This window comes from Miscanthus floridulus, chromosome 2 (genome assembly GCF_019320115.1).
Source record: "Miscanthus floridulus cultivar M001 chromosome 2, ASM1932011v1, whole genome shotgun sequence".
In the NCBI taxonomy this organism is placed as follows: Eukaryota; Viridiplantae; Streptophyta; class Magnoliopsida; order Poales; family Poaceae; genus Miscanthus; species Miscanthus floridulus.
The window spans coordinates 165,515,324-165,657,669 of record NC_089581.1 but is presented as its reverse complement, the minus strand read 5'-3'; the positions used below and the strand labels follow the sequence as shown (position 1 = coordinate 165,657,669).

General features: G+C 46.7%; 10 protein-coding genes, 1 non-coding gene and 1 pseudogene across 12 annotated transcripts; 6 read left to right on the top strand and 6 right to left on the bottom strand.

The window, feature by feature from the left end:
- Positions 1-2,871: 2,871 nt before the first annotated feature.
- LOC136540483 (uncharacterized) lies at positions 2,872-4,458 on the bottom strand. Its single transcript, XM_066532489.1, has 2 exons — positions 3,972-4,458; positions 2,872-3,831 (listed from the first exon to the last, which is right to left on the bottom strand). Exons 1-2 carry the CDS (start codon positions 4,212-4,214, stop codon positions 3,340-3,342), a joined length of 735 nt encoding a protein of 244 aa, XP_066388586.1. The 5' UTR covers positions 4,215-4,458; the 3' UTR covers positions 2,872-3,339.
- An 18,630-nt stretch (positions 4,459-23,088) lies between these two features.
- LOC136540481 (ras-related protein RABH1e-like) lies at positions 23,089-25,829 on the top strand. Its single transcript, XM_066532488.1, has 7 exons — positions 23,089-23,217; positions 23,318-23,724; positions 23,876-23,946; positions 24,199-24,287; positions 24,755-24,866; positions 25,244-25,334; positions 25,444-25,829. Exons 2-7 carry the CDS (start codon positions 23,608-23,610, stop codon positions 25,603-25,605), a joined length of 642 nt encoding a protein of 213 aa, XP_066388585.1. The 5' UTR covers positions 23,089-23,217; positions 23,318-23,607; the 3' UTR covers positions 25,606-25,829.
- A 327-nt stretch (positions 25,830-26,156) lies between these two features.
- On the top strand, positions 26,157-26,229 carry TRNAR-ACG (transfer RNA arginine (anticodon ACG)). The gene has a single exon. It is a non-coding gene; the product is annotated as a tRNA-Arg (tRNA).
- A 258-nt stretch (positions 26,230-26,487) lies between these two features.
- LOC136540480 (putative pumilio homolog 10) lies at positions 26,488-31,887 on the bottom strand. Its single transcript, XM_066532487.1, has 5 exons — positions 30,110-31,887; positions 29,697-29,859; positions 28,392-28,555; positions 27,370-27,634; positions 26,488-27,284 (listed from the first exon to the last, which is right to left on the bottom strand). Exons 1-5 carry the CDS (start codon positions 31,555-31,557, stop codon positions 27,180-27,182), a joined length of 2,145 nt encoding a protein of 714 aa, XP_066388584.1. The 5' UTR covers positions 31,558-31,887; the 3' UTR covers positions 26,488-27,179.
- Positions 31,888-35,021: 3,134 nt separating this feature from the next.
- Positions 35,022-38,212, top strand: LOC136540479 (NDR1/HIN1-like protein 13; annotated as a pseudogene).
- Positions 38,213-38,530: 318 nt separating this feature from the next.
- On the bottom strand, positions 38,531-40,220 carry LOC136540477 (uncharacterized). Its single transcript, XM_066532486.1, has one exon. It carries the CDS (start codon positions 39,980-39,982, stop codon positions 38,531-38,533), a length of 1,452 nt encoding a protein of 483 aa, XP_066388583.1. The 5' UTR covers positions 39,983-40,220.
- Positions 40,221-43,478: 3,258 nt separating this feature from the next.
- Positions 43,479-44,397, top strand: LOC136540476 (NDR1/HIN1-like protein 13). Its single transcript, XM_066532485.1, has one exon. It carries the CDS (start codon positions 43,552-43,554, stop codon positions 43,840-43,842), a length of 291 nt encoding a protein of 96 aa, XP_066388582.1. The 5' UTR covers positions 43,479-43,551; the 3' UTR covers positions 43,843-44,397.
- A 9,134-nt stretch (positions 44,398-53,531) lies between these two features.
- Positions 53,532-54,830, bottom strand: LOC136540475 (ethylene-responsive transcription factor ERF060-like). The gene has a single exon (XM_066532484.1). The coding sequence runs from the start codon at positions 54,721-54,723 to the stop codon at positions 53,788-53,790; it is 936 nt and encodes a 311-aa protein (XP_066388581.1). The 5' UTR covers positions 54,724-54,830; the 3' UTR covers positions 53,532-53,787.
- Positions 54,831-59,119: 4,289 nt separating this feature from the next.
- LOC136540474 (uncharacterized) lies at positions 59,120-61,996 on the bottom strand. Of its 2 annotated transcripts, none has more exons than XM_066532483.1 (5): positions 61,616-61,996; positions 60,805-60,929; positions 60,237-60,551; positions 60,020-60,153; positions 59,120-59,809 (listed from the first exon to the last, which is right to left on the bottom strand). In XM_066532483.1, the coding sequence occupies exons 1-5, from the start codon at positions 61,880-61,882 to the stop codon at positions 59,424-59,426; spliced, it is 1,227 nt and encodes a 408-aa protein (XP_066388580.1). In that variant the 5' UTR covers positions 61,883-61,996; the 3' UTR covers positions 59,120-59,423. The 2 variants fall into 2 exon arrangements, with proteins under 2 accessions (XP_066388580.1, XP_066388579.1); XM_066532482.1 differs by having other exon boundaries at positions 59,121-59,809; positions 59,984-60,153.
- A 1,450-nt stretch (positions 61,997-63,446) lies between these two features.
- On the top strand, positions 63,447-66,094 carry LOC136540473 (serine carboxypeptidase II-3-like). The gene is made up of 7 exons (XM_066532481.1): positions 63,447-63,808; positions 64,059-64,166; positions 64,255-64,772; positions 64,941-65,053; positions 65,159-65,263; positions 65,390-65,504; positions 65,658-66,094. The coding sequence occupies exons 1-7, from the start codon at positions 63,541-63,543 to the stop codon at positions 65,817-65,819; spliced, it is 1,389 nt and encodes a 462-aa protein (XP_066388578.1). The 5' UTR covers positions 63,447-63,540; the 3' UTR covers positions 65,820-66,094.
- A 22,083-nt stretch (positions 66,095-88,177) lies between these two features.
- LOC136535585 (uncharacterized) lies at positions 88,178-93,605 on the top strand. Its single transcript, XM_066527886.1, has 7 exons — positions 88,178-88,490; positions 88,968-89,276; positions 90,571-90,779; positions 90,859-90,907; positions 91,111-91,200; positions 91,299-91,361; positions 91,502-93,605. Exons 1-7 carry the CDS (start codon positions 88,323-88,325, stop codon positions 93,116-93,118), a joined length of 2,505 nt encoding a protein of 834 aa, XP_066383983.1. The 5' UTR covers positions 88,178-88,322; the 3' UTR covers positions 93,119-93,605.
- A 2,712-nt stretch (positions 93,606-96,317) lies between these two features.
- LOC136540472 (protein SOSEKI 4-like) lies at positions 96,318-100,078 on the bottom strand. The gene is made up of 5 exons (XM_066532480.1): positions 99,627-100,078; positions 99,435-99,504; positions 99,204-99,319; positions 97,807-98,500; positions 96,318-96,747 (listed from the first exon to the last, which is right to left on the bottom strand). Exons 1-5 carry the CDS (start codon positions 99,847-99,849, stop codon positions 96,615-96,617), a joined length of 1,236 nt encoding a protein of 411 aa, XP_066388577.1. The 5' UTR covers positions 99,850-100,078; the 3' UTR covers positions 96,318-96,614.
- Positions 100,079-142,346: the final 42,268 nt, after the last annotated feature.

Here is a 142,346-nt window from a genome sequence, read left to right as displayed (position 1 = left end):
AAAATGAGGAACGTCTCATTCAGCCCGATCGGCTGGGGCTGGCTGGCTGGCCAGCCCCCTCACATAGATACTATTCATATAAACCAGCCAGCAGTACTTCTCTCTCACATAAACGAACCAGCAACGATACAAATCAGCCAACCGAACAGGCTGAATTGTCTCACAGTTTCACGTAAAAAGGATAGATGAGTCCTGTAGAGAAAGAAGAGGAAGAAATATTCAAAATCTGAGTACTTATAAAACGAATTTAGGGACTCTAAATAGTTTTAAATAAAAAAATTGTCTACTAAGTTTGTGTTGAGCTCAATAATTTTAATATAAATTTTGTATTTATCTGAGTTCATATAAAAAGATATAAATTTTTCGGGATAACTATTTCTAGACACGGATCTCTTTATAAAGAGGTTAAAAAGCCGTCTCTAAAGTTCATCATTTATAGACATGGGCATCATAAGATGATCATCTCTATAAATAATCAATTAACAAAGTCCGTCACTCTAGTATACTCGCCATTCTAAATGATTCATGCATAGAGATGGTTGTTTGCCTACTGTCCGTCATAGCCTTTTACCGCTGACGACTATAAAAGACCTACCTTTGCTAATGTTTTCTCGAATCGTGCCACGAAAGATGATATAGTTTTGGGACATACAAGATTTCGGAATACAGGGTCTGAGAGGAGAAGATGGTGGTGAAAACAGGTTATGTTCCTACTACCTCTGTTAATTATAAGTATGTCTACTAAAATCATATTTGCGCATAGTGTAGGTAGGACCACCGTAGAGCTTAATGAATGATGACATAGAGATAGAGCTAGCATTGGCGCCACAATCACACTAGCAGGCGGCAATTGCAGAGTATAGCCACATAGATGGTCCTCGCGATGCCGAGGTTTGGCGCCGTATCAAGCACGACAAACAAATGCTTGTAGCGAGTTACAAGTCCTTTGTTTGTCATTAACACTCTATATGAAAAATCGTCGATTCCAGTCGCAAAACGGGGCACGTACGGATTACATGTCAGGGACACGGACTAGAAATGTTTGCGTTAGCAGGTGAGGAGCCTCTCAATCAAATCAAAAAGAAAAAAAGAGAGAGAGAGAGAAATAAACGATCGGGAAACAGATGAACGTTATTAGCACTGGAATCAGAAAGAAAGATACTCCTATGTTCCATGACAAGGATAAGAAATGTTTGCGTTGGCAGGTGAGTATCTTTCTTTTTCATATAGAACAGGTAATGAACAGAAATTAATCTCAAGACTCACGAGTTTTAATGTTGTCCACTGCATGTGATGTCCTGTTCGTTTGACTGATAAGTCATGAATAAAAATAATTAATTTATTTTAAAAGAAAAATATTATTCATTACCTTGAAAAAATACGGCTTATAAAACCCACGAACAGGGCTTTAAGCTCGCGACACCGGCTGGATACACACATACCGCTCCTCCTACATGCAATGAATTGTCTCATTGTCATGACAAGAGGAACGATGGCACAACATTAGGGTCTATTTGGTTTATACAGGAGCTTTTAAAATTCTTGTCACATTGAATATTTGGACACATGTATAGAGTATTAAATACAGACTAATTATAAAATTAATTGCACAACTTATGATTAATTTACGAGACGAATCTTTTAAGCCTAATTAGTTCATGATTTGACAACGTGGTGCTACAGTAAACATGTGCTAATGACGGATTAATTAGGCTTAAAAAATTTGCCTCGCAAATTAGCCTCCATCCATGTAATTGATTTTATAATTAATCTATATTTAATGCTTCTTATAAGTATCTGAATATTTGATGTGACATTAATTTTATGAGCGACTAGAGAATTAGGGCATGTTTGTTTCCTACAGTGTCTCCTAAAATTCCTGTCACATTGAATATTTGAGCACATGCATGGAGTATTAAATATATACTAATTATAAAACTAATTGCACAACTTGTGACTAATTTGCGAGACGAATCTTTTAAGCCTAATTAGTTCATAATTTGACAACGTGGTGCTACAGTAAACATATGCTAATGATAGATTAATTAGGCTTTAAAAAATCATCTCGCAAATTAGCTTCGATCTATATAATTAGTTTTGTAATTAATCTATATTTAATACTCCTTATTAGTATCTAAATATTCGATGTGATATGAATTTTAGGAGCGACTACCTTGCCAGGATGCGCGATTGAATACGTGAGGACTGATGCGCGATTGAATACGTGAGAGGACTGTTCGTTGCATCCGCCATCCAGCTAGTAAATGTGGCGCATTCAAGCTCCTTCGCACTAATTCGACCCCGTTGCCGAATCAGCTCGCGCCTTCCATCTACGCACCGTAGTAGCTTGGTATGCACGATAGCATCGAACGGTATCGCCGTATCGGTATGGCATGCCACAGCGGCAGCCGGCAGCAAGAGAGAGGAGAACGGACCGGTTCAAGTTTCCCGACGGCCGGCCCCTGGACGCAGCAGCAGCAGCTGGAGTTTGCATGGTCGTGTACGTGCTTGCTGATCGGTGGTGGCTAGCTACTAGCAGCAGTATTAACGCGAGGCAGAGCAGGGTGTTTTGCTCGCGAGAAGCCGAGAGCGCGATGCAAACGCTACTGTCATGTACAGGGGCGCGCCAATAAATTATTCGTGCTGACTAATGTCTGTTCCTTTAATCGTATTTAACTTATAAGTCATGATTTATCAGTTAACAAATATTATTTTTCTGTCACACCAAACCAGCCAACCATACTTTCAGTTATGGCTTATAAACCAAACCAGACCAGACGAACGTGGCAACTTTCCGCAACGAGCACCCTCGAGTCGACGGGTCTCGAGTTCGAAAACATGTTACGAGTACATGCACACGGACAAGTGACAGACACCGAAAATTCCAAGCTACATTTATGCTATGCACTTAGTGCTATATCTACATCACCATTCATCGCCATATATGAATAATACTAATATGATATATGATATGCCCCTTGACGGCTAACCGTACGTACAGCCGATCCATCGGCCGTCGGCGCCAACTAACACATGTTCGCTTGCTTGATCATGAGGCATATACAATATTTTTCTCTCAACAAAACAACAATCAATTCCTCCACCCTGTCTGATTGATTACGCTTACGCTAGCGAGCTGCCTCTAATTACGTACGTGATCCTGATCCTCCCCTCCTTGCACGTGCGACACACGTGCGCTCTACCGGTGCACGCGTGCCTAGGGAGGGAGCACGGTATAGAACCATCCATCCTCCATGTGTGGACATGGGTCGGTCGGACGCTCCCGTTTAATTTGATTTGATCGATCGTCGCTGGTAGGTACGTAGCTTAGCTAGCTATCTAGTCCCCGCAGCAGAGCAGATGGAGGCCGAGCTTGAGTGGCACCGGCGGCTCAGGCTCGGCCGGCTGCGGCGCGGCGCGGCTGGCGGGTGGGTGCAGGAACTTGCAGTTGGGGCACGCCGGGCTGGCGCGGCACATCATCACCAGCATGTGGCACCGCACGCACACGCCGGCCACCATCTCCCTTCTGCCGCTACTGCTGCTGTCCTCGGCCTCCTCCGCGGCCAGCTGAAGACGACGACGGTCGTCTGCCGCCGCCTTAGTAGCCGTCGTATGCTTGGGCTTCTTCTTGTCGTGGGCGAGCGCCCGGCGCGGCTCGAACGTCAGGTTCAGGTCCAGGTCCAACCCTGGCGGCGCGCAATTCGCGGAGTCCTCCTCGTCGTCGTCGTCTTCGGCGGAGGTGGGCGCCGCGGCGCGGTAGTCTGGCTCCCCCCTGGGGTCCTTCCACGTCCGCTTCTGCGTCCTCGTGTTGTAGTAGTGGATCTGCCCGGACTGCATGCGCACCAAGACACGAGTCAGAACTCAGAACAGAACACACGTACGTGCTGTGCGTACACGGCGCGGCTCGATGGAGTCGATCGACACGGATGGGATAGACGACTAGACCGAAGGGCCTGCGATAAGACAAGTACCTTGATGTCGAGGCAGCGTTGCCACTCTGGGGGCAGCGGCGCGGCGTCGAAATTGAGCTCGATCCCGTCCACGACCTCGCCGCGGTCGTCGCCGCCGCCGCCGCCGTCCCGCTTCCGCTTCTTGCTGGTGGCCGCCGCGGTACCGGTACCCGTGGAGGAGGCGACGACGCTGCCGACGAGGGAGAGCCACGGCGGGCGCTTGGTGGCCTCCGGCAGGAGCGCCGCGGACTGCAGCGACACCATCGATCGATCTGCTACTGCTATTGCGCCTATATATGATTCTACACGTACGTGTACGTTCGGCTTGGGGCTGCTGTGGCCTGTGGATTAGCAGATATAGGAGGAGTATGTCGTCGTTGCACCCTCGCGGTCGGTGCGCGGCGCAGGAGTGTGTGCGTGGTAGCGTACTTGGCTTGGTCGGGCTCGGGCCGGTCGCGACCTCCTCCTCCTGTCCTGGTGATGTATGCGATGCGTGTGGGGGCGCTGGGTTTGGATTCGGGTGCAGCGAGGGGTCGGGGTTTATATAGGGAGGAGGAGGAGGAGAAGCGAGGTGGGTTCAGCCGCTGAGGCTGAGGCCGCCTCGACGTCGACGGGGGACGGAAATTTATGAGCACAGAAGTGGTAGCCAGGATCTTAAAAGGGGGGACACTGCGACCGGGCCCACGAGATGTTCCCACAGCTACTTTCACTTACTGCTGGTCAGGGTCGAGTCAGGCCGGCCGCTGGCGCTGGCGCTGGCCCGCTCCGCTCCGCCTGCATCGCATCGCATTCCAGCCATCTCTCCGGGGCCGTCCGGTCCGGCCCGGCCAGCCCCTCGCTTTAACCGCTGGGCGCTGGGCGCTGGGCGCTGGGCGGGCGCCCGACGAGGCGGGGCGAGGTTGGGCTCGGTCACCGGCTCCACCTCCCCGCGCGGGCGCGGCATTGCCATTACTGCTGCGCCGTCCACCTCCTCCTCTATCTCTCCATCCGCCTCGCCTCGCATCGATCGCTCTCCGCCCTCACATGCTTCTTAATGCTGCATGGGCTTTTTGCGGTTAACCATCGTTTTAAGCTCGCCATCAAGGCTAGCTAGCCAACAGCAGCGCGCGCATTAACCTCGCTCGCTCTCTCCCGTCAGGCGTCAGATCGATCAGCTAGTGCTCCGCCTCCGCCGGCGTCGCCTGCCGCCTGTTGGTTAATAAAAGTTTCCCTTTCCCGTTGGATGCCGGCTTCCGCCCGGAGCCGCGTCGAGTGCCTGTGTGTTACATTGATCACTAATCCTAAATGAGGTCTAACGGTTCAGTTGGACTTTTGATCCCCGTCTTGATTGGGGACGTCCAACCCACTATAGCGGTAGGGTCCCTGTCACACTGCGCAATAAATAGAGGTGGGGCCGACGGCTCAAGTCACGAGGTTCGCCTGAACCGAGCTCCCCACCGACAAACCATAAACCCAATCTAATAAGGGGCGAAGCCAGTGACGAGAAGCACCTCCGCCACAACACTGCGTCGCCCCGGACTACGTCACCGGACTCCACTGCCTTTACCGCCGGTCGCCACCGCGCATCACCGACCATCGCTGCCTTAGCGCAGACACTGATTCCATGGCGGACGCAAGTGAATCCTCCTCTGCGGTGTCAGGTTCGACACGTTCTTCTACTCCACCCCTCTCTGTCTCTCCCATTACAATAGTAGATGTTCTAGGGCTCATGATTTTATTCAACAACAAGTACTAGGCTAGATCTATGCTCCTAGTGATCCTTTAGGTTCAACAATGGTGTCAGAGTCACGGTTTCTAGGGTTTTTAGATATAGAACGGGTGAACGATAAAACAGAGTGGATCCGTTCGGATCTGAGAAAAGAAGAGGGGTTTTCCTAACCTTAACCCTAACTGAGTAAAAGAAAGAAGAGAAGGAGGGCTCGGCTTCAAGTCCACTCGAAACCAAACCCTAAACCTGAAATCAATTCGGAAAGAAGAAGAACAAGACCCGAAACCCTAACCCTAACTTCGATCCCTATGCCCAAATCGGTTGAATCCGAGAACACAAACAGAGAAGCAAATCAGAGGGGGATGTTGGGGAAGGGGAGGCCTACCTCGCCGCTGTGCAGCGCTGCTGCATCGCCGGCGCGTGGAGAGAAAAAGGCCGAGCCAGGGGCGTTGCTCGTCGGGCTCTAGCCAAAGGGGCGCCGCGGCCAGGCGCGCTCACCCGTTGGGGGAGCGTGCACGCCGACGAGGGGGCGGCGACGACGTCGGGGCTCTCTGCTCGCTCTCGTCGTCGTTTGCTTGTCGCTCGGGCGATTCAGGGCTGAGAAGGGGAGAGATGAGAGGGCCGAATGGCCGCTAGGGTTCGGGAACCACGGCCGGGAGAGGGTTTTGTTCGTTCAAAACGACCGGACGGCCGTCGGATGAGATCTGACGACGATGGAAGAATGGGCCAACTCGCAGCCCAGGCGGGCGCGTGCGGCCGCGACACTTTGTCGGCCCAGGCCCACATTGCGGCTTGGGTGCGGCCGAGCGCCGCGCAGAGCAGTGGGCCGAGCCGATTTTGGCCGGTTTGGGCCGAGGAAGGAAGAGCAAGAGCCCGGTTTCGTATTTTTCTTTTTCCAGAAAAATTGAAAAATGGAAATTGGCTCAAAAGGAAATAGAAAAAGTATTTTTTTCCCTGTGGGTATAATTCAAGAGAATGAGTTCTTTTTTCCGCTGCGTATTTCAAATTTGTTATTTTTATTATTAAATTCGAACCAACGGGAGAATTTAATTTTGAAAAAATGGATATATTTTTAGCTTATTATAATATTGTTGTTATTCTGACCAATGTTGATTAATGACAATATTATGATGAGTTTTATCATGCATTAATTTTATTTCTGCTCAATGTTGATGTAGAATTAGTGTATAGGATAATTGTATGTTTTAATTTTGACCAACGTTGGAACTAAGGCATGCAATTGTTATTATTCTGTTTATGTTCTCACTCTATATGAATTGTATTTTCAGGCGGATACAATTTGATGGGTTGTATCAAAGAGATTCCCACTCTTAAAGGTGACAACTACACGGAGTGAAAGAAAAAGATTGGCCTAGCTTTCATCTTGGCTGATGTGGACTGGGTAGTCACCTCACCGTGTCCCACTGAACCTATGGCACCAGTGAGGAAGACAAACAAGGCTGGTGCCGCTTGGACAACCACAGAGAGGGATTTTGTATCTCAAAAGATGTCCGATGACCTTAAGCATAGGAAATAGGTCACTGCCAATAAAAAATGTATGGCTGTGATAAAAAACACGATTGAACCTGTAATTGTGGGCTCAATCCTAGAGTATGACACCGTCACCGAATACCTCGATAGAATAAATAGTCAGTTCATTGGCTCTTTAAAGACATATGCTACCCAGCTGATAAAGCAGCTGGTGACAGAGATGTTCTCTGGAAATGGTGGGATAACAGAGCACATTCTAAGGATGAGTAATTTGGCATCCAAGTTAAAACCAATGGATCTAGCTCTTAAGGAAGAGTTCCTTATCCATCTGATTTTTGCTTCTTTGTCAAAGGAATTTGACACTTTTGTTGTCAATTACAACATACAGCTCGAGAAATGGGACTTAGAGAGGCTCATGGCTATGTGTGTGCAAGAGGATGAGAGAAAGAAAGTTGCCAATAGTGGCACAATCAATTATGTGAAAGACAACAAGAAAAAGAATAATAATGCTAACTCCTCCTCAAAGCCAAAGGGAAAGGGTCTCATGCTGCATCAGCCTCAATAGAACAAGTTCACAGTAAAGAAAGACCAGTGTCTCTGTTGTAAGAAGACGGAACATTATAAGAAAGATTGTCCTGATTACTTAAAGATGATCATGGCAAAGAAAGGTGAGAACATTATTACGTTCATAAATGAATCTCTGTATGTACAGTATTCGAAATCTACTTGGTGGATTGACTCAGGTGCAACTGTTCATGTTGCTAATTCTTTACAGGGATTTCGTTCGACGAGGACTACGCAAAGAAAAGAAAGACACGTTAAAGTTGCAAATGGAGTCCGAGCAGATGTTGAAGCTATTGGCGATCTTTCTCTAGAGCTTTCTGATGGTTTCACACTTTTACTTAGAGATGTTCTTTATGTTTTATCTCTACAGAGAAACTTGATTAGTGTTTCATACTTGGACAATGATGGATATGATTGTCATTTTGGAAATGACAAATGTAAGATAACATTTTATAATGAATGTGTTGGTCTTGCTATCTTACAAAATGGGCTTTATTTGTTATCACTACGTGATGATATGAATGTTGTATGTGATGATGGAAACGTCGCATGCGACAATGAGAATGTATCCTCGTCTGCGGATGTAAACAGAAAATGAAAGAGAGCTTACGATGCGTTGTCGAAATTATGACACTGTCGTTTAGGCCATATTTCGAGGGGGAGAATAGAAAGACTAGTTAAGAATAATATTCTTCCTCCATTAGAGCTCTCAGATTTAGAACAAGGCAAAGAATGCATAAAAGGAAAGTATGTAAAGAAAATTAAGAAAGATATCAAACGAAGCGTAGGAATTTTACAGATTATTCGCACAGACATCTATGGTCCGTTTTCTGTAAAGAGTGTGGAAGGTTATGATTCATTCATAACATTCACAGATAATTACTTCCGTTGTGGCTATATTTATCTAATCAAAGAAAGAACAGAAGTATTGGATAAATTTAAGATATTTAAGGCAGAAGTTGAAAACCAATACAATTTAAAGATTAAGATAATCTGGTCCGACCATAGACGGGAGTACTACGGTCGGCATACCCTATATGGCCAAGTTCCTAGACCTTTTGCAAGGTTCTTATAGGAGAATGACATAGTAGCCCAGAATTATACACCGGACGAACCTCAGTAGAATAGAGTAGCTAAAAGACGCAATCTTACCCTGATGGATATGGTGCGCAGTATGATAAGTTACTCCACCTTACCGTTGAGCCTATTGATAGAGGCGTTAAAAACCATCATTCATATTCTCAATAGAGTACCAAGTAAGTCGGTGGTCAAAACGTCGTATGAGTTGTGGACAAGAAGAGCACCCTCACTAAACCACTTACGTGTGGGGGGGTCCTGTTGAGGCTAAAGTATTTAACCCAAACATTGAGAAGCTAGATCCCAAAATAGTAAATTGCCATTTCATTGGCTACCCAGAAAAGTCAAAAGGTTTTCGTTTCAACTGTTCAGATAGATATACAAAGATTTTAGAAACGAGACACGCTGTCTTTCTAGAGGATAAAATGATGAGGGGAACATGATAGCTCAAGAAATTAACCTTGAAGAGAAGCGGGTGTATGCGCCCACTCCGATGATTCATGAGCCATTTTTTTCACTATCTGTTGTAGCTGCACCAACAGTGAAGATAGTGTGGTGCCAGCGCCTGTTGTTATTCTGTCCGTGGCAACAATGAATAACGATGAGGAACCTGTTCTTTAGGATCCTGTAGAACCTATTACCACACATAAGGGGAGCAACAACAGCCTCAAACAGAAGATGTGCCAAATGTGGAGGCTCCTAAAGGTCTCAAAGAGTTAGAAAATTAGTTATTACTGCTGACTATGAAGTATATAATACTGAGGAATTTTAAATGGAGGATGATCCCACCTTATTTGAAGAAGCCATGAGAAATGATCATTCATCAAAGTGGCTTGAGGCCATAGAAGATGAAATAAAATCAATGAATACTAGTAAAGTTTGGGATTTATAGATAATTCCTAAAGGAGCCAAAACAGTAGGCTGTAAATGAGTCTACAAAACAAAACTTGACTCTCAAGGAAATATAGAGAGATATAAAGCGAGACTTGTGGCAAAAGGCTTTACGTAAAAAGAAGGTTTTGATTACAATGAAACCTTTTCTCTAGTCTCATGTAAGAATTTCTTTATAATCATAATGGTATTAGTGGCATATTACGATTTAGAATTACATCAGATGGATGTAAAGACAACATTTCTCAACAAGGACTTGGATGAAAATGTTTACATGGCACAACCAAAAAGTTTTGTCTTGGAAGAAAAAGAACGAATGGGATATTGCCTAAAAAATCCATTTATAGATTAAAACAAGCTTCAAGACAGTGATACTTGAAGTTTGATCAGACAATAAGAAATTTTGGGTTTAAAGAGAATGTTGAGGACAATTGTGCCTATGCAAAGTTTAAGAATGAGAAGTTTATCTTCCTTGTCCTGTATGTGAATGATATCTTACTTGCTAGTGGTGATGTCAGTCTACTACTAGAGACAAAGAAATTTTTGTCCTCAAAATTTGATATGAAAGATCTTGTTGAATTCTCGTTCGTTCTAGGGATCGAGATTCACCGAGATAGAAGTAAAATGGTATTAGGACTGTCACAAAAGGCATACATAGAAAGGATCTTAAAAAAATTCAGTGTGCACAAATATAGTCTCTCACCTGCTCCTATAGTCAAGGGCGACAGATATGGGGATTTTCAATGCCCGAAGAACCAATAAGAGATCGATCAAATAAAAGCGGTTCCATATGCTTCAGCTATCGAAAGCTTGCAATATGCTCAAGTATGTACGCGCCCTGACTTAGTATTTGTTACCGGGTTACTTGGCACATTCTAGAGCAATTTTAAAACAGAACACTAGAAATTAGTAAAGAAAGTCTTGCGTTATTTGCAAGGAACGAAAGACCTCATGATGACGTATAGAAGATCTGATTCACTCTATATAGTGGGATATTCAGATTCTGATTATGCGAAAGATGATAGAAAATCCACGTCTGGATATGTATTTACTCTCGCATGGGAGCTATTTTATGGAAAAACTCAAAGCAAATCATCACTACATCGTCCACAATGTATGCCAAGTTTATAGCGTGTTATGAGGCAACGGGACAGATGAACTGGCTAAAGAAGTTCAAACCTAGTTTGAAGGTGGTTGACAACATCTATAGACCACTTAAGTTATACTGTAATAATAATCCGGAAGTACAGTATACTCACAACAATAAGTCAAGTGGTGCTGTCAAACACAGTGACATAAAGTATTATGTTGTGCAAGATAAAGTCCAAGATCATGTCATAAGTCTTGAGCATATAAGTACCAAAGAGATGCTCGTGGATCCGCTTACAAAAGACTTACCACCCAACGTGTTCAGAGAATATGTAGCCGGCATGGGTTTAAAGGAAAACCTATAATTCCTGGACAAAAGAAGGCCCAACGATAAATATCAATTTCTGAACAGAGTGGAGTGTTGTAGCTGTTAAATCTATCGGTAATTAACTGTGCCGATAAAACATGCTCTATGCGCTAATCTATAATGGAATGAACAAAAGTAAATAATATGAAATTAAAAATGGTAGGAGATCAAGGGGGGAGATTGTTAGATTGATCTCTAATCTTAAACTAGGCCCAATGGCCTTGTTAAGTCTTTGATCCACGCCCTGATCGGTGGCGCCCAGCCCATTATGGCTGGAGGGCTCCTATTGCACTGCGCAATAAATAGATGTGGGGGGCGGCGGCTCAAGTCACGAGGTTCGCCTGAGACGAGTTCTCCACCGACAAACCCTAAACCCGATCTAGTAAGGGGCGCAGCTAGTGATGAAAAACACCTCTGCCACACCCATAGCACTGTGCAGCCCCAGACTGCGTCACCGGACTCCACTGCCTTCACCGTCGGTCGCCACCGCACATCATCGACCGTAGCTGCCTTAGCGCAGACACCGATTCTATGGCGAACGCGAGTGAATCCTCCTCTACGATGTTAGGTTCGACACGTTCTTCTACTCCACCCCTCTCTGTCTCTCCTGTTACAATAGTAAATGTTGTAAGACCCATAATTCTATTCAACAACAACAAGTATCTGATTAGATCTATGCCTCTAGTGAGGTTGAACAGCTCTATCCATCCAGCATTCCGGCTTCGGGCGAAAGCGGGTAGCTACAGACTTGGACTGGAAACCGCCATTAAATACGAAACGGCGATTCCACTTTCCGTTGGGGCTGTGGATGCGACCGCATTTAATTCGTGACCGGGAAGCGGATAGGATCATGTCACGGGGAGGTTTATAGCGGGAAACATCCAAGGATCAACCACGTCCCATTATTAAAATTAATCGTCTTCGCCTTCGATCGTTCATGGGAGTTTATATCTCCCTGCTTGTAGAGAAGAGGGTGGCGCTCTCTTGCGTTTCTTGGTCGCCTCCTTCTCCCCCCTCTTCCTTTTCCCTCTATTTGAAGCAAGGTGGTTGCGCCATTAATCACTGGTCGCCGAGCCGACGATGGACGACTGCATGCATGTATTTATGAAATGAGGTTCTATCAAGGCGATCGATCGATCGAGCTCAATTTCGATCAGCTGCACATACAGATATATACATGCATGCTAGTAGTACGTACTCCTGATTGTACGCTCACAACAAGTCACGGTCTAGATTCTAGAACCTCACTATAAGAATGAAAATTAATCCAAACAGACCCTACGTAGAAAATGGAGTAAGACCTTTAGGGGTAAAGTGTTAAGACGTCATATCAGGTGTTATATAGAGATGTCGTATGAGGTGTCCGGATATTAATAAAAAAACAAATTGTAAAATCCATTAGTAATCCGCGAGATGAATTTACTAAGCCTAATTAATCCGTCATTAGCATATGTGTCACTGTAGTACCATATTATCAAATCATGGACTAATTAGACTTAAAAGATTCGTCTCGCAAATTAGCCGCAAACTGTACAATTAATTATTTTTTAATCTATATTAATTCTGTATATATATGTCTAAATATTCGATGGGATAAAAAATAAACTTAGAGGAGGAACTATATAAGGCCTAAACACGAAATGTTACTGAATGGATTGACCAAGTGTAGTGTACTGGCTCGCCCTTGGGCCGCTTTAAAAGCTACTAGTAGCTGTATCGAATTCTGTCCCTGATGGGCGCAGTAAATGTGAATACCAGTAGTGTTGTCATACCAGTAACCAGTAGGAGTAAATGAGTATACTACTATAGCAGCAAGCAGGCAGGCCAGCGGCAGTAACAAATTCATCAATGGTACCCTTGTCACGAGTCAGCCGAAAGTGTGTGTGCATCAGGGGCACACAACCATTACGGGCGTTCCGTAATCTCTGACCGTTATTTGAACCTTCCATGTCAACTCGCCTACCTTTCGTTCTAGCTCACGCGCGCGAGTCACGACCAGGGCATGCAGCTCGAGCAGCAGATACGTGTCGCCCGTGCGGGGAAAGGGATCGGAGGCGACGAGGGGAAGGGGGCGGTCACAGTTGAGGCCGGATTCAATGCGGCTGCCTAAGTTGAGGCCGGATTCAATGCGGCTGCCTAGCTCCTCCCCATTACTCCAACTTCCAAATTTGGGTCGCCGAGGGGAGACTCCAATTTAAGCGGCCCAACACCCCCGCTTTAACCACAAATTTACAGCCGGGGGAATAAATTTTCGCCAACCTCCTTATCTTTAAATTCGGAGTGGGGCGCGAGCGGATTTACCGGGATGCCCCTTGCGTCTGCGTCTGCTGCCTCCCCAGGAGATTAGCTGCGTGGCCTTTAAGGGTCCTCGCCTCTGCCGCGGCAATGGTTATGATGGCTGCTGCTGGCTTGGCTGGTAAAACGCAATTGCTCCGCTGTACTACGTTTGTAGCCAGTAGGAGGAGTACCTACCTAGTCCTAGCTAGGCTAGCATCTAGTAGGGCGACTACTGACTGCTACGTACTCTACGTTATGAAGAAGTCCCACAAGTGTGTTCGGTTGGGACATCGTCGCCGTACGTGCATCTTGTTAGGAAAACAATTTGGCTGGATAATCGCAGCACTAGCACGTTCGATCGACGCATGTCCAGCAATTTGTAAACTAGGCTGAACATGAACAGTGCTGATCAAAAGCAAGTCAGCTTTGGTTTGGAACGAAGTGATAGCTATAGATACTGAACTCTTGGGACTTCATCACAGTGACTCTTAATGATTCAGTGACCAAAATGTACGTGCTGGGAGTGCATCCTCTCTCAGTCAAGATTTATCGTTGCTAAGATAAGGGCCATGCATGCATCATGCAGCTGTTTGTTTCTAGCTTTACCGGTCATTTTCATCCATCAAGGCACCAATAGATACCATCGTTTGCGTGAATTTAATTTGGGCACCTACGTACTGTTCTAGTGCAAGAGAGGTGAATGCTGCTGCATCAGCAATGATATCGGTAGTTCCCCATTTGAAGATCCCCAGAATGCTAGAACAAGTGCGCGCGCGCACCTCACTTCTGCTTCTGGACCTCTAGTTGATTGACGTAAATTTATTAAGAGCTGGACAGGCCACAGCCCATGTGTAGTCATGTCAGATGGGGAAAATACAGAATAGGAAATGAGAAATACAGGTGCCACGACGAGAACGTGTAGTTGTATCTTTGGAAAGAACATGTAACGATTGTCAGCCTGTTCGCAAGGCCGTAAACGATCGTGGATTATTTACTGCTGGTTGATTTGGTGTGAGAGAAAAATACTATTTTTAACTGAAAATTTACGATCATCTATGAACAAACGAACAGGCTGTGTATAATTGGGAAGAACGAAATGCGAGGCTTTTCCTCGGTGAGGCCTCGATGCTCGCCGCTGCAAATTAACAAGCTGAGTAACCTTTGATGCAAATCACCCCATCATTCCCATTGCTAAAGACTAATCGGCACGACGTGTTGTGTAACCGTGCTTTCCTATCTCAATACAAAGGTACGCAGCCCTCTCATGTATTAGGAAATGAAAGAAATACATGTGAACAGAAATGTGAAGAGACTTCCACCCTGTTCGCTTGTTGGTTTCAACCAGCCTAAACCAGTCAACCAACAGTGTTTTCCTCTCACATAAAACCAGCTCAAATTAGCCCAAACCAGCCCAGAAACCAACCAGCGAACAGGCCGTTCTTTCCAAGTGGCATATTGGCATCATACACACAGGGTGTATCTTTAGAAATACGATTTTTGTAATAGGATATTTTGTACTCCTTGAACTAGTGGACGAAAAGCCATCATCCCTGCAATGTTGATTGTTTTGGTTTTGCCTAAACTAAAATTTATTACTTCGCCTTAAATTTACAGAAAAAATATATTAATATCTACAATATGCACTATCAAATATTTTATGATACATTTGATAAGATTGATTTGATTTGTAGATGTTGGCATGTCTTTATAAAAAAATGAGTTATTTATTATGATAAAACTAGAACCATCTATGTACATTTAGGGGATATTTGGTTTCTCCTCCTAAACTTTAGTCGCTATCTCATCGGATGTCTGGACATATGCATAGAGTATTAAATATAGACTAATTACGAAACTAATTACACAACTACGACTAATTTGCGAGACGAATCTTTTAAGCCTAATTAGTCCATAATTTGACAATGTAGTGCTACAGTAAACATATGCTTAATTAGGTTTAATAAATTCGTCTCGTGGAGTACTGACAAATTTTGTAATTTATTTATTTTATTAGTATCCGAACACTCTATACAACACTCTTACGTGACACATCCTAAATTTTAGTCACCGGATCCAAACACCCCTTAGTAATAGTTAAAGACCCACTTTGAAGTGGATGTTTTCAAGCATTCTGCCATTCGAAATTCGCGCACGATTCCTATAAATTTCTGCTTCCCAAACAGAACCTCAGTCAAATTCTATCACTCACATTTTTTTCTCTGGGAATATCAGATATCTAAGTTAATTAAAAAAACACTGCAAAACAGTGGTTGATGACCGATAACATAGCCTGTTCACTGGTTGGTTTCTGGGCTGGTTTGGGCTGGCTGGTGCTGGTTTGTTGTGAGAGGAAAACACTGTTGGCTGGCTGATTTGGGCTGGCTGAAACCAACAAGCGAACAGGGTGACCATTTCTTGTTCTCATATGGAGTTTCAAATAACAGAACTTGGTTTTGAAAATTGGGAAAGGAAAACATTTATAAGCATACTATGATTTTCGTCTTAAACTAGTACTCCGTAGTAAAAGGACTTGCGCAACCATCGGTCCTTGCCATCGAGAAGAAAAACAAAACAAAAAAAAAACGTCCAATCCTAGTAGAAATGGGAGAGGGGAGCTTTAAAAAAAAACGAAATGGGAGAGGGGAGAAATGTGGACGGCGACCACTCTTGGGCTCTTGGCAACAAAAGAAGACGGGTGGTCGTGCTGCTGGAGTGAAGTCCACCGGTTCCCATTAAGTGCCCTCCATCTGCTTCAATGCGCCCGCCCGCACGCAACGTCGCCGCTTTAATTTTGCTGCGGATGGCGAGGTCTCTGGCCAGCAGTGACGCTCCCGGCCGTCCGATGCGGCACGACCGGTCGCAAGGTTGCGGCGTATGGGGGCGAACAGGTACGCACGTGTGCTTGGCTGCTCTGCTTGGTCTCGTCCCTGTTCGCTGCGCGCCTGTCGACCTGGGTGAACCAGGGTCCAGGGGTGCACTGTTAATTTTAAAATGAAAAAGGACGAGTATTATTTTATGCACAAAAGTAGAAGGGTAAAGTTAACAAGAGGTTACTAACCTTGTACAGTTATGTCATCCCGGGTTTCAACTCTTGAATATTGGTATTTGGATCTCTGAAGTTGCATAATGGGCCCGTTCGCTTGGAGGAATTTTGGAGAAATCTAGAGAAATTTATGAGAGAAAAACATTGTTTCAGATAAAAAAAGAAGCGGATCAAACCGAGTTTAAAGGCACGCGAACGAGGCCAATAGATGTCGTCTAGGTCATTGGAATTGTCTCTAGCACCGGCACTAATTCAAATGGATCGAAATGAGCTCTGACGCATGTGGCATGTTGACCATGTGTTGATGTGTTTCCATCAAGTTAGACCCGCACATGTCAACACTATTTTTTTTTCTCAAACCTCCTCCTTCCACACTCCACGCCGGCTATGGCTTCCCTAATGCCAAATTCGGTGAAGGCTTCTGCCACGCGCTAGCACACCCGAGGTCGAGAACAGAGACACCAATTTGGTGGTGGGGCCATGGAGGTGGAGGCATGTGACGTGGCATGGAAGGGGCGGAGGTGTGAGATGCAGAGATGAAGATGTATGAGAGATGTCGTACCGCAAGTTGTCATTCACGCTTGAGCCACCTCTGCTATTCATGGCCTCACCATTGCGTATAGGCTACACAAAGAGTGGGAGATAAAGGATATGGGAGGAATGGGACACTAACACGTGGGTCCCATGTGTTGGATCCACGTCAACCGTTGCCGCGGATTGGAGCTTGTTTGCACTCATTTGGAGCAACACTGACATTCAGAATAAAGCCAAGGGACCAAACCACTATACAAGTTTGGAGACCATCAAATTTTGATAATTGGGGACTTAGAATACACCACCTACAAGTTTAGGGACTGAAATATCAAACATCAAAAGTTAGGGTCTCGTATGACACCCCATGCAAGTTTAAGATCCACAACTAAGGTCTTCTTTGGTAGGGTTTTTGTTGGAGATTCTTCACCGGCCATATCAGAATGTACATCTTTTAGAATGGCTTCTAAAGCTAAAACTGAATAAAAATTTTGTGAAGTTGAAGCTATTTTGGTATGAAACCAAAGCAAAAAAAACATGAATTTCCATGACTTCACCATTTTTGGAGAAACCCAGGCACTGCCGAAGAGGGCCTAAATCTATCCCTAACAACATTAAAGTCAAAAGCGGATTCTTTTTACTTCTTGTAAATTTGTGTCTCCATACGTAACCTAAGACTCACGACATGTGTCTCCAGCTGGCTAGAATCAGCCATTCCCCACTCTGCTATGCGTCGTCTAGACGAAGAAGAGTGAAAAATATATGTTGCAAACGTATATTTCAAGTATTCCAGATATTTCGTAGGTATGCTGTAACTGTTTTATACGGATGTTGCAAAAGTAGATCGGGATGTTGCATACATTGTAATGGTCGTACACGTATGTTGCAAGCTTTTGTTTTCAATGTTTCATCTGTTTTTTCAGACACATGTTGCAAGTGTGGTTATCTGGATGTTGCATATGTTTTCGAACATATGTTGCAAGTGCTTATCTGGATGTTGTGTATGTTTGCAATGATTTTTAAGTGTTTTTACATTGTTTTTGCTAGTGTTTCAGACGTATGTTTAAGTGTTTCATCTGCCTTCATACGTATATTTCAATCGTTGATCTGGATGAATTTCAAAAGTAGATCGGATGTTGCACATGTTGCAATGGGACCCATCTTCCGTAGTCACCAGCTGCATTTGCTAGAGCGTCGCCGAGCAGGCATAGACGATGGAGGGCGCGTGAGTGGTCCTCGCGTGCGGTCTAGCAGTGCAGGCGATGCCCGGACAACGCGGGCCCCGCATGGGCGCTCGTAACGCAGGCGTGGCGGGATATAAGGTCGAGATAGCGACTAGAGGGGGGGTGAATAGTCGTTATTAAAATCTAATCGTGCCGGCTAACCGAAATAAATGCGGAATTATAACAATCGGTCTAGCCAAAACTATACCCCTCTACCTATGTTCTCTAGCACCTTACAAAGATCCTAATTAAGCAACAAAGGTGCTGGGCTAGCTAGAGTTCACCTAACCAATTCTAAAAGCAAGGTCACACGAACCTATGCCACTAATACTTTATGCAACGGAGAGCTGTTACACATGCTAATAAGCAAAAGCACAAAGTCAACTAAGCTTACTAGCAATGCTCAATAACAAGATAACCAATGCTAAATTAGAGAGCACAAATACTTAGCTACACAAACTAAGCAATGTGACTAACAAGGTTACACAAACCAAAATAGTAACGTAAGGGAGCTACTTCTATGCTACACAAGCAAGAAGGTAACTAGTGAGCTACACAAGCAAACTAATTACAAGAGCAACTACACAAGCACAATGTATATGAAAGAAATTACAAGCTTGTGTAACGAGTATGCAAACCAACGGGAAGAACACAGTTGACATGGTGATTTTTCTCTTGAGGTCACGTGCTTGCCAACACGCTAGTCCCCGTTGTGTCGACCGCTCACTTAGTGGTTCGGTGGCTAATTGGCATCACCCGCCAAGCCCGCATGTTGGACACCGCAAGAACCTACCCCAAAAGTGAGGGTAGCTCAATGACATGCTTTACTAGAGTTGCTCTTCGTGGCTCCCGCGGGGCGAGCACAATGCCCCTCACAAAGCTCTTCTCCGGAGCACCGCACAAGCTTTTTACGAGCTTCAACGGAGACCACCACCAAGCTATCTAGGAGGTGGCAACCTCCAAGAGTAACAAGAACCACTGGCTTACAACTCGATCACCTAGTGCCACTCGATGCAATCTCACAATGCAACGCATTAGAATCACACTCACTCGTAATCGATTCGCACTCTTGCAAGCATATGTGAGTTAGTGGGCATCCAAGCACTCCTACATAAGCCACATAGACATGAGGGTGCTCAACAACTAGCCCAAGGCCGGTCACACACTTCTTTTGTAGCCCCAAGGGCTAAAATAGTCGTTACCCCATCACTAGGCAAAACGTGCACTGACCGGACACGCAGGTCGCAGAGTCTGGTCGCTAGGATGACGCCATGTGTCCCCTCCTTTCGAAGCCGACCGTTGGGCTTCAACGGCAAGCTCATGCGTGCGCATACTCTTGATCGGACGCGCCTAGGTCCAACGACCGGATGCACTAAGGCCGAGTCCGGTTACCAACACATTTCTGTACAACTGATCGGACTCGTCTTTCTCCTACGACCGAACTCGACTCTTCCAGCATCCGGTCACTTACAGAGAGGTTCCAGAGACGTTTTTCAGCGACCGGACGTGTACGGTCATCACTGATCGGACTCTCCGTGCGTCCGATCGCTTCTAGAGACGCTAAAACACTGACCAGATGCTGTGACCACACTCGCAGGTGCTGACTGGACGCGCAGGTCGTAGAGTCCGGTCATAGACCTTACAACGCTAAAACGGCTATAACTCTTAGCTCTGAACTTCGATTTTGATGATCTTGGACATTTTGGAAAGCTTACTCAGAGGGATACACATCCCACATGCATACTTGATCTAAATCACAATAAATCAAAATAGTATTTCAATCCAAGGACCATCCTATAGTTCATAGTACACCGAAAAACCTTTTTTTCTCTAAGTTGATTTACAACAACTCTAATTTTTTTCTCCTTTGCAAATGTGCCAACACTACCAAGTATGCACTACTATGTGTATGTGTGTTAGTATTTTCATAATTATTTTTTAAAAGATTAGCCACTCAACTTGCCACGTCACTCAATCCTAGCGACGATGCAAAGTTAAATCACTCAAGTGGCACTAGATGACCGATATACAAATAAGTTTGCCCCTCTGGATAGTACGATCATCTATCCTAAACTCGATCATAAACTTTTTTACACACTTATGACCGGTGAAATAAAATGCCCTAGGTTATACCTTTGCCTTGTGCATTCCATTCTATCTCCCTCCAATATCGATGCAACACATGCATCAACACGATCAACAATGATATGATCCACGTCATATTATCACGTGATCATATTGGTTCATCGATCTTGACTTCACTTGCTTTTCACCGTTGCCTTCGTCCATCGGCGCCAAGTCTTGCTTAAGCTTCATCGCCACGCGGTCCATCGCTCTAAAGCCTCCAACTTGTCCTTCACGCTTGCAACTGGTCCATCAAGGTAAGTCATGTCTTGATCTTCTCTACCTTGATCACATGACTCAATGTCATGTCTCATTTGCAATGAGCTTCTTCATCATCATATGTGTGAGCTTTGCAATATCTTCAAGCTATTTTTATCTTTATGGCATATGTTGCTCACACACATGTACCTGTGGACCAATCACCTGTGTATCTCACATAAATAAAATTAGTCCACCTAGGTGTCACTCAATTACCAAAAGCACACAAGGACCTTTTCACTGGGGCATGCTGGCACTCGAGGGCGTGTTGGCGCAAGGGTAGACTGGAAGCACGCGGGGGAGCGCAAAGTGTATTCACGAGCGTCCGGACGTCCGGACGCTAGCATTGCGGTTGCAAAAGTAGAATACGTACTGTAGGTAGCACACCTAATCCGATTAGGCTGCCGTGCACGATCGATGATCGATCAGTCTGTTCGCTTGTTGGTTTCAGCCAGAGCTTATCAGTCAGCCAACAATGCTTTTTCTCTCACAACAAACCAGCACCAGTCGGGCTTATCAGTCCAGAAACCAACCAACGAACAGGTCGTGTGCATAGACTCGTGTCATACTACGTGCGGGTGGTTTCAAGCTAATCTAATTTAAGTTGTGATGTGCACCATTCCACGACCTCGCCACAAAAACGACGTCCTTCAATACGCGCAGGGCAGCTGAAATCATCAGGAGAGCGCCCTCCTGCGTGCCATGGCCGGGCCGGGAGATCGAGCCGAAGACGTGCAGCCTGTTCGGCTGGTGCTGATACGATCGTATACGGTCGTTGATTATTACTGTTGGCTGATTTGGTATGAAAGAAAAATACTATTCTGGGTGAAAATTTATGATCGTTTACGACCAAGCGAACAGGCCGGTGGCCATGCTCTCCCTCACCCCCCACCCCCACCCCGCTATAAAGTTGTTGGCAACAACTGTACAAGCATAAATGTTGTCAATCATGACCCGGAAACTTATCGCGAGCAAACTATAAAAGAGGATACAATGGTATATATGGCTTATGTCGAGTGCATATGCTGTGAAATTTTAATCAAAGTCACTGCATTTTTTGCAAATTTGATTGAAGGTGTGGCTTTGCCCCTGCCGGGCAGCGGTGTGCAGCCTGCAACTCGCGCCGCGATCGAGCGTCCGAGCACGAGGAGCGCACACGGCTACCGACCTGGGCACTGCAGTGATCTACGGAGTATGATGGATCGGAATCCGAAGGCAAGCGTGGCCGAGGCCGAAGACGGAGTCGGGCGGTCGCGGTCAAAGGTCGCTGATGGAATGACCTGCCGACGCCGATGCGATGAATGGGTATGGATAGATGTTACGCCTCCTGTATTATTATTAAACGCGATCGAGAGTACGCGCTACGTACGTTGCCAGAATTGCTGCGTCTCACACTCTCACTCACGCCGCCGTCGTTTTTCCAGCCGATGGATATACAGTACAAGAGTACGTATATAAATACACGTACATGACGTGTGCGTAGACTGCCGCGCCGGTGCTCTACTGCGGGCAATTAATACGGGGAGTTAGTAGTCGCCATTGGTGCACAGCGGCCAGCGGGCAGGCAGGCCGCGGCCGGCGGAGGCGAAGCTCGCTCGCCTGAGTTGGTTGTGACCTTTAAGGCGGCGATTACTGCACGGCCCCCGTACCGATCTGATCGACCCCGGCGAGCCTCATTACACGCCTGCCGCCTGCGCCTGCCAGTTCGTGCACAGGCGAGAAGCGCGCTGTTCATACGGAATCGGATACGGCTCTGCTGCTGGCCAGCTGCTTCTCTGCTCGGCGCTGTGAACCGCGTCACCCTCGCTCCGTGGTAGCGGCGCGTGTGTTGGCTACTTGGCTTGTTTCACTGCTGTTGTTGCCACTGCGTTCGGTTAACGAACGAGCGTTTCCACTTTGGTGGTTTATAGCGTACGCACACTGTTACGGCGCACAGTTTTTTCACTGACAGGCTAAAACGGTCGCCACATGACGTCTGCTTTAGCAGGCCAGTTGAAGTCCTCAATCGTCTGCGTTCAGTTCGATTCGAGGTTCGAGCGTGTGAATGGGTGAATTCGTAAAGCTGTTACCGCACTGTTTTATTTAACTGTTGCTGTGAACCGCGGGCGCTGCGGCCAGGTGCATCCGTTGCACAGTAACAACCTTTGGGTTTTGATGGCCCAGCAAAACAAGTCCATTTCTTCTGATGTGGGCCACTTGGACAGTGCACTCTGTTCCGCTACATCCTGGCCCAACGCACACTAAAAGGAAGTTGGACTGGCCCAACATTAAGAGCCTGCGGTCGAGGGCTGGTTGAAGCCAAGGCCCATCTGCTACTCTCCAAAAGTCAAACCAGCGTGTTTTTGTAGTATGGACTTTGGAGCTTGGACCCCCCCCGTCACGTGATTGCTTCGCGCGCTTGTGCTCCTCGTACTACCAGACCACGAGACCAGGTCACGCCCGTGGCACGAGCGCGGGCGCGGACGCGGACGCGGACGCCGCAACCGAACCAGGGGAAGCGGGGAACCGGTTCGCGGGTCTCGGGCTAAAAAGCTTCCGTTTTGTACCGGACGTTCTGCTCTCTACGGCGACCGTGTCCGCTTACTTATCCGCTGATCAGCGCTGACCAACCCTACACGACGCAAGTATTGCGCTTTCTACAATTATTATTATATTCTTATTCTGTTCTTAAAAAATAAGTTTCCATTTTCCAACGTGGTGTAAAAGGGAGTGCAAATTTGTCAGGATCGCGTTGCGTTACAGCCGGTGCAAAGAGACGCTCCTCCTGGTTCTTACTTCTTCTTCCTCGGCCCACCCCACGACGAGGGAAAGCCTAATTTGAAACGCCGAAAGCGACCCCATCTTCCCCCGTTCAAAGCTCGTCCTCCCTTTTTCCTCAGTTGAAAGCGTCCAAAGCCCCATACACCAACTCCTCGGTTCCTCGATCCCAAGTCTCCAGACGCCCAGCCTCGATCGCGGCGACATACGCCAAGCCACAGCAGAGCTCGGCTACCCTCCGGCGCGGTGTGCGATCGATGGCGGTGGTGTCGGCGCTGGCCAAGTACAAGCTCGTGTTCCTGGGCGACCAGGCGGTGGGCAAGACGGCCATCATCACCCGCTTCATGCACGACAAGTTCGACGACACCTACCAGGTCGGTCCGCCCGCCCGCCCGACGATCTTCGGCTCCCTTCTCCCTCGTCTCGTGCCTGCTTTCAGGCAGGATCATCGTTACTGAAACCTGTCGGCGAAATCTCATCTGATGATCCGTGCTGCTGCTATCTGCTCCCTCCCCCGTGACGCAGGCGACGATCGGGATCGACTTCCTGTCCAAGACGATGTACCTCGAAGACCGCACCGTTCGCCTCCAGCTCTGGTATACATACGCCCGACTTTTCTTCAGGGTCTGATTAATCCTCCTTAGTTCTGAACTGAACACGCAGATTTGTCGATGCTTTGACTTTCCCATGGAGTTCCTTGTTAGTGCGTACTAGTAACGAGTAATGAATGAAGACGAGATCAAGATGTCCAGCTTTTCCTTTCCTCATAAAGCAGTTGCGCGAATCGATTGTTGGAACTTAGGTTTTGACAGAGACAGTTAGTGAATGTGAATTGTTAAAATGTGCAGGGACACAGCTGGGCAGGAGAGGTTCCGCAGCCTGATCCCAAGCTACATCAGAGACTCCTCCGTGGCCGTCATCGTTTACGATGTCACCGGTAAGTTGACCGTCTCCAGAAACACTTCCCGCTAGCGTATACCGTACAGTATATTCCTTTGCTTTCTACGCTGGACAGGATATGCGAAGTTTTTGCCCTTGATTTCTCGTAGAGCTGTAACAGGCCAATTCTGAAATTGTTTGAAGCGAAATTCTGAAGGTCTTTCTTTCTTTTTTTAAAAAAAATGTCGCCTTTTTTGTTTATTAAATTAAATTTGATAGCCACTGCTTTTCTGTTTAGAAAAGAATCAGTGCTTTTAATAATCTCCCCATAGGCATGCCATGATTTCCAGCTTTTCAATTCTGAGAAGCCAATACGTCGAACTGTTTGTTTCAAATGAGGTTTGTTTTGGGGAAGCTTCACTACAAACATAATATTATCGTTGTCCTTTGATTTTTCTTTTTTCGTTTCAAATGTGTATAAGTTATCCTTGTCCAATGCTAGGCTCTTGTGTCCCTTCTTTGCAGACAGCCAATCCTTCTTGAACACATCAAAGTGGATCGAGGAAGTGAACACGCAAAGAGGTGGAGATGTGCTCATCTTCCTCGTCGGAAATAAAACTGACCTTGTTGACAAGAGGTTTGTATCTCTGAATTAGGACCTGTTTGGACCACTTGAACTGGTTGTTAGTCCAACTATATAAAGTCTAGGTGACTAAAATTACACGACTAAAGATTAATCCTATATTGTTTAGATATATGTATTACCGAGAGGGGCTATAACAACTAGTTGAGTTGGGCTAAAATTTAGTCCACCGTTTGGTTGGTCCAGGACTAAACTTTAGGTCAGGGCTTCAGGCCCTTTCTTTATATAATTATAACATCAGTTCCATGTTCCATCCCCGACGCCCCATCTTCTGCTCAGTATAAAATCTAAGGAATTACTCTTGCGATATAGTTTTTTCAATAAAGTGGTCAACTATCCTGATTTTTGTTCCCTGGATATGATGTCACCAGGAAAGTGTGCACTGGCGAAGGAGAAGCCAAAGCACAGGAGCATGGTGCCATGTTCATAGAGACCAGTGCAAAAGCTGGGTCCAACGTCAAGGTCCTGGCTCTTTATTAATGTTCCCCCACTTCACTTTCACAAGCAAAAGCTCTCTCTTGATATCCATGGCTGATCAAACATCTGAAAAGTGAAAACTTAAGTCTTGCAGCCTCTGTTCCGCAAGATCGCTGGATCCCTTCCAGGACTGGACGCGCTCTCGTCAGCAAAGCACGAAGACATGGTCGACATAAACCTCAGACCTGCCAGCGGCTCGTCGGCGTCAGGCGCAGCCGCGCAGCTGGAGCAGAAATCAGGTGGTTGCTCCTGTTGAGACTTCGACAGTTTTTTTTTGAGACTGCAACATTGAGTTAGTAGTTTCAGAGAGATGAAGAGTGGGTTTTCGTCCAGACGTCCATTAGTGAATACTGATATCCATAGGGACAGGCCAATTTCTGTGTACAGATATGTTTATCAAGTTATCATATACTAGTACTTAACTGTTTTGAAACCCAAGGGACAAAATCTTTGGAGGTAACGGCAGCTCACTTTTTTTTCTTTCTTTTTTGAAACATTAGTAGAAGCTCTGCCATATCATATAACAACAAGAGCGAGCCAGAGTATTAGAAAGTCTTATATTACATAAATGACCAATACACAAACACTGCAAAGAAAAGGTGAAAACTCCATTAGGAAACTTCCGGATGTTTACAAGCTGAATCAAATATTCCACTTCAATATTCAGTTATATTAGAACTCTTCGATTCCTCGGGCGTGCAGCAGTGATTACAATTTAGTTAGATATATATCATGATATTTCATCACTGCAGCAGTAACTCTTCTTAATACAATTATAAGTGGAGCTACAAAAATAATACCATCAGAGACTCCGTGGCCCAATGGATAAGGCGCTGGTCTACGGAACCAGAGATTCTGGGTTCGATCCCCAGCGGAGTCGCTTAAGCAGGTCCTTTTGGTTTTGTTTTCGGCAGTGCTCTTTTTTTTTTTTTTTTTGGTTCCGGCAATGCTCTGTTCCAGCATCGACATTCAATTTCACAGCAGAAAATTCTCCGTTTCGGTTCCATTCCAACATCGACATTCCATTCCTTGTCTTCCCCAAGTGGACTTGCATCAGCAATTTCGTTTTATTATTATTTTTTGTTTTTGTCAATGCTCGAAAAAATCCTATTTTCTTTGTTTTATTTTTGGCAATGATCTGTTCCAGCCATTCAATTTCACAGCAGTATTTTTTTCAGTTCTATTCCAACATCGTTCCCCATCGACATTCCATTCCCCATTCCGTAGCAGCAAAGCAAATCGCTTAAGGGAAATTAATATTCATCTAACTGGATGTCACTCAATCAACAGGAAACCTGACAATTTCAGCACACGATGTTTACAACTCAATGAAACATTGATTTTGTTCCTTAAAACACACAGTTGAGTTATGTACAAAAGGCTAAAAGCAACAAGTATAACACTTGCCCAACAATAATATTTTTTGAATGATCCTTGTCCAGCAGTAACAGTTCATAGAATCCAAAGTGGAAAGCAAGCAATACAGCAGATACAAAACAGACCCAAGGGGGGAAAGCACACGGGTTCCTTTTACAACTCTACAATCTACACTACAGCACACCATCAGGACAGGCGTGCGGCAAAAAAAAACTACACCACGGAAGACACGACGGGCGTTATCCTTTTTTACAACCTGATGAGTACCTGACAATAACTTAAACCGTTGTTCTTGCAACAAAAACCTGCCTTTCTGAACTCTGACAGGGCTCGTGTAGGGCGTTGTGGAGGAGTACATTATGGGTGACAAACTAGTGAACATAAATTGACAACAATCAAATACACGCCAGCGACCTTCCTCCTGGTACCAAAGGTATACAGATGGTACAACTTTCACCTCCTGGACAGGGCCCTGCAGATCCTCTTACAACAGGGGCTGGTCCGGATGGCATCCTCATGAGGGCGGATCGCTTCAACAAGGGCACTGTGCAGATGGCCCTGCCATTGGAGAGAAAAATACTAGAGCATGACAAATGCAATGTTGCGCATACCGAATGATGTACTAAGATGATATTGCACTAACCTTGGTGTGGAGAAGGGCAGTGTAAATGACATAGTTGGCATAAGGGTCTTGCAGCAGTTGCTCAAAGTGAGACCCGCTGAGCAAGAGCCATTCATGTACTATGACAGCTTTGGCATCGTCCGGGAAAAACTTTAGGCATCTCTCCACCACATTGCTGCTCACCTTCTGCTTTGAGAGATAAATATACTTTCCTTCAAACTGAGATGCCAAGTGTGCATTTGCAGAAGGAATTTTCAGTTCCAAAACATATTGGACCACATAGTTCCTGGGACAAGGGGAAATGGGAAATCAGTCTTAGTTCTGTGGGATGAGTTCATACAGTTCTGAGTTTTGCCATCTCTCTGGTTCAAGATAAATTCCTAATACCATAGATAAATGAAATCAATTAAGACTTGTTTCAATCGAGAGGGTTAGGATTAAGGATGCAGTGTACCCAATGGTGTTTTGTGGGTCAACTAGCCAAGTTCATTTCTCCTAAATTAATTAGGAAGCATGACATTTTAGTTCATTTTAGCAAGTTTTGGGTTGACCCAATGACCCAAAATATGTGGGACTTGCATCCCAGTTAGGATGAACCCCCTTGGAGTGACAGTTAATAAAAAGAACAGAATTCCTCCTTTTTTTGAAAAATCAGAAATCCTTGTCAATCCAAGAGAATTGGGCAAATCCCTGCTTATTCAAACAAGAGTTATGATCACTGAAAAGCTCTTGAAACATACATAGATTTGAACTGAGATACATATATACAGGTTTATATAAACAACGGAGAACAAACATTTGCTACACTCAAATTAAGTCACTGGTGAAAAGTTATTTCCAACAAAGTTCAGCCTTGTAGAAATATAAGATATATAGGAGATGATCATCAGTATTGAAAACGACGAAAGCAGTGCAATAAGAAGGTACAGAGACTTTGTCTACAATCTACCAGACAGACCACTAATGTATTGGAAAAACAAGCACAAAGCAATGGTGTTTTTTTTTTTGCAACAGAATATAATATAAGCAACCAAGGGTTTTACCCAAATGGATCTTGAGCAAGCTCAAAGCCACGAGCACATATTTCCACAATTAGATTGGCCTGGTATACACCACGTGCATTAGATATGCAACGTTGTAGAACACAGCATCCATGGCGATGTACCGCCATGTTAAAACAGTTGGCTGCAGCGCCCTCAAATATGAACTGTTTAAACAGAGTAAATATAAGTATGTCTGCAGATACTCACTCTAGTAAAGTAAGATCAATGCATACTTAGCATATGTATGTTTGCAGATTCTCTAGTAAAGTAAGATCAACGCATACTTAGCATATGTTTGCTAGCAGAATAATTTTATGACACCACATTGATCTCGAGCAAGATAATTATAATAATATGAGAATCTGAGTACACAGTAACGAACTTGTTATTACTTATTTTCACTTGATAATTTGAAGTGGTGAAAATTAGGAACGCAATTGTATCTGCCCCAATGAATTTCTCTATCATTAGTGCATATAAAAACCATGTGTAGGCAGAAAATATATCTTACATGCATAAGACATATGCCAAAGGCAATATTGAAGGGGAAAAACACAAGATTACATAGTCAAATCCAAGTTCAGGACAAGTGAGGAAAACCCTTAAGGTTGATCATAAGACATCACCACCACCAAAACATGATATGCATAGGGAAATGGTCATTGACCACTTAAATACTGGTAATTTAGTTGAGCATAGCCATAGTTTAGTTATTGGTTAATGAACTTAGTTGAATCTAGTGTATTTTGTCATTTCCAGGTCTCAAACTTTCTAAATGTCTAAATTTCTGTCTATAACTTTGGATTCTGGTGGATCCATACCTCATAAATTAATTAATGCACAACATTAAGAGTTATTTAAATCATACTGTTTGCAAATGCAAGCAAAGTCTCTGTACAATATGTACCAGAGTAAACTAGAGTAGTTCGTACACAAAGTCCTGGATATTGTCTGTCTCTGAAAAAAAACCGCTAAAGGTTCAAGAATAGCAAATTTACGTAGAGATGAATAGGATTAATGTTTTTCAGTTTGCAAATATCCTTTTAAATAAACTACTTCATGGAAGAAAAAACATGTCTGATTATGATTACAGATGCATATGAACATAAGTTGCTGGCATTGTTTCAAAAAAAAAAAGAGTTGCTAGCCGAAATTAGAAATGCTCAATTCTACTCCCACAACCAGTAAATTGGTCAAAGTCAATAACATGATTAAAAAAATGCAACAACCACTTATTACTCGAAGACAGAATTTATTTACAAATAGAAGAAATAAGTTTACATACTAGTAGGAATCATTATGTACCTTGTTATCCTCAGCTCCAAAGTTTGTCAGACATTTCTGTATTACATGATTACCATTGGGGTCATTGACAAGCAGCATGAAGCTTGGCTGTAGGGCTGAAATGATGAGCATAATCTGATCTCTGCTCCTAACAGTCTCTATCAATCTCTGCACTACCCTGGTCCTGGAACAAATCAATACAATAGAATCATCAGCGTCATTGCATACCCCCACTAAACAAAAGGGATCACATTGCAATGTTAGCATCAAAGCACACTTGTTCTGATGCCCGTGTACTTTATTATACTGACTCAAAGCACAGCATTCTAAAATCAAAAAATACCATAATTGGTTGCCAAGTACAAATGCTTGTAGTGTCAGACAGAAATCATAATGCAAATTTCTGATTAATTTTCAGAAGAGAAGATAATTACCCATGTGTGTTTAGAGAGATGGCAATCAGCTGCTTCACAGGGTCCTGCGTCAGCACTAAGATGATCCTCAGCCTTTGTCCTTCATCACACACTTCCAGCATCTTCTGTACAAGATAGTTGCCAAAACTGCTGATCATAAGGTCTGCAATGTGGTTAATGATTCCTTCAAAGATCGCATCGACATGATGCTTCCCTTCCAAAAACTTGTCCTGCAAATATCGACACCCATTTTGGTCCTTGGCCATGTGGTAGATGGATCCTTCCTTGACACGAACCACATTGTCAAACCTCAAAGTCCTAGAACTCCCAAGCTCCAGTGCCCTGCTGTTGACACGCTGGAATCTCCTCTCCCTCTCACGTTCCAGGAAGTTCATGTTCTTCCCATCAAACATCAGACTGTTGTCACAATGGAATGCCTCAAACTGATTTCTGCCTCTCGCAAACCCGTTGTCTGCCACAGGGACACCACCATATGCATAGTGTCGCTTTGGTCCGCCACGGAAGTCAAGGGCAGCCGGACTCGAGCTGAAAAACTCTGCACCAGCCTCACTGGGACTGTTGTCACAACGGAATGCATCAAACTGATTTCTGCCTCTCGCAAACCCGTTGGCTGCCACAGGGACACCACCATACGCATAGTGTCGCTTAAGGGCAACCGGACTCGAGCTGGAAAACTCTGCACCAGCCTGACTGGAAAGCAGGTAGGACTCGGCGAAATCAGGCTGCACCAAACCTTGGCACCAACCAATGCCAGTGCCATGCCCTACCCTATTGTACATGAAACCGCCAATGCTGGTGTCCAGGGCTCTGGGGTAACCACCATAGTCATCCAGGCCAACGTCCGACACGAAGCGATGCGGCCGTGCTGCGACGTACCCGACAGGTGTGGCCTGATCAAGGAACATGTGTTCCTGGCGGACGGAAGAACCTGACGCCGCGAAGTTGTACCCATGGTACGCGCCGTGCGCTGCTGGGACCTCGGTCGTGGCCGCGCTCATGACTGGCGGCGGGCCCTGGCGCTGGAGCGCGGCCTGCGCGTCCCCGATGCGCAGACCGCGGAGCTGGTTCGTGACCAGCTGATGCTCCTGGTCGTCCACCCCCAGCGCGGGGAAGCCAACGGCCCCCGCATCGCCGCCGTGGAGTGGAGCACCATTGTCGCGACGGTTCAGGACCATGTCGTAGTAGGCGTCCTTGCCGTGGCGCTGCGCATCGTACCCGTCGGCACCCGAGGGGCAGTGTACCCGTCGGCACCCGATGCGCGTTGGTGAAGTGTAGCCGTCGGAACCCGAGGCGCCATGCACGCCGTTGCCGTTGCCGTTGCCGTCGCCGATGACGCCCACCCCGCGCTGCCGCCCCTGCGGGGACGTGACGTGGGGGATCTCGCTGAGAAGCAAGTCTATCTCTTTGTCCTCCGTCCTCTCCGCCGCCGCCGCCTTCGCGGTCCTCATCTCGATACCAATCAACAGTACTCCGGAACACACACGCAACCCAGAAACGATGGGAAATCAAAACCCCCGGAGGGATTGAGAAACGTCGGGGAGATCGGCGGGAGCGGGGACGGAATCGCGGACCCGGAGCGGGGTGATGGGACGGCGAATCCGGGGATCGGGCGTGGGGGCGGATCGGGATTGGGGAGCAGGGAGGGGTTAGCAGTAGTGGAGGGAGGCGGAAGGGGAGGAGGTGGAGAGGCCGGTGAGGCATGCAAAAGGGGAGAGCCGGAGGACGGCAGACGGGGTGCGGGGTTTTATAGCCAACCACTGGGCTTCAGGGCTGGGATCGGCGGCTTTGGTCAGCTCTTCCTTGCTCCTCCTGCCACCTGCACTCGCATGGGTGGAGGAAGCAGTACACACGCCGCTGACACGCAGCAGTCCTGTGCAGAGCGCATTGGTTTTTATCACGCTATATAAAAGTAGAAGTCTAAAAATAGTCCCGTGATGTTTTGTGAATCAGTAAAAAAAAAGTGCTATTATGTCATGTTTACCGTATTCAAATCTGGACAGAGGTTGTTACAGTGCATTGCTTTGTTTGTTCTCATCATGCGTAAAAGTAGTATATACTAACGTCATGTGAAATTTTGTGAATCAGCAGAAAATACTACATTGGACTATATTCACGGTATGTCGTGTTCAACGTGTTGAAATATGAAGAGAGGTTGTTAACAACTTCAACATTGTTCTATTTTTTGTTTTCATCATGCGTAAAAGTGGAACTAAAACGTCCAGCGGTATATTTTGTGAATCAGCAAAAAAATACTAGTATATTGGACCATATTCATAGTATGCCGTGTTCAACATGTTGAATTCATCAAAAAAATAATAGGAAACTTAACAATTTTATAAAAGTTAAATTCATCATGAAAATTATACGACAATTTATAATACATCATGAATTGGCCATTGGCGTTTTATTCTGGATGGCCTCTGAGCCTGGTAGAGCAAGAAATTTGGAAATTAATCGTCCATGAGCCCGCATTTCTTGCTTCAGTTTTGGGTCTATCTTAATTTGCCTTGATATGTTCCTTGGTTTTTTTTTATATGCTCACACTTGCTATTATATTCAGAGCAACTTTAGCAATAAAAAATTCTACTTTTGGTTTTAGGACTTCCCTGGTTTTGATGACCTAGGTTTTTTTTTGGACACCTGCTCTAGCAGGAGTTCTCAAATACATTACAATAGACACAACATATGAGTCCCACTCGTCATTTGTGTTCTTACTTGCTAGGGTGGAGGAGCCTTGTCAAGGGAGGAGGACGATGAGGGGTCTAACAACAGGGGAGGAGGCCAGACAAAAGGCACATCATTAGCGAAGTCACGTGGGGGGGAAGGCAAGAGAGGTGGATTTGCCGTCGAGGGCTCGTAGGGGAGGGGTGGCCGCCAAGGGAGGCCGCCTGGTGGCGATGTGGCTAGAGTTGCGTGGAGCGTCAAGCAAGCGGGAGGGTTCTCCCAGGAGGAAGCGCGGGCACTGTGCCCCTCTCCATCTCTGATGCTCTGCCTACTTGGCATGTCCAGGAGACTGGACCGAGCGTACGTGGCGGCAACGACCGATCTAGCAAAAACGACGGTCAAGCAACGAGACGGAAGTGAGCGCTAGGGCAAGCATGGTTCCGAACAGGTGCAGAAAAAGCCAAAACTAAAAAGTAGGGTTCTCCTAAAGGGTGCATTATTCAAGACGTGAGAGGAGAATTTGAGGATTGGGGTTTGAGTAGGGACCTTGCTCCTGTGTTCTATGCAGTTTATTCTACCACAACTTAAATAATATAAAACAACATAAATAAACTGACTTTTTTAGACTCCCTCGCTAAATCAAAATTAAACAATGAGTGTTCTTTGAATATGATTTTCGTTGTTTGCCCAGAAAGATTATAAACATCGTTCATCTTTGAGACAAATCACTCATGTTCTTCCACGCGTCCAATCGGCGTTTACCTTTGCTGGAAGTATATGAAAAGTTGACTACATCATGTATTCCATCACTAGCCAAAGTAATTAATAAATAATAATATAAATCTTTAGGACGCCTGCAACAATTATTGAAATAGCTAGCAGATATTATATCTTATTCTATGTGGAAGAGAGAGAGAGAAACTAAATTTGAGTCCTATAAAAACTATTGTTTATGAAATATAGCTATGTAAGCCTTAAATAAAAGTAGCCTTTAATTTTACTTCAAACCCATCAGAAGTAGTCTATATATTCTACCGCAGGTTGTTGATTTTGTGCGGAACCATTGTTGTTTTTATAAAATTTGTACATTTCATCAGAATCGACCGGGAATGCATTCCAAATAAGAGGATGGCCTTTTTCTAAGGAAGCATGATCTCATTGGTTACTATGAAGACATTTAGATTTTAGACCCCAGGTGGCAGGGCACCGGCTCCGGCTCCGGCTCTTGCGGCTTCTAAGTCTTGTTCGCTTCGCTGAAAAGCCGAAATACTGTTCCGACTGATTTGTTGTGAGAAAAAAAAACACTGTTTCGGCTGAAAAAACAAGCTGAAAAAGACGAATTATAAGAGAAGCGAACATGGGCTTAGTTAGAGCTTTTTTTTAATAGAAGAGTTGGAGCTGACTTTTTCGGGCTCCTCACAAACCTAATAAAAATCTCTTCTCTTCTCTTCTATTCTACATTGAAAAAACTGTAAAGTCATCATCTACCCGGTGATACTAAATCTCAATCCGTGCTTACACGTCCACGTCCAGTACGAATTATCCTCTACTCGGAGCTCATATGTCCTCGTCCTACCTAGTTCTGATATGAAGTTCAAGGAGCTAACGCGTCCACGTTCGATAAGAAGTCCAAGAAACTCACGCATTTGAATCCGATTACCAAGGTTCAGTTAAAAATCGTGACCCCGGTGCAACCCACGGACAATCTAGCTATTATAAAATTGCCATCAATTTTTTTAATATTTTAAAATAACTTTAGCTCCGTAAGAGAAGCTGCTTCACATGAGTAGACAAGCCAGAGCTCTTTTTAAAGAGCCGAAGTCCTAGCAAACAGGACTTGGTTCCATTAGTGTGTCACTACATCATGTGCTATACGTGCAATTTTTGCGAGGCAAGTAAACTCGGCGACTGCAGTCCATGATGCTCGAATCGAGCGCAAAGGATCCGCAGCCAAGGCCGTCCCCGCGTTCGGCGGGAGCGCCGTCGCATGCAACTGCGCCGGCGGCAGGCGAAACCGATGAACCCGCCCTCGGGGTTGGTGGCGTAGGCCTTTGCCCGGGCCGTGGCCACCCAATAATAGGCCTGTCGTTAAAACCGTGTCCGCGCGCACGGCCGCTCCCGCTGCTTTCCCTCAAAATCGCCCGCGCGGGCCCCGGCACCCCTGATGCGACGCCCTCCACCCTCCGCCCTCCGCCAGTTCCCTCCTCGCCCATCCCCGCCTCCGCCACCACCCGTCCCTCCTCCACACATGGCGGAGAGGGCCCTCCCGCCAGCGGTGCCGGCGTCGCCCGAGCCGGCCTCCTCCTCCGCAGTCTCCACCGCGTTCGGCTCGCCGCTCGAGCCCGTCGCCGCGACGGCGGCGGTGACGCCCACGCACGACACGTACGTGGTGCAGGTGCAGAAGGACCAGATATACCGTGTCACGCCTCCCCCCCCCCCCGAGAACGCCTACCTTGCCAAGCGCTACCGGAATGAGCGCAGCGGCGGGGGCAACAAGAAGCGTGGGACTAGCAGCGGCCAGGGGTCGGCCGCATGCTCCCCGTGAGCCCTGCGCATGCTCGGGGCACTGCTGGCAGCCGTCGTCCTTAGCTCCCTCGTCGTGCTGCGGCCGGGCGTCCCAAGCTTCTCCGTCGACCGGATCACGGTGATCAACTCGACGCGGCAGCAGCGCGTGGACTACGACGTCTTCCTCACGGCGATGAACCCCAACAAGATGACGGCGCTGTGGTATAGGAGCGGCACGGCGAGGCTGACGCACCACGGGACTGTTAAGATTCTGTGGATCGACTAGGGTAGATCTAGGCGGATGAACACTTGGATCCATGAAGCACATGCACGTTTAGATCTAGAACACTACATCGAGAGGGAGATAGGGTAGAGAGGTGCTGGTGATGAACCTGAGCCTTCAGATGAAGTCGCGGTTGTGCTGGCCATCGCTGGTTCGGTGATGGAGGCAGCACACGGGCAGCGACGGGTGGAGTAGAGGTTGCACGGACGTCGATGCAGTGCAGACGGGACGTAGCAGTGACGAGGGCGAGGGTCAGTGGAGCTTCCCGTCGCTGGCTGCGCGCCCTCTTAGATCGGTCTAGGGTTTGTCGGTGGGGTTTGCGGCTCACGACGAACCTTGTGCTTTGAGCCGCCAGCCCCCACCTCTTTATATAGCGCAGGGCGACGGGGGCCCACCAACCATGTAGAGTTGGACGCCCCCCGATCAGGGCGCGTGACCAAGGCCTAATAGGCCGTTGGGCTTATTGATTAGGAGATCAATCTAACATTTTCTCCCTTGATCTCACTATTACTTTTATCTTTAAACTTTAAACTTCAATCCTTTTATCCTTACTCATTTCTTCACAGATGATGCATAGAGCATGTCTCATCATCACGGTCAATCGCCGATAGATTTAACAGCTACAATGCGCGTCTCTGATCTGAAATAGTTACTTTAACTTTTGGGCCCTTTATAGTCCAAGAATCATAGGCTTTCTCTTAAACCCATGCCGGCTACATGTTCTCTGAACACGTTGGGTGGTAAGCCTTTTGTAAGCGGATCCGCGAGCATCTTTTCGGTACTTATATGCTCAAGACTTATCATTTGATCCTGGACTTTATCCTTCACAACATAATACTTTATGTCAATGTGTTTGGCAGCACCACTTGACCTATTGTTGTGAGCATACTGTACTGCTGGATTATTATCGCAGTATAACTTCAGTGGTCTATTGATGTCGTCAACCACCTTCAAACCGGGTATGAACTTCTTTAGCCAGTTCACCTGCCCCGTTGCCTCATAACACGCTATAAACTCGGCATACATTGTGGATGATGTAGTGACGGTTTGCTTTGAGCTTTTTCATAAAATAGCTCCCCCTACGAGAGTAAATACATATCCAAACGTGGATTTTCTATTATCTCCTGCATAATCAGAATCTGAATATCCCACTATATGGAGTGAATCAGATCTTCTATACGTCATCATGAGGCCTTTCGTTCCTTGCAAATAACGCAAGACTTTCTTTACCAATTTCCAGTGTTCTATTCCAGGATTGCTCTGGAATCTGCCAAGTAACCCGGTAACAAATGCCAAGTCAGGGCGCGTACACACTTGAGCATATTGCAAGCTTCCGACAGCTGAAGCATATGGAACCACTTTCATTTGATCGATCTAATATTGGTTCCTGGGACATTGAAAATCTCCATATCTGTCGCCCTTGACTATAGGAGCAGGTGAGGGACTACATTTGTGCATACTGAATTTCTTTAAGACTTTTTCTATGTATGCCTTTTGTAACAGTCCTAATACCCCTTTACTTCTATCTCGGTGAATCTCGATCCCTAGAACGAACGAGGCTTCACCAAGATCATTCATATCAAATTTTGAGGACAAAAACTTCTTTGTCTCCAGTAGTAGACTGACATCACTACTAGCAAGTAAGATATCATCCACATACAGGACAAGGAAGATAAACTTCCCATTCTTAAACTTTGCGTAGACATAATTGTCCTCAACATTATCTTTAAATCCAAAATTCTTTATTGTCTGATCAAACTTCAAGTACCACTGTCTTGAAGCTTGTTTTAATCCATAAATAGATTTCTTTAGGCGGCATCCTAAACGTTCTTTTCCTTCCATGACAAAACCTTTCGGTTGTGCCATGTAAACATTTTCCTCTAAGTCTCCGTTGAGAAATGCCGTCTTTACATCCATCTGATGTAATTCCAAATCGTAATGTGCCACTAATGCCATTAAAATTCTGAAGGAATCCTTACATGAGACTGGAGAAAAGGTCTCATTGTAATCAATCCCTTCTCTTTGTATAAACCCTTTTGCCAGAAGTCGGACTTTATATCTCTCTATATTCCCTTGAGAGTCAAGTTTTGTTTTGTAGACCCATTTACAGCCTACTGTTTTGGCTCCTTTAGAAATTATCTCCAAATTCTAAACTTTATTTGCATTCATTGATCTCGTCTCATCTTCCATGGCTGCGGCCGGGCGTCTCCGTCGACCGGATCACGGTGATCAACTCGACGCGGCAGCAGCGCGTGGACTACGACGTCTTCCTCACGGCGGTGAACCCCAACAAGATGACGGCGCTGTGGTACAGGAGCGGCACGGCGAGGCTGACGCACCACGGGACGACCCTCGCCAAGGGCGACGTCGGGCAGCCCGCGGACGGCGGCGAGGACGCCACCGACTTCAGCGTGCTGCTGCAGGGGGTGAAGCACAACGGCCGCTTGCCCAGGGCGGTGGAGAAGGGGTTCAGCGGGTCCAAGGACCACCTCGCGCTCCAGCTCGCCGTGGAGGTCACCGTGCAGGTGCACGTTGGCGCGCTCGGGTTCGGGCAGAGGAGGCTGGCCGTGGACTACGGGATCACCGCCGCCGGGCTGAGCAAGGACGTGCACATTGCGTCGCAGAATTGCAAGAGCAGCTTCCGGAACTGACGACGCGCGCGCGCGCCCCCATCGCCGGGGGGTGGGGGGGGGGGGGGGGGGGGGGGGCGGGCGCCTGTGGTCTGGAACTCTGGATTGTGGGAAATGGAAATTGACGCCGCGCGCGGTCATGTATGGCGGCGTGCAAGCCAATGGGGAAGGAAGATCGTGCTCGCGCGCCTTATGTAAAATGTTGTGAAATTCTTGAGACTTTGGTTTCAGCATTCTAAAATCAACAAATACCATAATTGGTTGCCAAGTACAAATGCTTGTAGTGTCAGACAGAAATCATAATGCAAATTTCTGATTAATTTTCAGAAGAGAAGATAATTACCCATGTGTGTTTAGAGAGATGGCAATCAGCTGCTTCACAGGGTCCTGCGTCAGCACTAAGATGATCCTCAGCCTTTGCCCTTCATCACACACTTCCAGCATCTTCTGTACAAGATAGTTGCCAAAACTGCTGATCATAAGGTCTGCAATGTGGTTAATGATTCCTTCAAAGATCGCATCGACATGATGCTTCCCTTCCAAAAACTTGTCCTGCAAATATCGGCACCCATTTTGGTCCTTGGCCATGTGGTAGATGGATCCTTCCTTGACACGAACCACATTGTCAAACCTCAAAGTCCTAGAACTCCCAAGCTCCAGTGCCCTGCTATTGACACGCTGGAATCTCCTCTCCCTCTCACGTTCCAGGAAGTTCATGTTCTTCCCATCAAACATCAGACTGTTGTCACAATGGAATGCCTCAAACTGATTTCTGCCTCTCGCAAACCCGTTGTCTGCCACAGGGACACCACCATATGCATAGTGTCGCTTTGGTCCGCCACGGAAGTCAAGGGCAGCCGGACTCGAGCTGAAAAACTCTGCACCAGCCTCACTGGGACTGTTGTCACAACGGAATGCATCAAACTGATTTCTGCCTCTCGCAAACCCGTTGGCTGCCACAGGGACACCACCATACGCATAGTGTCGCTTAAGGGCAACCGGACTCGAGCTGGAAAACTCTGCACCAGCCTGACTGGAAAGCAGGTAGGACTCGGCGAAATCAGGCTGCACCAAACCTTGGCACCAACCAATGCCAGTGCCATGCCCTACCCTATTGTACATGAAACCGCCAATGCTGGTGTCCAGGGCTCGGGGGTAACCACCATAGTCATCCAGGCCAACGTCCGACACGAAGCGATGCGGCCGTGCTGCGACGTACCCGACAGGTTTGGCCTGATCAAGGAACATGTGTTCCTGGCGGACGGAAGAACCTGACGCCGCGAAGTTGTACCCATGGTACGCGCCGTGCGCTGCTGGGACCTCGGTCGTGGCCGCGCTCATGACTGGCGGCGGGCCCTGGCGCTGGAGCGCGGCCTGCGCGTCCCCGATGCGCAGACCGCGGAGCTGGTTCGCGACCAGCTGATGCTCCTGGTCGTCCACCCCCAGCGCGGGGAAGCCAACGGCCCCCGCATCGCCGCCGTGGAGTGGAGCACCATTGTCGCGACGGTTCAGGACCATGTCGTAGTAGGCGTCCTTGCCGTGGCGCTGCGCATCGTACCCGTCGGCACCCGAGGGGCAGTGTACCCGTCGGCACCCGATGCGCGTTGGTGAAGTGTAGCCGTCGGAACCCGAGGCGCCATGCACGCCGTTGCCGTTGCCGTTGCCGTCGCCGATGACGCCCACCCCGCGCTGCCGCCCCTGCGGGGACGTGACGTGGGGGATCTCGCTGAGAAGCAAGTCTATCTCTTTGTCCTCCGTCCTCTCCGCCGCCGCCGCCTTCGCGGCCCTCATCTCGATACCAATCAACAGTACTCCGGAACACACACGCAACCCAGAAACGATGGGAAATCAAAACCCCCGGAGGGATTGAGAAACGTCGGGGAGATCGGCGGGAGCGGGGACGGAATCGCGGACCCGGAGCGGGGTGATGGGACGGCGAATCCGGGGATCGGGCGTGGGGGCGGATCGGGATGGGGGAGCAGGGAGGGGTTAGCAGTAGTGGAGGGAAGCGGAAGGGGAGGAGGTGGAGAGGCCGGTGAGGCATGCAAAAGGGGAGAGCCGGAGGACGGCAGATGGGGTGCGGGGTTTTATAGCCAACCACTGGGCTTCAGGGCTGGGATCGGCGGCTTTGGTCAGCTCTTCCTTGCTCCTCCTGCCTCCTGCCACCTGCACTCGCATGGGTGGAGGAAGCAGTACACACGCCGCTGACACGCAGCAGTCCTGTGCAGAGCGCATTTGTTTTTATCACGCTATATAAAAGTAGAAGTCTAAAAATAGTCCCGTGATATTTTGTGAATCAGTAAAAAAAAAGTGCTATTATGTCATGTTTACCGTATTCAAATCTGGACAGAGGTTGTTACAGTGCATTGCTTTGTTTGTTCTCATCATGCGTAAAAGTAGTATATACTAACGTCATGTGAAATTTTGTGAATCAGCAGAAAATACTACATTGGACTATATTCACGGTATGTCGTGTTCAACGTGTTGAAATATGAAGAGAGGTTGTTAACAACTTCAACATTGTTCTATTTTTTGTTTTCATCATGCGTAAAAGTGGAACTAAAAATACTAGTATATTGGACCATATTCATAGTATGCCGTGTTCAACATGTTGAATTCATCAAAAAATAATAGGAAACTTAACAATTTTATAAAAGTTAAATTCATCATGAAAATTATACGACAATTTATACTACATCATGAATTGGCCATTGGCGTTTTATTCTGGATGGCCTCTGAGCCTGGTAGAGCAAGAAATTTGGAAATTCATCGTCCATGAGCCCGCATTTCTTGCTTCAGTTTTGGGTCTATCTTAATTTGCCTTGATATGTTCGTTGGTTTTTTTTATATGCTCACACTTGCTATTATATTCAGAGCAACTTTAGCAGGAGACCTCAGATCAAAAATTCTACTTTTGGTTTTAGGACTTCCCTGATTTTGATGACCTAGGTTTTTTGGACACCTACTCTAGCAGGAGTTCTCAAATACATTACAATAGAAATAGTATATGAGTCACACTCGTCATTTCTGTTCTTACTCGCTAGGGTGGAGGAGCCTTGTCAAGGGAGGAGGACGGTGAGGGGTCTAACAACAGGGGAGGAGGCCAGACAAAAGGCACATCATTAGCGAAGTTGTGCGGGAGGGGGGGGGGGGGAGAAGGCAAGAGAGGTGGATTTGCCGTCGAGGGCTCGTAGGGGAGGGGTGGCCGCCAAGGGAGGCCGCCTGGTGGTGATGTGGCTAGAGTTGCGTGGAGCGTCAAGCAAGCGGGAGGGGCGACATGCCAAGTAGGCAGAGCATCAGAGATGGAGAGGGGCACGGTGCCCGCACTTCCTCCCGGGAGAAGGCGCTGGGCCAGGAGACTGGACCGAGCGTACGTGGCGGCAGCGACCGATCTAGCAAAAATGACGGTCAAGCAACGAGACGGAAGTGAGCGCTAGGTCAAGCATGGTTCCGAACAGGTGCAGAAAAACAGCCAAAACTAAAAAGTAGGGTTCTCCTAAAGGGTGCATTATTCAAGACGTGAGAGGAGAATTTGAGGATTGGGGTTTGAGTAGGGACCTTGCTCCCGTGTTCTATGCAGTTTATTCTACCACAACTTAAAAAATATAAAACAACATAAATAAACTGACTTTTTTAGACTTCCTCGCTAAATCAAAATTAAACAATGAGTGTTCTTTGAATATGATTTTTTTTGTTTACCCAGAAAGATTATAAACATCGTTCATCTTTGAGACAAATCACTCATGTTCTTCCACGCGTCCAATCGGCGTTTACCTTTGCTGGAAGTATATGAAAAGTTGACTACATCATGTATTCCATCACTAGCCAAAGTAATTAATAAATAATAATATAAATCTTTAGGATGCCTGCAACAATTATTGAAATAGCTAGCAGATATTATATCTTATTCTATGTGGAAAAGAGAGAGAAACTAAATTTGAGTCCTATAAAAACTATTGTTTATGAAATATAGCTATGTAAGCCTTAAATAAAAGTAGCCTTTAATTTTACTTCAAACCCATCAGAAGTAGTCTATATATTCTACCGCAGGTTGTTGATTTTGTGCGGAACCATTGTTGTTTTTATAAAATTTGTACATTTCATCAGAATCCACCGGGAATGCATTCCAAGTAAGAGGATGGCCTTTTTCTAAGGAAGCATGATCTCATTGGTTACTATGAAGACATTTAGATTTTAGACCCCGAGTGGCAGGGCTCCGGCTCCGGCTCTTGCGGCTTCTTAAGTCATGTTCGCTTCGATGAAAAAACAAGTCGAAACACTATTTCAGCTGATTTGTTGCGAGAGAAAAACATTGTTCCGGTTGAAAAAAAAACAAGCTGAAAAATACGGATTATAAGAAAAGCGAACTGGAGCTTAGTTAGAGCTTTTTTTTAATAGAAGAGTTGGAGCTGACTTTTTTGGGCTCCTCACAAACCTAATAAAAATCTCTTCTCTTCTCTTCTATTCTACACTGAAAAGACGGTAAAGTCATCATCTACCCGGTGATACTAAATCTCAATCCGTGCTTACACGTCCACGTCCCGTACGAATTATCCTCTACTCGGAGCTCACATGTCCTTGTCCTATCCAGTTATGATATGAAGTCCAAGGAGCTAACGCGTCCACGTTCGATAAGAAGTCCAAGAAACTCACGCATTTGAATCCGATTACCAAGGTTCAGTTAAAAATCGTGACCCCGGTGCAACCCACGGACAATCTAGCTATTATAAAATTGCCATTAATTTTTTTAATATTTTAAAATAACTTTAGAGCTATTATAAAATTGCCATCAATTTTTTTAATATTTTAAAATAACTTTAGTTCCATAAGAGAAGCTGCTTCACGTGAGTAGACCAAGCCAGAGCTCTTTTTAAAGAGCCGGAGTCCTAGCAAACAGGACTCGGTTGCGCCCTTAGCTTATCGTCAGATGCCTATGTTACTGCCTAATTCCATTAGTGTGTCACTACATCATGTGCTATACGTGGAATTTTTGCGAGGCAAGGCAAGTAAACTCGGCGACTGCAGTCCATGATGCTCGAATCGAGCGCAAAGGATCCGCAGCCAAGCTAGGCCGTCCCCGCGTCCGGCGGGAGCGCCGTCGCATGCAACCGCGCCGGCGGCAGTTGAAACCGATGAACCCGCCCTCGGGGTTGGTGGCGTAGGCCTTTGACCGGGCCGTGGCCACCCAGTAATAGGCCTGTCGTTAAAACCGTGTCCGCGCGCACGGCCGCTCCCGCTGCTTTCCCTCCAAATCGCCCGCGCGGGCCCCGGCACCCCTGATGCGACGCCCTCCGCCCTCCGCCCTCCGCCAGTTCCCTCCTCGCCCATCCCCGCCTCCGCCACCACCCGTCCCTCCACACATGGCGGAGAGGGCCCTCCCGCCAGCGGTGCCGGCGTCGCCCGAGCCGGCCTCCTCCTCCGCGGTCTCCACCGCGTTCGGCTCGCCGCTCGAGCCCGTCGCCGCGACGGCGGCGGCGGCGACGCCCACGCACGACACGTACGTGGTGCAGGTGCAGAAGGACCAGATATACCGCGTCCCGCCCCCCGAGAACGCCTACCTTGCTGAGCGCTACCGGAACGAGCGCGGCGGCGGGGGCAACAAGAAGCGCGGGACTAGCAGCGGCCAGGGGTCGGCCGCGTGCTCCCCGTGAGTCCTGCGCACGCTCGGGGCGCTGCTGGCGGCCGCCGCGCTGGTGGGCGCCGCCGTCCTCAGCTCCCTCGTCGTGCTGCGGCCGGGCGTCCCGGGCTTCTCCGTCGACCGGATCACGGTGATCAACTCGACGCGGCAGCAGCGCGTGGACTACGACGTCTTCCTCACGGCGGTGAACCCCAACAAGATGACGGCGCTGTGGTACAGGAGCGGCACGGCGAGGCTGACGCACCACGGGACGACCCTCGCCAAGGGCGACGTCGGGCAGCCCGCGGACGGCGGCGAGGACGCCACCGACTTCAGCGTGCTGCTGCAGGGGGTGAAGCACAGCGGCCGCTTGCCCAGGGCGGTGGAGAAGGGGTTCAGCGGGTCCAAGGACCACCTCGCGCTCCAGCTCGCCGTGGAGGTCACCGTGCAGGTGCACGTCGGCGCGCTCGGGTTCGGGCAGAGGAGGCTGGCCGTGGACTACGGGATCACCGCCGCCGGGCTGAGCAAAATGTTGTGAAATTCTTGAGACTTTGGTGTAAGTTGTCACGAACTGAATCATGGTGTTGAAGGCCGGATCACAGCAACACGTACTATATGTTTTGCCGGCGCAATGCTGGTCTGCTCACTGCTGGCCATATATGATCATCACGAACGTGCTTGAAAACCAGCAAGCACGGCCGCTGCGTCGGCCGTCGAGTGTGGTTTGACTTCCGACGGGAGCAACGGCAGCGCTGTTCACGTTGCACAGATGAATATGAGACATCACGCATTCATGCTCGTGGTCGTGGATCCGAGTGGCCGCCCGGTGCAGGGCTCTCAGTAAGTCAGTATCGACGTGGGCGTATTCGTCTCAAAGCCCGACCTCGGAACACCATCGTTACGGCCCAACCATGGCGTGCTTCTGATCCATGCTGGTCCCGCGTGTTACCCGATGGCTGGTAACATGCGGGCATGGATCAGAAGGGACGAAAGAAAAGGATGAGCCGAGTCAAATTTTCTGAATTTTCAATGCGTTTTTAGGCTTCTTGTAACAAAGCGGGGCATGAGCTCGCTGTTATGGGTCTGTCGTGTGTTGAAGGGGAGGAGCACATTTTGTGCAATGCTCCTGTAAACATACATGTTCTGGTTGCTGACGATTTGTCAGCAAGTATGCAATGAATTGACCCGGATTAAAAAAAAAAACAATAATGGGTTGCGTAGAGTGCAAACGGGCCCAAGCTGTTCGGACTCTCTTTAGATTTAGCCCACGGATAGTGCTAAAAAAAGATTCAGCCCACGGGCCCATTCCTCCCTGAGCAAACGTCCAGCTGCATGTCAAGCGAACGAAAGCATATAGAAAGCGAGCTGGATACTGATCAGTGGTTACTGAATGCCTGAATGGTAGTATTGAACAAAAGGCGAGCTGGAATTTTGCAATGTTTCAATGATTCATTTCATGTTTACGCATTGTAGCATGCACCTATGACCTCTTTTGCTACTGCAACGTTCAGATCGGCGGCGCCAAGTTGACGCCACTGCCGAAACGGGCCAGGGATTAAGATTTGTATAGTGACTGAAAAATACTCCCTGGTTGGAATGAACCACACGACCCAGATCCCATGTAGACATGCACACGAGACGACCCAGAATTTTCCCGAGTCTCGCTGAGCGATGAGCCTTTAATTTCTACTGGCTTGGGCTCCCCACGTCGTTATGATGGACCTCTGCAAAAATCCGGAGGGTAGATTACGTTGGCCGTGGCCCGTCCTGGCACACATGTTGATCCTCTTCGCTTCTTCGTGGCGACAACCAGAATGTCACTGCCGGGTCCCGACGTCCCGCCGGGCTCCAACGCAGGCTAGCACAGCTCTCGCCGCCGTTCGCAGGCAGGACTTAAAGCCGGCCGAGGCCTTCTTCGTATCCGTCGGCAACTTCCTGTTGGTGGCTTGACGGCGCCAATGCAGAAACGGGCCATGGCCTGACGGCTCATCCTTTTCTTTCGTCCCTTCAGAGTTCAGATTCTTCAGAACGAACGGGGCTGAGATTGCTGGATTGACACTTGTCAGGAGATCGCAAAGATGAGCCAGGTCAACTATGGCAGTGTGGCGACTGACAGATACTTGAGCGCTGCCGACATGGCTTTGGGCGCTGAAAAAAAATACCCCGTGCGCCAGCTCCTCCTGCCGCCGGCCCACTCGCCCAGACCCGCCCCGTGATTGTGTTAAGAATCAGCATGGCATGCACGCACGCACGCACATGTCTGGTTCAGTGTACCAATCTGCTGGAGCACAGGCTCTCAAAGGTAGGGTTCATGCACCATGAGCACAGCTTCACTTTCATCAGAGGTTCAGAGCCCATCATCCATCTTTCTGCACGCAGCTCGATAATCAACCAACAAGGGCTAGGCCAGCTACTCATAAATAAAACCAATGATTCATCTTTTATTTTTATTTTAGCCTTACATCACAGTTACAGTAAAACAGCTTAGGCCTGTTTAGATTCTAAAAAATTTTACGCAGTAGCCGTCACATCAAATTTTACGGTACATGCATGGAGTACTAAACGTAGACGAAAAAAAACTAATTGCACAGCTGGGTGAGAAATCTCGAGACGAAACTTTCGAACCTAATTAGACACTAATTGTCAAATACAAACGAAATGCTACAGTAACCAAAACAAACAAAAATGGTTCTAAACGCGCCCTTAGATCAGTTCCGGCCGAATTCGCACAGGATTCCTTCTGATGTTTGGAGTTTGGCAGGTGACAACCGAGCAAGTAGTCAATCAGATCAGGATTCTCTGGCTCATACTTCACCCACTTCCAGCCACAGACTCCAGCAAAGACAGCAGTTTGGGCACCAATCTCGCATTTAAAACGCGGTCAACAAAGCAAATGAAACCCCAAACGAAACGGCTTATGGAAACCTAGCATAGCCATGATAAAAAAGCTTGATAAAGCATGAACATCAGCTTGCTTTACACAGATCAATGCTAGCTTACCAAGCTATACACCAATATGTCATGCACTACTACAAAAATGATTTGTGGCAACGTCTTCTTTCTTTACAGAGGCGACTCAATTTGTAGGGGCGGCTCTACAAATGGTAGTCAAATGAGCCGTCCTTACAAATAGATTTGTAGGGGCGGCCGGTGTTATTAGCCGCCCCTACAAATCAGATTTATAGGGACGGCTCAATATTGAACAGGCCATACAAATAGACACCGAGTATTAAAAATTAAGCATTAAAATTCAAATTTTGTAAACGACCTTGGATGAAGAAATAACCAAAATGAAAGTTGTAGATCTCGAAAAGTTATGAAACTTTGTAGTTGACAACTTTTTGATTTAAAATAATCTTGTCAAGAAAAACTACGTTTGAATTTCCAAAATTTTAAAATTTAAAATTTTTAAACGACCTTGGATGTACAAACAGTACAAATAAAAGTTGTATATCTTGAAAAGTTATGAAACTTTGTAGTTGATAACTTTCTCATTTGAAATCATCATGTCATGGAAAACTACGTTCGGATTTTTCAAATTTGAAATTCAAATTTTATAAGTAACCTCAGATGGAGAAACTACCAAAATAAAAGTTGTAGATCTCGAAAAATTATAAAACTTTGTAGTTGACAATTTTTTCATTTGAATTAGTTTAGGGCCTCAAACAATCAATTTATGCTCAGTTTTGTATAATATGTGGGAAACCAAAATGGATTGTAGACACAAGGAACCGTGAGGAGTGGATGTGTGACTGCCGGTAGAGACCTCCTCGGATTAAAAAATTGCTATTTTTTTTACCCCTTTTTTGTGATTTCTGAAAATTGATTTGTAGAGGTGGCTCAATATACAGCCGTCCCTACAAATCGTTTTATAGGGACAGCTAATAGCACCAACCGCCTCTATAAATTAATTTATATATAATTTATAGAGGTGTTTGAGTAGAGACGGCTGAGCAAACCGCTCCTACCATGCGAGCAAACCGCTCCTACCATGCTTCTAGAGCCGTCCCAACATATACTATACGACCTAGTGATGATCAAGCCTATACCAGCCTACGTGATTGATACATATCCCTACGAGGGTAGCTTTTTCTAGCAAAGTGAATCTTCTTGTCATGCCCAACTCTTGGGTTGGATTGTTGGATGGATCTCCCTTACATCCCAACTCTCTTTTTTCAACGGAACAATTCTTTTAGATTTTGAACTAATCCTTCCATTAGCACACAACAATAACGCTCCCTTTTCTAGGTCTCCGGCCTTCTCTGAGATCAGCGAGACGAAGTCAACACAAAGGCTACGCGATGGGCCATCATCACATTGGCAGTGGACAACCCTGCGCAATCTCTTTGAGTGCGTCTAAATTAATAGCACCGCGTTGACATTGCGCGCGATAGATATTGGGGTTGACCTGACCTGACAATGCCTGAGCATTATTAGTAGTGCTTTGCTGCAAGCTCAGCCTATCTACCTCCAGCCTCCATGACAGGATATGCATAAGAAAATAAGAATGGTCAATACCGCCACGATGCACTAAAGCATGAAAATGACCACAAAAAGAAGCTGTGGATAGACCATACTGATCTGTAAAGCGACATAAACCAGCTTGGATTAGCAGGTTGAGCATAAGCAGTTGATAAGTAACAAATGTATATATTATCTGGACCATGATCTTCATTTACATATATATTTAAAGCTTGGGACCTATGCCTAGCATATATTTCAATATTTTTATGACTTTTTAGATAAAGAAAGCTGGTCATCATTTGAGTTGATACAGCTAGCCTGAGGTCAGGGCACCATCATTGGAGGCTAACGCTATGTAGTTCTAGTACAAATAAAATAATCCACATAGACTAGGAAATGTTGAGACTACTATTCACACAATGCAAACTATTATTACTTGTGGTTTGTACAAAAACTTTTTCCTTTCATTATGCCTCACCTTTATTTACTCTCCCTCTTCTTTTTTAGCATGGACCAACTTCTCTCTCTCAAAGCATATGTAGCTTCTGTAAGTCACTATGACAAATGTAAAGCACCTACTTTTTTTTTATCCGATTCTACATGGCCCTTAGGGCTACAAGTGAAAAGCAGCATTGGGGAATGCCTAAAATGGACAAGGCCTATGGAAAGTTTTCATATAAAACAACATGCAGATTAAATCGTCACCCATGTGGCTGGGTAATAAATTCCTTAACCATCCACCAACTTGTTCGTGCCGTGCCAGTGCTATATATATTGTACAAACAAGGTGGTTGTGCTCGTAGAGTTGTATTACCCAGTCATATGTACCAACTCTATTAGGTATCATGTATAGCTAACACATTTTAAGGACTGGGAACGGCGACAAGTAGTTGAATGGGAGCCTAAATTTTTGTCGAGAAAACTTAAGCCACTGTCCTAAATTCACCCCTAAAAGCAAAGCACACGCAAACCCAAATCCACGCAGGCTAACTGGTAGCGGGATGGATCAGCCTGTTCGGTTGGCTGGTTCGTATCGTTGCTGGTCCGTGAAGAAGTACTGCTGGCTGGTTTGTATGAGAGAAAAATACTGTTCCGGCTGAAAATTTACAATCGTTTACGACAAGCCACAGCCAAACGAACAGGCTGCAAGCAACTCTCAAGAAACACGACCGAGCAGACCGGAAAAGAACAGAGCGAAACAACAGCTTCCCAGGCAGCACCGGTTGCCTCGGTGTTGAGCACCGGACAACGCTGGTGCTCCTCAACTAAAATAGACGAGAGCGCAACTCTCTGTAAGCCGTGACCGGTGTACCCTAACCGGTGCACAACGGTTACCACGGTGCGAGCGGCTGCTGCAGCTGTTGGCGAGGGTCTGCTCTATGCCAACACAGCACGCACCGGTCACCACTGGTGCTCTGCCCGGTGCACCCAACAGGTGCACACTGATCTTAGCGGTGCGAAGGGAAGAACCTCAGAACGCACCGGTGGTCATATGTGCCATGACTGGTGCCCTCGACAAAGGACTGGTGCTCCTAAAAATAGTCGTCCAAGATTCAAAATCAAACGATTTTTGGCCAAATCAAAACCAACTTCCATGAGATTTGAACCAGATGGTCACAAGGAAGATGGTGAGCTATCTCTAAGAGATAATCGCCCAAGACTTAGCCAATCAACTTGAATTTCAGATCTTGAGTAAAAACTCGGTTTTTCTCACAAAAACAAAATTCGTCCTGATCTATGAGCTCGTGTGGATTTAGATGAAATCACTTGGTGAATAAGATCAACACATGTCCTTGTTCATCTCAGATCAAGTGGAACCACCCCAAACCTTCTCCAACAAAAGATCGAATCAAATTGAGAAGAGGGGAAACCTCGAGAAGAAGAACACCAAAACAAAAATCATAACATGAACTCAGATCATTGAACCACGAGGACAACTGGAGGTTAAGGACACCATTCCCACTTAGATCAGGTCTACAAGGTTTGATTTACACAGATGAATGATTTGGCTAAATCATCTGTGGATTACTACAATAGTCTAAAGACAGGGAAACCCTAACAAGGATGAAGAAAATGACTGGTTGGAGAGATAAGGTTGATTGGGGGTGCCCTCCTCTTATTTATAGAGGCTATTACCCAATATACCATCCTTAAATAATTAGAGCGAACCACCTCAACCGAAGCGTATTATGGTCCAACTCAGAGATCTGCTGATTCGACGGCTATGCGCCCTTCATAGCTTAGCTTCGCCTCAATGCAAGCCTCGTGATGACGCCACGTGCCGCCTCTGATTCACTTCGGAACCATACCCGGGTTTTGAGGCCCAAACCTGAAAACCGTTCACCGGTGGTTTTGAAGTCGAAAGCACAAAACACTCGCAGCTAATGTACTCTATACGCTCGTCCCATGAACTCGACATGTGTCACCGTCATCCTCAACCGCCCGACTGTCAAATCTTCTAACGCCTTCGCTTGACTTGCCTGACCGTCGTCTTGACTTGGTCAACATAGCCCACTCCTCATGTACTCTTGCACTTGTCGATGCCTCCTAGGTGTCAGCCACCCATGGTCAGTCACCCGTCTTCTCCCGTCCCTCGGTCAAGCCTCAGCATGCGTCCTTCACTGCTCCTAGCCATCGGCACGATCGTTCACACGTTAGTATGAGGCATACGTTGCTATTGGCGAAGACAACAAAACCATTACCATAGAACTACTGTGCACAGTCCAAGATAACCACTGGAGTCTTTGAAATTATCAAACATAATTCCGCACTAATAAGATAACATATTATTGTCCATTATGGTCCTTCAAAGGACAAGATCAACAAGTAAACTAAGCATAAAACCTACAATTCTGTTATTTATCAATCGACTATAAGGTGCATGTGATTTCATCTTAAATTTGCATAGCAAATATAAGGACTATAATTATGTTATTAATCAACTGACTATTAGATGCATGAAGAACATCAAAATGAAAATCAAAATATGAACTCAGATCATTGAACCATGAGGACAACAGGAGTTAAGACCTCTATTCCAACTTAGATTAGGTCTACAAGGTTTGATTTACACAGATGAATGATTTGGCTAAATCATCTGTGGATCACTATAGCAGTCTAGAGACAGAAAACCTTGACAAAGATGAAGGAAATGACTGACTGAAGAAATAAGGCTGATTGGGGCAGCCCTCCTCTTATTTATAGAGGCTATTACATATTCTCAATATACCACTAGGTAATTAGAGCAAACCACCTAACCTGAAGGGTATTATGGTGCAACTCAGAGATCCGTTGATCCGACGTCCGTGTGCCCTTCATAACTTAATTTTGTTTCGACGCAAGCATCGCGATGACGCCACGTGCCGCCTCTGATTCCCTCCGGAACCGCAACCCGGAGTTTGAGGCCCAAACCCGATAACCGTCCACCGATGATTTTAAGGCCCTAAACCACCAAACCACTCGCGGATAACGTACTCCATACGCTCGCCCACGACTCGACACGTGTCACCGTTGTCCTTACCGTCCAGCTTGACCTTCACCTTCGCCGTCGACCATCGTCTCCAAGCTTCACACCTGCGTACAACCAAGAGACACGTTGCACAATCCAAACTTACGCCTCGGTTAGTTCAACGACTCAACCCAAAGCGCTACTCACGTTAATAATCACTCATCACAAACCAAAACACATGGGTACATATCGACCATGTGTTTGCAACATTGTTGTACCAACTCGGTTATAAAGGTCTTAAAAGCCAAAAAAAAAATCCTGCTTTACTACTAGGAATTGCGTATAGCTAACACATTGTTGTACTACCACGTGTACCAACTCTTGTACAACTCTCTTATATGGCTATATATTTGAAAGATACCCCACAATGGATGTGTGGTGTTACCCATACCATTATCTCCGCTTGTTTTACATTTATCTTCATAAAAGTATCCAAAATGTGAGTCTCCACTTTTCCACTCCACCTGAGATAAAAGATTTAACGCCTAAGCATTTTTGCTGTGCTGGATCAACTGTTGTCGTATACTCGTATCCCAACGGGAAAATAGCTTTGTTAGCTGAACGTGGCCTTTTTCAAAGCTTAATATCTTTCAATGCTTCACAGAGTATACGCAGCTACTGATCAAGCTCAAAGTTCTTCAATGAACCAAAGACAGAGCTAACTGACAATTAACGCGTTTCTCAAGGTTCATGCATCAACCAAAAGGTAAACAAAATGTTTGATAGAAGCGACAAAGTTACACTGAGCTGTACAATGAACTTTGAGAGGAACCATGTCTCTTGTGGTGATTAGCAGCTAAATACCTGGTTTTCTCCTTCTGGGGAATTGGGTTAGCATTATATTAAGGGAAAGCAACGTTGTGATAACGTGGAGTACTGACTTCCCCACATGATGCTCTGGTCCTTTTAAACTACGAACAAGCGAAAAAAGAGATCCAGATGCTTTCCCTCCTGCTAGTACTGTTCCAAATAAGACAAGTATATGTGCTGCAATGACCAGTGCAAGATTCGTACCAAGATCAGAGGGAAACATCGCACATCTCATATTAGTAACCTTAATTTTTGAGTTAACAAATTACAGATTTTGGACCCTTCTGAACAGCTAAAATAGCTAAAAAAAATTCAGTACTTTATAGGCGGAGTATATTTTAAAAGTGGTTGAGAATATCTTTCCGCATAGAAAGGAGAATATTTTAAAAGCAGTTTCAGAATATCTTTTTTGCACAGAAACTTTTCACACAGAGTCAAAGCTTTGTGAGTTCTGTGATAAATGTAGACAACTAAAATATCCTATGAATTCTGAATTGCATTTTAACCTTTTGTATGGAGGGGGTGAATCCATTTACATAATAAAAAAATTTTATGAAAATGGAATTACAAGTTTAGCATAAGTCTAAAAGGCAAAACAATTCCATGGTGAAATAGTTCATATTCATATTCCAGTGACGCCGCCTAACACTCACATTATTGCAAATCACATATATAGCTTATTCCTGATTGAAATGTGCTTCTTCTCAGCGAATCTTCTTGTAAAAGATCATGAATCTCATACTTTATGTGTAAAATCAACTTTCATTGTTTTTCCTAGCAACATATTTTATTCCATCTCATTTATTAATTTCGGATATATGTGATATTCTGAACAGTAACAGTAGCGCAGGACAAGAAACAGTAACAGCCATACCAGTGTGTCAAAGTGGTTCTTTAATTGGATTATTGCAACTACAGTGTAGACTTTAATTAAAGGTATATACATGAAACCTTTTGCATGCAGACTGCTAGTAATTTCACCAAAATAATACAAAGTAGTGAGACCTCCATCCTGGCAATGCCGTTCAAAAAAGCAAGCAGACCAGGGTTGATGCTAGACATGATCAAACCCGAAACCTAAACCAGCAAGTACCTAAACATCAAGACACCACTTTAATCTTTTGATCTATGAAGTACAGGGCAAGCAAGAACAGCTTGATCAAGGACTAGGGAGACAAGGCGAGCAAAGCCATCGCATTATGAAATCAGGATGGAGTCCCAGTCGATCTCCACGGAGGGGTACTTGCGCAGGTGGAAGCTCTCGGACTCGTCCCATGGCGCTTCTGAGAAGTCGAGCAGTTGCATCTCCGGCACCACGTCGGAGGACTCAGTCGAGGACGCGTCGCCGTCTGCGGAAAACGAGCTCTCGGAGCCGGAGCAGCCCGGCTCGCTCTTGACGTGTGGGCTCGCCGAGGAGGAGCTCGGGGTAGTTGTCGCCGGCGCCGCCGTGGAGTTGCACTGGCTCTGGCTCTGCGGCAGCGGCACGACGACGTCCGTCGTGCCGTTGCAGATGGCGTGGAGCTTGGCGTCGACCGCGGCATGGAGCGGCGGGCCGAGGTGCTGGCCGCCGCGCCTGAGCTCGGGGAAGTTGAGCCTGGCGGAGTCCCCGCGGAGGCGGAACGCGGCGCTGTCGTAGGCGAGCGCGGCCTCCTCGGCGGTGTCGAAGGTGCCGAGCCAAAGGCGGGTGCGGTTGCGCGGCAGGCGGATCTCCGCCACCCACTTCCCCCAATGCCGCTGCCGGACGCCGCGGTACAGCTTGGACACCGCGGGCCGTGCGGGGAGCGGCGCCGGCGCCTGCGCCTGCGGCACGCCCTGCCGCTTCATCTGCTGCGTGGCCACCGCGGCCAGCGTGGTGCCGCTCGCCGCCGGCCGGCGCAGGAACTGGAGCCGCGACTGCACCTGGAGAATCTGTGCCGGGGTCAGCAGGCCACTACCGCCGCCGGCGCCCAGAAACGGGCCCGCCGTGCTCTGCTGCTCCACGCCGATGCAGGGGTACGCGAACGAGAAGGTCGGGGACACCTGTTGCATGGGCGGAGCAAGCGCGCGCACCAGCTCCTTGCTGTCCGCCACGCCACACAAGGCGGCGGGAAGCGCGTCGTTGCGCCCGTGCCAATCTATCGTCGTAGCCGCCATGGATTCTTGCACGAGACAGAAGAGAGGGAAGGAGAGAATCTAGAGAGGGAGATCTCGAGAGCGAGCGTAAACAATTCGCGGGTCGCAGCGCAGAGATTGAAGGCTGAAGCGAGCAGTTCGATGAGCAAGAGCAGCCGTTGCGGGGGCTCTTTTATAAGCGAGGAGGGAGTTGGTTTCGGCCAATGGGACAGCGCCAGGTGTCCGCGCTCGTCCCCTGCCCGACACGTGTCCAGTGTCCTGTTCACTTGGGTGATAAGTCCTGGCTGCTGTTGACCGATTTTCTACCCGAGAAAAATAATATTGGTTCCCTGAAAAAATACGACTAAGATCATTCACCGCGCGGGACATGCGTGCCCAGGCATGTACCGGTAAACGGTGGGTACCTGGCAGCCCCTGGTTGGCTGAGAAGCGGTCTGACCCGGTAAGAAGAGAGAGATCTAGGGTCTGTTCGTTTGGGCTGGTTTGGCTTATAAGGCATGGCTGAAAGTATGGTTGACTGATTTGGTATGAGAGAAAAATACTATTCGTTGATTGATAAGTCATGGCTTATAAGCCAAATACGATCAAGCGAACAACTACTCGTACTCCTAGCTGTCACATGCCTGTCGGAGCGAGTGAGTCGTTGGGGTTCGTGTACTAATAAAAAAATAAATTATAGAATCTGTTAGTAATCTATGAGACGAATTTATTAAACTTAATTAATTTGTTATTAGCATATATATTACTGTAGCACTATATTGTCAAATCGTAGACTACTTAGGTTTAAAAATTTGTTTTGTAAATCAGTCGTAAACTATATAATTAATTATTTTTTAATTTATATTAAATATTCTATATATATGTGTCAAACATTTGATAGAAGTAAATAAACGAGGCCGAGCGTGCTCTACGCGGCAACTTGTATGGTACGGTCTCTGAGCTGAGGAGTTTTAAGTATCTCGACGCCTGGATTTTTAAACAAGTCTTTTTTCAGCCAATCGTCTCTCGGATCCGTTGTGGATTTGCACTAGTTTATTAATGGGAGGGCACGGCGTATCACCTTGTACGAGAATACTACTCATAACTCGTTTTTGACTATTTTATACCTCCATTTTACTATGTATCTCTTGTTCTAAATTATAAGTAGCTTTAACTTTTCCGATATATTCACTTTGCTATGTACTATTTAGATACATGACAAAATGAATGCAAGAAAAAAGACAAAACGACTTATAATTTAGAATCGAAGAAGTACAATATACTGAATACAAGAAGGCTTGCACACTCCACACACAGTATAGTAGTACTATACTAGTAGTAGTCTAGGAGTACACTAGATACGATGTGGTGTAAAGGCAGCCCGAACCCGCCTGATTTGATGCGATAGGGTCACTCTTTTACGATCTTCTTTTTGGTAAGGGCCATTCCGCGATCATGACCGTGCTCCGGTCACAGTTGATTGGGTCTTCTCCGGTCACAGTTTCTGTTCCGGACGAAAGAACGACGTGAGAGCGAGTGAGAGAGGCTCGATTGTTGACCAGACAAATAACGGTGGTCGTCACCACATTGCACAGATCCTTTCCCCTTCCTTCCCTCCCTCGGTGCTGCACTGCGGCTGGTTAGGGTTGGGACCTGAACCAGCCGAACGGGCTGAACAACCCCTCGGTGTGTGCTTGTATCCCAAGGGCCAAGGCTGACACGTCCTCTCAAGGAGCAGAGCACGAGCGAGTGCAGCCGCGTTTCGGCGCGGAGAGAAAAGCGGCTTTTGCGTGACTGACCGGCGATGATGGACAGGGACAGCGCGCGTGTTCTGGCCGCCGCTGCCATCTTCCTCCTTTCCGATCGATCGACGCCGAGAGAGGGGAAATGGAAAGCGGGCAGGGGCAGGCGCGGAGAGGGTTGAAGGCGTCTGCAGCCAGCCAGCCACAGAACGGAGGGCGGAATCCGCGGGGAATATTGACGTGTCGGACCCTCGGCGGAGAGGGTACAGCCCGAAAGAAAGAAACAACCAGTCGTGGGGGGCCTTTTGGATCCCGTGGGATGGAATGGGACTGACACTCTCGGTGGGTCTAGAGGTGCCTAACCACAACATCAGCCAGTGGCTGCGAGGGGGTTAGCTTGGCTTGTCTGCGTCTTCAAGCCCGGCCCGAATCAAATCTGGCTCCTGTGGTACGATACGATACGATAGGATGGGATGGACAGAGCAGGCACGATACCCTCGACAGTCGACACAATGCAAGACATTCCAGAACACGAGAGATCTTGACAAGGACTAAAGAAAACGTTTTCGAGCAAACAGGATACCGTTTCCGTGTGGTTTGTTGCAAGGCTACGTTCGCATAACTTATAACTTATAAGTCGTATTTTTTCAGCTAATAAATAGTATTTTTCTCTCACAATAAATTAGTCAACAATACTTTTAGTCATAGTTTATCAGCCAAACGAACATAACAATGGTAGCCTCGGCAGCACGGCTCATACAGTGCGTGACCTTCCACACAAGACCACGGAGGGAGACACGAAAACATCACCAAATAGTGAAGTGATGCGCCTAGAGAAACGTCTCGACGCACACTGTGGATCTCGCGTGGTATGTAGAAAGCCTGGATGAACAGGTACGATAGTAGCCTGAACAGCACGGTTCCTACAGTACACATGAGCTTCAATCACGACCCGAGCCGAGAGATTCGCCAGGCAGTTCAGTGATAAGCTTTTTAGAAAAGGATCATATTAAAGAAACATCTCGAAGCAAGCAGCAGAGGACCACCAACTAAACCACTTCATTCGTTCGTGGCCTCTTTCCAGGAATTAGAAATGACGGTCTAACACTTAGGCCACGGCTAGAACAAGGCCCACTAAGCAACCATCATCTCCTTTCCCCTAATAAGAAAAGAATGTGCAAGAACAGAAGCAGAAAGGTGAGCGGTCTGCAACACTTATCAGTTTATTAGTGCCTTGTGCATCCACAAAACGGTCACACAAAGCTGGGTCTGTGTGGTCTAACATCATATGGTTGCCGTGGAGATAAGTTCTAAAGTATGAGTTAAGAACTATTACGTGCGGATGATAACATTTTAAATGAACTCGTGGCTGCAGCTCCTCAACAAAGATTAGTGACCATTACGCTGCCCCAAGGGGGGAAAATTAGGACCTAATGACGCAGCAGCCAAACTGGCAACAGGCTAATCATGCACTGCACGTCTGCACGAAATGGTTAGGTCTTCATGCCCTATCAGGAAACATGTGACAAATTTGGTGATGGCATGCAGCTCAGCAACACCTCAGACGATATAACTAAAGTAGTCAACACACTACAAGTAGCATGATAAAAGATCAGGAGCAAACTGAGTGGTGTGACAAAAAGGACAATTGACCTCCCACCACTTTGCGCATCATTCACTACCGTAGAAACAAGGAGTCACAAATGGTCCCACATATAGAACCTCAAAAGGCTCAAACTAAAACAACTGTTCGACTACAAAATATAAGTGGTCCAGAGGTAAAGGTTGGACATTTTCCGGTTCATCACCACATGCCGCTCTAGTAAAACAGGCCACATCCTCCCACCCCCCCCCCCCCCCCCCCCCCCCCCCCCCCCAACCCACACACATGATATTATTATTTCACATGTGAAAATTATGACCAAGAAAAAAATATTCAAGGCAAGGAAACACGGTTCCTAATATAGACATAGAAATACAGTTTCTAAAGACTGACAGACAATCAGACAAGAGTAGTCTTTGGCAAAGAGGTTTGTCAGAAAAGGACATATAACCTTTTAGCTGAAGAGTGCAAAATGTTTATATACTCTGCATCTAGGATAAGGTTTATAAAAAAAAAACTAAGGATAAGGAGTAAGAAACTCAAGATAATTCATAAGACTACGCTGCAACAACCATGACAGGGAGTTCTCACTCTCAATAAGCAAGCAATTTTTCAAGGTTCAGGCCACCATATAAATATGGCAATCCATTATCCTTTAGCTACCAAGTTTTAGTGATTGTGAGTGGATGCCATGAATGTGTTTTGCATCAACAGTAAATTATTCACTTATCCGGACTGATCAGATCAATATTTGGCTGGAACCAAATTATTTATCTGTGTGCATATTATCTGCCATTTCAATTTGATTAAGTAATGACTCATAGTGAAATGATTCAAGTCAATCAAGCCTTCAAGGACAGAAATGTTCATATTTTAAAAAATCTGAAAACATATATTAGCCTAAAAGCACCTAAATAATGGAAGACGACATGTAGATTTTAAATATTTTTCTTACTGAATAAAACTGGCAGAAACTACATGAATAAACAGGATAGTCATCATTCTCAAAGGTCAATCATCAAAAACATAGAAGGGAAACCACGAACATGGTTGAGGATAATAGAAATGGGACAGGAGACGCACAATTCATCCATAAGCTTGTAGACAGATGATGATTCCTCACTTTAAGAAACAGTATATTAATATGCTGATGTGCTCCGATTCTATGCATGTCATTTCAATGTTGCACATTTCAGTTATCATAGTAGAGAAATATACATTCTTGAATAAAATGTCAAAGCTACCAGATTCAGCATATCTAATTTCAACAATGTCATCACCTAATAAACAAATACATTAGTTATATTGGGCTGCAAAAGAAGTGAAACGTTGCAACAGCACATACTGTGATTTCAACAAGGGAGAAAACATTGTCCAAGATGGCCATGCAGTTGAGATTATCTTTCTGCTGCATAATGGGCAAGCTTCAATCTTACCTCTTCAAGCTCAACATCTTCCATATCATCAGTGCTTGACCATGAAGATAAGCAGAAATCAACAACATGAATACCATTGTTTATTGGAGAAAAACCAGCAAAATTGGTAAGTCGTCCAAACTTAAGCATGTTTCCTAGATTTGTGGCAGACGGTTCCTCTGCAAACTTCAGCAGGATGTCTTTCATAGCAGAAGACCAGATAGACCTAGCCATCTTCAAAAAGCAGCACAAAGTTGTAATAGCGAGCTTAACTGTTCCAACGTCAGATTCATCTTTTCCGCCTCTTCCATGGAAATCTGAACCTCCAAGTTTCAGAAGTCCATACTTCTCAGCTAACTCGCTAAATCCTGTAAAAAGAAATTATGTAATGTTATTTAAATATATCATAATGAGTAACGATAAAAATATCCTCTGTTGATAGGACCAATATATTGCTAACAGACAGAATAAAAGTTTCGTTTGTGGCAGGAGTTCTCCACTCTATCTCAAGTCAGCATGCATTAAGTGTAAGAGACACACACCATCAACTTTTCCATCACTTCTGTAGACCTCCATACCATTAAGACCAGCACCTTTTAAAGACCTGATTATTGCATCCGGGTTCTTCAATGACCAAGGATGAGCAAGTGCAGAAATACCCCCAGTGCGACTAATTAACTGCACAACATTCTCTGCAAATGGTTCACTTCCTCTGCCAGAAAAAAACACAGGCCTTGTGTTATTAACCAAAGATTTTTCAGCATAGGAAATGCCTATTTGGGAAGAAGCAATAACCTGGCATATGCTGGGCCATCATCACCGAGGTATTTGTTGAATGCTTGCCTTACATTCTCTACATAACCCGCTTCAACCATAGCCCTTGCTATATGCAATCGGCCAGGTGCCACTCCATCACCAGCAATTTTAGTCACATGCTCCCACTTTATTGGCACCTTCAGTGTAGTTAGCTTTTGTAGCATGTTCTTTGCGCGTAAGTATCGCCCATCTCTAATGTTCAATAGCATGTTGTCCAACTGATCAGGCCTTGACGGACCACACATACCATAGTATGCAAGGATATGAACAGTCTCACCAGCACCGGCAACTTCCCTTATAGACAATGAAATTGAGAATATAATGAAATTGACATGAAACATCTGTACTCATAGTACAACAGTTAAAATGTTGTTTACAATACCATTTTAGCATAAAGGCAGCGGAGCAATAAAACAAAACTATTGCAGATCTATTGACAATGGAGTGCAAATGATAAGATGATTGGCTTATTAAATTAGGTGGCATTGCTGGTTTTCATTCAAAACACAAAGAAAGATCTTTTCGCTGAAAGATAAAAGGCACTTACCTTGGATTATATAGCGCACTGATTTCAACACCAGGAATTATTCTAATGCCAAACTTGGAAGCTGCTGACACAGCTTCTGGTATGCCAGCCATGGTGTCATGATCTGTTAGGGCGAGAACTTTTACCTGTGGCACAAACATCATAGTTTAGTCGCTCCTATATTCGTTATTCAGAATCTACAGTATACCCCAACAGGACATAACATTTAAGCAGCAGACGACCATAACAGACTTTAGGAGGTAGATCATGGTATTTAGTGCAGGAAAAATTTCATGGGGAAAACACTACAAGGCCTCATTTTTTTAATAGCGAATAGCCAAGAAATGCATGTCGGAAAATGACTGATTCAATCAAATTTATCTAAAATATTTGTTTCCATATTTATTCTATTACCTCTTAGAAGGTAATAAGTCACCATATCCATCTAGATCAAAACTAAATGGACGGTGCACAGTTATTTTGGTGTACCATGGCAACACCCATAAAGTATTCATCAGACAAGTGAAACGTTAGAGGTAACAACTACCCTCTGAATTCTCCAGCCACCAGTACAGCACTTGCACATCCTACTACGAAACAATGATACCATAGCCATGTTCCATATTTGTAATCAGCTACGTACACCGGCAGGTACAACAAAATGTGCAGCATACCAACGCAGTGCTCGGATTAGCTTATATATAGCACCAGAAAAGTACAAAAGTCGATTCCACATGGCACAGCACAACGCCGCCGACTAAACCTGACAAGTATTTCCTCAAACACCTGCTGGGCAAACCGACTAGAGGTCAGGTAGATCTTCGTCACTTACCCCGTTGCGATGGGCGCGCTCGACGAGCGCGGAAGGGGAGAGGAACCCGTCGCTGTGGTTTGAGTGCGAGTGGAGCTCAAACAGCACATCGCCCCCGCGCGTAGCCAGGACAGGCAGGAAGTCGTCGGCGTCGGCCGCCGAGGGTTCCGGTGGTCGCGGCGCGGGTTGCGCCCAGGCGCGGACGTAGTCTAGGGCCAGGGCCTGGTCGGCGCTGGTTTTGGGCTTCTTCTTGCTCCTGCTCGGCTTCGACTTCTTCTTGTTTCCCATGTCGGGGTTTTGGGAGGGCAGAGGCGCCTTCGCCGGTTCGCCCGCGCCGCGAGGGAGGTTCGGAATTGGGGAAGAGGCCGGACCGGGGTTCTATTCTTGCGCACCGGCACGGCCCTGCTGCTTCCGGAATTGCTTGACGCCTGACTACTGCTAGGGAATTGCGTCATGGGGGATTCAAAATTTCGGAATTATTTGTTTGTCTCAAAGTTGATGATTTGAATACTGATTGAGATGAATTTAAATTCATCAATGAACTCTATGGGTTTTTCTATGGATAATAATGGTCCTATTGCGGTTAAATTCATCAACAAAATAAAAAAAATGATATTTTTGCCGCAGCACTCGATGTGCCTCTTTCTTCACGAATTTTTTTTTAACAGCAAGTTCACGTGTTCTGTGTTCTCACTTCTCAGTATATCAAAAGCACTTTGAATTTGTGCATTGATATTATATCAGACATGTTGTTTTGTTTGAATTTTAAAGTTTGTATCAGTCTGGCGCAAATTAGTCAATGTAAGATCTCCAATAGACTCTCCATGTCCTTTCTAAATGCTAAGGATAGAGATTTTGGTGAAAAAATACATTCCAACAGCCTTATCCAAATATAATTATCTTCTATTTCGGATTTTTCGCTAGTCAAAAATAGAAGACGAGAATGGCTCTCTAAAGTGCGCATGACATATAGAAAAACTGTTGGAGAGTACAAAGATATAGAAAATGATTTTTATGCAAATGACGCTCCAAATGATGATTTAGAGAGTGAGATTTAGAAAAGTTTTTGAGATGCTCTAAGAGAGTGTGTTGTATATGATGGAAAATTGTTCTGGGGAACGTAACTTTAATGTTGTTCTATGTTCTATGATCCATTTGATATATCTTTTCTAAACGTTTTTCCCTTGATTACTCTCGACTTTTCTTGACTTAATTATAGATACACATTTTTTTCATTGCCATCAAATGTACCAAAAGATTGAAAAAAAATGAAAACACCAACCCATCTTACATCTATATGTTTTTCAATTATGACAGCTTTGAAAGAAAAAACTGACAGAATTCAGCCAACACGGTCATTTTTTAGTTGAAGTAGTGAAGTCTATATGGTAATGGTATATTGGTATTGTTATATTTGTTCTAAATTAAATAGTTCAAGAATATTTAAAAAACAAAATAATAGTAGAAGCATGAACGATAAAATTCAAATTTGTCAGTTAATAAAAAACGGGGATACATCTCGATGCGCTTCTAGCCCGTTAGCCCCGTATGCACAGCAGGCCAGCAGCACAGCACAGGTGTCGTGTTTATCGTTAATCTCTATCAAACTGAAGGCATGGCAAGTTTCTCATGTAATCGCACAGAGATCAAACAACGGAACGGACGTGCAGAAATTGCTGGAACGAGAGTCATCTGCTCGTCAACAGACAGCCCCTATTCTTGGCAAAGACATCTCAAAATTGGCAGGCCGACAGGCTAAAACTAACTGCTGGACGATTCTTGGATAGAAAACAACCAATTCAGGAGTGGACGCCAACCGAAGAACCAGAATTTAGCCTCCCGAAATTTTGCGTCCTCCTGTCTATAAATCCGCGGCTCGAAATACACGGGCCGGGCACTTTCCATCGAAAGCCCCGGCCTTTCTCGCTTTGCGGCATTGAATTTGCATGGCGACGATGAACGCCAGAGCGCTGTGCCTCGCCGTCGTCGCGATCGTCTTCTCCGTGCTCCCACGGCAGGCCCTCGCCGCCGGCGAGGGCTCCAAGGAGGCGGACAAGATCGCCGCGCTGCCTGGCCAGCCGAAGGATGCGGTCGTGCAGCAGTATTCCGGCTACGTCAACCTCGACGACAAGGCCGGGAAGTCGCTCTTCTACTACTTCGTGGAGGCCACCGCTGATCCGGCGACGAAACCACTTCTTCTCTGGCTCAATGGAGGTAAAATTTTTGTTGTTGTTTTCGTGTATGTATTTTCGTCTTTATGTTCCCCTTTCACTCTCTGAAAGTCTGAATGAGAGAAGATACCACTGTCCAGTGAAATCGATAGCATTGATCGCGTTTATTCACATCTCTATATAAATTCAGACGCCAGGTAGATGATTATTTTCGGCCTCCCTGATTGATTTATCTTTTGCGATGTTCATACTGATGATTTGATACTAATGAATGGTGGAGTGCATTTCTGCAGGGCCTGGATGCTCTTCCTTCGGAATCGGAGCATTCCAAGAGATCGGCCCGTTCCGTGTGGACACGGACGGCAAGACCCTCTGCAATTTCAAATACGCCTGGAACACAGGTCACATCACATCTACTTATACAGAATGGAAAATGATTGCAATTATTATGGCTAAGTACTTGTGAAAATAAAATGTAATACGGTGCAGTGGCGAACGTGCTGTACCTGGAGAGCCCCGTGGGCGTGGGCTTCTCGTACGCCGCCAACACGGACGTGTACAAGGTGATGGGCGACAACATGACCGCGGACGACTCGCTGCAGTTCCTCCTCAAGTGGCTGGACCGCTTCCCGGAGTACAAGGGCCGCGACTTGTTCATCGTCGGCGAGAGCTACGCCGGGCACTACGTCCCCGAGCTCGCCGCCGCCATCCTCGCCGCCAAGAACGCCGCCATCAACCTCAAGGGGATCGCGGTGGGGAACGCGATCCTGGAGTTCGCGGCGGAGCAAGCCGCGCTGTACGAGTACCTGTGGCAGCACGCGTTCCTGTCGGACTCGGCGCACACGCTCATCGGCCAGCGCTGCAAGAACGCCGAGGACAACTCGCCGCTCTGCTCGGGGGCCAAGGACACGGCCTACAACCAGCTCGGCAACGTCGACGTCTACAACATCTATGCCAACACCTGCCATGACAAGAATAAAGTCAAGCCCACAGGATCCAATTGCATGGTATGTACACCATGCATATATATCTAGCTATCTGCTGATATGATGGCCGTTGCGTTCGTCGGTTCGTCCTCCTAGCTAGCAGCTCAAGCTAGGCCAGTGTTGAGGATCATTTTAATTTAGATCTAAGCGCAGCTCCACGTATATTATATATATGTCTGCACTCTGCAGGACTTGGCTGATCCTTGTGCTCAATACTACGTGGAGGCGTACCTGAACCAGCCAGAGGTGCTGAAGGTCATCCGTGCCAACACAGGGCTCAATTACAAATGGACTAGATGCAGGTATATATATGGCTCTAGTTACGTTGTCATTCACCGCAATACAAGCTAGTGCTTCCGTTGACACGAAGAAATCGATTGAACCCTGTGGTGGACGGGATGGCACAGGCAAACGTTCTACAACCTGCTCAAATTCGGCGACTCGCCGACGAAATCGATGCTGCCGTACATCAAGGCCGTCGCCGCCGGCGGCGTCCGCGTGTGGGTCTTCAGGTCGGTCGATATGCCCATGCCCCTGCCCCATGCATTCTCGTAGAGTTACATCTATCTCAAATCTCAACATGCATGCGCCATTGGTATTTGGTTAGCTAAACAATATAATGCGAATGTCACCTGCAGTGGCGACCTGGACGCGATGGTTCCTGTGATCGCGACGAAGCAGTCCATGGAGAAGCTCGGCCTCGGCGTCGTGGCGGACTGGCGCCCCTGGTCCATCGACAGCAAGGACCCGGAGGTAAGCATGCATGCATATATGCAGTTGCCTGCCTTTGCATGCCCTTTGGCGGTGGCATCCTGAATGAACTCGATCTAGAATGCGTGTGATGGCTGAGATCGAGCCCGTGACGGCGGTGACGATGATATATTCTCCGTGTATGCATCATGGCAGGTCGCCGGGTACGTGATCGAGTACAAGGGCGTGGTGTTCGCGACGGTGCGCGGGTCCGGGCACATGGTGCCCATCGACCGCCCGGACCGCGGCCTCGCGCTCTTCTCGTCCTTCATCAAGGGGGAGCCGCTCCCCAAGGCCGCGCCGATGGTCGACGGGTGAAGAGGCACGGCAGACGGCACGCGAGAGCCAGCCACCTGCGGCCGTGCCCCGGCGGGATTCAATTCGCTGCTCATGTTCAAGGAGCCACGGTCGTTGGGACTTCATTCTTGCGCGGCGTTTCATTTCAGTCTTCTCTCTTACGAATCCATACACTGTTTCCGTTTCCACGTCAATTTAACTACCAGACCGTACTGACTAACTAAGCTCTGTGACCTCAACTGTTGTATGAATGTTTCGGTGCCGTCAACTAATTTTTGAGCATGCACAGTGTCGTCGACTAATTAAGGGTATGACTACGTTTGGAGGGTTCAAGGAGCTAGAGCCGCTAAGCCAGTGCAGTACAGATTTTCTATCTTTATCGGCTTCTAGTTCTTTTTGTGAAGGGATAGAAAAACGGGTCCCTACTGCACGGCACAAGATTCAGAGTCTTTTTGGAAGTACTCCGTAGCAGCCTTCCTAAATAGGGCATAAATAAATTGTCTCATGCGTTGACGCTACACCGAGACGTCGCCTCCGGCACAGCCGGGCCACACTACGCTCCCGAGTGGATTGGCTTGCAATAGACAGATGCGGTGCGGTCAGAGCAGGCCGTAGCATTGGTCCATAACTTACCAAGAAAAGAAAAGCTACTCGTGGTTGTCTTAGGGCCTCCGCAATGGAGGGGTAGTACGACCTTACTACTGGTAAGATACATTTTAAAGAAGAAAAAGAAACAGGTAATAGCACCATCCGGTTGTAGCACTACTACCCGGGAACAGAGAATGAAAAATTCACATTCTCTCACTCACCCTCGCTTCTGCCATGCTGCCGGCGCACCAATGCCTGCCATCGTCTGCTCCTTGGCCCCACCATATCACCGGATGGACATTGTGCGGGTGGTTTGATGGTTAGGGTCTGTTTAGTCTGCGAGTGAAAATTTTTTGGTGTTATGTGTCGGAAGGATGTTGGGAGTGGGTTTTAGATACTAATAAAAAATAAATTACAGAACCCATCAGGAAACTGCGAGACGAATCTAATGATACTAATTAATTGGTCATTAGCACATGTGGGTTACTGTAGCATTTAAGGCTTTTCATGGACTAATTAGGCTTAGAAATTTGTCTCGCGATTTTGTCGAGAACTGTGTAATTAATTTTTTTTTCGTCTACATTTAGTACTCCATGCATATGTCCAAACATGCTCTTTTACTGTAGGAGGCAAAAAATTTTGGAAACTAAACATGGCCTTACTATCGCCTGCTCCTTGGCCCCACCTTATTATCGACCTCGACAATATACATTGTGCCTGCCCTTAGGAACAAATTAAAGTATTACCACAACTAATTTTATTCTGGCTTTCAACTATTAATCTAATCACCAAGATTTGGATTGCCACTTAGGAAATTAGACTTAGATTAAGCACTACGTACAATGCATCACACATTTGGATGTAATATGTTCCCATGAAAGATTAACACAGATAACCAATAACAAGATACATTTAGTTTGTCATCTAAGGTCATACTTGATTGAGTTCAATTTCTCCGGTTCACAACAAAAAAATAACACCATAGGCCATAGCCCTTGAGAGAAAAGCAAACAAGATGTTGAGAAGAAATGTTCTTATATTGTATTGTAATAATTTTCTAAACCATGCATCTATTGAACGATTGACAATATCATAGGTCACCCAAAGAATCAGAGTTGTCGCTATCCACTAGAGTGATGGCCTGAACCCAATTAATCTTCTAAATCATTAAAATAATAAACTAATCAGGTGTTTCCTGAACAAAATATAAAGTAATGGTTTCGGGGTGGTAGAATGGGACTAATTGTAACAGAACCGACCAATTATACAAAATTAAGTAAGAAAATCATCCGCCAGAGCAGACGATTTAGCAAACTTAAGCCCGTATAACCCGGTAGTCCGTGAAATCACGAAGGATCTCAAACCAACTTCCATTTCAGCCAAGATCGTAATAAGTTTAGCAGTCACCATCACATATTACATAAAGGTTCGCAATCTCAGATACATTAGAGTTTCAACATAGTTATTACAAAACCAGTTCGAATAAAAGTAGCGGAAGCCGTTTGTTCAAACCACACACACTCACACTGAGTTTAAATATAGTGCCAGCGAATGATCATCTCCAACAAAAGCATCAGACGAGACGTAAGGAATGACCATGCCCATGGTCCTAAGCATCACCCATCGCAGGATACAGGCAGTTGATACAGTAGCCGTAATACACCTGCCCATCTGCAACAAGTGGGAATAAAACCCTAAGTACGAGAAGGTACTCAGCTAGACTTACCCGACATAACCAAAAATAAGTGACACCAAGGATTATGAAAGGGCTTTATAGTAGGGTAGCTGACTCATTTGCAAAAAGAAGCATTTTTAGCATTCCAAGAACCTTTCTAAAAGCATTATTGCCAAGTTAATCATTATTAACTTGTCGACTAGATTTGCACCTATACTAGAGTAAACATGTGATTAAGCAGATAATGATAACCAATGATCATTAAACAACTTCCATACTGTCATATTCATTATAACTGTCCAAGTGTTCCATAAACAATTACTACGATGAAGTCACTCAAGTCAAGTGCTCACTATCCAGGAGCGATGGCGATTCGAATCGATTTCTAACCAGCTGGTGATTTATTCCTTACACAAACCTCACTCACCCGCTAAAGTGAGATATTGATCACCGAGTCAACTATCCAGGAATCTCGAGTTTGCCAGGAACCACATGTACCCGGGGGCCGACCGACTGCACTTTGGTCTTATCATCTCGCCCCCGTGTCCTACCACACCTGCTCTGGCATAGTGCGCTGCGGGCAATCTACTCGGCCCGAATAATCTCCCAGCTTCGTGGTCGGAAGGTACTTTATCCGGCCAGTTAAATGTAAGGCATGCGTTCAACATGACTCGAGGCCCAACAACGGTCGGTTCTTAATCGACACAGACGGAAACACTACATTCCAAAACTCTACAAGTCTTCGTTCGGTCTCAATTTCATTTAACACTTAGTTATACCATGACTTTATAGTCATCCAAGCAGATCTAGGTAACCACCTATAGCTCACAGGTGACAGGAAATCATCTGACTTCTACTGGTCTAAGCCAGCTAAGCATTGACTCGACTGCGGATACCAGGGTAACAAGGATATAGTATAACAAAGGTAAACAAGGTATAATGCAGCAACGGTTGCAAACAACTCCTGAACGTAATGCATCAATTTAAGTAAAGCATTTCATCAATAATTGCAAACCGGGAGAAAATGCTCCGGGGCTTGCCTCTCTCGAAGGAGCTCAGACGGTGATCGGGGCACTCCGGAAGTTCCTCAACGTCCTCCTCGTCGGCTTCTGGCACTTCCTATGGCTGCACCTCGAACTGCTCCTCGGGCTCCTCGGGTATGACGACTGGGTTCTCGGTTTGCGATCCTGTATGATGTAATGCACGTAAGTGCTTATGCAATCGGTGCATCGGATGAGATGAATACAATGAATATGTTTAAATGCAAGGTAGTCAACATCATTCAAGAAAATATACTACAAGCACATGTCATCTACTGCATTCTCTTCTACTCCTAATATGTTAAGTCAACATATCTTATTAAATGCTTCAAAGATACACCAAAGCTTTACTAATTTCTTAAACACACATAAAGCAACACTTAATTAAACCCTAATTAATAATAGGTTTGAATAGCAACCTCTATTTTTATTGCTTAGAAAAATCTTAGAAAATTACCATAGCACATTACTACCCTAATTAGTCTACCATCAGATTTTCATAGTGTTTGAATGAGTGGGTTAGCCTACACAAAAATAACAAGCTATGGCATAATTATGAACATGAAAATACTTTGTACTGTGAAAAGTGTCAAACAATAGAGTTAGTATTTTTCCTATATTCTTCATAGCATACAACTACTGTACAAAAATTATCACATGCATGTTTTATACAAAGTTTGCTCTCTAGCTAAAATAACAAAAATTAGCCATTAAAGGCACTTGAACTACACCTCAAAATTTTTCTACAGCACAAGCATGACACATATTTTTCCTAGAAAGTACATTACATAAGAAGATTAACAAACTTGGAATCATATTTTTCTGAAGCCTATAGATTTTTTTACACATTTTTCAAGTTATCAGCAATATACATGATTAAATAAAGTTTTACAGAAAAGTATCCCAAAAATGACATGCAATAATTTTCCCAAGTAGATCTAGTGATAAGGAACCTAGCAAAATTTATTTCAACAAATTTGGAGCAACTTTGAGTATCCAAACATTTTTCAAACCATTTCTATTTTCAAATAATAAAGAAAAATTGGAAAACAAATCATTCAATCGCTACTGGGCCAGCCCGCTGGATTTCATCGGTCCACGGCCACTTTTGGCCTGCGTGGCCCGAGCACAAGGGAGGGGGAAGACGGCCCAGCAGGGCGTCGGCCCATGGCCATTCGGCCTGGCTCGGCTGAGGCAGAGGACACGCCGGCGTTGCGACGTCGCGGCGGCGCGACTCGGCCACGAGGCCGGCGGCCATCTCCGGCCGAGACAGGGTGAGATAGCGGGTGCACACGATGCACGAGAAGCTGGCGAATGCGGTAGGGTTGCTAGGCGGGGTTGGAGAAGAGGAGGAAGGGGCCTTCCATGGCGGCCGAGCACGGCGGCGCCATGGCCGACGGTGGCGAGGCTTGAGACGGCTCTACCTGAGCTCAGCGGTCGGCGCAAATGCGAGCACGACCTGAAGGAGAGCGAGGCAGAGCTACGGGCGCGTGATTGCTGGCCGAGGTGGAGGAGCCGCGGCGGATTTCGCCGGCGGGTGCGGTGGCGCGGCGAGGGGCAGAGTGGGAGCACGCGGTGTTTGCAGAGAGGAAAGGCAGCGCGGGAGTGAGCCAGCGAGCGCACCGGCTCCAGCAAGTGTAGGCGGGCGTGTGGGCGTGGGCGTAGGCCGGCTGCGACGCACGGCGGCGTCGACGGCGCATGGCCGCCACGCAGCGGGCAAGCTCTACCGCGGTCGGGCGCACGGCGCGGCGCGTCAGCGGGCAGGCGCGCGGAGGCAGGCCAGGCGTGGTGCGGCGCTGGGCTAGGCCGAGCGAGGCGAGGCACGTGCGGGAGGCTGGCTGGGCCGGCTTCGGTCGTGGGCCAGAAACGAGGCGGCGGCCCGCGAAGGAGAAAAAGCCCTTTTCCAAATATATTTTCAAGGAATTTTTAAATGCCATCTTTCAAATATTATTTTGAGCAAGAAAATGACATCTTTTGAAAATGTACCAAGAATGAAAGTTGATTAGAATTTAATTCTCTACAACTTTGCTTTTATGACCACAACCAAATTCTTTCTAGATTTTGAATTGTAAGATCAAAGTCCACGTTTAACTCAAAACCCTAATTTTTGGGAATTTATTTTTGAAGCCAAATTTTGAATTAATTTGAATACAAACCTTGCTCCAAAAATTGAACTAAACATTTCTAGATGATTTACCATGATAGCCAAACATGTTTTACTAACCGAGCAAGCAAAATCAGGGCAAAACAACTCTTAAACAGGTGTATGCAACATTGAGGTTTCACACATATTTCAAATGTTTTGAAGCAGTGTTTCAATTATTATTTACATGATTAGGCATGTATGATTAGGATGCTTGATGATGCATAATATGTATGATTTGCAGTGCCTAATGCAGACATAACACCAGGGTGTTATAGCCCTCCCCCTTATAAAAATCTCGTCCCAAGATTTGGGTTACGAACCATTTGTTATAAAAATCTTCATAAGCTTTTTGTAGATACTCTCCTGTCTCCCAAGTTGCATCTCCCTCATCATGATGATCCCACTGTATCTTATATGTTTTCACCATACTATTCTAAGTAGCATGTTCCTTAGTGTCTAACACTCGGACTGGTTGCTCACGATACACCAAATCTAATTTGAGTTAGATACCTCGAGGTTCTATTCTTTCCTCCGGAATACGCAAACATTTCTTGAGATGTGATACATGGAAAACTAGGAAAACGGTACTCATTGTCTCAGGTAACTCTAACTTGTAGGCTACCGGACCTCTTTGTTCCAAGATCTTGTATGGTCCTACGAATCTCGCGGCAAGCTTTCTTCGGACTCCAAACATTTTCTTCTTCATTGGCGTGACTTTCAGATAAACATAGTCACCAACTTCAAACATAAGGGGTCTCCTTCTTCTGTTTGCATAGCTTTTCTGACGTGATTGGGCTGCTTTCATATTCTGCTGAATAATATGAACTTTCTTCTTGGCTTCTTCTACAAAGTCAATGCCATAATACCTTCTATCTCCAGGCTCGACCCAATTCAATGGTGTTCTACATTTTCTACCATATAAAGCTTTGAATGGGGCCATCTTGATGCTTTCTTGATAACTATTATTATAAGAAAACTCAGCTAGCGGTAACCATGACTCCCATGATCCCTTAGTAGACAATACATAGGCTCTTAACATATCCTCCAAAACAGCATTCACTTGTTCAGTCCGACCATCTGTCTGAGGATGATAAGTGGTACTGCGAATCAAACTAGTTCCTAAGCCTTTGTGTAAATGTTCCCAAAAGTGAGCCGTGAACTATGAGCCTCTATCAGATACTATGGTCTTTGGTATACCATGCAACCTCACAATTTCTGCGATATACTTCTCGGCGTATTGAGGTGGTCGATATGTTGTTTTGACAGGTAGGAAATGAGCGGTCTTGGTAAGACGATCCACAATTACCCAAATCGAATCATGTCCTTTTTTAGTAGTGGGCAAACCTGTGATAAAATCCATACTTATATCATCCCACTTCCAACTAGGGACTGATAAGGGTTGCAACACACCGACAGGTTTCATATGAATGGCTTTCACCCGACAACATGTGTCACATCTAACAACATATGCTGTAATTTCTTTCTTCATTTTGGTCCACCAATAACGAGATCTTAGTTCTTAATACATCTTACTACTTCTAGGATGGATAGACAGCTTAGAAAGGTGAGCTTCATCCATAAGTTTATTCCTAAGCTCTCGATCCTTGGGAACCACAAGATGGTCGTCAAACCACAACATGCCCTGTTCATCCACTTTAAAGTGTTGAGACGACTTTTCTTTTATTTTCTCTTTGATGTGGAATATTCCCTTGTCGGTTTTCTGGCCTTCTATTATCTTACTCTCCAAAGAGCAACTAATTTGAATACTATGTAACACAGCAGGATGCATTAGATCGAACCCATTTTGAAGTAATGGCTGCACATTCAAGTAATGTGACTTTCTGCTCAAAGCATCTGCCACTACATTGGCTTTTCTAGGATGATATTACACATTCAAGTTGTAATCTTTGATCAATTCCAACCATCTGCGCTGTCTCATGTTTAACTCTGGTTGGGTAAAGATATACTTAAGACTCTTGTGATCCGTGAAAATATTGCACACATTACCAAGTAGATAATGTCTCCAAATTTTTAGGGCATGCACAACTGCAGCAAGTTCAAGATCATGTGTTGGATAGTTGACCTCGTGCTTTCTCAATTAACGTGATGCATAAGCAATGACTCTCCTTTCTTGCATAAGAACACAGCCTAATCTAGTTTTTGATGCGTCGCAAAACACATCAAATGGTTTCTCGATATCTAGTTGTGCGAGAACAGGAGCAGTGGTCAACAGTTTCCGCAAAGTGTGGAAAGCTGCTTCACACTCCTCTGTCCACACAAACTTGTGATCCTTCTGTTGGAGACTTGTCATCGGTTTGGCAATCTTCGAAAAGTCTGGTATAAAGTGACGGTAATAACTGGCTAGTCCTAAGAAACTTCTAATCTCAGGAACTGTGGTCGGTGCTTTCCGATTCATAACTTCTTGCACCTTACTTGGATCGACTGAAACCCCATTCTCTGACAGAATGTGACCAAGGAAAGGAACTTTCTTCAACCAGAATTCGCATTTCCTAAACTTAGCATACAGTTGATGATCACTCAGTCTGGTCAAGACAGTTCTCAGATGCTCTTCATGATCTTTCTCGTTCTCGGAGTACACCAGAATGTCATCGATAAACACTACCACAAACTTATCCAATTCTGGCATAAAAACTGTATTCATCAAAAACATAAAGTATGCAGGAGCATTTGTCAAGCCAAAAGACATGACAAGATACTCATACAACCCATATCTGGTGGAAAATGTAGTTTTCGGTATATCCTGTGGCCTAATCTTGATCTGATGATAACCGGATCTTAAATCTATTTTTGAGAACACCTTGGCCTTAGATAATTGGTCAAACATAACATCAATATGAGGCAAGGGATACTTATTCTTTATGGTTACAGCGTTGAGTGGCCTGTAATCTATGCACATTCTCAACGTGCCCTCTTTCTTCTTCTTCACAAACAAGGCGGGACATCCCCATTTAGACTTGCTTGGCTGAATAAACCCCTTTGTTGATAATTCTTTTAATTGCTTCTTCAGCTCAGCTAGTTCATCTGGAGGCATCCGATAGGGTCTCCTTGAAATCGGAGCTGTTCTGGGGACTAACTCAATTCCAAACTCAATCTCCCTATCTGGCGGAAGACCAGGTAGCTCATTCGGGAATACATCTGGAAATTCACACACTATCAGAATCTGATGAATAGGAATGACTGTCGTAGCACATGTAACACTTATAAGGTCTGTTCTTCAAGGCAATGGTACTTGGAAAGTACCCTCACCTAGTGGATCCTTAAGGGTAAGTACTCGACTTCCAGTATTTATGACTGCTCCCCAATCCTTCATCCAATTCATCCCTATAATGACATCCAAAACTAACCTAGGCATAACTATCAAATTTACTCAGAACTTCCTGCTACCTAATTCAAGGGTTGCCCCTCAAATCATCCGGTTGGTCAAAACATCAGCCCCTGCTGAACTTATACGGTAACCATAACCCAATTCTGTGCATAGTTGTTCATGTTTCTGTGCAAATGTTTGACTCATAAAAGAATGCGATGATCCAGAATCAAATAGAACAACTGCAGGGTTTTCGTTGATAGGAAACTTACCAGCAATGACGGGCTCTCCCTCAAGAATTTCATCCACTGTCGTACTATGCACCCTAGTATTATAAGTCTGCTTCTTCTTCTTGGGCGGGTACAGACAAAACCTCGAAAAATGGCCGGGTTGATCACAGTTATAGCAGGGTCCCCTCACTGTCCCGGTAGATCCTATAGCTCCCTTGGAACTGCCTTGTACCGCAGTTGCGGCTGCTTTGTTGGGTGTCGACGGTGTAGGCGGGCGCAAGCCGGCTGCAACGCGCGGCGGCGTCGACGGCGCATGGCCGCCACGCAGCGGGCAAGCTCTGCCACAGTCGGGCGCGCGGCGCGGCGCGTCAGTGGGCAGGCGCGCGGAGGTAGGCCAGGCACGGCGCGGCGCTGGGCTGGGCCGAGCGAGGTGAGGCGCACGTAGGAGGCTAGCTGGGTCGGCTTCGGTCGTGGGCCCGAAACGAGGCGGCGGCCCGTGAAGGAGAAAAAAGCCCTTTTCCAAATATATTTTCAAGGAATTTTTAAATGCCATCTTTTAAATATTATTTTGAGTAAGAAAATGACATCTTTTGAAAATATACCAAAAATAAAAGTTGATTAGAATTTAATTCTCTACAACTTTGCTTTTATGACCACAGCCAAATTCTTTCTAGATTTTAAATTGTAAGATCAAAGTCCACGTTTAACTCAAAACCCTAATTTTTGGGAATTTATTTTTGAAGCCAAATTTTGAATTAATTTGAATACAAACCTTGCTCCAAAAATTGAACTAAACATTTCTAGATGATTTACCATGATAGCCAAACATGTTTTACTAACCGAGCAAGCAAAATTAGGGTAAAACAACTCTTAAATAGGTGTATGCAACATTCAGGTTTCACACATGTTTCAAATGTTTCGAAGCAGTGTTTCAATTGTTATTTACATGATTAGGTATGTATGATTAGGATGCTTGATGATGCATGATATGTATGATTTGCAGTGCCTAATGTAGGCATAACACCAGGGTGTTACACTAATGAGATCTATGGATGTTCCCTTTATGTTGAATTGTATAAGTGACCCATGTTTCAGCATTCAAAATAGTGGCATGAGCATACTAGTATCATCGTCTGGAGCTAAACCGTCAATAGACGTAGCATGAACATATTTGCTTTTGGCACATTTGTGGCCAAATTGAATGGGTTCCTTACCAAAGTAGCATTTTTGGGTTATGAAGAATTATTATCTTTGGAAATAGAAGAACTTGCAATATGAGGTATCTAATTGGAAAACTATATTGAAAGTTGTGAGGAGCGAGTGGCCCCAGAGAGGCGGGGGTTGAGTCTGGGCTCTACGGATTACTTACAAACAACATTGGACTATGAAAAAAACTAAACCCCCTTTAGCACTTTGACTCCTAAGTTTTTTTCTACAAAGTCCTTAGATCCACTAGTATAAGCATATCTTTAACAATGATTCACGCTAAGAGTAAGGCCCTTAGTTTTCCAAGTATGAAACCCATGCTAAACACACTAGCAATTCAATCCTAGTTATCACTTAAGAAACTCGCTCTCAATAAGAGTAGGTTGTAGGGTTTTAATTACGTCCAACAATTGGTCGGTGCTTCACACATTGAGAACCAGAGGAATAGCACACAAGACAAGGATTTATACTTTATACTAGTTTAACTATAGGATATCCTATGTCTAGTGGAGAACAACTTATATATATGTTGTGTGTCGGGAGCGTGGGTGATGACGATGCGAGGTTGTATGGCAATCAACCGATATGTTGATCAGGGGCCTCTACCCCTCCTTATATAGCTCCTGAGGTAGAGTTTACATCGAGTAACCTTGATCATATCCTATAATTTTCTAGTTTGTTTTAGGGAATAAAAGTCAAATCTCTCTTACAAATTGTTTGGCTTCTAAGTATATCTAGTTGATGCCTTGTATGTCGAGTCATCGAGGTACCCCCTCCGGGTTGGGCTTTTCTGAGTAACTACCTTGGTCCACCATGTACCGGTTGAGTGTTTTGCCTTCTAGCGAGGGTACCCATGGCCCATAGGGATGACACTAGCCCTTGAGATCAACATGAGGAGTCAGTCGTTTGTCCTGTCCACGAATCTCACTCGCCATCAACATGGTCTTCAACCTCTTGAGTTGTGCTCTCCATGAAAACCTAATAAATATAGGGACACAGAGTCCCAAAGAATCCATATTGCCTTGTCTTCTGTGCAATCTTCATTTCAGCCAGGATGTTGAAGCAAGTGGACCACCCACCATCAGATGCACCTACCACCTCCGACGAAGTATTTAAAAGGCGTCCCTTATGTGATCTTTCCCCTGACAAGCCATAGCAGATATTTTTACATGCTCAGATCATAGTCGAGTGAGCTCATAGAATGCCACCATGGTTTCTCCTCCTAGGGTCCCAAGAGTCTGGCGCCTATTCTGAGAGAATGCACTACACATGAGCATTCCAAGATGCCTTGGAGTAGGGGTGCTTCGTGCCTGAGGTACTAGGAGAATGCTCATAAAATATGGAAGCCAAGAGTTTCTGCCACCACCATGGATAGTTCCCCTATGTTTCGTTGTTGCATGGGCTACCTCCTTGGTTCCATAGGTGCCCAAGAGTTATCGAGGGCATTGGTCCACCTGACTCTTGGAATTCACCCTCCCTTTTGTGGAGCAGAGGAGGGCTCACGCTGGTAGATATCAGAAGAAGACTCATAATGCCCCTCCCCCGAGTTTTGTCATTCCCGTATTCCTCAGTGATCTGGCGGTGCCATAAATGGTGTAGAGAGTGGATTGTGTACTCCGATTTCCAAGAATCTTGTATAAGCAAACTCTTATGCACGTGTACTCAGTCTTCTCCTTGATTTTGAGCCTAACTTGTTCTGCAATTCATAGTGATAGCCTATATGTTAGCTACACGGAGTGTACTGAGGAAGGGCCTTCTCAAGCACCACAATCCACACTAAACACACGTCTTGCCTTGTAACACCCTCAGTGTTACACACTAAATCATTTACTAAGACATGTCATGAGCATCATATTTATGTGTTAGTGCATGTGATGGAGTGCATAGATGAAGCATTGCAATTAAAATGATCAATAAAAGTGTTAAACAAAAAGTTACTCCATAACTCATACAGTTAACAAGTAGGGTTGTAAACCAATTTTTATTAAGCAAAAACACTATAGAACACACATGTGACACTTAAATGAAGTTTGAAATATGAACTTTGTAGATGACAATGAAATACTTGCTATAGAAAAATAACATTGCTAGCCAACATTTCCAATAGCTTAGAAATTACAACTTGGAATCAAATTCAGCTCATAGACTTAGAAGATTTTTAAGTGTATAGACATCTAGACAGTGCCATGTTTGGTAATTTATTTTGTGAAATCGGGTTAAGAAAAGGTGTTATGTTTTAGCTTGGGTTGGTAGCCTCATATGCCATATTGAGCATGGTGACGATGGTTTAGGTCTAGAAGCAACTGTTTAGTTGTTATGGGTGCTTTAAAATTTGTACAAGTCATAGTTTCGAGATGGTTAGCGTCGTGCGCATGGTCACCGCATGGCCACCCCGCATCGTGCCCCTCATTATGTCCCGTGCGGTCATCCCGTGCCACCACGCTGGGTCGATCGGGCCACCTAGGCTTGGCCAAGGCTAGCCGTAGCGAGCCGCTGGCCCCGCGCCCTGCTGCCCTGCCCTGCTGAAAGGTCCCTGTGTGGTTTTGGTAATTAAGTGACAACCTAGGTGGACTAATTGTGTTTATGTGAGATATATAGGTGATTAGTCCATAGGTACATGTGTGTGAGCAACATATGTCATGAAGGTGAAAATGGCTCAGAGATGTTGTAAAGCTCATACATGTGATGATGAAGGAGCTCATTGCACATGAGACATGACATTGAGTCATGTGATTAAGGTGGAGAAGATCAAGACAAGACTTGACTTGATGGACCGGTTATATGAGTGAAGAGCAAGTCAGAGGCTTTGGAGCGATGGACCGCGTGACGGTGAAGATTAAGCAAGACTTGACGTCGATGGACGAAGGCAATGGTGAAAAGCAAGTAAAGTCAAGATCAATGAACCGATATGGTCACGTGATGATATGAAGTGGATCGTATCATTTGATGATTGGTTGGTGATGTGTTGCATCAACAATGAAGGAGATGGAATGGAATGCGTAAGGCAATGGTATAACCTAGGGTATTTTATTTCACCGGTCATAGGTGAGTAGAGAAGTTTATGATCGGGTTTAGGATAGATGGCCGTACTATTAAGAGGGGCAAACTTGTTTGTATATCGGTCATCTCGTGCCACTTGAGTGATCTAACTTTGCATCGTCGCTAAGATCGAGTGGCGTGGCAAGTTTAGTGGCTAACCCTTTGAAAATGTTTTGTGAAAATATGCTAACACACATGTACAAAGGTCATACACATTGTGTTTAGCACTTGGGAGTAAGGGTTCGAAACTTCACTGGCGGAGTCCGATGGTGCCACCGGCGCCCTGTATAGAAAAGATAGGGTTTCATAGAGTGCACCGGATGTTGTCCTCGTGTGACCGAACACTGGGGTCCTATGTCTGGTCAGTGGCAGCAGTGAAGGCGTAGGCGTCGGTCTTTGACCAGACGCTGGGTCACTTTGTGATCGGATGCTTGGTGGGTGTGTCTGGTCCCGCTGATGTGGCGACGCAGAGAAGTGGAGAAGGACCGGATGCTAATACTACGTCTGATCGTAACCGATTGGATGCATTCGATCGTGACTGAAACCTCACTAGAAGTGACTGGACGCTGGGGTCCTGTGTCTGGTCCTACATTGTTGTGTGTTCGGTTGTGGCACTGTGTTGTATCCATTCATCACTTGATCATTGAGATTAAGCGACTGAGGTTGAACAGAGGAGACACGTGTCATGTATCCATTAACCGAACGCTGGACCGGGTGCGTCTGGTCAATCTGACTGGAGAGTCCGGTCACCCCAAGCTGTGCCCAGTGAAGGAGTACAACGGCTCTATTTTCGTGGGGGCTATAAATAGAAGTGTTGGTTAGATTTTGGCCATAAGCTTGGCAGAGTTGAGCACACTAGAGCCTTGGTGGCTTATGTGGTAGTGTTTCAGAGCCCTCTAACTCACTCTAGCTTGATAGTGTTCATCCGATTGAGTGAGTGAGCGATTCTAGTATGATTGCATCATGAGGTTGTATCAAGTGGCACTAGGTGATTGAGTTGCAAGCCAGTGGTGCTTGTTACTCTTGGTGGTTGCCACCTCCTAGATGGCTTAGTGGTGGTCTCTATCGAAGCCCGCAAGAAGCTTATGCGGTGCTTCGGAGAAGAGCTTTGTGAAGAGCATTGTGCTCACCCCGCGGGAGCCACGAAGAGCAACTCTAATTGAGCGTGTCATTGAGCTACCTTCACTTTTGGGGTAGGTTCTTGCGATGATGCCAATTAGCCACCGAACCATCAAGTGAGCGGTCGACACAACGGGGACATAGCGTGTTGGCAAGCACGTGATCCTCGGGAGATAATCACTGTGTCAACATTGTTGTTCTCGTTGGTTTGCATCCTCATTACACAAGCTTGTAATTACTTTCATATACATTATGCTTGTGTCGTTGCTCTTGTAATTAGTTAGCTTGTGTAGCTCACTAGTTATCTTCTTGCTTGTGTAGCATAGAAGTAGCTCCCTTGCATGGCTAATTTGGTTTGTGTAACCTTGTTAGTCACATTGCTTAGTTTGTGTAGCTAAGTATTTGCGCTCTCTAATTTGACATTGGTTGCCTTATTATTGAGCATTGCTAGTGAGCTTAGGAGCTTTGTGCTTTTGCTTACTAGAATTGTGTAGGAGCTCCCCGATGTTTAAAATACTAGTGGTATAAGTTTGTGTGACCTTGCTCCTAGAATTGAATATGTGAGCTCTAGCTAGCCCGGCACCTTTGTTGCCTAATTAGGATCTTATAAGGTGTTTGTGAACTTTGATAGAGGGGTGTAGTCTTGGCTAGACCGATTATTTTAATTTTGCATTTGTTTTGGTTAGCCGGCGCGATTAAGTTTAGAAATAACTATTCACCCCTCTAGACGCCATCTTGACCTAACACCCGTGCTGCCGCCATTGGTGCCGCCATGGCCGTGCTGCGCTGCTATTGCATCGTCGTACTACCGTCGCATCGTCGTCGCGTCCACGCCTATCCATTGTACCCCTGCACCGCTGTCGGCCTAGTTCAAGGCCGCCACTGCCATGCACACGTGGCCGAGCCACCGTCGCCTTATCATTTAAGACACTGTGGCTGCGCGGGCCATGCCAATCGGACACATGCATGCCTTGTCCATAGCATCTGCGCATGGGTGTCCTGATCGAGCCGCTCGTGTCCTGCCAAGGCGAGGACAAGCCGAGACCACCTACCACACCCTATCTCTCTCTTTCTCTCTTTCTTCCTCTACTGCTACCATTGAGCCACGCCATTAAATTCGTCAGGGAGAGATCACCTCAAGTCGATTCATCGCATTGCTAGCTCCGTCACATAGCTACCTAGCTACCCGCCCCGTCTTGACTTGAATGGCGCCCGGTCAAGCTTCAATTTTGGAGCTTTTCCCCACCATCGTGCTGATAAGGTCGAGTCTGCCCATCACCGAGGGTAGCCCTCATCTAACCACCTCGGGCCAAATTGGCTGCACTGGTAGACTCACCTCGAACCCCTCCTTGCCATGCATGCCTGAGCCGTACCCCTACTGTTGTTTCGACACTACTGACGTGGTCGTGTTCGCCGTGGCTCGTCGTCGAGCTCATCGCGCGTACGTGGCCAGCCTCGCTTAAGGCATCTCTGGCTGAACTATCGCCTCACCTAGGTCCTTGGTGAGTCGCTGATGCTCACCCGCTACCTTTACTACTCCCTTAGCGCCATGGCTCAGCAGAACATCGTTGTCGCCACCGTAGGTTGTTCACCGACGTGGGGAGGTTGCTCTACTTCATCTTCGATCTCTGAGTCACTACCCAATATTGAGCGTTGTCCCATAGGTGAGCATTGGTCCTCTAGATGGGTCGAGGGGATCCCTAGTTAGCCGGCGTGGTGGCCCAGTATCGGCCAATGCCGCGTCGGTGAGCGTGGAGGCGTTGGGGACCTCTCCGATGCAAAGACGGGTTAATCTGAGGGTTCTCTTGCATAAACATTGTCTGTAGAAATAATGCGTATAGTCACCATGTTAATAGAGAATAGCATGGGGACATTTCTGTAAAAACATCACCACGCGCGGGCTTCCTCGCCGCGGGCCGCCTCGCGTGCATGGGCTGATGTCGTGTGGGCCGCACCGCGGGCCACTGCGCGCTCGCGCCCTTCATCGCGTGGGCCGCGTGTGTGGGCCGCGCGGGAGAATTTGATTTTCTTTTTCATTAGAAATTAGAAATAGTTTTCTAATATATTTTTGAGCCGATCTTTGGTAAATCATATAAAATCATATAGGTGTCCAAAATTTGTGTTAAGTTTCAAAAATTATGCTCTATCTGCTAGTGTATTTAGTTCATATATATACATGTTGATACTAGGAGCTATTAAATTATTTAAAAATGTTTAATATTATTAGGAGAATTATTGTAGGATTTTTTGTGGTAAATTAATGATAGCTTTAGTCCTAAAATTTTTATGGTAGCTTCATTGTATTATTATATGCTCACTGTAATTTTTGTAGCTTTAGAATAGACTAAGCATTAGGGTAGTTAAATGCTCTTTGTTTCAATATATATTAAATCATTAGTAGAAATAAAGATATATCATTCATTTGTAAAGCTAGGTGTTTGTTAGTTGAACCCAACACTTTACTTGATGAAGATGATAGTTAGCTTAGTATCTTAGTCATTAGAGCTAGCTTAGTAGCCCAGTATGCGTATTCTTATTTTAAGAGTTGCTGTTGTATAAATGCTAAGTGTTGCGTCATCATCACATCACATGCGTGTAGAAAATGAGTTGGCGGAGATCGTGACTACCGGTGATCACGAGTTTGAGGAGATCGTCGAGGAGTGCGAGGAGGAGATTCTCGTGTAGGAGGAGGTTCTAGAGCTACCACTGACTGACTCAGCTGACACCACGCCTGCACAAGGCAAGCCCCGGTGCATAACCCTTATTTTTTATAATCACCGAATATATATATATATATATATATATATATATGTGTGTGTGTGATGTGCATTTACGTTACAGAAATTTTATAAAAACCACCTGCATAAATATATCTGTCTTAAGAGTCTTACTAGTGCAAGTTCGAGTAGCTGCTATGCTTAGGTTTTCGATAGCGTGAGTAACCTGCTGTTACTCATAATAGATGATTATTATAATTACTCTCATGATAAAATGATGAAAGAAAAAATAAAGACAGTGCAGGGATATTGTATGGGTATTGGTGGGTGTAACAGTTTGTGTCCCACGGCTAACGGGGCTTAGCTTGGTTACACTGTTTTCCCTGTTCGTGTCGATTAAGGAACGTTCGTTGCTGTGGATGGTAGTCAGGTCATAGACTTATTATCTTGAGTACATACTTACTTATGGGAGCGGGAAGGCTCGTTGCGCTCTTATCGTGGGTTCCGACTCTTTTCAGACCGACTAATTGGAGACGGGGAAAGATGGAGGTCTAAGCACTATACTGAGATCAGGTCTCAAGTGCGGAGGCTTAGAGTCCAAGTTTAGACGGAGACCTGAATCCCGTGATAGGAGTGGAATGGGTTGGTCTTGTTTGTGCCTAGGATAAAAATGGAGCGTGTGTTTCGGGGTACCCAGCTGGGATACATTGGTTCGCGAATCATCGTTTTCCGTGAGATGGTATGACTTGGCTATGGTCTAGCACCGTAGTAAGAAGTGAAAGATGGAAGAATGGTGAAATGGTTCTGATTGCTCAACTCTTACTTGAAAATAGAACATGTGCTTACCTAGAATGGTTAGCCAATGAAGTAATCATGACTGCTAATAAAACTTGACTATAAGGATGAACTATTAGTAATGCTTTTCGCAAATAAAAAGAAAACAGCAAAATCATATTGCCCATTATACTTCTTGAAGTCAGAAAACTATTCTCACTAGTCGGGTAAGTCTTGCAAGTACATTGTGTACTAAGGGTTTATTTTACCTCTGTCGCAGGTGTAGCTTGAGGAGTAGCTCTTATGTGGAGGATTTTTCTAGTGAGCACAGACGGATCCTTATATCGTTTCCGCTAGATGCTTATTTTTATTCCGTTGTTTAATTATCGCACTCTGAACTCTTGTATTGTAATGAATAATTTCTAAGAACTCTTGTTATATGAAATGGAGTAAGTATTGTAAGCTCGTATTTATTATTGGATTCTATATGTAAAACATGGATTGTTTCGAGTTTTCCCTTGGGGGTGCTCGACGGAACTGTTCGATGTAACTCACTTTCGAGGTGCTTAGTATCTAATGGAAGACGAGCGTCTCCAAAAATGTGTTATTTCGGACAGTTCTGCCACATTACTTCCCCAATGAATTGGTGGATCAAGAAATTAAAGTAAGGCTTTCTCTGTCGCTACTCGGCGCCAGACACATGGAGGGGTTTGCGCCGGCGTGGTTGGCATGACATTCGACGTGGTACACTTGCCATGTCATCATATGACTCACATGGAGACATCGGCCCTATTCGCTTCTCTTGTAATCCGTACTTTTCAGCTTGTTTTTTAGTCGGAACAGTGTTTTCCTCTCACAACAAATTAACTGAAACAATGTTTCGCCTTGTTTTTTCAGCGAAGCGAACGAACCATCATGTTACATTTTAGCTTTTTGCAGAGCTAGTTCTGGCCTAAGTTGGTGCATTCGTTCAACATCTATTAAATGCACCTGAACACCAAGTTAACACCTTTCTATTTGTCAAGAGTTTTTTTCCTTGTTTTTTAATACTTGTGTCTACTCTTAAATAAACTTTTACTTCATCCATCCTAAAATATAGGTCGTCCTGACATTAAAAAAAGTATCACAAAGGAAGACGTTTTATCTTCTAGCTCCTATACCAAAAGTACGGGCACCTGTCCGTCCATCAGCTCCTACCGTCCACTGTGCCATTAAACAAAAGATTTTGTTTAGTTTCAAAAAGTTTTTTCAAAAAATGTTACAGTTGCTATCACATTAAATCTTGTGATACGTGCATGGAGCATTAAATGTAGACGAAAAAAACTAATTGCACAGTTTGGTTGGAAATCGCGAGAAGAACGTTTTAAGCCTAAATAGTCTATGATTGAATACTAATTACCAAATAAAAACGAAAGTACTACGGTAGCCAGATTTCCAAATTTCGTTCAACTAAACAGTGCTAAAGGGAAAAAAAACAAACGATCTGTGAGGAGGCTCCCAGCCGGGTGCTGTTCTCAAGCTGCACGTGCAAGATTGCCGTAGTGGTGCCAGGGTCTTTTTGAGTGCACGTTGATCTCGGTGACGATTACTAGGACGTCGTCTAATTAGGGACGAAGAGAGTAGTTGGAAGTTTTAGATTAACTATTGGTGGTCGATTTGACATTGGGTGGGTGAAGAATTCAAGGTGCTCTCTAGGTCACCCAGTAAAACTACATTTTTTTTATAAATAACTATGTAACGACTTATCATATTTCGTACGATGATCAATATTCTAACTCAACCTAGCAGGATCAAAGAACAAATCCTAGAATTGACAAACTGAAACTAGTGGGCTGCAACAGAGAAAAAAAATATATAGCTCCAAACTTTAACCCACAGAGCAGAATCAAGACTAATCCACAACTCAGGTTGTTTCCATCAAATACAGAAATTTACAATTTAGGTAATTTGCTATGCGGTGCACCCCAAACGTCATGAAGAGGAAGAGCTATGGGAATCGGCAAAGAGGCTTTTTACCGAGTGTCAGGATTAAAACACTCGACAAAGTGTACACGTGGCAAAATTCTGTGCATTCTGGGACTAAAATGGCTTGTTTGCCGAGTGTCTGCGCTATGACACTCGGCAAAGAAGCCAAAATTCTATGTCATGAGGAAGTGTTTGCCGAGGGCTGGACTGGGACACATGGCAAAAAGCAAAGTTTGCCAAGTGCTGGACTGTGACACACGACAAAGTAGTAATAGTTTGTCGAGTGCTGGACTGTGACACACGACAAAGTAGTAATAGTTTGTCGAGTGTTGGACTGTGACACACGACAAAGTAGTAAGAGTTTGTCGAGTGTTGGACTGTGACACACGGCAAAGTAGCAAGAGTTTGCTGAGCGCCTCGACTTTGACACACGACAAAACTGCAAAGTTTGCCGAGTGCCTGGATGTCGACTCACGGCAAAGCAGAGAAGTTTGCCGAGTGCCTAGAATTTGACACTCGGCAAATTAGGAATGTTTGCCGAGTGCCCGAGATTTGACACTCGGCAAACTCGTTGTGACCGTCTCTACTCCGTCACGTCACTTTTTTCGCCGAGCGTTGGTTTCAGCTCTCGGCAAAATTTTTGCCGAGTGCACGATAGAAAACACTCGGCAAAGCTACTATTTGCCGGTACCGTGAAGCCGTGTGCTGTTTGCCGAGTGTTACATTCGGCAAATCCTTTGTCGAGTGTTTTTTGAGCTTTACCGAATGTCTGTGGCACATGACAAAGCTACTCTTTTCGGTAGTGCGGGGTTGATGGGGGCTTTTACATTTTTACCATTATTAAGATTAACGCTCATCTGATTATCACTCTTATGATGACACTTACAACTTTACCACATGGAAAAAGTTTGAGTTCTTAATTTACCACATTTGCGCATGTGGCAAGCCACGCCAGCTCGACACGCTGACACCCAGTCAACATGAGCATGTAAAATGTCGTTGCTACCCCTACCTCACTCCTCTCTCTCCATCCCCGACGACTGGGTCCCACGGCACTTGTCACTTCCAGGTGGACCCCACTCGTCAGCTTCGTCTTTCAGCTCTAGCACCTGGATGAGAGACAGCCAGACAGGCCATGCTCCTCTGTCCGCGTGTAGGAGCACCACCGGGCGTCGCTCGCCATGGCCAGAGCTCCATCGCCCAGCGCCTGGATGTGGCACACACCACAGGCTCGGCACGGCCTTCACGCCTAGTTCACCTGAGCAGCTGCTCACCTGCTCCCCATGCGAGCTCCCCAGCGGGTGAGCCACCACCTCGTCCTCCCTCTCCGCGCGCATGGCAGCAGCACCTCGGTACCTCGGCAATGGCGAGCATGGCAGCAGCACCTCAGCGAGCATGGTAGCAGCACCACGCCACGCAACCCCTGCCGTACGCCATGGAAGCTACGGGCACCCGCCATGGAAGCTCTGCCACGCCGCACATGACCTCCACCTCCCGCCATGGAAGCTCCTCTAGCCGCCATGGAAGCTCCGCCGCGCCACGCCATGGAAGGTCCTCCGCGCCGCCATGGAAGGTCCGTCGCGCCGCACGGGAACTCCACCGCACACAATGGAACCTCCACCGCCCGCCATGGAAGCTCCTCCGCCCGCCAAGGAAGCTCCGCCGCGTTGCACGGGACCTCCACCGCATGCCATGGAAAGGTCCTTCGCGCCGCCATGGAAGGTTCGCTGCGCCGCACGGGAACTCGACCGCACACTATGGAAAGCTCCACCGCCCGCCATGGAAGCTCCTCCGCTCGCCAAGGAAGCTCCTCCACGCCGTGAGGGCGTGAGCGGATATGACGGGTGGGGCTGCCGAGGCCGGGTCCGGGGACGGCGAGGGCGCCGGGATCTGGCCGGGGCCGGGGGTGGTGAGGGAGCCGGGGGCGGCCACTGCGCTGGGCACGGGAGGTCGCAGTAGCTGGAAAACGAAGCTGACGAGTGGGGTCCACCTAGAAGGCTGGAAGTGATAGGTGCCGCGGGACCCAGCTGTCGGGATGGAGAGATAGGAGCAAGGCAGGGGTAGCAACGATATTTCACATGCTCATGCTGACTGGGCGTCAGCGTGTCGAGTTGGCGTGGCTTGCCACATGTTCAAATATGATAAATTAAGAACTAAAACTTCTCTCATGTGGTAAAGTTGTAACTTGACTTCGTAAGAGTGATCGTCAATCTTAATAATGGTAAAAATGTAAAAGCCTCGGGTTGATGGATGCCTGAAGAAACGTAATTAGGCTGTGTTTAGTTCGTGAATTTTGAGAATTTGGCTATTGTAGCACTTTCGTTTTTATTTGGCAATTAGTGTTCAATCATGGACTAATTAGGCTCAAAACGTTCGTCTCACGATTTCCAACCAAACTGTGCAATTAGTTTTTTTCGTCTACATTTAATGCTTCATGCACGTATCACAAGATTCGATGTAATGGATACTATAGTATTTTTTAGAAAACTTTTTGAGAACTAAAAAGACCCTTATTACACAGAAAAAAAAAAAAAAAAACCAAACCGACCCCCGAAGGCGCCGCCCCTCGCCTCTTGACTCCTCGAGCCTTCTCGTCTTCCCCCTTCATACGCGCCCTAACCCTCGCATCTTCTTCCCTAACCCTCGCATCCTCTTCCTTGCCTTGCCGCCGCCGGGGCCGATCTCCGCTGCCCGCCAGCCATGGAAGACTTCTGCGTGGTGTGCGCCGATACGCTGGAGTGGGTGGCGTACGGATCGTGCGGGCACCGCGACGTGTGCTCCACCTGCGTCGCCCGCCTCCGTTTCGTGATGGACGATAAGAAGTGCTGCATCTGCAAGACCGTCTGCCCCTTCGTCTTCGTCACTAAGGTTCGTTCCTCTAGGGTTTGCTCTCTCCGGACGGGACTAGTTCCTTATCTGTGGTGTGGTGCGCCGTTGGATCTTGGGGTCATCTAGGGTTTCGGTTGGATTGCCAGATTGGTTCTTGCTAGTGGAATTAGAAGTGAAGGATCTCTTTCCGCGACTGGTACATGAACGTTTTAGGTAATAGCGTGAATATACGTTGCTTTTGATGTCTTGTAGCCTGATGTGATCAGCATAGGTTGTCTCATGATCATGATTTAGTTGCCTGGATAGTTGGGGCTTTGAGCTAGTCTCTATCATGATTTATGTGAGCTTCTATGTGTATATCCAGCCTTTTGCACATTATAAACTGTATGTTGCCAAAACAATTTAGAAAATGTCAACATACTGTTCTGAACTGATTTTTTCCTTAAAAAAACATTAAGATTGCATATGAACAGTATTCATGTGAATATAATTATATATTATTTTCCCATTTCACAGGCCATGGGTGAATACACTAGAGTGGTGACTGATTTCTCAGTGTTCCCCTGTGGGGTAAATGAGGGCAAAGCTGGGGATTTCTGGTACCATGAGGATACACAGGCATACTTTGACGACGCGGACCACTACCGGATGATACGGGCAATGTGTCGACTTTCTTGTAGTGTTTGTGACAATGCAGAAGATCAGGTTGCCCTTGCTGCTCAACCAAAGCGCAGAAGCAAGTTCAGGAGCATCGATCAACTAAAGGGACATTTATTCCATCAACATAGGTTGCACATGTGCAATCTTTGCTTGGAGGGGAGGAAGGTGAAATACTTGATGAACTAGCATATTGTGTGTTAGGAATCACACTAATCTGCGTTTCAAACTGTCATCACCTCTTAGTTGATTTCATGGATTATACCGTCGAATTTAGCTTCAAACCTTAGACACATGTTTTGAATGATCTTTATGTGATTTTCATTGGTCCATGTTTCATGCATAATGTTTTCTTTTATATAGGCCCCTACATTGTACATGTATAGTGCTGTACAGTTTATCTTGGCTTCAGTATATGATGTTGGTACTTGGTACCTATGCTATAGCTTACCTAGTGAGCTGTTATGTCTTGGTGAAAACAATAAAATATATTTTGAAATTGAAAAATACTGTTTCCTTCCTGTAGTTTTTTTAGCTTGGTGTAATGAGCAGAACTTATTTTGTTTATTTATATAACATGGTTTAATTTGATGATGTTTTTTCAGAATATGCATCTCAACCCACTGGATACAGTTGAAATGAATAGCTCTATTTGAACTATTTAACCTGAATACCTGATTATTGTTTACAACTAGCATGCTTGACATTGTGATATCCGTTGCTTATGTGACTTTGTCTTTGGTCAAGAAACTATGCAACGCTGTTCTCTCTGATTCAATGTAGGTTGTTTAGGAAAATGACATATGGCATGTTTGGTTCAAGTCCTGGTAGGTAGCTCCCAGGCCAGGCAGCATTGCCAGATGCAGGTGTCTGAGGGATTGCTGCCTGGTCCAGGCGGCTTTGTCCAGGAGTGAACCAAACTAGCCCACAGTTTGTTGTCAAAAAAAAAAAAAAAACCTAGCCCACAGTCTCCAGAGTGAAAACGCTGTTCTCTTTGACTTGCAAGTCTTGTTAATATAATATACCATTTTTATAGTGAAACTCATATAGCATGAAAGCATTTTCCATGATGAATCAAGTATCATCAACAAGTTTTTCGGAATCTGTGTAATGCCAATTTTTTCATATATTTATGGACCAAGTTGAATTTTATTGACCAGATAGAATCCTAAAACCATCTATATTTGGATTTGGATCTATTATGTTTGTTTTTCTACCTCCATTATGCAGATGCAATCACATTGTTAACATGTCCATTGCCTTGTGTGCATGTTCTTACACCTGCATACATGTTGGGTTGCTTTATTACTGTCATACGAGTGTTCACAAATTTTTTTATTGTTCATTGTTGTCCTATAGTCAAACATTGTAGAACTGGGGTCATGTAATTTGCACTCTAAATTGCACTTACAATTTTCATATTCATGATTGTTTATTGAAATGGTTTGTATGTGTTTTGAAGGTGTTCATTTGTGAACAAAAGCTTTATTCAAGGTCACAGTTAGCTCAGCATATGAAGACTGGTGACTCTGAAGTGGATGGCTCTGAGGTAGAGCGCAACGGTTTTGCTGGGCATCCAATGTGTGAGTTTTGCAAAAGTTCATTTTATGGAGATAATGAGCTTTACATGCATATGTCCAGGGAACACTATTCTTGCCACATATGCCAGAGGTATACTGCAACCTTTGTCCTCAGCTAAGCTTATGCAACGATTTATTCAATGTGTTGAATTTGTGATTGTTGTTTATAGGCAGCATCCTGGGCAGTATGACTATTTTCGGAACTATGATGACCTTGAGGTATGTTGTACCAAATTGATCTATTTAGGCTTCTATCTCATATCCAGTATATATGCAGCAAATCTAGTTGTAGTTCTGCCCCTACCCATTAGCTCAGGTGCATTGCATCTACAGTTTTACTTTGGCGCCTAGCTGGGCTCTTGAGTCCCTTGGGAAAGTGGTCATAACTGCATTCTCATATATGCTCTCTCAATTCAATTCAGATGCATTTTCGAAAAGATCATTTCCTCTGTGAAGATGAAGGATGTTTGGCAAAGAAGTTTGTTTTCTTCCCGAGTGAAGCGGAGCTGAAGGCAAGTTGTACAAGTTACTGATTTGCTAATTTTCATCAGCCATTAATCACATGTACCAGGTTTTTTTTTGGTTCTTATTGAGTAGTGTATTTCAACAGAGGCATAATGCTATGGAGCACGGTGGGCGGATGTCTCGTTCTCAGAGGAATGCTGCACTTCAGGTGTGAACCTGGTTCTAGTATTTTCGTTTCCTATCATGGTTTCTCTCTATCCAATGTATAAGTTCTTGGTAAAAGATTCGGTTTATTTTGTTAATTTATTTGGTTCATTCAGAGTAAGTTTTCTAATTTGCCTCTGTCAGATACCTACCAGTTTTATATATCGAAGAAATGAGCAAGAACAACGGCGTGGCAGAGGCAGGGGGCGTAATGCTCTCCATGATGGATCTGACAGTCGTATGTCATCATCTGCACAAAACGGCGCCGATGGCCACGCAGGCCGTCTTGATAATGTTTCAGGGTCGTTTCAGTCATTAAGTATGGGATCTAGTTCTGGGGGAGCTGAAGTTGGCCAAGGCTCCAGGACTGGACGAGTGCTCGAACAGTTGTCCTTCCCACCTCTTTTAGACCCAGATATTCCTGACAACAGCGTTGATTCTTTTCATGATGAAACCTCATTTCCTTCATTATCAGAGCAGCAATCCAGGTATGCACTAGCTCTCAATCAGAGTGCAAGGGGCGCTGCGAGGCTTGGGGATGAGTCACTGTTCCCCCCTTTGCCTGGGTCTAGTAACAATAGGGGTGCTGCTTCAGCCCAACAGGGCCTACAAAGTCTAGCCAGGAGCACACTTGCAGCAAGACTTCAACAACGTAGCAAGGGCCCTGTGAAGGTACTTAATACTGCTCGGCCTCGTCCCTCTGAAAATCTTGAAGTCCTCTCTAGTTCCACCCAGACATGGCCTACACCTGATCAGGGGCTACTCTCTGGATCTTCTCAGCTTCGATCTGGAACTCAACCAACAAGGGAGATTGGGTCCATGCCAGCTGTCTCCAGTAACACAGTGTGGAATCCTGTTGCTACAAACAAGATGAAGCACTCTGTTTCTACGCCTAATCTTGTGTCTGGTGGCTCCTATGCCCAAGCATCATCAAGTTCAGCTTATGGTAGCAACAGAAGTCAAGATCCTCCTCAAGGTAACCAAACTTTGCCTGTTGCAGAGGATGTCCGTGCTGCAAACAAATCTCTGGTCGAAAGAATGCGTTCTGCTCTGGGAATGGATGAGGACAGGTACTCTGCATTCAAAGAGATTGCTGGTGAATACCGTCAAGGTATCATAGATACTTCAGAGTATCTTTCATATGTGGAGCAGTTTGGACTCTCACACCTTGTTCCTGAAATGGCTAGGCTATTACCTGATCCTCAAAAACAGAGGGAACTTGCTGATGCATATTATACAAATACACGGTTTAAAAGCCTCCAAGAAAATGGAGGTGGAACTAGCTCACAAGAGGGCAACCATAAAAAAAAGGGGAAGGGGAAAGCTCCTGTCATAGAAAGAAGTGCTGCTAATGATGTGAAGGGTGGTGCACTAGCAGATAACATTCTGGACACTGTAAGAAGGGTTCAATCAAACCACCAGGCTCAGGAAGGAGAGGCTGAGGTGCTGTCGAAGGATGGGTATCGACCGTCCAAGGGGGTCCAACTGGCAGCTGGACCTTCATCTAATCTGGACAGTTCGTCTGGTGCAAAAGATAACACAGGCAAGGGAGGAGGCAATAAGCAACCAAAGAAGACATCAAAGTTTCTCAGAGCTCGTTTAGGTGACAACTCATTAGCCACGCTTGATTTAAGTCGCCCTAGTGCAAGCCCTGAACGTCCTGAAAGGGAATCACAAGGCCCAGAGATGGGGTTGCCAGTGCGAGGTGCTTGGAAGAATGGTGGGAGTCAGAAAATCTTTTTGAGCAATGGACGGAAGTAAAGAGTCATTGCAACTGCATTTAGACGTGGAGACGGGGTTGTGAGCGCCAGGTGCTTGGAAGAATGGTGCGGGGCAGAAACTCTTTTTTGAGCAATGGACGGAAGTAAGAGTCATTGCAACTGCATTTAGACGTGTCCTGTGCGTTGCTACGGGCACACAAATTTGAACTACATAAATTTTGTAGTCATGCATTTCAAACTCGTAATGATGTGGTGGGCAGCACGTACTTAATGTGGTGTAAATATACTATACGACTAGATGATTTTGTGTGCGTTGCAAGGGAGCGTTTGGTATTGTCGAAAAATCCTTGCCAGGTACAGTCAAGATATAGAGGATTCTTGTTCACATGTTGCTATATGTTTCCAATGCTTTGTTCTTTATTAAAGTCCACATGTTGCTATATGTTTCCAATGCTTTGTTCCTTTTTAAAAAAGCATCTAATTGATGAAGTATGCAAACCATTTAAACTTGATGGTTCCTGATTGCATATTCCTTTCTTATCCCGCCCTATTGTGAATTTGTGATAGACACGTACGACAAACTCGAGTTACAATAGCAGGTTGTATGTACCTCGACGCTGTAGGCTCGCAGGCTTGCCCATGAATATACGTACGTGACACTTTTGTGTTCCTCGATCTGTGGCCATATACATTCTTTGTTCGATTCATGTATGTGCTTGGAGATCTGTAGCCATATACCTGTCTTCACAAAAACGTACACGCTACCCAGTGGTAACAAAGACTTATTTGTTCGATAATATGCCTCAAGCTCCAGCCTCCAGGTGAGACGAGAACGAGACTAACAACACCTGGGCTGGAAGGCACGGGAGAACGATGTGTCGCTCACTTGTGAAGGGATCAGCGAGTTTATGGACTTCTCTTAAGGGGTTGTTCGGTTTTTTCGGAATACACAAGGAACAATTCCAGTTCCTCAAAATTAGTACAAACTATTGAATTATTTCGGCTAGGAATTATTCCTGGGCTCTAATCCTGATGAAACGAACAAGCCCTAGAGCCCTAGAGGAGTTGATGGACTTTACACCAGCGGTAACGAGTTGTTAACTTGTTTAATAATATATATATACACACATACAAACGGTAGTACGTAGTACGATGGACAACTGGCTGCATCTAATCATATTTTTACATATACCCTTAAATAGTGGTTAATAATGGGTGGCTCCGTTCGCTGGTCTGAAACTTGGCTGAAACTGAAAACACTGTTCCGGCTAAATTGTTGTGAGAGAAAAACACTATTCTGGCTAAAAAAAGAAGCCGAACAAACCGAATATGGGATAAACCGAACAGGGCCTGTTAGGCTAGCCAAATCTTTAATCTAATGATAATGAAGCTACAAGTATTACGCAGTTTAACTGCAACCACATTACCTCTATTCATTCGGACATTAAAAAATAACAAGGTGCCAGCATGAACATGAGCATGGCTAATTGATCGTTTATATGCATGGTTAAAGTAGAAAAAGCTACAGCACTATACCAAGGTCTTGTTTAAATCCAGGGTGTAAAGTTTTGGGGTGTCACATGGGATGTCACACGGGGTGTTCGGATACTAATAAAAAATTAAATTATAGAATGCATCAATAATCCACCAGACGAATTTATTAAGCTTAATTAATCCGTCATTAGCACATGTGTACTGTAGCACCGCATTGTCAAATCATAAACTAATTAGGTTTAAAAGATTTATCTCGCAAATTAGTCGCAAACTATATAATTATTTATTTTTTAGTCTATATTTAATACTCTATGTATGTGTCTAAACATTCGATGAGATAGGGAATAAACTTTAGGGGGAGGAACCAAACAAGACCCAAATCCCGAACTATTGCGTCTGGATTTCAGTTAAAAATTAATAAACTACTAAATCATTGGTAATGAACAAGCAAAAATCCATAGTTAAGTACATATAATATTTTTGTTGTTGTCATGGGCTGTCAATACTATGACAAATCTGCAAAAGATGAGATAAAAGTTTAAAAAGTATCATGACAACACATTAAGATTATTAGCAATGCATTAAATTGAATATTTTTTATGTTAACCATGATATTCCTCGAGCTTCTTTCGAGTATAGGCATGCTTCAACCGTGTTTATTTAAAAAGGAGAAGAAACCAACAAATAAAAAAAAACTAGTATGTGACGATTGAACAGAGTTGACCCATCTTATTGCCCTTTTCGGCTTACCTCATGTTCGGCTTGTTTTTTCAGTTGAAATAGTATTTTTCTCTTACAATAATTCAACCAGAACAGCGTTTTCAGCCAGTTTCAACAAGTCAAACAGGCCAATATGTTTGATCAATGGGTTCTGGTCCTGTTAACCCACTTTAGACTTTAAAAATAACTCTTGTAGTTCTTTAACATTAATTTGTGGATACAGTCAACTACGCAGCCGGCGCATGGTATCAGCAACTTCTCAAACAAGATAACGGCTCCGATAAAAAAAAACGAGATAACGGCTTTCGATGACGGTGGCCTGAATCCAATCGCTACCTCTGGTTTCCTGCGCCTCCCATTGGCCCGCGTCAATTGAGGAATGCAATTCCTACGAAAAAATCCTTTGGGGGGTTTTTTGAATGTAAGAAAAACCTTTGATTTAAATGGGTCATAAAGTGAAACTGGTAGGCCCATATTATATTCGTACGTTCGGAGGCACTTCCAGATACCTGCACGGGAAGCAAGGGTGCGTTTAGATCCAAAATTTTTTTGATTTTGGCTCACTGTAGCATTTCGTTGGTATTTGGTAATTAATGTCTAATTATGGACTAATTAGGTTCAAAAGTTTCGTCTCGCGATTTCTCGACCAACTGTGTAATTAGTTTTTTTTCGTCTACATTTAGTACTCCATGCATATGCCGTAAGATTCGATGTGACAGTTACTATGCAAAATTTTTTGGCAACTAACGGGACCCAAATGTTGCGAGGCAAGACCATTGCAATGTTGCAAACATAGCCTGGCTCCCTGGCAGAGTGGAGTGGCAGCGCGTGGCAGAGAAAAGCCCTGCCCGCTGGTACGCTGGCTCCTTGCAGTGAGCAGGAGGCGATGGCCGCTGGCCGGTGCGTCAGCCGTCAGAAAGGCACAGGGCACGACAGGATCCAGCAATGAATGGCAGCATCATGACCCATGCATCGCATCCAGTCCTACATGGGCCATCGTGCCCGGCCTACAACGTCCCGTAGGACCCGTACTCCAAAAAAGAAGACCAGTACAGGACTTTTCGGCATCGCTGATAGCTGACGACTCGCCAGTCTCCACGGCATGGATTCAACATGATTTCAACACTGACACAACTGAGTACTCATCCCCTAGTTAACAAGCTCCCGGTGCATGCCCTGCCCTCAACGACATTAGCTATCTAAATATGCTAAACAATCTACGCTAGTGCTCAAATCAAGATTTGCGTTACACACAAAGGTTGGGCCAGATGCGTTTAGTTTCCTGCAAATCTGATGGGGAAATGGGAGGGGCTCCTGGTGGCCTATTTCTGCGGCGGCGGCGGCGGCGGCTTCTTCCTTCCCGGGATGCATCTTCCCCTGATCCCTCCTCCGTCGCCTTCCATCTGCTCATCCATCGTCTCCTCTCCGATGGCACCACTGCCGGGCCTACAACTCCTGGATGAATGAAAAGTTAGAAACAAGAATGAATCATCCATGCAATCGTCATCGTCCCTTCCTAGATGCTGCCTGCAAACGCTAAACAGTAATCACGTGACATCGGCACTTTTTGCTGCTCTTATAATCCGTCCTTTTCGATTTGTTTTTTTTTTACCGAAACCATGTTGTTTTTCTCTCACGTGCTTGTTTTTTCACGCATAGCCCTATTATCCTACTGTACGTGTCCTACAGGTAATACCACAGTAGTACTCTACCTTGTCAGCCTGTAGCCGTGCAGTGACGACTGTGCTGTGCGCTACGCAACTCTACACGGGCATGGCACAGTGCACAAAGTACGCTCACCGCTGCACGGGTACAGCCTCACCCTCACCGCCCCACGGAACAGTACACATGGACACATGGGTCCGTGCCATGCCATTATTCAGGGCACGCAAAAGTCCAACGAATCACGTCAAACAGAGACTACTCGTTCGGTACTCCGGCGATACGCCACATTAGACACTACTGCTCCTCCTGCGTCCTGCCGTACCATTCCCTTTCTCTGAGCTTTCTCAACGTGCCGTGCATGCTAGCCCTCGTTTAGTTGGGCCGATTCGGCGCCGACAAAGTTACTGTAGCGCCATGTAGCGCACCGTGCCGTGGCATTTCGTTTGTATTTGATAATAATTGTCCCATCGTTGACTAATTAGGCCCAAAACGTTCGTCTCGTAAAGTACAACCAAACCGTGCAATTAGTTTTTAATTTCGTCAACATTTATTATTCTATGCATGTACCACAAGTTTAATGTGACGGAGAATTTTTTTTTTACATAGTGTCAAAATTTGGATTTTGGTAGAACTACTACTTCTAGATGTGCACAGAAACAAAACCCTAGGACGAGATCGAGCGGTCTTTCGCAACGACACGACCACACGAATGCGACCATGGAAAAAAACTGCCAAAACCGCCAATTACCCAGCGTCTAATCCTGCCATGCACGACAAAGCTAGGACGTGCACGTAGACGTACTGTACTACCAGAGCAAAATTCCAAGTGAAGTGAGGACGTGAGGTTACCTCTCCTCATTGTACGAGCTGGAGCGCTTGAGCGACGACGCCGGCAGCGGCGTGCCCCTGCCGCCGGCGCCCTCCACGATGCTGCCGCTGAAGTACTCCTTGTCCTGCACGGCGACGTGGCCGAACCGGCGGCCCAGGTCGCCCCCCGCCGCCGCCGCCTCCTCGTCCTCGTCCTCGTCCGCACCGCCGCGGGCCGAGAGCCGGCTCACCAGGCCGCAGCTCCGCCTCGGCTCAGCGCGGCACTTGCCCGAGCCACCGCCGCCGCCTCCTGCCGCGGCTGGCGCCGTCGACCCACACGCGATGAGCTGCAGCAGCATGGACCCGGGACGGCTCGGTTCGACGGGCTCCTGTAGCAGGTCCGAGGCCCGCCGCCCCGTCTGCTGCTGCTGCGCCGCCGGCGGCTTGTCCGAGGAGGTCGAGGACGGCGGCGAGGTCTCCTCAACGGGGAGCTCCACGGGGCGGGCCCTGTTGGTGGTGCGCGCCGAGACGGCGGCCTTGTCGGCTCGCGCGGCGACGAGCCGGCCCGACGACGCCGTCCGGCGGTGGTGGTACGAGTACCCCAGCTCGTCGTCGTCCCGGTCCTCTACGGCGTCGTCTCTGTAGCTGTCCGCGTACTGCTTGTGGCTCATGTGGGGCAGCGCCAGCGGCGCCTTCGTCGGCGACCTATCGGTCACGCGGAGGTGCTGGAATCGATCTGCAACGAGCAGCACCAGGTGAAGTGTCAGGAAGAGATGGAAAAAAAAGGAGCTCACAGTCACTGCACCAATTGAATTGAATGATCTGGCGAGACAGGTGGCTAATTAATTTCAGATGATGGGCGCTTCCACATCGCAAAGTCTTCGCGAATTACGAGGTGGTGCAGAAAGGGAGACGTGCACCGTGTGAAAAAGGCAAAAAAAGGCTGCGCTCGCATTTACCCAGCTGGCCAGGCCAGCTCCCATGGTCGTCCAAGTCCAACCCGGCTGACGGTGAAAATCAGCGTGTGCGTTTCCATTTTTCATGGATATGCTTCGGTCGGCTTTCATATGCATGCAACTTTGCAAGCCATGGACACTTTCAGCAAGGTCAACGCAACTAACTCGGACGAGGCCCTTGTTTAGTTCCCCCGTATTCCTGAATTTGGCACTATGCAAAAAGAAGATTCCCCGTCACATCAAACTTGCGGTACATGCATGGAGTACTAAATGTTGACGAAATCAAAAACTAATTGCACAGTTTGGTTGTACTTTGCGAGACAAACGTTTTGAGCCTAATTAGTCAACAATTGGACAATTATTACCAAATAAAAACGAAACGCAACAGTGCGCTACAGTACCTGATTTTTTTGGCGGCGCCAACTTCGTGGGCAAACTAAACGCGCCCGAGATGGAAGTAAGGAGACGAGGGTCGATGGGTACCTGAGGAGCAGCCAGGGAAGAGCTCGGAGCCCTTGAGCACGTATTCGACGCCGTCCGACGGGTAGATCACATCGTTCTCCGACAGGTCGTTCCACACGTACCCGTTCTTGTAGTTCCTTCAACAATCAAAATGTGGCCAGCAAATTTGCGTGTAAGCTCACCTGTCCTGCTCTCAGAGTGCGCACGTTGCCTGTGTAGCGTAGAGAAGGGAAGTACTACAGCAATACGTACCTCTTGCAGGACCATGAGAAGAGAGCCGGCATGCCCTTGCCCCTCAGCAGCGTCAGCCTGTCCATGACATCTTCACACCACAGCCGCGAGAGCGTAGTAACAAGAAGATTGCAGCAGCGTCAGCAGGGAGCAAAGAAAGAAAGAAGAGTGAACATGCAGCTTGCAAGCTCCACACTCCACCACAGTGGATACCTTTGAGGCGGAGTGGCTGGTGCGGGTGCTGCGCGAGCTCCATGAAGTGCGGGTGCTCCAGCTGGCCGTTCCGGCAGAGGTAGTAGATGATCTGCACCTTCCTCATGGGCCTCGCCGGCGCCGGCCTCGCTGACAACGCGTACGTCGTCGGCCTGACACGCTCGGGGCTCGCCTCCACCCCGCCCACCGGCGGCCTCCTCCCTCCGGCTCCGGCCGCCTCCATTTCCTCCCCTTGTGTCCACACACACACGAAACAGCTGGGGCTCTTGCAGCAGGAATGGCGAGTCGGCAACCTTTTGCTGTACGAGCCTACGACGAGGCCGCTTTGGGATTTCGAGAGGAGAGCAGAGGCGACGACGAATGGAGTGGGAATGGAACGTCAGCCTAGCCGGGTTCCAGGCGGCCGAGCACTTTTTATACGTCGCGTCGCGCGCTTTGCGGGTTTCGAAAGAACCAGGCACCCATGGCATACCCACCCACCAAAGAGGCATCGGCCAAAGCTTTTTCCCGGCCGTCGTGTTCCGGTTAGATTAGCTTTTAACCGCGCCGCGCCGGCTACTCGAAGGGCACTGCAGGGCGGCAGAGCTCGGGCGGGCATGCAGACGGCGTCATCAATCGTGTACTGCGGCGCATTGATTGCACCTGCCCCGCACGGTGCAGCGCTGCCGTGGGCAGCAGCGCCGGTGCCGGGGCCCGGCAGAGACGTGATGTGGACTTCTGCTGCGGGGCGGAGGAAGGCAGACAGCGGACACTGGAGAGAGGGAGAGGGGGACCCCGCATGGGCATATGGCTGGCCCCGTCCTGCCCGCGCCTTTCCTGGGCTCGTCGCCTGTGTCGCGCGCACTTCGGCCGGTTCGGCCCGGCCGGCCGGGCCAGGCGTCTCCCTCCTGGACCACCAGTCACCACACGCCCTGCTTTTGTTTTGGTCTGGTTCGAGGTTTGCGACTGCGATTGCATGTGCAGGCAGGGCGGGGGACGCGATTAGCGAGCGTCTTGTGCGATCATTCAACTAGCGCAGTGCAGTGAAGGGCTTGCAGCTTTTGGAAACAAAGATAACCAGCGCAGGTCTTGGAGCCTGCTTCTCGGTCTGATCCTGATGGGATGGGAAATGGCAGGCCGAGTCACGGGCCACTTCTCATTGCTCTTGCTCTAGGCCAATGCTCATAGCTAACGCCTTTGACGTTTCCAACTTTTCAAACCCGACGAAATTGCTCATTGGGTAATTTTAACAACGATTTTATCGGTTGCATCACATACCTGGTGTCACGCCAACCGCAAGGAAGATAAATCTTACCGCATTCATAGTCCAAAGAAATTATAGACTTTATCGGAAAAACTTCTGGAATTAATTTTTTCAAGAAATATCAAAACACTTTTTACATAGTTCAAGTGACATTTTTATCAGGCGCAACTCGGACGCACCACGCACACTCCACACGCAAAGAATGAGACCGGGAGGCTCTCTGCCCTCCGGTGCATGAGAAACGCGCACCCTATTTTTCATAAGGAAAAAATTCAAAAAAAGGTGTGACACTAGGATTCAAACCCTAGTGGATAGCCTTCCACTGGATAGTCCTACCACTAGACATAAGTCCTTTCTCTACATGGTTCAAGTGACTTGTAAATGAGGTAACTGTTGACAGAACCGTTTAAAATAACACGTTTTTAGAGACGTTCGTCTTCCACTAGACACTAAGCATCACGAAAGTGAGCTACATCGGGCAGTTCCGTCGAGCACACCCTAAGAAAGAACTCAAAATAATCCACGTTTTACATTCAGAATCCAATAATGAGTACGAGCTTACAATACTTAGTCCATTTCATACAACCAGAGTTCTTAGAAATTATTTATTACAATACCAGAGTTCAGAGTGCGATAATTAAACAGCGGAATGAAAATAAACATCTAGCGAAAACGGTATAAGAATCCGTCTGTGCCCACCAGAAGAATCCTCCACACAAGAGCTACTCCTCAAGCTGCACCTGCAACATGGGTAAAATAAACCCTGAGTACATAATATACTTGCAAGATTTACCCGACTAGCGAGAATAGTTTCCCGACTCCAAAGAGTATGATAGACAATATGGGTTTGTTGTTTTCTTTTTGTTTGCGAAAAGCATTACTAATAATTCATTCTTACAGTCAGGTTTTATTAGCAGTCATGATTACTTCATTAGCTAATCATTCTAGGTAAGCACCTGTTCTACTTTCAAGCAAGGGTTAAGCAATCAGAACCATTTCACCATCTTTCATCTTCTAGTTCTTACTATGGTGTTAGACCATAGCCAAGTCGTATCGTCTCACCGAAATGGCGATTCGTGAACCAATGTATCCTAGCTGGGTACCCCGAACACACGCCCCGTTTGTACCCCAGTTACAAATAAGACCAACCCATTCCACTCCTATCATGGGGTCTAGGTCGCCGTCCAAATTTGGACTCCAAGCTCCCACACTTAAGACCTGGTCTTAATATGGTGCGTAGACCTCCACCTTTCCCTTCCTCCAATCAGTCGGTCCGAAAATAGCCGGAACCCACGACAAGAGCGTAACGAGCCTTTCCGCTCCCATAAGCAAGTATGTGCTCAGGATAATAAGTCTGTGACCTGACTACTATCCACAGCAACGGACAGTCCTTAATCGACACGAACAGGGAAAACAGTGTAACCAAGCTAAGCCCCGTTAGCCGCGGGACACAACATGTTACACCCACCAATACCCATACCATATCCCTGTCCTGTCTTCATTTTTCCTTTCATCATTTTATTATGAGAGTATTAATAATCACTAAAAGAGACTGTGACGTCTAAGAGGGGGAGGTTAATGAGGCAACTTAAAAGTCTAACTTTAAACTTATGACCTCTTTTTCTATTCTTAGCAAAACCTATGCAAAAGATAAACTATCTTAATGTGCAACTACGGTTTTGCTAGTGTGTTGCTATCTCTACCGTAAAAAGAGTTATGCAAACAATGTAAATGCAGAAGCTAAAAAGTAAGATAGAGATATACAAACTCCCACCGATGACTTTGATATTTTTACTGAGGTATCAAGAAGGGCGTAAGCTTCCCCCTAGTCCTCGTTGGAGCCCCTCGCAAGGAATCCTTCGCAAGGGTCAAGCTCCCGGTCAGGTAACTCTATGGATAGCCCTAGGCCTTCTCCACGCGCAAGTGGGTCTCCGATATGCCTTTCAGCAAGCCTCTCCCGGACCGCTCCCCGCTGTCTTCACTATAAAGCTTTTGGCTGAACCGTCACGGGCCTTGTTACCTTCGGTACACAGTGGCGGCCACACCATAAACGCGGTTGGTGTGATCTTGCAAGACTACAAGCTCCTCCGATATACAACAATGGTGCGTGCAAGCACCGAGTGATAAGAGGTATGCAAACATCACTAAACACTAGACCTAAACTTAGAGTAAGTGCATAAGCGGTGGTCTAATCAACTTAAACACTTCGCAAAGCATCTACGATAATCACCTAATGAATCACTAAGCATTATGCAAGTGGAGATCACTAAAATGGTGTGTTAACACCCTTGCTATGTTTCCTCAGCTCCATTATACTCAAATGGTCGGTTGGGGGTCTATTTATAAGCCCCACTGAGAAAGTAGCCGTTGGGGACGAAACCCACCTTTCTGCTACTGACCGGACGCTGTTGTCGTCCTAACCGGGCGCATCCGGTCGTCCTGACCGTTGAAGCTAGCGCGTTGACCGAACTGGGCGCTAAGTTCGGTCACTGTCGATTGGACACGTCCGGTGGCGCTGGTGCCGCTCTGGAACCTCTCTAGACTCGATCGGACGCTGTAGTTCCTACGTTCGATCGATCACCCTCCAGTGTTCGGTCAGTGCTGAGCTATTATCGCGATAGTGAACAGTGTCATCGTCGCATCTGGTTACTTGAATCCTCAGCGTCCGGTCACTGCTGCTGATGCCTGCTGTTACCGAGCATCTTGATCAGATGCGTCCGGTCGCTATAAGGACCGCGTCCGGTCACCTCTGTAAAGCTCGTTTCTTCATGATTTTGCGTCCGACTTGGTTCCTATCTTCGTGCTTGAACTTTGTTTGATAACTTGGGTCTTCTCTTGTACTTCTAGGGTATTGCTTATAGTGTTGATCGTGGGATCATCATGTCTCCTTCGTCCAAGTCATGTCTGGCACCCTATTGAACTACAAAACAATTACTTATAAATTCATTAGTCCAATTTGGTTGTGTAGGTCATCAAACACCAAAATCCAAAGTAAATAGGCCTATAGTCCATTTTTCTTACAATCTTCCCCTTTTGGTGATTGATGACAACACGACCAAATCAAGCAAATAATAAAAAAATAGAATTTAAAAAACTATTTACTTGCTAGGATGCAATGCAAAGGGCAAGGTTATATGATGCTAAAAGATAGCAAGTGTAAACATCTTTGGAAACTTATCTTGTCCTTGCAAATGTCCCCATGTGACATTATGGATTTAAGCCTCTCCCTAACTCCATAATCCACTATCCTTTCTTTTTCGGACCATTACCACTTGTAAATTATTATAATCAGGCTTGCTTTTGGTCCTACAAATTCTCCCCCTTTGGAATCAAACACCAAAAAGAAAGACATTAGTAGCACAAGGGAGGGTCAAACTTTGTGATCCTTTGTATGTGGAGTGGAATATGTCATAAAATTTGACTCTCACATTACATGGACTAAGGTCCCCCTAAATATATGCATACATATGATGGAGAATGTAGTTTATACATAATTAGAAATTTAATGCTCAAGGGAGTTTAATCTATATAATGCATGAAGAAATCATATAAATATTAAAATGAAATCAACATGATGATATCGGTTTAGAAATACCACATGTGAAAACCAATTTGATTTATACCACTTGCAATAGGTGGTGAATATTCGAAGTATGATGCTTAACTCCGAGGACTCTATTTTCCTTGCAATGAGACTACTACACACATGATAAGCTTAGAAAGGTGTTAGTCACAAAGCATCCAACTTATGGAGTAACCTCCCCCTAAATTTGTGCACACAAGTATGGAATACTTGTAGGAGACATGCTAATTGATTTTAGAAAAAAAAATATCACTTGAAAGATGACATCACATGAATGTGAGAATCATTTTCAAAAGTGATATTCGGGAGAAGTTATCTACAATTTGGACTTTGGCACATATTAGAAGAACAATTGTAAAACAAGCTATGTGCCGTGGTCCTAAACAATTTAAACCATATAGGTTTGCTCCAAGGGTTAAGAGTGAGACCGAGCAAGCCTACTATTAGATATACCTAGTGTATGCAAGACAAAAGATTAAACATGCAAATGCAAACCTAGGCATGAAAAGGAACTAGATGCTAATTGAAATTGCAAGAAATTAAATCTAGTTACCTAATATGGGAAGGGGAATTTGGGTCCATAGTATTCACTAACCCGCTTGACAATTGACATGGTCCAATGTGATGCACCCCATGAAATGCACCGATATTTTGCCAAGTCTCTAAATTCCACGAAGTCCATCAGACTTCTCACTTCTCTTTTGGGATCCAAACCTTCTTGGTGCTCTTCATGTTGGAAATGATCTCCTTTGGCACCCAAATGCGTTTGGCCCCATTGTTGGCTTGCTTGTTCGCCTTGATGGCCACCACCTTGTCATTTTTCTTCTTCTTCAAGAGATAAGATGTGGAGGCCTTTTTATCCACCTTGTTGGTGTTGGTGCTGGTGAGCTTGCTTGTTTGCTTTTTGTTTTTCTCTTTCTTCTTTTCTCCTCCCTCATTCTTCACCTTGCACTCATAGGACTTGTGGCCTTCCTTGTGGTATACATAGTAAACCATGATTTGTTCTTCATCAAACTTCTTCACTCCCTTGATGGTGTTATCTTGATGAAGTTGGGCTTGCTCCGCTTTGCCTTTTACTTGAGTCAAGTCCTTGGTAAGGCGAGCCACTTCTTTCTTGAGTTGCTCATTCTCCATTGCAACCTCTTGTATGCATGTATCTACACCAACTTTCTCAATACAAACTTGGTTGCACAAGGGTGAGTCTAAACATAAATCAATGCAAGAAGTAAAAGCATCATTTTTAGGCATGTCAAAGATAGAACTTTTCCTTTTAGGTGCCTTGGTGGGGGTTGTACCGATGGATTCAAGATTAGCAACTTTATTAGTTAGCTCATCATAATGTTTGCGTATGGTTTCCATTTTAGCAAGCAAACTTTTATAAGCATCCTGTGAGCTAGCTAACTTTTCTTTTAATTTTTCATTTTTCTTTACAAGTTGCTCATCATTGATTGTGCATGCATTTGTTGTTGCACTAGCCTCAAGTTGCTCTATTTTAGTAGATAGTTCAATATTGAGATTAGCAAATGTCTCATATTATTCGAGCAAGGTTTTATATGCTTCTTGTGAACTATCTAGCTTTTCTTGCAACATTTTAACTTCTTTTGTTGACTAGTGCAACTTTTAGCATATTTAAGATTTTCGTGCACAAGTTGCTCAAAAGAAGGTAGCTCATCATCACTATCACTATTATTGTCACTATCACTAGGGATAGACTTTTTGTTACCTTGTGCCATAAGGCACACTCGTGAAGTGCTTGATGATGAGTGCCTATACCCTCGCCTCTTGTGATGGTCTTTTTCTACACTCGAAGAATCATCCCATGACCTTATTGATGTGAGAGCTTTGTCCTTGCACATTGTCGGGGACCTAATACTGGGGTATCTAATGAGATGGAGCTAATAACCATCAAACATTGATGCTTTCAAACAGACAAGAACGCAACTACACTTCTTGCCCATAAGACTGAAGGTTGGCCATGCCTCGCCCAGCCTCAGAGGGTTGGCTCCGCCTCGCCCGACCCCCGAGGGCTAGACTTCACCTCGTTCGACCCCCGAGGGCTAGACTCCACCTCGCCCGACGTCTGGGGGTAGACACCACCTCGCTTGATGGCTAAGGGCTGGCTCTGCCTTGGCCGACATCTGGGGTAGGCCCCACCTCGCCCAATGTCTAGGGGCAGACTCTGTCTCGCCCGATGACCAGGGACTGGCTCCGCCTCACTCGATGACTAGGGACTGGCCTCGCCTCGCCTGACCACCGAGGGCTGGGCTCCACCTCGCCCAATGTCTAGAGGTGGGCTCCTCCTCGCCCGACGTCTAGGGGCAGACTCTGCCTCGCCCAACAATGAGGGCTGGGCTCTGCCTTGCCCGACGACTGAGGGCTAGCACCGCCTTGCCTGATGTCCTAGGACAGGCTCTGCCTCACCCAACGTCCTAGGGCTAGCTCCACCTCGCCCGATGACTACCCCCTACTCCTTCATAATGACGATCATAGGGTAAGATAGGACACTTGAGTCAACCGGAGTACCGAGGACCATGCCCTACACGCTTGTAGGAAAGTACCATCAGGATATGATGGGACGGGCACTTTAAGCCCTTCCAGGCATGACAGAGCCTAAACAGTGTTGTAGGCGCTGACTTTTGTCATACAGTGTTGTGGGCGCTGTCATCAGCCGTCGGACGTAGATCCTAACATAAGCATACAACAACCACTACAATCCAGGAGGGAACTCACATCATCTATAGTAACAGACATATGGTCACTTCCTCGTCTGCTCCCCGTAGGGTTATGGCTCGATACCCTAGCACACTGCATCGACCGCCGGTGTAGGATTATACATGACCACTAGCTGACCAAAGCCAGAGCATGGCCCTATCAGGATCAATAAACATACTAGTTTTCAGTGCTAATAACACGAGCAGCAGCAAACTAGACGTAGGGACATTCTGCTTGAACCAGTATAAACCTTGTGTTCTTTAGCACACCATCCAGGCCTAACGCACAACAAATACAAATTTACTAGTTGGTGTTTACTCAAAACAACGACAGTTGGCGCTCCAGGTAGGGAACCTTTGTGTGTTCCGATGATAAACATCAGGCCATGGATGGCTAGCCATGATATCATCTAGATCGCAGGCACACACATGCACTTCGAGAGCATAGACTTCATCATCACGGTGGAAGGAGAGTTGGCATTAGCTCACGCTGCCATCCAATCTCCCTCCTCCATTGGCCTCAACCATGAGAGGCTTAAGCGCCAGCTCGGTGTCTCCCTTGGACCCCAATAGTCTAGGGAGGACCAGTGCCACCTCACCCTTTCTAACGCTAGTGACATGGCCTGGTTTTCTAAAGAAGGGTCCCTCTCTTCGGATCACCACATATGGAGCACCCCCGACAGCGCTTCCATTTGGTCTCCGCGACGCTACGCCGACCGTTAGCCACCTTGTGGCATGACGCATGGTCTTTCTACCCGCAAACAATGAGTTCATGAGGGGTGATCGAACACATCACAGAGGGGCTAGGGTCATCCTCTGGCTCTAACTCCAGTAGGGGGAGGCATAACCCCTCCTAGGAATGCTTCATGATGGGTACCCTTGAGAGACACGTCAAAAGCATCCCCACAGAGGTGGCTACCCCGGCGGGCAACCTCAATGATGAAACCAAGGTGAGACAGCGGCCCCACCTCGCATAGGGGTGGAACAACTAAGAGCCCGAAAGCGCAAGATCAAAGAAGCCGGACTCCAGCTTATGCAGGAATGTGTGGAGCTCGATTGGGAGATTGAACGCCACAGAGACGGTGGGCATGCAAGTGCCATGGCCCGTGATGTAAACCGAAGGATCATTGCCGATGCTGAAGCCCTTCCTCGCTTCTCCCGGGTGAGCCAAAACATCGCCGCCATGACGGCCTTGCTCCATGGCCTTCTAGAGGCCGTGATGCCCAAGAATCATCAGGCCCACCATGAGATTCGCATGCTACTCGAGCATGCAGTGGTGCAGCAAGCAGAGAGCTCGTTGTCTCGATGACATGAGCTCGATGCCAGCCAACGTAGAACCTTGGCATGCCCCGCTAGGGACACGTCAGTCCATCAGGCACCACAAGGCGGTAGGTAGTGCACCACGGTCCCGGTACATTAGCGTCTCGGCCACAATCGCAACACACGTAGCACTCTTGATGCCCGCAGATGCACCTACATCGACCCAAGAGAACTAGCCCGCCATGGCTATCATCCTCGTCATGGTGGATGCTACAACAACAATGAGGACCAGAGCCCGAGCCCTTGCCTACTGTTCCCTCAGGCCTTCAGCCGACACATCCTCAACGCTACTTTCCCGCCAAGGTACGGACCACCTACCACTATCCCAAAGTACTCTAGGGAGACAAACACTGGACTTTGGCTTGAAGACTATCGACTTGCCTACCAAGCCGGTGGTGCGGATAATGATGGCTTCATTATCCACAACCTTCCACTGTTCCTAGCTGATTCTACACGAGCGTGGTTGGAACACCTGCCGTCCAACATGATCCAGAGTTGGGCTGACCTAAAGGAGATCTTTGTGGGGAACTTCTAAGGCACATACAAGCACCTTAGGAACACATGGGACCTCAAGAACTGCCGTCAGAAGGCCGGTGAGACCCTCCGTGGGTACATCCGGTGCTTCTCCCAGTAGTGCAACGAGCTCCCTAATGTCATCGGCGCCGACATTATAGGAGCCTTCTTGTCTGAGACTACCTATGAGTCTTTGGTTCATAAGCTGGGACTCTTAGACATCGCCACTAGCCATGCCTCAGGAAAAAAGACGGTCAAAGCAATCTTTGATCGTCTCAAGGGCAAGGCAAGGTGGGACGAGGGCGCCAGCAAAGGCACCTCCAATCGTTCCGCCAAAAGGAAGAACAAGAAGAAATGGCGCAAGGACTCACTCATGGTCACTGCTGACCACAAGGGTGGTCAAAAGCCCATATAGAGCACTCCGAACCAATTTGGGAGACTACTCGAGGGGCTGTGCCCAAACCATGCCTTCCCAGTTAAGCATCTGCTCAAGGACTATAGTCTCATGCAGTGGTTCTTGTTTTTAGGCTCCAACAAAGGGGAGCACAGAAAGGACCCTGCCCCACTACGGACGATAGCTTTCTGACATCGGACAGCTACCTTATGATCTTCGAAGGATCAGCAGCCTACGACTCCAAACATCATCAGAAGGTCGCACGCCGCGAGGTCTACATAGCTGAACTGGCGACACCTCCCTTCCTCCAGTGGTCAGAGTCTGCCATGACCTTTGATCAGACTGACCATCCGGATAGCGTCCCGCACCTGGGGAGATATCTGCTTGTGGTTGACCCTATCATTGGCCCAAAGCGACTCACCAAAGTACTAATGGACGGAGCCAATGGCCTCAAGATCATGTACGCCAAGACGCTCGACAAGATGGGCATCGACCAGACACGCCTCCACCCAACCCGAGCACCTTTCCACAGCATCATGCCCGAGAAGCAGGCCACGCCACTCGGGTAGATCAATTTGCCCATTACCTTCAGGGATCAGTTCAATTATAGAACTGAAACCCTCACCTTTAAGATGGTTGGGTTCCCCGAAACCCTCCATGCCATCCTAGGACATCCATGCTACGTAAGGCTGGATAACAAGCTGGCTTGGCTCGGCTCATTCTGGCTCATTAAGATAACGAGCTAGCTTGGCTCGGCTCATTATCTTAACGAGCTAGAAAGCTAGCTTGGCTTGGTTCGTTAAAAGCTCGAGCTAGCTCGTTAAGCTCATGAGCCAGGTATAAAAAATACACAAAATATAATATTTCCATTTATCTAAAGTTTGAGAATAATAATAATATAAAAGAAATGCATCTAGACCCATTATCAGTCAATTTATAGGGTCTAGATCGGTTACCAGTCAATTGTAAAGTGCAAGACATGAAGTAATACAAAAACTAATATAAGTTTTGATACTTTTTTCCTGAAAGCTTGGCTCGTTTAGCTCGCGAGCGGCTCACGAGCTGGCTCGAGTTAGCTCGTTATAGCTAACAAGCTAAAATCTTGGCTCGGCTCGGCTCGTTATCATAACGAGCTGAGCCGAGTCAAGCCAGCCACAAGCAGAGCGAGCTAACGAGCTTCGAGTTTTTCATCCAGCCTTAATGCTACGCGAAGTTCATGGCCGTCCCTAACTATACATACCTCAAGCTGAAGATGCTAGGCCCCATGGGGTCATCACCATAGGCGCCTCCTTCCAACGTGCCTATGAGTGCGAGGTCGAGTGCTACGGTCATGCCGCAGCAATCATCGCCTTCGGGGAGCTCAGCGCCCTCAAGGAGGAGGTCATCGAAGAAGTGCCCGACGCTAAGAAGTCGACTGAGTCATTTGAGTCGGTAGAGGGATCTAAAGAAGTCCTCATAGACCCCGAGAGCACCGAGGGTAAAATGGTACATATTGGTACCATGCTTTCCTCTAAATAGGAAAGCGCGTTCGTCGACTTCCTCTACGGCAACAAAGACATCTTTGCGTGGAAACCCTCGAATATGCCAGGCATTCCAAGGGAGGTCACCGAGCATACCTTGAAGATCCACCTGGGCTCCAAGCTAGTGAAGCAACGCCTGCATCACTTCAACGAGGAGAAATACAGGGCTATTGATGAAGAGATAGAAAAACTATCGGCTGCCGGATTGATCAAGGAAGTGTGCCACCCAGAGTGGTTAGCTAATTCCATTCTTGTATGAAAGAAGAGTGGGAAATGGAGGATTTGTGTAGACCATACGGGTCTCAACAAGGCATGCCCAAAGGATCCATTTCCTTTGCCACGCATAGACCAAATAGTTGACTCTACCTCAGGGTGCAAAACCCTCTACTTCCTTGATGCATACTCTGGGTACCACCATATCGCGATGAAAGAGTCTAACCAGCTCACGACATCTTTCATCACCCCCTTCGAATCATTCTGCTATGTCTCAATGTCGTTCGGTTTGAAGAACGCTGGGGCTACGTACCACCACTGCATGCTCAAATACTTCGGGGACCTCATTGGGTAGACCATTGAGGCCTATGTTGATGACATCATGGTCAAGTCCAAATTGGTTGACCACCTCATTGCTGACCTTGAGCAGACCTTTGCGAAACTCTGAGCGAATGGCATCAAACTCAATCCCGAGAAGTGTGTTTTTAGGTCCTAAGGGGCATGCTACTCGGCTTCATCGTCTCTGAGCGTGGCATCAAAGCCAACCCAGAGAAAATCTCTACCATCACAAGGATGGGCCCGATTTAGAACATAAATGGGGTTTAGTGAGTCATGGGGTGCCTTGCCGCACTCAGCCGATTGATCTCTCACCTCAGCGAATGAGGTCTCCCCCTTTTATCGCCTCCTAAAGAAGGCCGACCACTTCGAGTGGACATCCAAGGCCCAGGAGGCACTTGACATGGTCAAACGGCTTTTGACAAAGGCCCCGATCTTAGTTCCTCCAACCAATGGAGAGTCCCTTTTGCTATACATAGCGTCCACCACATAGGTGGTCAGTGTCGCCCTAGTAGTGGAGCAAGAAGAAGAGGGGCACACCCTCATGGTGCAGTGCCCTGTGTACTTCATCAGCGAGGTACTATCCAATTCTAACACCCGCTACTCCCAAATCTAGAAGCTCCTATACGCTGTCCTCATCACCAAGAGGAAGCTATGCCACTATTTTGAGTCACACCTGGTGACGATCGTGACATCGTTCCCCCTCGGTGAGGTTGTCCAAAGCTAGGACACCACGGGAAGAACCACAAAGTGGGTGCTCGAGTTGATGGATCAGGGCATTACGTATGCCTCTTGAACAATGATCAAGTCATAGGTGTTGGCTGACTTCATCATGGATTGGACCGAGGTCCAAACACCACTGGCGGTTGTCGATGAAGAGTACTGGATGATGTACTTCAATGGATCACTGATGAAGAAGGGTGTCAACACAGGGCTGGTCTTTGTATCACCCCTTGGGGTACGCATGAGGTACATGGTTCGTCTTCATTTCCCCTCATCCAATAATGTGGCTAAGTATGAAGCACTCATCAACAGCCTATGCATCGCCATCTAGTTGGGCATTCGACGCCTCGACATCTGGGGCGACCCCTAGCTAGTCGTCAACCAAGTCATGAAGGAGTCAAGCTATCACAACGTCAAGATGGCTGCGTACTGCCAAGAAGTCCAACGGTTGGAGGATAAATTTGACAGCCTTGAACTCAATCACATCCTAGGGTGCCTTAATGAGGCGGCTGACTCGCTCATGAAGGTGGCATCCGACTAAGAGCCGGTGCTAACGGGTGTCTTCGCCAGCCACCAACACAAGCCCTCAGTGCACCACGAAGGGTTAGAGTAGGCCAACGACGGTCTGTCTGATCCAGCCTCGGGGGCTATCCAACCGACGGCTTCGTCCAGCCCTAAGGTCATGGAGCTTGAAGAGGATCAAGCGACAGAGCCCAACACTCTGGTCGACTGGAGAGCACTCTACCTCAACTACCTCCTTCGTGACATGCTACCAACAGACAAGATGGAAGCTCGACAACTCACACGTCGTGTCAAGTTCTTTGTTCTTATGGAGGGTGAACTCTACAAGCGAAGCCACACCAGGATCCTGCAGCGCTGCATCCCCATCGAATAGGGGAAGCATTTGCTAAGCGATATCCACGGTGGAGTCCATGGTCACCATGCCACGCCTAGAACCTTGGTTGGAAATGCATTTCGACAAGGCTTCTACTAGCCCACTCAGTAGCTGACTCCGTGCAGATCATGCGCACCTACAAAGGGTGTCAGTACTACACTCGACAAACTAACCTCCTAGCCTAGGCACTCTAGATGATCCCGATCACATGGCCCTTGATGGTCTGGGGGCTTGATCTGGTTGGGCCTCTCAAGAATGCGCCCAGAGGATACACCCACTTGCTTATCACCATAGACAAGTTCACAAAATGGATCAAAGCTCGGTCGATCTCCACGATCAAGTCCGAGCAAGCCATGCTATTCTTCCTTGACATTATCCATCGCTTTGGAGTACCAAACTCCATCATCACAGACAATGGCACATAGTTCACCGATAAGAAATTCCTTCGATTCTGTGATGAACACCACATTTAGGTCGATTGGGCCACCATTGCACACCCCCGAACGAACGGGCAAGTAAAGCGTGCAAACAACATGCTCCTACTAGGCCTCAAGCCTAGGATCTTCAATCGGTTGAACAAATTTGGTGCATGCTAGGTCACCGAGCTCCCCATGGTGCTCTAGATCCTAAGGACAACCCTAGTAGAGCCACTGGTTACATGCCTTTCTTCATGGTCTATGGTTCTGAAGCTATCCTCCCAACCGACTATAGAGCGCTAAGGATCAGAGCATATGATGAATAGGGAGCCGAGGCATCCCATGAAGACGCCATGGACCAACTAGACAAAGCTCACGACGTCGCCCACCTCCGCTCGGCCAAGTACTAGCAGGCGTTGCGATGGTACCACAGCCGATGAGTGCAGGACCGAGCCTTCAACATTGGGGACCTGGTTCTCTGCCTCGTGTAGAGCAACAAGGACCACCACAAGCTCTCCCCGCCCTAGGAGGGGCCGTACATCATCGTGGAAGTACTCTGGTCAGGCGCCTATAAGTTGAAAACCATCGATGGCGAGGTCTTCACCAATGCCTAGAACATTGAGCAGCAATGTCATTTTTACCCCTAAATAAACACATACTTTCTGTAAGGAAAATAGACCCTAGGCCCATTTACTTTGGATTTTGGTGTTTGATGACCAACACAATCAAATTGGACTAATAAATTTGCAAGTGTTTGTTTTGTAGTCCAACAGGGTGCAAGAAGTGACTTGGACAAAGGCGACATGATGATCCGATGATCAACACAGTAAGCAAGACCATAGGAGCACAAGAAAAGACCCAAGATATCAAGCAAAGTCCAAGCATGAAGATAGGAACCAAGCCATACGCAAGATCGTGAAGAAACAAGCTCGCAGAGGCAACTGGACGCTGGACCAGACGCTGGAAGCGTGACCGGATGCTGGACCGGTGGCTCGGCAGACAGGCAACCGGACATGAGGACCGGACGCTGGCGACAACCGACCGGACGCAGAAACGCAGCGTCCGATCGAGTATAGAGAGGTTCTAGGCACGTGAAACTACGGCCGGACGCATCAGGTGGCAGGCGACCGGACGCTGGAAGCATCCGATCGGTGGTTCGTGGCTGCAATGGTCAGGACGACCGAACGCATCCGGTCAGGATGAATCAGTGTCCGGTCAGTAGCAGATTTGCGGGAGTTCGACCCCAACGGCTACTTTCTCAGTGGGGCTTATAAATACAACCCCCAACCAGCCATTTGAGGTGTGTGGAGCTGAGGAAACATACCAAGAGTGTTGATACACCATTTGAGTGATCTCCACATGCATAGTGCTTAGTGTTTTATTAGGTGATTAGCATAAGTGCTTTGCGAAGTGCTTAGGTTGATTAGACCACTGCTTATGCGCTTGCTCTAGGTGTTTGCCTAGTGTTTAGTGAGGTTTGCATATCTCTTGCCACCCCATGCTTGTAAGCACAAGTGTTGTACATCGGAGGGGCTTGAAGTCTTATGAGATCACACCAACCGTGTTTGTGGTGTGGCCGCCATCGTGTACCGAAGGGAACAAGGCCCGCGGTGTTTCGGCCGGAAGCTTGATAGTGAAGACGGCGGGGAGCATCCGGGAGAGGCTTGCTGAGAGGCACATCAGAGACCCACTTGCGCATGGGGAAGGCCCGAGGCTATCCACAGAGTTACCCGACCGGGAGCTTGGCCCTTGCGAGGGATTCCTTGCGAGGGGCTCCAACGAGGACTAGGGGAAAGCTTACGCGCTTCTCGATACCTCGGTAAAAATACCGGAGTCGTTGATGGGAGTTTGCATATCTCTACCTTGCTCTTTAGCTTCCGCATTTACATTGATTACTTTACTACATTTGCGATAGAGATAGCAACACACTAGCAAAACCATAGTTGCACATCTAGATAGCTTATCTATTGCATAGGTTTTGCTAGGGTTAGAAAAAGAGGCCATAGTTTAGAGTTAGAATTTTAAGTTGCCTAATTCACCCCCCCTCTTAGGCATCACGGTCCCTTCAATTGGTATCAAAGCCGGTTGGCTCATATTTGGACCCTTGGCTTAACCGCCGTTGAGCCGATGCTATTGTAGAGTGGTTGGGATGAATACCGCTAGGCCTCCACAATTTGACGGCACTAACTTCCCATACTATAAAGCTAGAATGGCTTGCCACCTTGAGGCGGTTGATTTGGGTGTATGGAGAGTCACTCATGATGGGATGAAACCCATCAAGAATCCTGAAAACCCCACAAAGAGTGATGAAAAAAATGCATTTCAATGCTAGAGCTAAGAATTGCTTGTTTGAATCATTTAGCATGGATGTGTTTAACCAAGTGTTCACCTTAAATACGGCACATGAAATTTGGTTTAAACTCCAAGAGCTCCATGATGGCACAAGTAATGTTCGTGAGCAAAAACATTGTCTAGCTAAGCAAAATTATGATTCCTTTGCTATGAATGATGATGAGCTTGTTCGTGATATGTATTCTCAATTGAATCTAATTATCAATGAGCTCCATTCAATTGGATTATTAAAGCTAGATGATGCGGACATCATGAGAAAGATCATCTCCGTTCTACCACAAAAGAAATATGCAAGCATCATCACTATCCTTCACAACATGGAGAACTTGAGCACCATGACCCCAGGCATTGTCATTGGTAAGCTAGTGGCATTTGAAATGTCACATAAGATGGGTCAAGGAGAAGCATCTTCATCAAGCAAAGGCAAAGCTCTTGCTTGTAGCGAGAAGAAAAAGATGAAGGGCAAGAAAGTTGAGTCAAGCTCAAGCTCAAGCTCCTCAAGTGAAGAAGAAGAAGATGAGGATGATGATGATGATGATGATGAACAAGAATCAAGTGATGATGATCAATCTTCCTCCTCCACCTCTGACCTTGATGAAGAATCAATCAAACTTATCAAAAAGGTGGAGAAGATGATCGTAAGGCTCAATGTCAAGGGTGTGCCCATTCAAATTCAAGACCTCGTTTTCACTAATCAAAGAAACAAGCAAAGAAAGAGGGGATACTATGGATGCGGCGAGTTGGGGCACTTTGTGGAAGTTTGTCCAAACAAGCCCACACCTAAGACAAAGAAGAAGGCGTGCAAGAACAAAGCCCTCACAACAATAAGGCTGCAAACACTCATCATCAAGCTCTTCTCGTGTGTGCCTTATGGCACGAGGTAACGAAAGCTCATCCTCTAGTGAGAGTGATAGTGATGATGATTTGCCTTCTTACAATACAATTGTGCAACAAAATCTTAAATATGCTAAAGTTTGCACTAGTCAACAAAAGAAGCTCAAAACTTTAAAAGAAGAGCTAGGTAGTTCATAAGAAGCATACAAGAATTTGCTTGAATAATATGAAAACTTTGCAAATCTCAATGTTGAACTATCTACTAAAATTGAGCAACTTGAGGCTAGTGCAACAACAAGAGCATGCACAATTAATGATAAGCAACTTGAAAAGAAAAATGAAAAATTAAAAGAAAAGTTAGCTAGCTCACAAAATAATTATCAAAGTTTGCTTGCTAAAATGGAAATCATGTGTAAACATTGTGATGAGCTAACAAATAAAGTTGCTAATCTTGAGGCCGTAAAAAATACCCCCACCAAGGCATCTAAAAGAAATGACATAATTAAAAAAGGATGCATCTACCTCTTGCAATGATTTATGTTTAGACTCACCTTTGTGCAACCAAGCTTGTGTTGAGAAAGTGATTTTAGATACATGCACACAAGAGGTTGCAAAAGAGAATGAGCAACTCAAGCAAGAAGTAGCTCACCTCACCAAGGACTTGACTCAAGTGAAAGGCAAGGCGAAGCTAACCCAACTTCATCAAGATAACACCGTCAAGGGAGTTAAGAAGCTTGATGAAGGACAAACCATGGTTTGCTACATGTGCCACAAGGAAGGTCACAAGTCCTATGAGTGCAAGGTGAAGAATGGGGGAGGAGCAAAGAAGAAGGAGAAAAAGCAAACAAGCAAGCTCTCCAACACCTACACCAACAAGGTGGACAAGAAGGCCTCCACACCTTATCTCTTGAAGAAGAAGAAAAATGACAAAGTGGTGGCCATCAAGGTGAACAAGCAAGCCAACAATGGGGTCAAACGCTTTTGGGTGCCAAAGGAAATCATTTCCAATATAAAGAGCACTAAGAAGGTTTGGATTCTGAAAGGGAAGTGAGAAGTCCATCAGACCTCGGGGAGTTTGGAGACTTGGCAAAGTTTGGGTGCATTACATGGGGTGCATCATGAAGGACAAAGTCATTGCCAAGTAGGTTAGTGAATACTATGAACCCAAATTCCCCTTCCCATGTTAGGTAACTAGATGTCATTACTTTCAATTAGCATTTATTTCAATTGGTATTGTCTTTCAATTGGTATACTCTTAAAGCATCTAGTTATCTTTTATGCCTACTGTTTGCATTTACATGCTTAAATATTTTGTCATGCATTCAATAGGTATATCATATGGTAGGCTTGCTCGGTTTCATTATCAACCCTTGAAGCAAACCTACATGGTTTAAAATTATTTAGGAGCACGGCACATAGCTTGTTTTACAATTAATTATCTAATATGTGCCAAAGTCCAAATTGTAGATAATCTCTCCCAAATATCATCTTTCAAGTGGTATTTTGATACTAAAATCAATGTGCACAAATTTAACAAGTATTCAACACTTGTGTGCACAAATTTAGGGGGAGCTTAATCTACAACTTGGATGCTTTAAGACTAACACTTTTTTCAAATGGTATCAATTTTTTCAAACATATGTGTAGTAGTCTCATTGTAAGGAAATTGGAGTCCCCAGAGTTAAGCATCATTTTTTAATTGGCATCATCATGTTGATTTCTTTTCATATTTATATGCTTTCTCCATGCATTATATAGATTAAACTCTCTTGTGCAATAAATTGCTATTTATGCATATGCTTTGCTTTCTACCATATGTATGCATACATTTAGGGGGAGCTTAGTCTATATAATGTGAGAGTCAAATTTTGTGATCCATTTCATTCTATACACAAAGGATCATGAAATTTGACCCTCCCTTGTGCTACTAATGTCTTCCTTTTCGGTGTTTGATGCCAAAGGGGGAGAATTTGAAGGACCAAAGGCACGCATCAAGTTGATGTCTACAAGTGGTAATGGTCCAATAAAGGGAGAAAAGTGGGTTATGGATTAGACTAAGTAATGATAAAAGGGAGAAAAGTGGGTTATGGATTAGACTAAGTAATGATAAAATTTGTAGTAATCCATAATGACACATAGGGACTTTTGTAAGGGCAAGATGGTCTTCGATTGGTATCTAAGTAGGAGTTTCTAGCATCATATAACCTTGCCCTTTGCATTGCATCCTAGCAAGTATGTAGTTTTTTAAATCTCAAAATCTCTATCATTTGCTTGCTTTGGTCGTGTTGTCATCAATCACCAAAAAGGGGGAGATTGTAAGGAAAATGGACCCTAGATCCATTTACTTTGGATTTTGGTGTTTGATGACCAACACAATCAAATTGGACTAATGAATTTGTAAGTGTTTGTTTTGTAGTCCAACAGGGTGCAAGAAGTGACTTAGACGAAGGCGACATGATGATCCGATGATCAACACCGTAAGCAAGACCATAGGAGCACAAGAAAAGACCCAAGATATCAAGCAAAGTCCAAGCATAAAGATAGGAACCAAGCCATACGCAAGATCATGAAGAAACGAGCTCGTAGAGGCGACCGGATGCTGGACCGGACACTAGAAGCGTGACCGAACGCTGGATCGGTGGCTCGGCAGACAGCTGGACATGAGGACCGGACGCTGGCGGCAACCGACCGGACGCAAAAACGTAGCGTCCGATCGAGTACAGAGAGGTTCTAGGCACACAAAACTGCGACTGGATGCGTCCGGTGGCAGGCGACCGGACGCTGAAAGCGTCCGATCGGTGGTTCACGGCTGCAACGGTCGGGACGACCAAACACGTCCGGTCAGGACGAATCAGCCTCCGGTCAGTAGCTAATTTGCGGGAGTTCGACCCCAACGGCTACTTTCTCAGTGGGGCTTATAAATACAACCTCAACCAGCCATTTGAGGTGTGTGGAGCTGAGGAAATATACCAAGAGTGTTGATACACCATTTGAGTGATCTCCACATGCATAGTGCTTAGTGTTTTATTAGGTGATTAGCATAAGTGCTTTGTGAAGTGCTTAGGTTGATTAGACCACCGCTTATGCGCTTGCTCTAGGTGTTTGCCTAGTGTTTAGTGAGGTTTGCATATCTCTTGCCACCCCATGCTTGCGAGCACAAGTGTTGTACATCGGAGGGGCTTGAAGTCTTGCGAGATCACACCAACCGTGTTTGTGGTGTGGCCGCCACCATGTACCAGAGGGAACAAGGCCTACGGCATTTTGGCCGGAAGCTTGATAGTGAAGACGGCGGGGAGCATCCGGGAGAGGCTTGCCGAGAGGCACATCGGAGACCCACTTGCGCGTGGGGAAGGCCCGAGGCTATCCACGGAGTTACCCGACTGGGAGCTTAGCCCTTGCGAGGGATTCCTTGCGAGGGGCTCCAACGAGGACTAGGGGGAAGCTTGCACGGTTCTCGATACCTTGGTAAAAATACCAGAGTCATCGACGGGAGTTTGCATATCTCTACCTTGCTCTTTAGCTTCCGCATTTACATTGATTACTTTACTACGTTTGCGGTAGAGATAGCAACACACTAGCAAAACCATAGTTGCACATCTAGATAGCTTATCTATTGCATAGGTTTTGCTAGGGTTAGAAAAAGAGGCCATAGTTTAGAGTTAGAATTTTAAGTTGCCTAATTCACCCCCCCCCCTCTTAGGCATCACGGTCCCTTCACTTTCTGTTATCAGTTTTGTCATCAAAATCCTCGATCTTTCATGACATCTGACCTTAGCAAGTGCGAGGGGTCAGACCATACTTGGGGGCTGGTATGAGTACGTTTATCTTACAAACATTCTCTATGGTTTCCTTCTTTTCGCATGGTAAGTCATAAGGGCTAGGATTTTGGGAACAAACTCTGAGTATAGCTGGTAGGACTGTGGGAAACCCACGCCCGAGCGGCTACGCTCTCCTTGCTCACCAGTATGATCAGAATTGGCTCGCCCGCACTCTGAGCTTTTTGTGACCTCAACTATGGGAAGGGTCAGAAGGCACTAAACCTTCTTTACAAAAAGAATGAGAAAAGCTAAAAAGTTGTTTGCCGTAATGAAATTTGAAAAGAACTTATTCATTTCTGCACAAAATTCATCGCTTACAAAGTGATTTCATCACGAAAAGAGACTGATGTATTCATTAATACAAAAAGCTATTCCCATGGGCACTCCCCCCACAACTTAAATGATTACATTTTTTGACTAGTTCTACTCTAAATACTGCTACGGTCACCGCACCACGCTCTCCATCGACGACGTCCTACCACTCCACTAGATCCCTAAGGGTGCCATCGTCTACAACATCGAGCACCATGTCGGCGACCATGGCGTCCTAGGACTATGCCATCATGATCAGCTGTAACCCTAACAATGACACCTAGACGAGGGGCGCTGTCCACCAAAGAATGGCCGCCATGGCTGATGGATGTCTAGAACATCTCATCAAGCTTCATGAACTGGCTGATCTGAGTGGTTGCAAGGGCGAAGCCCCCCATCAACATAGTCCTAGGTGGCTTCCCCACCGACAAGGCTCGCTTGGAGAAGATTCACCGGAAGAGGTCCTCGTACGGCTCCATCCCGATGAAGGCCACGTGGCCGATGACAAAGCCGACGACGCTTAGCACCCTCCAGTGTGCCTCCTCCTTCAGCAGAAGCAGCCCCTTCTCGATGAAGGTGGCTAGCACCAACACATCTACGTTGGATGACCTCTAGCTCAACATCATGCCCCGGATTCATGAATAGATTGGTGAGTTCTCCTCTCCCTCGCGTTACCCTCTCTCACTTAGGAACCGCCGTGACATGCGAACGCACTCAGCGAGAAGGAGAAAAGCTAGCAGCTCAAGAATAGGTAGAGGAATGGGATGAGAACCCCCTCCCTCCCCCTATTTAAGGAGGAGACGTAGCAGTTGAAGAAAAGCAAAAGGTTGGGATGAAAAACCCTCTCCCTTCCCCCATTCAATGCAGATGGGAATTCGAGGGGACGCGTCTTGACCAACGGGACGCGCCTTGCCTAATGAAACAGCGCCTAGTCAAGTGGAACGTGGCCTGGGCATGGCTCACGACTACCGCACGCCAGGCATGAGAAACAAGGCGTACCCATATGCAAGCGACTTTCCGCTTCCCTAGACAGGACCTTGAAGGACCCAATGATGGAACCTCCCACAAAGGGGAGCCTAACAGGCCTCCTAGGTTGACAAGATGGCCTAGGTGAATGCTGAACGAACAACCGTTAAAAGATAAGCACCATTGTTTACTTACTTTGCGCGTCAATTTTACTACCGAGCCTCAGACCCCAGCAATGGCAGGGGCACAGACATCACTCAGGGGCTACCGAGAGAGTCTACTCATTTAGACATTCTCTTCGCCCAACCCCTCCTTACGTTTAAAAACTAGAGGCACGGTGTGTGGATGTAAACTTTGAGTAAAACTGGACGAACCGTTAGATCCTACAACCCAACGGCTATGGCATTTTTTGTTCACCAGCGTAATCGAATTCTTTGTCCCCGTACCCCTAGCTTTAGCATCCACCTTCTCAAGAAGGGTTCAGAGGGGTCTATCGGTGGAATCTCCTTTAAGGAGAAGCTGTCAGGTCACCTAAGTCAAACGAATGGCTTGGATCGCTGCCGAGAGATATGAACGAAAAATTGCGATGCTCGTGCAGGTTACACCGGCCCTGTCGCAAACATCAGACCTGAACCCTACACGGACATGTCCGGTAAGAGCTTCCTGTCGCTCATGCCACTGAGGTAACATCACCAACCCTCGCTTTCATTTCCATTACATCGTACATTCATTCCATATATTCAAGCGTTGCATATGCGATTGCCGCATCTCAACGCTTCGCGTCATGTCACGAAGCGGTAGTTGCCTCATTCTATATGAGCGGCAACTGACCGAGGTTCGAAGGTCGGCCTACAAAGGGCTCGAGGCCGCCTCACATCAAATAGAGCTAGGGGAGAAAAACCGAGATGAGCCCCAGCGGCCTTGGCTGACTCCGCTCAGAAGCAGACAGGAACATCTCGACCTTTCTCATTCAATTCTAACCTCGAGCCAAAACCACAGAATCTACATCGAGGAGAGGCCAACGGGCCACCCGAGCCTATCGAACGGCTTGGGCATATGTCGGGAGGTGGGTTAAGAAGTAGTGGAATGCCATATGAGGTCTATGCTGACCCCGTCAACGGATGATGGACTTAGATTCCACATGAACATGCCTGTTAGCGAGCTCATTGAGTGGGACGCTTGAGCCGTCGAGGCAAGTGTCATTAGCTTAGCCCCTCTAGTTGCAAAAACTGAGGATGGGGTGACACGTTAAACACGACCGACCCCTATCAGACCCCAAGGGGCTTGAGGGCTCAAGCTACTTGATCCTAGATCGAGAGACCAAGGTTCAAAGGTTGACCCACGAAGGGTCCGAGGCTGCCTCAAGAGCCAGAGGAGAAAACGTAGATGAGCCACAACGCCATTTGCCCAACCCGCATAGAGACGTATATGGTCATCTCAACCTTCTAGTTCAATCCAGCCTCTAGCCGAGCCTATAGAATCCCCATTGAGGGGGAATCTATTGGAAGGCGGGTTATAGAACAACGAAATGCCAGTTGACCCTGTCACAAGCGATGGGACCAGATTTAGTTTAAACATCCCCATTAGTGAGCTCATCAAGCATATCACTCGAGCCCTCGAGGCAAGTGACGTCGCCTCAACCTCTCCAGTTGCGAAAACCACGGACAGGGCGATAGTAACAAAAATGAGTCGGCCATTGACCAAACCCCCTCTACGCACGGGGGCTCAGGGAAGGTCGGACTTGCAATGAGACCGAACGCATAGTCACGTAATGATAGCTAAAATCCTAAGAAAGGGGTACATGCAGATACAAGAGTAGTTCCACTATCCTCTCTTCGGTCTCCAGTGACATCTGACCCCTACAACCACAAGGGGTCGGACTTTACTTGGGGGATGATAAAGGTATAAATACCTCCTCTTTTTCAAAATAGTTGCCGCATTGGACCTCTTCCTCATGTTTAGGTTAGCGGCAAGGTTTGTGGAAACAAATAACTAAGCATGTCTGGTAAGACTGCAAAAAACCCACGCCCCAATGGCTATGGTAACTTTGCTCACCAGCATAATTGAAATTCCCCTCTTATATACCTCAGTCATTATGGCCTTAATAGACAGAAGGGTTGGATTGCATGAGCACCTTTTTTTGAATGCAAAATGGGAAGAAAGCAAGTTCAATCAAATAAAATGAAATTGCAAATTTGTTCAACGAAACAAAGTTGCGAATCTGTTTTCAAAAAACAAAAGTGCCGACACTTGTCCACAGATTACAGATAAATGTCCATCAGACTCATTCAACTAACTACCCCCTCTCGAGGAGAACCATATCTTCAATTCTGCTCGCCAGGTTTTCCACAAAAGGAGTTACCGTCGCTTCTACGTCATCTAGCTCGGAGGGCTCATAACCAGGCGCGAAACCGAGGCTCATCGCCTCGAAATTGATGTTGTCATTATAATGCGAGCGGGTGACAATGAAGGCTTGGGTGATCCCTATGCAAAGAGCTTCCTTCTCCAGCTGGTGCACCCACGTCATGATATCTGCCTAACGGGCTGCAAGCGAGCTTGTCCCCTCTACCTGCACCACCTATAGGTCGTTGTAGACTACGCTGAGGGCAACCTTTAGGATATCGAGCTCGTCACTCTCCACATGAAGAAGACACCTCGCCTCGATGAGATTCGTGGCCAGTCTGGTAGTGGCACCCTTGGCCTCTAGCTTCTGGGCTCTCACAGTCCCTAGCTCAGCCTAGAGGGAGCTGATCCTCTGTTGCGCCTTGTCACGCTATCAGACAGCTTGGTTGCGCTCCCTGCAGTCCACGCCATGCTCCAAGTGGAGCCTCTCCGTAGTATGGCATAGCTCATCTCACTCCGTGCATAGCTGGGTGACCATCTCGGTGTCTAGTTTCGCCCTCTGCTCTAGGGTCATGGACCTCTCCTCAGCCACCAGCCTAAGATCTTGCTCCCTCTTGGCCTCGGCCAGGAGGTCGATGACCCGCTGGCGGGTCTCGGCATCTCGCTAGAGTAGCTCATCCCGCTTCCTCTACACTCTGGCAGCCTCCTCCTGATCCCACCATGCCCTCTCTGTTAGTTCATCAAAAGACTTCTCGGCATCCTCTGCATCTTGGCAGGCCTTGGCCGCCCACCGCCGAAGATCGTCCACCTCCACGGCAAGGGGAGTCAACTCAGCCACCCTCTGGCGAAGCTGGGTAGTCATGTCCCTATGCAGTTGTGCCTCATCGATGAGGCATTCCTAATCCTCCTTGTGATCATGAAGGAACTAGGATTTCTCCCAGCTGCTAGCAATAAGAGATTGAAAAAAAGATGGGGGTCAGAAAACAAAAATTGATGAAGAAAAAAGAGATTGAGGCAAGACCAAGTGAATATCCGGCCGGTGGGAATGATTACATCTTGAAGGGCACCACTAGCCTGGTTTAGAGCTTCTAGTGTGGCCATGAACCCCTCGCTGAGCTTCTCCCACTCCATGCCCTCTATGGCATCATCGAGGGTGAAGAGTTCCGATGACGGGTCCCATGGACTCACCCACTGGAGTGAGGGCTCATCCCGCTTGGGCAGGTGGTGGCCCTCCAATGGTAGGACTAGGGACAACTCCCTACTAGTCTCCTCGGCAACCACCATGGTGTTCAAGGGTCCCTGGGCCATGACCCCCTCGGTCCTGCCCACGGCAGGCATCGTCCCTAGGGCCGCGCAGTAGCACGAGATGCACCGCTGCCTTGGGTGTCGCCACCATAGCTTTTGGCTATGACCCATCCATTATGGCCACCATGACCTCTGCCTCCATCAATGGGACCTCATTCGGCTACACCACACCTACCATGGTCGACGCAATGGGTGTGACCGATAGCTTTGCCCGATCCGATGTCGGTAGCAGCACCACTTCCATCGTTGGTTGAGCGGTGACCTCCGAGGGTGCCTCCTTAGCCTCGCCGATAGCTTAACCCACCGATGGCATGAGCACCACCATGGGTGGTGCCAGACCGGCCGACGAGGCTATGATGCCATCTCCGTTCTCACCCAAAACATGAGTGACGTCAGGCGGTGGCCCCCGCCTTGCCTGAAGGGCGATGGTCTTCTTGGGCGCTAGTGCTATGGAAGTGCCCCATCTGACCCGTCTCCCAATGCTGTAGAAGAAACAAAAGGCGTGAGTCATTATGAAAAATTGAGAAAAATAGAGGAATCAACAACTTACGTTGGCGCTATTGGGCGATGGAGACGTTTGGGGGACAAACCCTTAGTTTCCTACTCCACCTCATCGAGGCAGGACCTTTTTCGAGCCTATCCCCTCCTCCCGGGCTAAGGTGCTCACCTCCCTCGTATCTAGGGGCACGATAGTGGAGCCACCACCCTCTCTCGGCACCACAAGCGTGGTAGCAGATCCGCTCGCTCCTACCGGCACCTTAGGCATGGTGGCAGATCTGCCTGCCCCCACTAGCTCTTGGGGCGTGGCAACAGGTCTACCCGCTCCTACTGGCACCTCGAGCACGGTGGCAGATCCGCCCACCCTTGATGGTGCTAAGGACAGGGCAATGGTCTAGCCCACCTCTGCCTTTGGCCTCACCTTTCCTTGCATGGAATGGGAAGGGTCCCTGCATTGATGAGTGGGTGCCTATCAGCACATCCTCGCTTCCTAGGTCACCCCATTTAAAGTCGGCGACTACCTTGTCATATTCCTTGTCATCGTCATCATCATCGTCGTCACTATATGTCTCCTCTCCTTGCTCCCGTGCCTATAGTTTCTCCTGCTTCTTCCTCTTGACCTCCTTCGTCTTCTTCTCCCACTCAGCCACGGTGCAATTTGCCATCGCCACGAGTAGGGTCCTTTGGCAGTGGAGCCACGCAATCCATAAAGATGAGTCTCTTCGGTTGGTCCCGCGATCCCAATGTCAGCATTAAGGGGTCAGGAGTTCAATTAGAAAGGAGGCACGGGGAAAGAGAACTTACAAAGTTAATGAACCCTAGTTCTGGCCACATTGGGGGATGCTCCGGCACTGGATACACAAAATCAAGAATGACACCAGTGCCGTCCTTCAAGGGCTCCATTGCCTCCTTGATGCGTTGCGCCACTTTGGAGGGGAAGTGCGCCCTCGATAGGCGTTGTCCCCTCGAGCGATGCTCTGGGCACCATCAGATACAGGAGAAGCGCACGACTCATCAGCGGTGCCACCCTCCGTCTGTGAGGGGTGCTGATGATCCCTGAGCCCTTCACGCCCCTCCTTTAGAATTTAGATGGCGACAAGATGGTCTTGGATTTTCTTCTTGTCTTTATCCGGGACACCCCACTTCCATGGTTCTAGGGCCTCTTCGATAATGTGCCTAGAGAACGCTGGCAAGGGGGTGGCTGTGTCATCCTTGACATAAAACCAATGCGAATGCCACCCCTTGTTGGAGGTCGATAGACGCATTGATGGGTATTCATTTACTTGGTTGTTGCAAAGATGAATGCCAACACATCCCACCGACATGCTCAGCTCTTACCTCTTCTCCTGCTTCTTCAAGAGGGTGATGGCAAAGAAATATCACCATAGGTCAAAGTGGGGACTAATCCCTAGGAATCCCTCACACAGGTCGAAGTGTTGAACTCCGTTGGGGGTAAGATGTTGCAGCTCCACTTTGTAGTAGTGCAGCAAGCACCGAACAAACTTGTGGGCGGATGTGGTGAATCCCTACTCATGAAAGTGAGTGAAGGATATGACAAACCCTTTGGGTGGCGACGACGCGTCCTCATTGCCAGGCAGCCGCCACTCCTCGGCATCGGTCCGCGGGCAAAGGAGGCCATGACGAACGAGGCCCTCCAGGCGCTGAAGGGTGATATCGGACCTACACCACTGCTCCATTAGGCGATGGGGGTGGTTGGATGCGAGCTTGACTACAGCTATGATATGGGTACGGGAGGCTCAGGTGATTGGCGGTGGAGGTTGTAGACATTAAAGCAAGGAGGCAAAATATGGAACCCTAGGGGTGAACCCCTTGGTTTTATAGGGGCGACGGATGCAAAAAGGGCAACCATCCGCTTAGATCTCTGTGCCTACCATGATACACCACCACATCACGTCATGGGATATGCATCAGTGATCCCTATCCTTTCCCACCAAAGTCGTGCCAAACGTTTTGCCTTCTCGGGCAGACCAGGACTCTTTTCCCACAGAGGGGATATGGGTCATAAAGCATTTCTTTGGCCCGCCTAGGCCTAAGAGTTCAAGGGCTAGCCCAATAGTTTCAATGGCTATCCCAATGAGGGATAGGCCTGTGAGCGACCAAAACTCAGGTACATGAGCCTCAAGGGAGTCTCAATCTAGAATCGAGTCTCAACCGGGCTGACCCTAGATGAATCCCCGTGAATAGGATACTAGGGTTCCATTTAAACTATCCAGTTGTCAAATACCATATCGCACAGCCATACCCGCAAAGGGTCTAAATTACCCTCGGGCGATTCTATCCGAATCACCCGGGGGCTACACCCGACGGGTGCACTCGCGCGCACCCTTTGACAAATCAAAATATCCCCCCCGAGCTATTCTATCTGAATCACCCGATGGGTGCACTCGCACACACCCTCTGGCGAATCAAAATATCCCCCAGGTGATTCTATCCGAATCACCTCAGGGCTCGAGGGCTATGCCCGTCGGGTGCGCTCGCGCGCACCCTCTAGCAAATCAAATCACCCCCTGGGCGCTTCTATCCTAATCATCCGGGGGCTCGGGGGCTACTATAGAGACCTAATACCGGGGTACCCAATGAGGTGGAGCTAATGGCCATCAAACATTGATGCTTCCAAATAGACAAGAACACAACTGCACTTCTTACCCATACAATCGAAGGTTGGCCATGCCTCGCCCAGCCCCTGAGGGTTGGCTCCATCTTGCCCAACCCCCGAGGGCTAGAGTCCACCTCGTCCAAACCCCGAGGGCTGGACTCTACCTCCCCCGATGTCTAAGGGCAGATGCTGCCTCGCTCAATGGCTGAGGGCTGGCTCCACCTCACCCGATGTTTGGGGGTAGGCTTCGCCTCACCCGATGTCTAAGGGCTGGCTTCGCCAAGCTTGACATCTGAGGGTGGGCTCTACCTCACTCGATGTCTAGGGGTAGACTTTGCCTTGCTCGATGACAAGGGCTTGGCTCCACCTCGCCCGACGACTAAGGGCTGGCTCCGTCTTGCTCGATGTCCTGGGACAGGCTCCGCCTCGCCCGAAGTCCTAGGGCTAGCTCTGCCTCACCCGACGACTGCCCCATGCTCCTTCATAAAGACAAGCATAGGGTAAGACATGACACTCAAGTCAACCGCAGTACTAAGGACCATGCCCTGCACGCCTATAGGAAAGTACCGTCAGGATATGACAGGACGGGCACTTTAAGCCCTTCCTAGCATGACAGAGCCAAAACAGTGTTTTAGGCGCCAAATTTTGTCATACAGTGTTGTGGGCACCGCCATCAGTCCTCGGACATGGTTCCTAACATCAGCATACAATAATCACTACAATCTTGGAGGGAACTCGCATCATCTATAGTAATGGACGTATGGTCACTTCCTCGTCTACTCCCCGTAGGGTGACAGCTCGGCACCCTGGCACGCCGCATCGTCTGCCAGAGTAGGATGGGACATGACCACTAGCTGACCAAAGCTAGAGCATGGCCCTATCTAGATCAACAAACATGCTATCCCTAGCACTGTCTGCCATGTCAGCAGGGCAGGCTTAAGGGAAAAAGAAGACCCAGCACCTTCGAAGGACCTTCTCTACCTCTGGGTTTTCCTCTTTCTCCCATCTGTAATCCCTACTCCCCCTTGGTCTATAAAAGGGTGGGTAGGGCACCCCACTAAGGGAGGGATCGATTCTACACGCAACACATCACATAACACACAACCAAGCAGCAACTGAGCTCTTGGCATCCTTTCGAACTTTCCATCAGAGACTTGGGGACCTGTCCCTCTCTCGACCGTTTGTACCCCCTACTACAAACCTTTTTCAGTGCTAATAACACAAGCAGCAGCAAACTAGATGTAGGAAGATTCTGCCCGAACCAATATAAATCTTGTGTCCTTTAGCACACCTTCCGGGCCTAATACGCAACAAATACAAATTTACTAGTTGGTGTTTACTTCAAACACCAACATATGCCTTCTTCTTTATCTTGGGTGTGGGTTTGTTTGGACAAACTTCCACAAAGTGCCCCAACTCACCGCATCCATAGCATCCTTTCTTCCTTTGCTCATTTCTTTGATTGGTGAAAATGAAATCTTGAATTTGGATGGACACACCCTTGAATTGAGCCTTTGGATCATTCTTTCTACCTTGTTGATAAGTTTGATTGATTCTTCATCAAGGTCAGAGTGGAGGAGGAAGATTGATAATCATCACTTGATTCATCATCATCATCATCTTCTTCTTCTTCTTCATCTTCACTTGAGGAGCTTGAGCTTGAGCTTGTATCAACTTGCTTGCTCTTCATCTACCTTTTCTCACTACATGTGAGAGCTTTGCCTTTGCTTGATGATGAGGCTTCTTCTTGATCCATTTTCCGTGACATTTCAAATGTCACTATCTTGCCAATGACTATGGCTGGGATCATGGTGCTCAAGTCCTCCATGTTGTGAAGGATGGTGATGATGCTTGTATATTTCTTTTGTGGAAGCATGGAGATGATCTTCTTCATGATGTCTGCATCATCTAGCTTTGTTAATCCTATTGAATGGAGCTTATTGATAATTAGATTCAAACAAGAATACATATCACGAACAAGCTCATCATCATTCATTTTAAAGGAATCATAATTTTGTTTAGCAAGACAATATTTTTGCTCATGGACATTAGTTGTGCCATCATGGAGCTCTTGGAGTTTTAACCAAATTTCATATGTTGTATTTAAAGTGAACACTTGGTTAAACCCACCTATGCTAAAAGATTCAAACAAGCAATTTTTAGCTCGAGCATTGAAATGATTTTCTTTTTCTTCACTCTTTGTGGGTTTATCGGGTTTTTTAATGGGTTTCATCCTGTCACGAGTGACTCTCCAAACACCCAAATCTACCACCTCAAGGTGACAAGCCATTCTAGCTTTATAGTAGGGGAAGTTAGTACCGTCAAAGTACGGAGGCCTAGAGATATCCATCCCAACCACTCTAAATTGCATCGGCTCAACGGCGGTGAAGCCAAAGGTCCAAATTGAGCCAACTGGCTCTAATACCAATTGAAAGAGACTACGACGCCTAAGAGGGGGGGTGAATTAGGCAACTTAAAAGTCTAACTTTAAACTATGGCATCTTTTTCTATTCTTAGCAAAACCTATGTAAAATATAAATTATCTTAATGTGCAACTACGGTTTTACTAGTGTGTTGCTATCTCTATGACAAGGAGTTATGCAAACAATGTAAATGCGGAAGCTAAAGAGTTAGGTAGAGATATGCAAACTCCTATCGATGACTCTGCTATTTTTACCGAGGTATCAAGAAGCGTGCAAGCTTCCCCCTAGTCCTCGTTGGAGCCTCTCACAAGGGCCAAGCTCCCGGTCGGGTAACTCCATGGATAGCCCTAGGCCTTCTCCACATGCAAGTGGGTCTCTGGTGTGCCTTCCGATAAGCCTCTCCCAGACCGCTCCCTGCCATATTTACTATCAAGCTTTTGGCCAAACCGCCGCCGGCCTTGTTCCCTTTGACACACGGTGGTGGACACACCACAAATGTGGTTGGTGTGATCTCGCAAGACTATAAGCCCCTCTGATGTACAACGATGGTGCACGTAAGCACCAAGTGGTAAGAGGTATGCAAACCTCACTAAATACTAGGCTTAAACCTAGAGCAAGCGCATAAGCGGTGGTCTAATCAACCTAAGCGCAAAGCACCTACGCTAATCACCTAACGAATCACTAAACACTATGCATGTGGAGATCACTAAAATGGTGTGTTAACACCCTTGGTATGTTCCCTCAGCTCCACTATACTCAAATGGCCTATTGGGGGTCTATTTATAAGCCTCACTGAGAAAGTAGCCATTAGGGACGAAATCCACCTTTCTGGTACTGACTGGACGCTACTATCGTCCTGACTGGACGCGTCCGATCGTACTGACCATTGAAGTTAGCGCATTGATTGGACTCGGCGTTGAGTCTGATCACTATCAATCGAACGCGTCCGATTGCGCTGGCACCGCTCTAGAACCTCTCTGGACTCGATCGGGCGCTGCAGTTCTAGCATCCGGTCGATCACCCTCCAGCGTCCGATCAGTGCTGAGCTATTGTCGCGACAATGAATAGTGTCATCATCGTGTCCGGTCACTTGAATCCTTAGTGTCCGGTCGCTGCTGCTAATGCTTGCCGTTACTGAGCATCTTGATTGGATGCGTTCGGTCGCTATAAGGACCGCGTCCAGTTGCTATAAGTCCAATTTGGTTGTGTTGGTCATCAAACACCAAAATCCAAAATAAATGGGCCTAGGGTCTATTTTCCTTACAATCACCTATTGTGAGTACCGACATGTTACTCATGCTACCAAAACCTAAGCATAGTAGCTACTCGAACCTGCACTAGTAAGACTCTTAGGACAGGTATATCAATGCATGTGGTTTCCGTAAAATTCCTGTAACGTAAATGCACGTAACAAATATAAATAGTGATTATCCAAAAATAAGGGGTTATGCACCGAGGCTTGCCTTGGGCAGGTGCGGTGTCAACTGAGTTAGTCAGTGATGGCTCCAGGACCTCCTCTTGCATGAGAATCTCCTCCTCATTCTCCTCGACAATCTCCTCGAACTCATGATCGCCGGTGGTCATGATCTCTGCCAACTCGTTCTCTACATGCATGTGATGATCATACAACACTTACGATTTAAGCAATAGCAACTCCTAAACTAAGAATACGTATACTAAGCTACTAAGCTAGCTCTAATGACTAAGGTACTAAGCTAACTATCATCTTTACCAAGCAAAGTGTTGGGTTCAACTAACAAACGCCTAGCTTTACAAACGAAGGATATATCTTTATTTCTACTAATAATTTAATGTATATTTGAAATAAAGAGCATTTAGCAACCCTAATGCTTAGTCTATTCTAAAGCTATAAAAATTATAGTTAGCACATAATAATACAATGAAGCTACTATAAAAATTTTAGGACTAAAGCTATCACCAATTTACCACAAAAATTCTTACAATAATTCTCTTAACAATATTAAATATTTCCAAATGATTTAATAGCTCCTGGTACCAACATGCTCATATATGAACTAAATACACTAATAGATAGAGCACAATTTTAGGAACCTACCAAAATTTGTCTCACATTTTTTGACACCTACATGATTTTATATGATTTATCAAAGATCAGCTCAAAAATTAAATTATAACAGTATTTCTAATTCCTTAGCCAAAGAAAAATAAAATCTCCCACGTGGCCCACACGCACGGCCCACGCGACACAGCGCACACACGCGTGGTGGCCCGTAGGCGTGGCCCATGCGAGACGGCCGTGCCGGGGAATCCCGCACGTGTCGATGACTTTCAAAAGAGACCTCAAACTCCTCCCAATTTACAATTAAGTACTAACACTATTTTCACATCTCTTAGAACTTCTCACTTAACCCCCTATCCTTTCCCGAATTCACCAGCGCGCACCCTCGGTGATCCAGCGCACGGTGGCAGGCGGCCAGTGATATAGCGTGGCTGCGCCGGCCACCAGGGACCTACGATCGACCACCTAATGGGCTGGTCACCATCTTTGACCCGAGTGGCTATGCAAAGCGGCGGTACGGGGTGACATGACTGACTGAGGAAGGCTGTAGTGGTGCGTGGCCATTCGCGATGGTGGCACAGCTGCCCCAATGATCTAGAGCACCTAAGAACCTAGCTGACTAGCGAGAGAGCATCAATAGACTATCGTGGACCTAGCTGAGGTGACGGTTGGGGTGGAGGAGGGCTTACCACGTGTGGCCATGCCATGCAGTGGCACATTGTGGTGGCACGGTTGTGTCAGCGACGATGGGGAGGCGGTAGCGATTCGGCTAAGGCGCGCAGGGTGAAGAGGGAGTCATGGATATGCTAGTGGTGTAGGTGAATTGGTTCAGGATGGGCGGTAGGAGGGCTACCCACATCCATGGCTGGATGCAGCCTTATTGCCACGACGGCTGGCAAAACTCCAAATTGGAGCTTGGTCGTGGTCGCTTTAAGGCTGGGTAGGGGTCAGGGGGTCAGGTAGCTTAATGGAGAATTTAGGGACATGATGAATCGAGCGATGGTGACTCAACCATCCTGAATTAAGCAAGCGGGGTCGACCAGTCTCGGTGGCAGAGAGGGAGGGGCAAGTCTGGCTCGGCTCATCCTCGCCTTGGCGGCATGCGACCGTTCAGACCTCAGGCGGCATCTACACACCCGCTATGTGACAATGTGGCTAGAAAACATGCATGGACACGGATGCAGGTGTTGGCACGGCATGCACGGCCATGGCGCCTTTAAGGTGAGGCGACGACGCGAGGTAGCCGGGACAACCCACGTGCGTGCGAGGACAAGGCAAGCGGTAGTGTAGCATAGTGTCGTAGTGGCATTAGTAGTGGCAACATGAGGCAGGGTAGTAGTGCAGACACAATGGCGAGGTGATGGTGTCGTAAGCTGATTCATCACGGCATGGGGCGGGGCAGGCGGCAGTAGCAGCGGCTCCACATGGTGAGGCTAGCGGCGGCATCAGTGGCTCCACGTGGTGGGGCCAGCGGCAGTAGGCCACAGCCAGACCAGAGGCAGCCATGGTCAACCATGCATGGTAGTGCACGCACACGAGACCAGCATGGTGATGCTAAGTGCACGAGCCTGGTGACCGTGTCCACTCGGCAAGCCAGCCCGAGAACGTGATGTGCATTAATTTTAAAACGCCTACAAAAACTAAACGGTTGCTTCTGGACCTAAATCATCTTCACCATGCTCAAGATGGAATATGAGACTACCAAATCAAGCTATAACACTACACCACCTCTTAACCCAATCTCTCAAAATAATTTGCTAAACATAGCAATGTCTAGTTGTGACAAACTTTGAAATTATCTAAGTTTTTGAGCTGAACTTGATTTCAATTTGTAATTCCTGGGCTAGTAGAAATATTAGTTAGTAATATCATTTTTTGACAGTAAGTATTTCACTGTCATCTATATAGTTTGTACTTCAAACTTTATTTAAGTATCACACATATGTTCTATAGTATTTTTGCTTAATAAAAATTGGTTTTAAACCCTACTTGATATACATGAGCTATTGAATCAATCTTTCGTTTAATATTTTTATTAGTCATTTTAGTTTACAAGAAATTGATCGACACACTTTATCACATGCACTAACACATAAACATGATGTTGATGACATGTGTCGGGGACCAACACTAGGGTACCTGAAGAGGAGGAGCTAATGGCCATCAATATTGATTTATCCAAGCAGTGAAGAGCGCGACTACAGCTCCGACTGACCCTTAGGCACGCGAGCTCCACCTCGCCCGACCTCTAGGGGTGGGCTCCGCCATGCCCGAGCCTAAGGTCATGGGCTCTGCCTCACTTGACCTCCAGCCATGGGCTCAGCCTGACCTAACCCCGAGGTCGTGGGCTCCGCCTTGCCTAACCTCTCAGATACAGGCTCTGCCTTGCTCGACCCCAAGGCTACAGGCTCCGCCTCAACCAACCCTTGGGTTTGTGCTCTACCTTGCTTGACCCTAAGACCATGGGCTTCGCCTCGCCTGACCCTTAGGTTTGCGCTCTACCTCGCCCAACTCCTCCTGTGCGAGCTCCGTCTCGCCCGATAGGGTCCCATACCGTCGCCAGCCACTCTAGGTCTAGGCATATGGGCCTAGGTCAAAACTCTAACACCAAGGAAGAGACCAACATGCCTCGATGTAACCCATGGCCATGATGGGCCATACATGAGGATTCACATCAAGAACAGCGTCGAGCATGCCGGTGCTGTTCTGCCTAACCCTCGAACGAACGCTCATACGCGCGTCAGTTCACCACAACATCCACTAGGATGGAATAGAGCGCCAAGGCTAGCAGATGGTTCCTGCGCATGGTGCTAGTGATGGATAGGGCCACGATGTGGAACCGTCCCTGTTGACACCAACAGGGTCAGCGGGACCCACGTGAAGAATGACCCGACGATCCTTGAAGCCTTCCTCTCTCTCTCTTGTTCTTCTCCTTTTCCTCTGCTGTAACCCATGCTTTCCCTTGGCCTATAAAAGGGAAAGCAGGGCTCCCCATAAAAGGGATCGATCAATATTGATGGCCATTGAGTGCTAGGCGACCTCTGATCACAACGTATGGCAAAACTATAAATATAAACATGTGGGTCACATTCTGCACCGAAAGTTGGCGCTGTCCATGGGGAAGATGTTGTATGTTCAACACTTTTTGGTCATCGGATGGCCCACTTTTCCACCAGCTTCGCCATGGCGGGCTCAAGCGACACAACTCACTTTGGCTCACTAGAGTTTACCGCACTCCCACCTCTTGGGATGTGGGTTCCACCTATCTTCAAGCCATCCCAAGCCTTCCTCTTCAAAACCCTGGAGTTCATCACCGACCGGCTCGGCGTACTACACCTCCACGAGGAGACACTTGTTCTGGCGCCTATTGGAGGGGCGCCCTCCATCTGCTCTGGGATGCACAATGACTTCAATGACAAGGCATCTGTGCTTTATTCTAAGCAAACTCTCTACTCAAACCCTGCTGTGAGTAATGTGTATACTGTTATTTACTCCCTATTTACTATCTCCCGCTGATTATCTAGAGGGACCATATTGACCGCACTGTGAACATCGTATGATCGGTTCACCTATGGGCTTGCGTCCCCCACGGACGCATGTGCTCAGGGGCTCCGAAGGATAGTGGCGCCATCCTCTCTCACATCTGAATTCATGGGAATGGTGAGCTATGCTCCTACCACTTTCCATGAACTCTCAGATGACGAGGGTGAGAGCGATGGCTCTAGCATCGGCAATGTGGCACCTAGCCACAGTCCGTCCTAGGAGTGCGCTATGGTGGACGCTTTGGGACAGCCACCGGTGGTTGTAGAGTCTGTGCAGACTCACACCCCTTCGGACCCACGTGCGGGGTGCCTCGCATTTGCGTAAGAACACACCAAGGAACTACGACAACAGTGGTAGAACCAGTTGTCACCTGCGTTGGCGTGCTCAATGCAGCATGTTGCGCCCCATGCGCATGGCCCAGCAGGTGGCACCCAGGGTCATGCCCGCCAGGTCCAACATGACATCATGAACGAGGGGAACAATCTCCCATAGTTCACTTGGGCTAGCCAGAACATTGTTGCTGTGGCAATGCTTCTACGTGGTGTTTCCGAGCCCATCGACCCCTAGGAGCGGGTGCTCTACCGGAACCTCCAGGTGCTGGTAGAAGCCACCACCATTCAACAGGCAGAAAGTTCCACATTGCAACTCTGACATGTGCCCTCTCTCCCTAGTGGGGGAGTGGGGACACGCTAGACGGATCGCTCCATCTGCTCGCTGCTACAACCACCAAGTGCAGATCAGGAGGCAGCGACCGTGCCATGGTCCAACCTGGCGCCTGCTCTACATCGACCACTAGCACGTGAATGGCCCAGTCCGCACGAAGACGCTCGCAGCGTCATCAGCAACTGGCATCAGTCCCGGCATGATGATGACATCCACTAGGCGGTGCTGAGGGCAGGTGACATGGGTCCTAGCCAAACCATCGAGGGGAGCGATGAAATGCGCCCTCGGCATGTTCACCGGCCAGATGACCGAAGTCCCAACCCTGAGGGCCTAGGATGATGGGCCTTTGACTGGTGTATTCAGATAGCGTTGTTCCCACCGCGCTTCCGATCGCCCACCAACATCACCAAGTACACCGGGGAGACAAACCCCAGTATTTGGCTCGAAGATTTCCATCTTACCTACCGAGCTAGAGGGGTGGATGATGACTATTTTGTCATTTAGTATTCCCCATCTACATGGGGGAACATGTTTGGGCATGGCTTGAATTCCTCCCACATGATAGCATCCACGACTAGGCGGACCTCAAGAGGGTCTTCATCGGAAATTTCCAGGGGACGTATGTCCACCCTAGAAACTCCTAGGACCTCAAGAGCTGTCAGTAGGAGCCCAATGAGTCCCTATAGGATTACATCCATAGGTTCTCCCGATGATGCAACTCCCTCCCTAATATCATCGACGTGGACGTTATTAGCGCATTCCTCTCCGGGATGACCTGCGAGTCCCTAATCCACAAGCTTGGCTGCCTAAAGCCCCGTACCACCTATGACCTGCTCAATGTCGCCACTAACCACGCCTCTGGTGAGGAGGTGGTCAGAGCGATCTTCAATGGAGGCTAGGACAAAGGCAAGGCCAAGCACAAAAACTAAGATGAGGGCCCCTCCACATAGAGGGGCAAGAAGAACAAAAAGGATTGGCGCCGATCGAACAACACTGCATTGGTCACCACCGCTGATCGCATGGGAAAGCAGCCCCAACAGGGACTACCTAACCACTTCAACAAGCTCATGGATAGCCCGTGCACCAACCATGCCTACCCCGTCAAACATCTCTACAAGGACTATGAGCTCCTCAAATGTTTCCTACAACAGGTCAACAGTCTGAAAGAAGGAGACGTCAAAGAGACAGCAGCCAAGAAAGGAGGCATGGTGGGCAAGGATGGAGACAACTTCCCTGACCTTGAGGAATGCATCATGATCTTCGGTGGATCTAAGGCCATCTGGTCCAAGCGCCAACACAAGGTGCACTATAGGGAGGCATGCGCCGCCGAGATGGCCATCCCCTCCTTCCTCAGCTGGTCAGAATCTTCGATCACTTTCGATCAGAGGGACCATCCCTCCCACGTCGTGAGACCAGGATGTTACCCGCTCGTCGTTGACCCCATCGTCCACAAGAAGCACCTCACTAAGGTGCTGATGGACGGAGGCAGCGGCCTCAACATCCTCAACGTCAACACCCTCGACGCCATGCACATCCCCTAGTCGGAACTCCGCCTGGTGGGCTCTCCCTTCCATGGTGTGATCCTGGGAGCGCAGGTGTAACAACCCAAAAATCCACACACCAAAAATTCCAACTACAATTTTTTTTTTCAAAACCTTATGTGATGTTGAGTGACATATAGAAGTCAAACCCTAGTTTGCATTTAGTTGTACCCTAATTACTCATTTTTATATGCAAAGTATGTCACTTATCATACATGTTTAAATTCCTAACAAATAAATCATGCATGTGCTTAATACCAAATTATGAGTTGGTTCTCATTGCCCTTTTTGTTGTGCAAATAAAAGCAACAACCTATAATTAATTAATCATGTAATTAATTAATTAAGTAAGTGCCACCTAAGTATGTGGACTCCACATATAAGCCCTAAACTCTTGCCCAAACAAAAATGAAGGTATTGTAACTATAATTATGAGACTAAATAAATCAAACCCTAAACAAATTGGCAACAAATAAAAGAGAAAGGAAAACAAAATAGAAAAAGAATAAAAAAAGAGAAAGGCAAGAATAGGGAGCAGCAGCAGCCTAGGCCTGCTCGGCCTTGCGAGCCAGCCCACCTACCCTCCCATTCGTGCACGCGGCCCATGAAGCTGGCCCAGCTTCACCTCACCACCTGCGTGCGCGCAGACGCTGACCGTCAGGTCCCACCTACCAGCCCGTACCGCTTCATCGCATCGCGACGCGCCTGAGCCGCACTCGCTGCCAACTGGACCCCACGCGTTAGCCACCCTAGCAACAGGGTCTTCTTCCTCCCCACGCCAGCCTCTCCTTCCGACTGAGCCCCGACCGAAGCAGCAGAAGTGGGCCCAGGGTCACGCAAATCACATGACCTTGTTCCCTTGGCACCGCACCCACGCAACCCCTATGCCACCAACCCCACCCGCTAGGACCGTCCGATGCCCTCGGCGCATCGCCTGCCATCCGCCTCCATCCACCATTGGTGAGCAGTGGAGCTTCACCTATAAAAGGAGGAGCCCGGAACCCTAGCGGCGCCTCACCACGCCTCACCGTCGTCGTGCGGTTCGCACAAACACACTAAGCCAAGGGATGAGAGAAGGAGAGGCGCGGAGAAGGACACCACTACTGCTACTGGGGCCCTACCACTGCTAGAGCCAGAGAAGGAGGGAGCACCACTGTCGTCATCATGGGAGCTGCATGGACACCACTACATGGCACCGCCACTGCTTTCAAACTCCCCATGGTGAGCACACTTCGCTGAGACCACTCCTAGCCTCTTAGACGCCATGAATAGACCACGCTGAAGCACGAGCTCTTGCTCCAGCTTAGCTAACCGATAGCCTAGAAGGACCACCACGACCCTCTTGTTGAGCCAAATGGAAACGCAAAGCAAAGGGAAGAAAGGGGGTGATGCCAAGCCCACTTCTATCCTATGTGCCCTTAAAGCCAGTTCAAAATCACAAAAAGAGGAGAAGATAGTTCATGATGTGCCTGTGGTCAGAGGCTATCCCAATGTATTCCCTAAAGAATTACCAGGTATGCCACCAGACCGTGATGTAGAGTTCATCATTGATCTTTTGCCAGGAACAGGACCCATTGCCAAGAGACACTATCGCATGTCAGTTGACGAACTAGCTGAGCTCAAGAAATAGCTTGATGAGCTCATCTCGAAGGGGTATATCATACCCAGTGCTTCACCCTAGGGATCCCCTATTCTATTTGTTAAGAAGAAGGATGGCTCAATGAGAATGTGCATTGATTACCGGAACTTAAACGCAGTCACCATCAAGAACAAGTACCCCCTGCCAAGGATTGATGATTTGCTTGATCAGCTTCGAGGTGCCAAGTATTTCTCCAAGATTGATCTCAGATCTAGCTATCATCAGATAAAGATTTGAGAGAGTGACATCCCAAAGACAGCTTTTGTGACTAGGTATGGGCAGTTTGAGTTCACTGTGGTGTCCTTTGGACTCACGAATGCTCCTGCATACTTCATGAACATGATGAATAAGGTTTTCATGGATGAACTGGATAAGTTCGTGGTAGTATTCATTGATGGCATCCTTGTTTATTTACCCACCGCCAAAGAACATGAACATCATCTGAGAACTGTGCTTGAGAAATTAGCCCAACATCAGCTGTACGCAAAGTTTAGCAAATGCAAGTTTTGGCTATAGAAAGTTGCCTTCCTAGGCCATGTACTATCAACTGAAGGTGTTGTAGTTGACCCAGCCAAGATTGAAGCTGTGAAAGAGTGGGATCAACCTCATAACGTGACTGAAGTTAGAAGTTTCTTGGGATTGGCTAGATATTACCACCGATTCATCGAGAACTTTTCTAAGATTGCCTGTCCATTGACAAACCTTCTAAAGAAGACTAAGGAGTTTGAATGGACACCTGAGTATGAGCAAAGCTTCTAGGGATTGAAACAGAAGCTTACCACAACTCCTGTGCTAGCATTGCCTGATATCAGCAAAGATTTTGTGGTCTATTGTGATGCATCCCATCAAGGACTTGGCTATGTATTGATGCAAGGTGGAAGAGTGATAGCTTATGCTTCTCGATAGTTGAAAGAACACAAGAACCATTACCCCCTCATGATCTTGAGTTAGCAGCAGTTGTGCATGCTTTGAAGATCTGGAGGCACTACTTGATAGGCAATAAGTGTGATATCTACACCGATCACAAGAGCTTGAAGTACTTTATCACTCAAGAAGATTTGAACATGAGGCAACGCCATTGGCTAGAGTTGATTAAAGACTATGACCTAGAAATTCACTATCATCCAGGAAAAGCTAATGTAGTCACAGATGCTCTCAGTCACAAGAGTTACTGTCACACTTTGATCACTGAATCCGTACCACCTAAGTTCAAGGAAGAGATTGAAGATTTCCAGCTTGAGATACTACCGCATGGCTTGTTGAATGAGCTCTGCATACAGTATGATCTCATAGATCGCATTCGTCAAGCTTAGAAAAATTGTGAAGAGATCAAATATCTCCATGGTCTGATGAAACTAGGCTACAAGACCAACCACCATGAAGATGAATAAGGAACCATCTAGTTCAAGGACAGAATCTGTGTACCTTCGGATCTAGCACTATGAGAGGAAATTCTGTCAGAAGCTCATGATTCTAAGTACCGTATTCACCCTAGAGGTTCAAAGATGTATTAAGACTTGAAGAAACACTTTTGGTGGAAAGGCATGAAGACAGACATTGCGGGACATGTGGCATGATGTGACACCTATAATAGAGTCAAGGCTAAACATCAAAGGCCTGCAGGATTGCTGAAGCCTCTTGACGTTCCTGAGTGGAAATGGGAGAGCATATCCATGGATTTCATAGTTAGGTTGCCCTGTTCATAGAAAGGCAATGATTTCATTTGGGTGATTGTAGATCGTTTGACCAAGGTTGCTCACTTTGTACCCGTTAAGACCAAGACCGACGTCAAAAAATTAGTAGATCTATATGTTGAGCATATCCTCAGACTGCATGGAGCTCCCTCTAGTATTGTATCTGATTGTGGTCCTCAGTTTATGTCCTGATTCTAGGAAGCTTTGCACAAGTCCATTGGAACCAAACTTGATTTTAGTACTGCTTATCACCCACAGACAGAT

Coding starts and splice junctions, on each gene's coding strand:
- LOC136540480 (XM_066532487.1), bottom strand. CDS start 31,557: ATGAGGACCGCGAAGGCGGCGGCGGCGGAGAGGACGGAGGACAAAGAG. Junction 28,556..29,696: donor TTGGAGCTGAGGATAACAAG/GTACATAATGAT, acceptor CTGTTTAAACAG/TTCATATTTGAGGGCGCTGC. Junction 27,285..27,369: donor CTGCCCTTCTCCACACCAAG/GTTAGTGCAATA, acceptor CTCCAATGGCAG/GGCCATCTGCACAGTGCCCT.
- LOC136540473 (XM_066532481.1), top strand. CDS start 63,541: ATGGCGACGATGAACGCCAGAGCGCTGTGCCTCGCCGTCGTCGCGATC. Junction 64,167..64,254: donor CAAATACGCCTGGAACACAG/GTCACATCACAT, acceptor AATACGGTGCAG/TGGCGAACGTGCTGTACCTG. Junction 64,773..64,940: donor CCACAGGATCCAATTGCATG/GTATGTACACCA, acceptor TGCACTCTGCAG/GACTTGGCTGATCCTTGTGC.
- LOC136540472 (XM_066532480.1), bottom strand. CDS start 99,849: ATGGAGGCGGCCGGAGCCGGAGGGAGGAGGCCGCCGGTGGGCGGGGTG. Junction 99,505..99,626: donor CCAGCCACTCCGCCTCAAAG/GTATCCACTGTG, acceptor TGTGGTGTGAAG/ATGTCATGGACAGGCTGACG. Junction 96,748..97,806: donor AGCTCGTACAATGAGGAGAG/GTAACCTCACGT, acceptor TCATTCATCCAG/GAGTTGTAGGCCCGGCAGTG.
- LOC136540474 (XM_066532482.1), bottom strand. CDS start 61,882: ATGGGAAACAAGAAGAAGTCGAAGCCGAGCAGGAGCAAGAAGAAGCCC. Junction 60,552..60,804: donor AGTGCGCTATATAATCCAAG/GTAAGTGCCTTT, acceptor ATTGTCTATAAG/GGAAGTTGCCGGTGCTGGTG. Junction 59,810..59,983: donor AAGTGATGGAAAAGTTGATG/GTGTGTGTCTCT, acceptor TTCTTTTTACAG/GATTTAGCGAGTTAGCTGAG.
- LOC136535585 (XM_066527886.1), top strand. CDS start 88,323: ATGGAAGACTTCTGCGTGGTGTGCGCCGATACGCTGGAGTGGGTGGCG. Junction 88,491..88,967: donor CCTTCGTCTTCGTCACTAAG/GTTCGTTCCTCT, acceptor CCCATTTCACAG/GCCATGGGTGAATACACTAG. Junction 91,362..91,501: donor AGAGGAATGCTGCACTTCAG/GTGTGAACCTGG, acceptor TGCCTCTGTCAG/ATACCTACCAGTTTTATATA.
- LOC136540481 (XM_066532488.1), top strand. CDS start 23,608: ATGGCGGTGGTGTCGGCGCTGGCCAAGTACAAGCTCGTGTTCCTGGGC. Junction 23,725..23,875: donor AGTTCGACGACACCTACCAG/GTCGGTCCGCCC, acceptor CCCGTGACGCAG/GCGACGATCGGGATCGACTT. Junction 23,947..24,198: donor ACCGTTCGCCTCCAGCTCTG/GTATACATACGC, acceptor TAAAATGTGCAG/GGACACAGCTGGGCAGGAGA.
- LOC136540476 (XM_066532485.1), top strand. CDS start 43,552: ATGGCGGAGAGGGCCCTCCCGCCAGCGGTGCCGGCGTCGCCCGAGCCG.
- LOC136540477 (XM_066532486.1), bottom strand. CDS start 39,982: ATGAGGGCCGCGAAGGCGGCGGCGGCGGAGAGGACGGAGGACAAAGAG.
- LOC136540483 (XM_066532489.1), bottom strand. CDS start 4,214: ATGGTGTCGCTGCAGTCCGCGGCGCTCCTGCCGGAGGCCACCAAGCGC. Junction 3,832..3,971: donor AACGCTGCCTCGACATCAAG/GTACTTGTCTTA, acceptor GTGCGCATGCAG/TCCGGGCAGATCCACTACTA.
- LOC136540475 (XM_066532484.1), bottom strand. CDS start 54,723: ATGGCGGCTACGACGATAGATTGGCACGGGCGCAACGACGCGCTTCCC.